The sequence below is a fragment of the Tenrec ecaudatus genome, chromosome 1 (genome assembly GCF_050624435.1).
Source record: "Tenrec ecaudatus isolate mTenEca1 chromosome 1, mTenEca1.hap1, whole genome shotgun sequence".
In the NCBI taxonomy this organism is placed as follows: domain Eukaryota; kingdom Metazoa; phylum Chordata; class Mammalia; order Afrosoricida; family Tenrecidae; genus Tenrec; species Tenrec ecaudatus.
Window position 1 is genome coordinate 64562836 of NC_134530.1, and position 101476 is coordinate 64664311.

At 39.9% G+C, this 101476-nt stretch overlaps 2 protein-coding genes, 1 non-coding gene and 1 pseudogene across 3 annotated transcripts; 3 read left to right on the forward strand and 1 right to left on the reverse strand.

Moving 5' to 3' along the window:
- Window positions 1-7075: 7075 nt before the first annotated feature.
- Window positions 7076-76627, forward strand: RLF (RLF zinc finger). The gene is made up of 8 exons (XM_075554403.1): window positions 7076-7342; window positions 30980-31134; window positions 32942-33023; window positions 44437-44569; window positions 49632-49834; window positions 60892-61028; window positions 65207-65348; window positions 71545-76627. The coding sequence occupies exons 1-8, from the start codon at window positions 7106-7108 to the stop codon at window positions 76198-76200; spliced, it is 5745 nt and encodes a 1914-aa protein (XP_075410518.1). The 5' UTR covers window positions 7076-7105; the 3' UTR covers window positions 76201-76627.
- LOC142434642 (ribosomal protein uL24-like pseudogene) lies at window positions 15265-15741 on the reverse strand (annotated as a pseudogene).
- Window positions 58129-58350, forward strand: LOC142438097 (small nucleolar RNA U3). The gene has a single exon (XR_012782544.1). It is a non-coding gene; the product is annotated as a small nucleolar RNA U3 (small nucleolar RNA).
- A 7751-nt stretch (window positions 76628-84378) lies between the features above and the next one.
- TMCO2 (transmembrane and coiled-coil domains 2) lies at window positions 84379-87811 on the forward strand. Its single transcript, XM_075539336.1, has 2 exons — window positions 84379-85190; window positions 87455-87811. Exons 1-2 carry the CDS (start codon window positions 84954-84956, stop codon window positions 87770-87772), a joined length of 555 nt encoding a protein of 184 aa, XP_075395451.1. The 5' UTR covers window positions 84379-84953; the 3' UTR covers window positions 87773-87811.
- The last annotated feature ends 13665 nt before the right edge of the window (window positions 87812-101476 follow it).

Here is a 101476-nt window from a genome sequence, read left to right on the forward strand (position 1 = left end):
GGAGGGCCTTCCTCTTTCTCTCTGCGCCTCCACATTACCAAGCCTGCGGTTCTTCTCCAGGCATTTGTCTCTCCTGATCACATGGCCAGAGCATACAAGACAAAGTCTCTCCGTCCTTGCTTCCAAGGAGCACTCTGGCTCTACTTCTTCCAAGACAGATGTGTTTGTTCTTTTGGCAGTCCAGGGTACTTTTCTATGTTCCATGCCAGCAGCATAATTCAAATGCATTGATTCTTTACAGCCTTAGAAACTCTATCTAGGGGCATTATGTGCCAGATTCTACTTGAAAGCAGTAGGTTGTTTTGGGTTTTTTTTTGGTTTGGGGTTAGCAAAAACCACTAATTATGTTTACATAGTTTATATTGAAAAGAATGAGATAAAGTGATTAAAAATAAAATTGAATTGTCTTCAAAGCATACATTTGAATATAGTCTCATGAAATTAAAGTAAATACAAAATATAAAACATTGTGTTTTCAAAAATTATTGTCTGAAAATATCAAAATTATTTACTAAAATGAATAGGCAAAATACAAAATCATCAAACATTTCAATCAAAATGATATAAATAATGCTGAAAATTAAAATAAAAAAATTTAAGTCTTACTGTTTACAAAATAAAATTATTCTCAATGTTATAATTTGCTATCTATTAACAATGTACAGGATCGGTATCACTTTCTATTCATGCTGTATCCAGAAAGATACATAAATAAACAGTTTTAGAGTACTAGACATTGCTTAAGATTGTAAAATCTTTTTCAGATGCCAGGTGAAGTTGTAGATTCTATTTCTCTCTCTTTTTAACCATTCTTATTTTTGCTGTTTCTCCTGGGATGGCCAGCATGTCCTTTCAGACTCAGCTTTAATTTTCATTTGGCTGATACAGTCAGTAGGTATACTTGGTCTTGTCTAACTTGGTTTCAGGGATGATGTCATTCAAGTGATCAATGGTCGTCTGGTCCAATGGAATGAGATTCTATTTCTTTTGAGTAGCACACATCACAGCCTTGAAGGCATTTGGTCTTTCAGTTTGGAGACATAGAGCATCAAGAAGAGCGCAGAGAATTCCGGGGCTGGAATGGTGGAAACTATGAGAGCAGATACTTTGAATTGCATTTTGTGTTGTGTGCTAGCTAACATGGACTGGTATTGGCCATTTTGAGTCAGAATATCATATGATTTACCATATTGGGATTGACCCAATCAAGAGAAATCAAATGTCTGTAAGGACATTTCAAGACCTATCTTGAAGTACTGGATCGAGAGTCAGTTGTTCAAACAGAGCTAGGGCATACTGCTTGTGTTAAAATCAGGAAAGGTGTGTATCATGGTTCTATCCTCTCACTGTACTTGTTCAATATGATGAGAAAATCATCAGAAAGGTTGATTATATGAAGAAGAATGTGGCATCAAGAATGAAGGAAGGCTTATTAACAACCTGCAAGACACAGATGACACAACCTTGCTGAAAGTGAAGAGGAACTGAAGCACTTGCTGATGAAGGTCAAGGAATGCAGCCTTCAGTATGAATTATAACTCAATATAAGAAAGACCCAAATCCTCACAACTGGACCCATAGATCACATGATGATCAATGGCCAAAAGGTTGAAGTTGTTAAGGATTTTGTCTTGCTTAGATCTACAATCAGTGCTCAGTCAATGCTCAGGAAGCAGCAGTGAAGAGATCCAAAGGCGAATTGCATTGGGTAATCTACTACACAAGAGCCCTTCAGAGTATTGGAGAGCAAGAATGTACTTTGAAGACTAAGGTGGGCCGGACCCAAGCCATGTAATTCTCCGCTGCATTATATGAATGTGAAAGTTGGACATGAAATAAGGACAAACTGAAGGAGAATTCATGCTGTTGAATTGTGGTGCGGTAGAAGAATACGGACATTACTATGGACTGATAAAAGGACAAACAAATCTGTGTGGGAAGAAGTCTGGCCAGAGTGCTCCTTAGTGGTGGCAAGAATGGCAAGACTTTGTCTTATGCACTTTGCACATAGTCAGGGGAGATCAGTCCCCGGAGAAGGACAGCATGCTTGGTAAAGTGGAGGGGTGGGGAAAAGAGGCAGGCCCTCAAGGAGATTGATTGACATAGTGGTTCCAGCGATGGACTCCGGCATGGGAAGAATTGCGAAGATGGCACAGGATCATGCAGTGTTTCTTGATGTTGTGCTATGGGTCAGGATGTCCTCTATGGGACCGAACCCCAACATCATCTTGGAGCACAATGGCTTCTGCAATAGGATTATATTTATACACATCAAGGAAATCCAATCAATATAACTCTTATGCAAATTTATCCACCAACCGTTAAAAGCTAATGATGCAGAAATTGAATTATTCTACCAATGTCTTCAATATGAAATTGATCGACACATGCAATCAAGATGCTTTGATAATTATTAGCCATTGGAATGCAAAACGTTGGAAACAAAGCGGAAGAAAAAGTCATTGAAGTAATCTAAACCAGGAGTCAAGTAAATCCACATGGAAGCAGCACACTAGCTGTGTAATCCAAATATCACAATTATAAAATTCAAATAAGGCAAGAGGAAAAGTATCAGAACCAAAATTATGAACACCCAAGGCTGTGGAGGACAGTGGGAGACCAAAACCTATCTGCAGAGTATCTTATCAGACTGAGTCACTGGCAGATCCCCTCTAGGCACAGGCCAGGGTCTCAAGCGGCCTTACTATCAGGCAAAGACCATTGTAATCTTGATTACATTTGGCCAGTTAATCCCTATAGGTCCTATAGAGCCGACCTGAATTTGTTCTGGGTCCAAGTATCTCTTACTTGCTCCATGACAACAATTTCTCCCATGGCTTTTCTTTCTCATTAGTTGTATTTCTATATTTATATTATTATTTTATCCTTACCACCTTATTTCCATTGTGTTTTTTATTGTTTCTGTTGGGTCTCCCAGTTTGTGAAACACAGGAGTGGACGCATAGTGATAATAACTGATATGAGGCTTTATAGGGGATGTAAGGGTTGGGAGGTGGGTGACAGGGAGGGAAAGAGGATTTAACCATGGGGGGGAGTGTTATATGATGTGGTAATGATTGTACAGTAAATCTTTTACAAATATTTCTCAATATGATTGAACAGATGAATTATTAAATTGTATGATAGGTAAACCATGTGCCCCCAAAAAATGTTGGAAGAAAAATAAGAAAAATACAAATTAAAACCACAATGAAACATTAACTCCCATGGACACTTTTGGCAAAATTCAATAAAACTGAAAAAAATAATAAAAATAAATGATTGTCTTGGGATAAATGAGAGAATGTTTCAACAACAACAACAAAAAAGTAATTTGAAAACACAGGGCTTGAACTGTGAACCTTTAGATTAGCAGTGTAATGTTTACCTGACAGCACCATCAAAGCTTCTTGGTAGTAGGAGTAAATGAGTGAAAGTATGTAAAGAATTAAAGACAGTGCTTGTCACAGATAGCAAATATCAGGGAATCTCAACTATTACAAATATGAATTGTTGACTCACCAGAGAGTGATTTTAATAAATATGACAAATTTCCCACTAAGTGATGTACCAAATTATACTCTGATCAGTAGTATATAAATTATATTTCCCTATTTCTCACTAAAAATGGTACTAATTAAAATCTTCTCTAATCCTATGGGCATGGCATCAGAGTTGTTTCAGTTTGTGCTTTAATAGCTAGAAACTAAATGAAACCACACTGCCATTGGGTCAGTTCTGAGTAACAGTGGCTTTATAGAACAGAGGAGAACTACATAGTTGGGTTTTCAAGGTTCCAAATCTTTGTAAAAGCAAACTACATGGTCTTTCTACTGGGAGATGGTTTAAATGATAAACTTTGCTTAGAAGTCTGATACTTAACCCACTGTGCCACCAGGGCTCATTGATCATTGTTATTGTCAAGTGCTGTTGAGTTGATTGTAACTCATAGCACCCTGTGTGCATCTGAAGGAAGCACTGCCTGGTCCTGCACCAATCCATCTTATTGAGGGCTTTCCTTTTCCCACTGCTCCTCTACTTTACCAGGTATGATGTCCTTCTCTCGGGACTGGTCTCTCCTGATAACATGTCCAACGATGTGAGATGAACTCTTGCCATCCTTGATAGTTGTAAACCAAAAAACTAACCCACTGTGATCAAGTGGAGTAGATGCCAATATATATCCACCCTGTACAGATTTGGGAGACTAAATCTTTGAGGGAGCAGACAACTGCACCTTTTTACCCCTGGGAAGCAGCATCTTTTTACAACAGGGGTACCAGGACTCTTGATACCAGGACTCTTGATAGTTATAAACCAAACTAAACTCACTGCTGACTAGCAGTAGTAGCTCCCTTGTGAATTTCCAAGGTTGTATATCTTAACAGCAGCATAAAGCCTTGACTTTCCCACCTAAGCAGCTGGTAGGCTCAAACTGCTGAGCTTTTGGTTAGCAGTTCAATGTGCAACCCACGATGCCACCAATTCTCTCTGATAATTATAAAACCCAACCAAACTCACAGGCATCGAGCTAATGTCAATTCACAGGGACTCTATAGGACAGGGTAGAACTGCCCCATGAGTTTCTGAGATTATCATTCTTAAAAAAAAGTTTATTAACATATAATTTACATATCATACAATTCAATAATTTAATCACATTAAAAAGAGTTGTACAATCATCACCACAACCAATTTTAGAACATTTTCCTCTTTCTTGTACTCATTTCCCCCCAACATTCTCTGTCATACCCCTAAGAAACCATTAATCCAGTTACTGTCTCTATAGATTTACCCATTCTGGATTTCATATACAGAAAACTATACCAAAAATAATAACAAGATAAAACAAAGGAAAAACCTTAGTAGAAAATAAAGCAGAAAAAAAAGAAAACAAAGCAGAAAATATTAAAAACTACAACAGTTTTTAAAATGGGTCGAAAGGGAGATCAAATGATAAGGTATCATATTTTTAACTTAACTACATCTGCCAAAATCTACTTTACAATACAATCTAATTAACAAGGCTATTTACATTCCTTATCTGTGGGTCATAGGAAATTCGCCAGAGGTTTAATCCATGTCTAGACTCTGCAAATGGATTTTGAGATAGTATCTCTTGAGTGGAGTAGAAAGCCCCACCTTTCTCACCCAGGGTACTGGTAGTTTTGAACTGCTGACCTTGCAGTTAGCAGCCCCCTACAACACCAAAGCTCATGTGATAGTTATGTGGCTGTTAGAGACCCACAGAACGAAATACTGCATGATCTGGTGCCATCCTCACAATTGTTCCTGTGCCAGAGTCAATTGATTCAGCCACTATGCCAATCAATCTCATTGAGGGCCTTCTCCACCTTCGTCACCCCTTCGCTTTATCAAACATGATGTCCTTTTCCAGGGACTGGTCTCGCCTGACAACATATCCAAAGTATATAAGACAATCTTGCCATCTTTGCCTCTAAGGAGCACTCTGACCTTACTTCTTCCAATACACGTTCATCCTTTTTGTTGTCCATGGTACTTTCAATATTCTTCTCCAACACCACAATTCAAATGCATTGATTCTTTTATGGTCTTTTCTTATTCAATGTCCAACTTTCACATGTATATGATGCAATGGAGAATAACATGGCTTGGGTCAGGCCCACCTTAGTCTTCAAAGTACATTCTTGCTCTTCAATACTCGGAAGGACTCATGCAGCAGATTTACCCAAAGCAACTCATCTTTTGTTCTCCTGACTGCTGCTTCCATGAGCACTGATTGTGGATCTAAGTAAAACAAAGTCCTTGACAACTTCAACGTTTTAGCCATTGATCATGATGTCGAGTTATGAAGATCTTGGTATTACTTTGATTGAGTTGTAATTCATACTGAAGGCTACAATCCTTGATCTTCATCAAGTGCTAGAATTCCTCCTCACTTTCAGCAAGCAAGATTGTGTCATCTGCATATTACAGATTGTTAATAAACCTGCCTTCAATCATAATATAGTTAGTTCAATTATAGTCAGTTTAAATATATTTTCATGGGTTTACTAATCATTTGGGTTCCTTTTGTGTGTGTACAGAGTTGCTTGTTTATATGATCAACTTTTTTTTTTCCAGGAGAAACACTGGATCAACTTTTCTATTGGATTGTTTGTTCCCCCTTTTCCATTTGATCTTGGGAGTGTTTTTTGTCTTTTCAACTGATCCTTCGATGGCTACAGGATCAACAGGAAGCTTTCTATTCCCATCAAGACTTAGTCACAGAAACCCACAGAGGCAATTCTAACTTCCTTATATGACACTATGATTTATGACACTATGATTTGGAAACCTACCCACCTCTGCCCCCATGGCAGTGAGGTTGGTTTGGTTGGAAGGTTATGTGTAAAGTGAATATCTTAGTTTGGGGGCTTGTGACTAAATCACTTTTAAAAATACAGAAATAACAAATGTTATTGTAGTTAAACAAAACAATACTTCGGTCCTGGCTTATTCATTTTTAAAAATTTATTGTTTAACGGATTCTTCTCTATTTTTGTACCCTAAAGACAGTTTATATTTTCTGAAAATGTTTTGAAATAAATAATCCCTCGGGATTTATTTTCAGATATGGTTTGCGGTAGAAATTTATTTGCATTTCCCTCTTGGAAAAGATGTCTCGGCGTCGTTTACCGAGAGTGCACTCATTCCCCAGTGACTTATAACGCTACCTGTTCTCGTGGAGCCGGTCTACATTCCCGTCTCACTAACTTTGCTTCTTCATTTTCCTTCTACCTGGGGTGCTTTTCTCTAGGCGCCTCTTGGGCTATTCCTCTCGTTCTTCAGATCGTAGCTCAAACGTCACCCTTCCCCTAACAGGTTTACAAACACGTTTGGCTTGTTGATCCCTTGACTCCTGGAAGGCTCATGGTGGGCGGGGCCCGGCTGTTGCTAGGCCGTTGCCAGGGCGTCGCTAGAGCATTAAAGGAGGAGGAGGGGAGCAGCCCTGAGTCCCGGTGACGAAAGCGGGCGTGCGCCAGCGTCGCCAGGGAGCGCGTCACGGGCGCGGGCGATCGGGGGCGGGGTCAGGGCCGAGTCACGTGGCTTGGTTGCCTACGCGCTGCTGGGCCGTGGGAAGATGGCGGACGGAAAGGGAGATGCCGCCGCCGGGGCCGGGGCTGGGGCTGAAGCTTCGGCGGCAGCCGGAGCTGGAGAAGGAGCGGAGGCTGAGGCCAGGGCTCGGGGTCATCGCCCCACGTCTCCGGCGTCGGGAGTCCCCGGGTTGCGACCGTGTCTGTGGCAGCTGGAGACGGAGCTGAGGGAGCAGGAGGTTTCGGAGGTTTCGTCTTTGAACTACTGCCGGAGCTTCTGCCAGGTGAGGGGCTGACTGGTTGGCTGCGGGAGGCGGGGAGGGGAGGCCTCGGATCCATTGCCGCAGCCGGGCCGGACTGAAAGGCGCCGCGTCGCTGTCTCGTCGCGCCCCCGAGCCGGGAAGGCCCAGTTCCGAAGCCACAACACCGGCCCTTCCCCGACCCGGCCCGACTTCGGGCACTGCCGGGAAGGGTTGCTTTGGGCAGGCTGAGCTCGGGGCTACCCCGGCGGTTCCCTGAAAGGGCCGTGCCCTGCAACCGTTGTCTGTGTCCTAGCCGGGTGCCTGGAGCGCCACTGCCCCCAGAGGGATTGAGTGCTTCTTGTTCCTGCCCGGGGATCCTTTTTTTAAGTAGAGTGCAGAATTTTGAAGTAGAAAACTCGGGTTTTCACGGAATAGTCTGTGGACGTGTGTTGGACCCAGAGACTTTTCTTTGGGGCCAGCATCTTCTGGGTCTCTGAAAGGTGGTGTTGGCTTTTGAAAGGCGTCTAAGGTTTCCTGACTAGGGTTCCCGGAACCAGTTGATTGGTGGGTTTTCCTTGTTTTGTTGTGGTTTGACGTTTAAGCTCGCCTTTCGCCTCTGCAATCCTTTAAGGCTTGTGCTTCAGGAATAAGGTTGGTGATAAGCCTTGTATTGATGATCTCCAGGGGTCTTGGAATAGAAGAGCATCGGGAAAGATGTGTGTCTCTTTGGGCAGTTGTATGGTCAATTGTTGTGGGTCCTAACCTGAGTGTATGTGTGGCTCTGGTTAGCTTAGGTCTCCAGAGTCACTGTGAGATTTTTCTTAATGTTTCCAAGTTCTTTACAAATGTAGGGATTTGCCGTTGTTATTTTTTCTTAGGCAGTTTTTATCACATTCCGGACCCTTCGCTCCTCACCCTGCTTATCTTCCGAGAATGCGAAACAATCCTGTATGTTGGTGTTTGAGCTCGTAATTGAATGTGCTGAATAAATCGCAGTGTTCCAAAGTTTTAATTTAGGCCGAGGGGTGCCGAGGACCATTTACTCTGGTGGTCTGGAGCAGAATAAAGAACTTGACTTTGGGTTCCCCTTTAGCATGATTGTTTTTTTCCTTTCTGCGGAGCCAGAGGCACCTAATCTGCTGGAATGTACTTGTATCCTTTCTGTTCTGTCCTTTGTCACTTTAATTTTTATGTCTACAACGTGCACCATTTCTCTGTACTATCAGTGTTAAGGTGCAGTTTATTCTACAGGCTTTTTCTTACTCTGTAGATTGAGGGCAGGCACTCATCTCTTCAAATTCGAAGGCAAAATGAGTGAGACATGGCACCCATGATGAGCTCATAGTTGGGGCACGGGGCTACAAGCGATAGTATTTCCAGCACCGGGTTGATAATGATGGGGGCGGAGGCAGGGGGCGGGAAGAGGTATTGTCGATGCGGAGCAAAGAAGGAGAACCCTCTTGGGGCATCCCAATGAGAAAGACAATTAACTAGTAAAAAAGAAATAAAAAGCTTACTTATAATAAGATTGTAGCATGACAGTCGCAATCGCAGGCTCTAGGTGGACACGTCCTCGGGCCGGGGGGGGCGGGGTGGAAACGCGTTGAGGAAGACATTGATTTCAGTGGAGATTCAGACCATTCGCAAAAAAAAAAAAAAAAAAGATTGTAGCACGTGCTTGGAAAAAAGTATCTGAGAGGCCACTGTGGAATGTTGTTAGAGAAGACCCTGTGACTGAAGAGAGGAAAATGGAAAACCGGCCCCACAGAGCTCTGGGAAAGAGCCCTCGTAGTGTCAGTGGTAAAGTGCTTGGCTGTGACCCAAAGAGTGGGAGGTCGGAACCCACCAGCATTCCACAGGAAAAAGATAGGGCATTCTACTTCTGCAAAGATTATATCCTTGGAAGGCCAATAGGGCACTTCTGTCTTACAATGTTGCTAGGCGTCAGTGGATTCCACTGCAATGGGTTGGAGATCTGGGGCCCAAGGTAGCAAAGGGACTTAGAGAATGCTATAGGGGAAAGAGGAAAAAAGCTTTTGGGTTAAGCTTCAGTTGTTTCCCTGGGAAGATAACTAAGATTAGCTAGTTAGATTGATACTTAGCAAAGCATAGTTACCAAATAAATGTATTTTGCTTTGTGTTTCAGCTATGGTTTTATTTCAACTGAATGCTTTCATATATGGAGTCTTGGTGACACTGGAAGAATTTTGAAAAGAAAGTACATTGTAATTTGCTGTTGTTTTTAATGAGATCCCCAGTGAGATTTTACCCGAAAACCTTTTTGAACTAGTAAATAGGATAAAAGAAGGTGTTCCTGTGACCATAGGTTGTCATAGAAAGTAAGTTGGCTTGGGATTAGTGTATCCTAATTGTGAGTCTTATAACTTAAGAGCTAGGGATGTTGAGCAAATAAATCACTTCCTCAGATAAAAAATAAGGAGATAGATTTGGACCTGTAATCTATGACTGTGAAACCATACCTTATTTTCTGACCCTTATCCACATATGCTTAGAGCAGTAGAAAAGAAAGTATCTGCAACTTGTCAATATTTCCTTGTTTTGTTGTGGTTTGACGTTTAAGCTCACCTTTCGCCTCTGCAATCCTTTAAGGCTTGTGCTTCAGGAATAAGGTTGGTGATAAGCCTTGTACTGATGATCTCCAGGGGTCTTGGAATAGAAGAGCATCAGGAAAGATGTGTGTCTCTTTGGGCAGTTGTCTGCAACTTGTCAATATTTTTCACATTGTCACAGTTTTCCAATCCTTTCAAGAAAAATTTTTTTTAATTCTGAAGAAACAGGAAAATTTTACAACCCATTTGGCTTAGTAGCACTTTTTTTTACATGTGAAAGGCAGAATAAGTTTCATCCACTTGAGAATGAGTTGGGTGCATGAAATTGTACTAAGTGGAGATGTTAAAACGGGATTCTTGTCTTCATACTGTTTTCGTGTCATAGAGTATTTTTTGTAATAGTCTATTTTTTCTGATTTATAGACAATATTTCTTTGTTTTGCTGAGAAAATGATGCTGTCTTTGCAAGTTTTTGCTTTATTTTGACTCCAAGATTCTTAATTCTATTTCTAAGATACCATTTGAAGATTTTCAACATAAACTTCATTAACAAACTTCAAGTTACTGTGTGAATATTCTTTGAGGATATCAAAGCATGTTTCTCTGGGACATTTTTTGTTGTAGACAGTGGCTCTATAGAATTATAAAGATTAAAATAAGTACTGCATCTATTTGTTTTTCCTAGGTTAGTGATTTTACTAGTTCCACTATTTAAACCAGCAGTGATCTTGTGCATGCTGTTTTCTTTTTTTCTTTTCCACAAGTCTTTTTATTTATTAAGCCAGGTACATTTTAGATTTTTTCTGCTGCATACAAAACGGCCTGCTTGAAGTTCTTTCTTCCCATCATGCTTCAATGCTCAACACTCTAGATCTTTTGTGCTTCATCACATGTCAAGGCTGTTTTACTAGCCACAGATGTACATGGAGGCGGATGAAAAACTGGACTTAGGTAGGAGGCTTCCTTGTCCAGGTCCTGGAGAATTGTGTAGGAAAGGGGAGTGGCAGCCATATGCAGTTGGATATCAGATGGCCACACCAGCCACAGACCTTGGGAACATGCTCTGCTGTTTTTTTAAAATGTGATTTTCTGATTTGCAAATGGCCTAGTAGTAGCACTCTTTGTTCTCTGTGTAAATATATTGTCTGAGGACTAAACACCATCAGTTAAAAAAAAATCACACCGCCTGAGGAATTGCTTTTTTGGATTTTTAAGACTTTTTAGCATTGGTATAGAAAGGCTTTGCTTCTGCTTGCTTTTCAGGTCTCACCCAACTAAATCCCATCATGAACTCCACTCTTATTCCTTGTCATTTTTTGCTATCAGTGAACCTAAGTATGATCCTAGACACTCCTACTCTGATTAACATTTTACATGTATGTTACCAAGTACATTATATGGAAAGATGGGTCTTAATTTTATTTTGATATTAAAAGTTCCAAAACATATAATAGGCATAAAAACTAGTTACTAACAAGTTGATTTTGATTCATGACAAGCCCATGTGTGGAACTGCCCTCCGCAGGGTTTTCAATGGCTGATTTTTTTCCAAAAGTAGAATGCCAGAGTTTTCTTAGACACTGTGGAGTGGTCTCAACCCTATAACCTTTCATTAGCAGTCAAGCATGTTAATTGTTTGCACCCACCCGGGAACAGGTGAAAACCTGGGCAACTACAAAGACATCTGTTAAAAGAATTTTAGCAAATTATCTGAGATTATCAAGAGTTCTTGCTTCACTTTCTTGTTAGTTGTGCTATTCTACCCCTTTCTCCCATTTTCTTTATGGCAAAGTTTCTTCCTTTGGGGTTCAGTGTACATTTCTCCAGATAGATGTCCTATTATTAGTTTGTGTTCTTTTGACACTGTGTATACATGCTTGTAGTTTTCATACATTTGTCTCACAAAAGTTTTAGTTCAGACCTTCAGAATGTCCTCCTTCCACTGCATTTAAAAATAAATCGCTCTTATCTTCTGATGGGCCTCACAGCCCAATTTGGTATTCTTTCTAGAATATAAGTAAATATTTTGTTAGTCACTTCAATTGTGTCTTGCCCCAGAAGCAAGAAAAAATTCGTATTCGGTAGCCTTTTAGAATCTGGACCCTAACTTCCCAATTCCGACCTTTTCAGCCGCATTTTCCTTGTTCATCTTCAGCTTAGTGAGAAAATGTGAAGGATTGTAGTACAGGCAAGGAGACCAGATGACACAGCGGTTGAGCCCTAGGCCCAGAACCCTTTTCTTATCTGCCTATTCATCTGTCATGACCTGGCTCAAATATTACCATCTTTTAGAAGCTTTCAGCAGGCAGCATTAGATAATTTCTTTCAGAAGTACACTCCAGTAGCCTCATAGGCATAAACAGGAGCCTAATTGCTTGTTTGGAGCCCTGGTGGCACAATGGTTAGAAACTGCCGCTCACCAGCTCATTGGCAGGTCTAACCCACCAGTGGCTCCTCACGAGGGAAAAGACCTGATCTCCTGTAAAGGTTACAGGTTAGGAAACCGTACTCTGTCCTATGAATTGAAATGCCTCACTAGCATACAACAACAGTAATTATTTGTTGGTATGTTTGGTTTTTACAAGAGCCGGGATCTTGTTTTTTTCCCATCAGTTGTATTGGCACATAATTTACATATCATACAACTCAATATAATCTTGGGTTTTTTTTCAGACTTCATACCCAGTAATTAACTTATTGCCTAGCACATCAAACTAGTTTCTTGAATGAATTAAATTGTAGGGGTTTCTTGATATACTTAAGAAATGAATACTTCAAAAAGAATACACAGTATAAAATGTAGTATGTAAAAAACAATTTTACCATAAGAAATAGTTGTAAATTAACAGGATAGGAGACTTTGAACACTTCTTCATGGCATTACTAGATTTGATGGCATTTCATATAGTAATGCACATTTACATGTGAAATGAAGGGTAGTTATTAAAGGGTGCAGAAAATGGGGCGTATTGGGAAGGAGTCCTGGTAGCACAATGGTTAAGTACTAGGCTCTTGACCAAAATATTGGCTGTTTGAACCCACTAGCTGCTCTGTGGAAGAAAGATGTGGCGGTTTGCTTACTTAAAGATTCTAGCTCTGGAAAACTCTGTTCTTTTCTGTCTGTCCTGTATCATTGCTTGAGTCTGAATTGATTTGATAGCACAGCATAATATTGTTTCCAGTTAACACAAGATCGGGACAGTCAATCTTCCCAGCTGCTTGAGATTGGTAGCCAAGAAGGCTCTTGAACTTTACCTCTGCCATTTAATTTTAAAGAATTTTTAATTCATTTATTTTAATTCTTGTGATTTGAGCTGGTGAAGTAGTAGCTAATTGAAAGGTAGTGGTTGTTGTAAAAGTTATGTGAAAGCCCTGATCCTAACACAGGATAAATGCTCTGTGAAACGCTGGATAACTTTAGATGTCATTTGCTGTATACTGTGGGCCCTAATGATTTCTTTCATTCTCTTATAAACGGTTAATACTTTTTTAATCCAAGTAGAAAATACCACCCATTTCAAGGTTGCAGAGGCATTGGTAAAGTGTGCTTTATGTGTTTATTTGGATCTAGACTCCTGTCACTTCTCCCCAGAAGTCTTTCCTAGCTTTCTAAAACAGCGCTCCTCCTGCTTTCAGCGCGTTCCAAACAAGTCTGGCTGTCCAGTTGGTTTCTACCCATGGCAACCCCACATGGGTTGGAGGAGACCCGTGTGCCACGAAGTGTTCAACGGCTGCTTTTGGAGAAGTAGCTTAGCAGGCTTTCTGAGTCACCTCGGCGTGGCCTCTAGCCTCCAAGAGTTCAATGAGCAGGGGCGCATGTAAACCATTTGCACCACCAAGGGTCTTCAGCTCCCTCAGCCTGCTGAATTTACTGCTCTCAGTCACTGTGCTCCTGTGAATCTGTGTCCGCAACTGGAATGTAAGTGTCTTGGGAGGTATTAATGATTGTGTTCATCTAGGACAGTGGTTCTCAACCTTCTTAATGCTACGACCCTTTAATCCAGTTCCTCATGTTGTAGTGACCCCCCAACCATAAAATTATTTTTGTTGCTACTTCATCACTATAATTTTGCTACTATTATGAATCAGGCGACCTCTGTGAAAGGGTCGTTAGCCCCCAAAGGGGTCGCGACCCATGGGCTGAGGACCACTGACCTAGTACCTAGCACTTAATGGGTATATACTATTTTTTTATCTCTAGCTTCTTTCCCCAAATCCCTCACTTTTTGAGGGGGTAATGAGCAAGTCGTAACCTGCATTTGTCAGAAATAGGGAAAGTTTTGGTTAACCATTTTATGCTGCTTCTCAGCAGAGACCCAACTTGGGAACTTACTTTTTATTTTGTTTTTTTTTTTCCTAAGAACTTAGCATGGTATATATCTTTAAGAAAAATACTTTCTCCACAATGCTTGTTTAACCAATTCAAAACATTAATTTTGGTAGACTTCACTCCATACTGGAAAACCAGTATGGGGTTGTGCAAGATGGTATTAAAGATAGATTCTGTTACTGGCAGAAAGCAAATATTTGAAGCATTACACGAGACATTAGAGGGACCATTTAATCTATTGAGCATCTTTCATGCATCAGGCACTCAGATGGTAGTGGCATTTTCATTTTTCAGATAGGAAACTGAAACCTAGGGAAGTAAAATGACTTTCTCAGAGTCACACAGAAAGTTCTTTAGACTCCTGGGCCCTCACAGTATTTAGCATTTCCTCAGGTGTATTTCATGGTGTATCAGTGTTCCATGAGATGTCTGTGTTAGTGAGGGCTGTCTTCATATAGATAAGCAGCCCTTTTTAGTGTGAGTTGATTGTGCATTGGGCTGCTAACCACAAGGTCAGCAGTTTAAACCCACCAGTAATTTGCAGTAGAAAGATGAAGCTGTTGGCTCCAATAAAGATTTACAGCCTTGGAAACTCTGACAGGGCAGAGATTCCCTAAAATAGAACATTGTCATAGTGCTAGTCTAATCTGAAGTCATTGGATTTTGTGATACAATTTGGTGACTGATTACTGCTGTACATGTGTACATATTTCCAACAAACATTTAGCATATACATCAACACTTGTTATAGCGGAATAACTGGAAAGACTCTAGTGCTTTAACAAGCTCTTTATATTTTGACTATATAAGGGGCTTCAAAAATTCATGGAAAAGTGGAGTAAGAAGATAGGGAATTTTTTTGATAGATGGATTTTATTTACAAATAGTGAAAACACCACTTGCAGTGAGGAAACATTCCAAATTTTTACTCATAAAATTAACTGAAATGGCAAAGGCAGAGTTACAAAGCCACACACCCATCGCTGAACAAGAGGGAAACGAAACGTTCCAGACGTTGAGGAAAGTTCCCAAGGAAAGTTCCCAAGTTCCACAGCAGCCTGTGTTCATTCCTGCATTTTCTCAATGAGCTCTTCCTTGTATTTGCCAACCTTTTCCAACCTGTCGAGATTTGGCTTTGCGTTCAAGAATTTTTTTCCGATCTTTGTCTAACTTCAGCCTGGTGATGACCAGCTTGCTAGGGTGAATGCCCACATGGACAGTGGTGCCATTGGCTTTCTCGCGCTGCACCCGCTCGATGTAGGTGACGGTACTTTTTTCTGTACACCTGGACCACCTTGCCCATTTGCTGGCCTTTGTAGTGCCCTCGAACCACCTGGACCTCATCGTCCTTGCGGATGGGCATGGAGCGCATGTTATACTTCTGCCGCAGCTCCTTGGAGAGTGGGGACGACATGATCTTCCTGCGCATGTGCGAGGGCGCATTGCAGTGGCGTTTGCGGTTCTTGCTGCTGTCCGAGGTCACGAACGGGTTGAACTTCATGGTGACCGTCAGGTGTCCGGCGACCTCGCCGCTCCACGCGCAGGGCCGATAGGGAATTTTTCCATGGATTTTTAGAAGCCCTATGTTGTCAAACAAGATACCACTGAATAGTGGTATGATGTTTGGGTCAAGTTACTTTGTCATTGGGGGCCTCAAATCCCTGTTTAGCGTAGATGATGTTTTAGCTGTGATTCAGTTTTAGAAATTAAGTAATTGTATTGAAAAATTAAAGACTGTTGTATGAGCTCCAATAAAATGATTTTTTAAAATTAAAGATTGTTTTCTAAGTCATGTCCACACATTTGTCTTATGGGTCCTTATAAATTATAAAAGTAAATTAATATAAAATTTAATTGCATTAACTGATAACAAATTTCAAATCAATCACCCCCAAAATTAAAATGCAGTATAAAAATATGGATATTCTGTTTCTACCCATAATGAGTAATTATTTACACCTCAGGGTAAATGCCTATCCCATTGAAGACTGCTCTACCAATCTAAGCTGAAGAAATTACTTGTTTTCATTAGATTGTTTGGTTTTTCTTAGGAAACAATAGAATCATTATGTCTGGAATCAACTAATTAGAAGTGGCTTTGGATTTGGTTTAGATGGTGTAGTGAGTTAAGTGGGGGGTTGCTGTCCACAAGGTTGTTGGTTGTGGGTTCAAACTCACCAGTCACTCTGCAGATGACATGAGACTACTCCCATAAAGATTTACTGTCTCAGAAGTCCTATGAAGTAATTCTACTCTTAGTTGTGTTACTCTATATGTCTGAATAAACTTGAAAGGCAGTGAGTGGGTAGGAGTTTTTATGATTATTATTCTTAATTCTAAATTTTTGTTAAGGTCAAACTGCATAATAAAGCATAGGCCATCAATAATTTTTAGATGTACAGTTCAGTAATGGTGATTATATTCAAGCTGCAAAACCATTCCACCACCATTTACTTATTGCCCCTAAGCAAAATTCCCCTGGTTACCCACCCTATTATTTTTATAATTAAAATAAATTTTGGTCTTGCATGTTGTTTATTTCATGTGAGATCATACAATATTTTTCCTTTTGAAAACTCAGCATGTTTTCAAGGTTTACCCTTGTGGCATATATCAGAACTTTGACACTAGGTTTTATGCTTGCTGTCTTGTGAAATACGGATTTCAATTTTTAAAAGATTTTGTAAATGAAAATGCTAAACCTAAGATAATTATTTCACATACTTCTTTTTCTCCTGATTTTATTTTTTTAATCATTTTATTGGGGCCTCGTACAACTCTTAACCACAGTCTATATAACCATCCATTGTGTGTCAAGCACATTTGTACATTTGTTGCCCTCATACTCAAAACATTTGCTTTCTACTTGAGCCCTTGGTATCAGCTCCTCATTTTTCCCCTCCCTCCCCATACCCTCTCCCTCATGAACTCTTGATAATTTATAAATTATTATTTTGTCATGTCTTACACTGTCTGATGTCTCTCTTCACCCACTCTGTTGTCTGTCCTCCAGGGAGAGGGTTATAGGTAGAATGGTTCCCCCTTTCTATCCCACCTTCCCTACACCCTCCCGGTATCGCTACTCTCACCACTGGTCCTGAAGGGATCTCTGTCCTGTATTCCCTGTGTTTCCAGTTCCTATCTGTACCAATGTATATCCTCTGGTCTAGCCAGATTTATAAGGTAGAATTGGGATAATGATAGTTGGGTGGGGGGCGGAGAGGAGGAGGAAGCATTTAAGAACTAGAGAGAAGTTGTATGTTTTAACGTTGTTACCTGCACCCTGACTGACTCATCTCCTTCTTGTGATCCTTCTGTAAGGGGATGACAAGTTGCCTACAGATGGGCTTTGGGTCTCCACTCCGTACTCCCCCTCATTCACAATGATGTGATTTTTTGTTCTTTGATGTCTGATACCTGATCCCTTCGGCACCTTGTGATCACGCAGGCTGGTGTGTTTCTTCCATGTGGGCTTTGTTGCTTCTCAGCTAGATGACTGCTTGTTTACCTTCAAGCCTTTAAGACCCCAGACGCTATATCTTGCTATATCTTTTGATAGCCAGGCACCATCAGCTTTCTTCACCACATTTGCTTATGCACCCATTTGTCTTCAGCGATTGTGTTGGGAAGGTGAACATCATGGAATGCCAGATTAGTAGAACAAAGTGTTCTTGCATTGAGGAAGTACTTGAGTTATTCCACATACTTTTGACAGTAAATGTGGATATAACATCACATTTAGGTCAGTCTTCATATTTTATTGTCTTATGGAATGGAAAACCAAGTGCAATAGAAAATAGATTTGAAATTAAGAGATTGCATGACAGATCTTTGTTCCAATATTCTCTGACCTTAAACCGTGCCTTGGATCTATGCTCTTTATCTATAAAATTGGGGAAAATAGAAAGCTATTCTGTTAGTGGTTTTGAGGTTCAAATGGTGGAACTCTGTAATACTGTCCTAGGCAAACTTTTGGTAGATTATAGGTACCTGGAATATAAATTTCCTTCCTTCCTCCCTCCCTCCCTACATCCCTCCCTTTCTTCCTCCCTCCCTCCCTCCCCTATCTTCAATATTGTTTTAGAGGAGTAGTTCATGTAGAGTAGCTCCTTCTGATTTCCTGTTAGTGTGTACCCTACTAAAAAGATTTCCTAAATGTTTCCAGAGGATTTGCCATTATAGTTTTAGATTCAGAGAGTCTGGGATGAGAGTGTAGACTTGCAAGTAAGATATACAGTGGATTTCTATTACATTAAAGCATTATGGATACTCTTGGACCTTAAAGAGTGGCTTAAACCTGTTGCAATAAATGCATAATTTATGTAAAATATATTTATTTCATTTGGCTCTGCTCTCAGCCTAGAATGTTATCAACTGATAAGAAAAGGGTCTAATGTCAATAATGTTCTGAACTTTGGTATAATTCTTTACCACCAAGTATAATTTAAATTTTGAATCAAGTGTGTTGAATTTGTTGTAGTGTACAAGTATGTCTCACTAGTCAAAGATCTGAAAAACTGCTTTCATCAAACTTACCAAAATAAGTTAACAAATCCTCCAATGAATTTGATGCAAAGCATCAAAAGCAAATAATTAGAGTACCCAGTATGTTGGGTTCTGGTGATGGAAAAATATGTGGTACCTGTCCTCAGTGAGTTAGTCTGTTTAGGGTGGAAGATAGACATTAAAATAAGTTTTCATATTGTATTTGTTTGTGGTGTGTGAGAGCCATAGCCAGTGTTTGATAATCTTGGGTGTATAGCCTCCATTTAGCTAATTTGTCATTAGGTAAAGGGACCATGAGTAAAACCATTCTCTGTGCCTGAGTGTGGTGCTGACGTTTCTGTAGTTTACTAGAAATGTTTTTGAATAAGCAACAACATTATTGCTCTTTTCCAGTGCTTTAAGCCACTTTTCCATAATGAGCTTCATTGACTTTGGTTGCCAAACTAGAAACTTGAAGCTAATTTGATTAAGAACAACCCTGTACTAATGTAAAGGATTGTAGAAATTCAGGGAAACCATCATAGAGTGGATGGAGGGCTTGAGCAAATTTTAGGTTTAGAAATGGCAAAAATGAGAGCTATTAAATATTTGAGTCCTGGAGATTTTCACAAGTATTAGAAATTGTTTTCTTATTTACGGTACATACTTGAGTATAAGCTGACGTGAATAAGAGCCAGGGCACTTAATTTTGTCACAAAAACTGCATTAAAAATTTGCCGGAAAACTCGGCTTATACACGAGTATATACGGTATATAGCCATTAGGATATGCATCAGTTCAGAAGAATTTTTTTCGGCATAGTGATGGTTTTAGGAGCTTTGGTGGCACTGGGTTACCATGTGTGTTAGGCCATTTTCGTTTTCCACCTGTCGTTTCAGTGTCTTTGCTTTTCTCCTTTGTTGGTCCCTCTTTCCTGGCCTTGGTGCTTTTTCTTATTTTCTTGCTTACTTTTTTATGGAGTGGGTAGGAAGGTATACCCTCCATTAACTTCCTAAGGAGGTTTCACTTCTCTTAATTGTGTTAGTCTGGCTAGGTATAGAAATATAGATTAAACTCAGTTTTGTTCAAAACTTTGAAGATTATGCTACTTGGAAAAAATAAAATATTATGGGCTAATAAAGTTGTGAAGAACATAATGAACCACCCTTGTGCCCACTATCCAACATGAGAAATAAAATGATTAATGCTACCTATGTGTCTCCTCAGGTATAGCTACCTACCACTACTATCTTATTTTGGTATTTAATCATTCCTCTGCTTGTCTCTTCACTTTGGGCATTTTAAAACTATATTTTTCAGCTTTATTTAAATGTTTCATGATCGCTTCTCAGCCTTTTGGCTAAGATCAAGTGTAGGATGATTAATTTTTCAGGTACCTTAAAGATTCAAGATTATATTTCTGAGATTTATCTATTATGTGTAGCTTTGGTGTTTTCATTTATCATTAATATGAAGTGTTTTGTTATCTAAATATATCATAGTTTCTTTGTCCAGTCTTTTATTGATGAATTTAGAAGTGGTGACATCTTGATTCATATGTGCAATAATTTCTTCAGGGTATAAACTTTGAGTAATGCTGGGGCTTATATTGGACTGCTAACTTCATGGTTGCTGTTCAAATCTACCAGCCACTCTGCAGACTAAAGATAATCTGCTCATTCTGTTGGATCACTTTGCTTCAGCATGGGTACAAATACGGTTCTTTTCCAGTTGGTTGGCCAGGTAGCCATCTTTTCCAAATTTCTTGGCACGGAAGAAACTGCATCATTGCTTCATCGGCCTCTGCATTCCATTAATTCCTGAAGCCTTATGTTTGGCTGATAGCTTTAGTGCAGCTTAGACATCTTCCTTCAGGGCCATCATTTCTTAATCATGTACCTCTTGAAGTGAGTCTATGTCAACTAGCTCTTAACTGGTACAGTGACTCTGTTTTCCTTCCATCTTCTTTTGATACTTCTTGCGTCATTGAATATTTACCCATAGAATCCTTTCAACATTGAAATAGAGACTTGGGTTTTTTCTTCAATTCTTTTAGTGTGAGATATTCTGGTGTGTTCTTTTGGCTTTATAATTCCAGGTCTTTGCAGGTTTCATTATAATATGTTGCCTTGTCTTGAGCGGCTCTTTGAAATTTTCTGTTCAACTCTTTTACTTCATCTTTTCTTCCATTTACTTTAGCTATTTAGCTATTCTGTCCTCAAGAGCCAGTTTTTGAGTCTCTTCAGATGCCCACTTTGTCTTTCATTTCCTTTGTGCCTTTTAATGACCGTTTGCTTTCTTCATGTATAATGTTCTTACTCTCATCCCACAGCTCACCAAATCTTCTGTATCTAGTGCTCTCAAAATTCAGGTGGGATATACTTAAGGTTGCATTTTGTCCTCATTGATTTGTTTAATTTTCTTTAGTAAATACATATAAATTGTCCCCTAAAGTATTTGTACAACATGTAGTATCGTATACTCTAAAGAGTATTGCCAGTGCATTCTCACCAATACTTGGTATTGTCAGAGAGTTTAAACTTAGCCATTCTGATGGATATACTGTGATATGTCAGTAGTCATATTTTATATTTTCTATATACTAGTGAATAGTGAGGAGGTGTGTGTTTTTAATATATTGATTGCTATTTAGGTATCCTTTTCTCTAAATTGCTTTTTCTTACTTGGTCCCTTTAATTTTCATGTTTTATTTATCTCTTAGTAAATAGTAAATATGAAATATTTACTCTAGATAATAGTAAATGTTATCTTAGTAAATAGTATTTATGAAATTACATATGCTAGATACTAATCACTTAATTGTTTTATGCTTTTAATTACTTTCTAAACTAAAACAATACTTTGTTTCAATAAAACAAAGTATTGTTTTAGTTTTCACATCATGATGCATGCAAGTTTGACATAGTTAAAATATAATTTTAAAAATTTGAAACAAAATTTATTTAAATTGCTTTTATAGTTTGTGCTTTCTGTAGCCTACAGATGATTTTTAAGAGGCAGATGTTAGACATACCTCCCCTTCCAACTATTTTTACCCCTTTCTGACACCACTGCCGCTCCCTGGTACTCGACTTCTTGCTGGGTTTGATAATCTGTTGCAGTGGTCACACAGAACTCATATATAATACTAAAATGGGTGATTATTAGGGAAGCTGACAGGTTGCATGTCTGGATCAGAAATGTTAAGCATACAGCTCTTTTGTTTGCTGTAGTTTTCCTCAGCTGTGGTTGTAGCACATCTCTCTCTGGTCCTTAGCCTCTCAGCCACACTGCCCATTGTCATCTGGCCTTCTCTGGCAACTATTACACAACATTCCTTTGGCACAGATAAATCACCAAAGGCCACTACATTCTGCAATCCTGCCTAAAAGGATTGTTTCTGATGCCACAACTAATTCTGGGCATAAGCATTTTGTATGTACTTTGCTCCTAATTCTTCTTGATAGTCTTGGTATTTTCTCTAACAACTTTTGAGATGATTCATTTTATACCCAACAGAGGGAGAAAACCGACCAATCCCATACACTTTCTTTGCATGTTCCTACCCAGTCATTTGGTGGGAGTTACAAAGAGTGCAAATAGAAGAGCCACACCTGTTGCCACGTGGGGTGTTGTTTTTCTTTTTTCTGTTTTTATCAGTTTTGCTGAGGTATAATAGACATACAGTAAACTTTATATTTCAGGTGTATAATCTGATGTTTTGACGTATTACATACATATATGAAGCTGTCACTGTAATTAACTATAATAACATTGCATTTCACTTGTATCAGTATTTTTGTTTGTTTTGCTGAGTAGTATTTTCAATATATATCTACATATATTTTGTAGATATGTTTGATTTTTTTCATTTACCTGTTAATAGTTATTTGAATTCCTTCTTGTTTGGGGCTAGTAAAAATAAAGCTCCTGTGAACTTTTGTATATAAATCTTTATATGGACAAATGCCTGCATATCTTTTGGGCTAATACCTAAGAATGGGTGTCTGTCACATGACAAGTATATGTTTAACTGCTGAGAAATTGCCATACTTTTCCATACTCGTTTTTCCACTGTACCTTCGCATTGTATGAAGATACTATTTTCCTACGACAGCAACAATTGATATGGGGCAGTGTTTTTTTTTATTTTAGCCATTACTTTCCGTGTAGTGGCAGCTCATTATGGTTCCATTTGTATTTCCCTAATGTTGATCACTTTTTCATATCCTTATTTGCCATCCCTATAGTGTCTTTGATGAAGTCTATAAAAATATTTGACCTGGTTCTTTTTTTAAACTAAGGTTTTTGTTTTCATTTTTTAACTGAATTTTGAAGGTATCTGTTGTGTATATTGCCAGAACTGTGAAGACCCTGTTGTATAGCAATATTTTTGACCTACCCCCATTGAAGGCCTACTCTGGGTCATTGTTGAATAAAACAGTAGGAGTAAAGAGTAAGAGACCAAAGGCATTTCTGAGGTAGAATTTACAGATACTTGTCCAGGAATGTCAAAAATTGTTTTTCAGTGGGTCGGATAGAAGCTTGAAGGAAGAGCATATTTACTGGGAAAGGTGTTTGATTTTGGATATATGCATCTGAGATTTGAATAGGAACTCCAGATAGAAGTGTCTAAGGGAGATACCTTAATTTAACCTTTAAATTAAGGATTTAAGAAATTAATTGACCTTGGATTTGAATGTAAGCATTCCTAGTAAGAATATTTAGAATAGAGTCAAGGATGGAGCTTAATGGGGCATTTTTCCTTTGTTATTTCAAACAGGTAGCATGCATCTCAGTATTTCTAGCTTTTTAAGGATAAGAGCAGTTGTCTAGCCAGTACTGCCACATAATAGCTATTTGTAGAGTAAATGAGAGAGCTCTCAGTAAGAAAGGGAAAAGACCATGAATTTGTTCTCTTCAGAATGCCACTGAACTTGAAGGGATTATATTTATAATTTATCATTCCTCTGCTAGTTTCAGATTAGCCAATGTTTCCTAAAATTTAAGTCCCTATAGAGCAGCTTCCTTTCCTTACACAATGTCGTTTGAATGAGAGACTTAAAGTGTTGCTTGGATGACTATAGCTCATTTAGCCAAACTGTACATTTTGAAAAAGCATGAAGATGTTTGTCCCAGTGATTCTTAAGATTCTGACCCAAAAATGCAAACCGAGTGCCCCCTACCTATTCAATTTGGACTCATAGTGACTCGATCAGCCAGAGTAGATCATGCCATAGTTTTGCAACGTTGTATATCTTTAGGGAAAGCCACAGCTACATCTTTCTTTTGGAGATTGGATGGTGAGTTTGGACTGTGTGTCTTTTCTGGTTACCAGCCAAGTGTTGACATCATTGTGTCACCAGAGCTCCTAGAGCATGCCCAGTGAGCATGTTACATGCGCTTCAATGAAGACTTCGTTATTTAATCGAACTCACAAGTGAGAGGAGACAGATTTGGAGATATAAAAAAATTATAAATCAATATAGGGCAAGTGGTAAGCATAAATATTCATGCACCTTTGAAATTCTATTTTATATATAGGAGTCTTAATAGAGTGTCTGTATTCAAAGATGATAAATTGGTAGCAGGGAACATTCTAAGTGGGAAGGTGGACTGTGGAAAGACCAACCCATCTACTCATCTTTTTGGTATTTTAGCCATGGTTGGCTAGTCTACAAGTGTGCTTTCAGCAGTCATGTTAATGTTGCCTTATTCTGATAGGGCCAATGTCTTATCTCCATTATCTAGCATCATACATGAAGTAAACTCACTGCCAGTGGAGCCCGTTCCCTATGGGACTGGGTACAAAGAACTATCCCTGTGGGTTTCCAAGACTACTTCTTTACGAAGTAGAAAAATTAATCTTTTTCTCATAGAGCTGGTGCTTTGAACTGCTGAGCATGCAGTTTGCTGTTACCCAACACGTAATCCACTATGCCACTGGGGCACCTTTTTTGTTTTTTGCTTGGTTTACTACACATAATAAAAGTAACACAAATGAACCCCACTGCCATTGAATTGATTGTGATACATAGCAACCCTATAGGATAGAGTAGAACTCTGCTCTGTTGGATTTCTAAGGCCCTAAATCTTCAAGGGTGTAAACAGCCTTATCCTTTCACCTAATGGCTTGAACCACAGACCCCATGGTTAGAGCCTACCTCTTAACTATGAAAATCCATGACACTACCACCAGGACTCCTTTTGTATATGTAGTAGGCCATCAATAAACATCTCCAAATGAATAATAAAATGATTAATTTATTCAGTAAACAATGAGATTTGAAGGTGTCTAGTGGAAGTGGGTGGAGGAATGTTAGGCCTATAAAGAATTCTTGTGGTGTGTAGGGAGTTACTCCTTGGGCTCTTAACTGCTAAGTCACCATTCTGAAATCGCCAGTCACTGCCGGGGAAAGACTAGACTTTCTACTTTCATAAAGATTTATAGTCTCCGAAGCCTTTAGAAGGCAGTTCTGCCTGGTCCTATATGTAAGGTTGCTATGAGTTGGAACTGACTCAGTGGTAGTGTTTTTAGAATATCTGACTTCAGAAGGATAAAATCTGATACTGAATATAAATTTTTAATTGACTTGATTTTTAAAAGCAATTTTAGGTTTATAGAAGAATAGTGCAGAAAGAGTTCCCATTGATCTTTCTCCCTCTTTCACAGTTTCTCCTGTTAACATCTGGCATTTCAGTGATACATTTATTACAATTGATAAACCAAATATTGATGCATTATTATTAAAGTTCATAGTTTACATTAGAGTTTATTATATGTGCTTAATCTTATAAGTTTTGCTAAATTTATATTAAGTTTTCCATTACAGTATCTCATACAAAATAGTTTCACTATCCAAAAAGTATCCTGTATTCCAGCTCTGAATATAAAATGCTTAAAGCTCTCTGATTGTATTTTAATAGTTTTTTTATTGTTAAGAAATAGAAAAATTTTCAGACATTTCTACTTTTTTATTAAATCATTTTACTGGGGCTCATTCAGCTCTTATCACAATACATGCATGTACCCATTGTGTCAAGTACTTTCGTACATTTTTTGCCATCATTGTGATCGGTTTCCCCTTTCCCTCCTGGGCCATTTCTACTTGTGATAATGATTGCAGCCTCCAGTTGTACACCCATTCTGATCTTCCTTTCCCAAGTTGTTCCTTCTGCATGAACATAAACTCACTAGATCCTACGTTTTCTATGTCTGTCTTTCAAGTTGTCTTTTTCAGTGTGACCTCACATAGCTAGGGCGCAATGCTTGAGGCAGACCTTGTTTAGTTAAAATTACTGTTTTATGTTTGTTTTAATTAAATACTTCTATTGGGGGCTCTTACATCTCTTATCAGAATCCATACATTTCATCCTGTGTGTCAAGCACATTTGCACATATGCTGCCATCATCATTTTCAAAGCATTCTCTTCCCATTTGAGTCCCTGATATCAGCTCCCCATTTCTGCTCCCTCCCTCCCATATCTGCCCTCCCTCATGAACCCTTGATAAGTTATAGATTATTATTTTCATAAAATTACTGTTTTTACGAAGACTTCAAGGGGATATTTTTGGTTTAAGGTGTCAAATCGAAAGATTATTTCAGGGCAATAGTCTTAGGAGTTCTTCCAACCTTCATGCATCTGTAAATCCTGGATGCTGTTATAGTTAGGAGCCATTGAGCCAGTTCCAACCCATAGCGACTCTGTGCACAACAGAAGGAAGCACTGGCCTAGCCTTGTGTCAGCTTCACAGTTGTTTCTGTGCTTGAGCCCATTCTTGCAGCCACTGTCAGTCTGTCTTCCTGAGATCCTTTCTCTTTTTTGTTGCCCCTTTACTTTATCCAGTTCTGGATACCTTGAGAATTTTGAAGTTCTGGTCTATAGTTTGCTCATTTTGAGTAGGAATCTTCTATAGACTCTTGGACCACAATGTTTAATAGTCATAGCCAGGCAACATCCAGTTCTTCTGGTCTCATTGCCAGGGGGGCATTTGTTCATTGAGGCAATCAGTATATCCTCCTATTCCTGATTCTCCTTTCTCTGTTATTCTAGATCAGTCTTTCCCAAAGTGTGCGAGACTGCCCCCTGGAGGTGTGTGTGGGTGGGAGTACCGTAATGATCCAGGGGGCTGCAAAAGCAGATATCCTGGATTATGGGCTATATAGCACAAAAGTTTTTGTCAGTGGGGCAGTGAGTTAAGTTTGTTTGTTTTATTAGATTTCCGAACTTATTTGCCCTGCCTGTGATCTAGAGAAGGGCTTTTAGTCCTGTGTGAATTTTATTGGGAAACTGTACATCACTCTACATCACTAATCTTGCCCTTTCAGTCTTCATTTCTAAGACTCAAAGACCATTTAAAGTAAAACGACTTTGGATCTGAGTCATTTACAGGATGTTAAAATGTTTTGAAGTAGTACTAATTGAGCACTAAATTTTGGGGTGAAGGGTTCAAAAAATCCCAAACTCACTGCCATTGAATCAACTCTGATTCGTCTTGGCCCTAAAACAGAATAGAATTGCTCCTTTGGGTTTCCAAGGCTGTGAATCTTTATGGGCGCATAAAGCCTCATCTTTCTCCTGCAAAGCATTTGGGCGGTGTGAACTACTGCCCTTGTAGCCCAATAACCCACGTTCCTAACAAGGCTCCTTGAGGAAGGATGAGAGAGATAGAAATACCTTCAGAAGTGTGTAGACCTAGATGGGGAGGAGGATATGTTGAGAAACAATTACTTCACATTTGATTATTATATATTTTACACATTTCTGTGCAATAAAAGTTTCTATGATTTTTGTAGCAATACTTGTTGCTCATATTTAATCCAAAGTGTATAACATGCTACAGTGGGTTTATTGAATATGATCCTTCAGCTATGAAAAGATCAGCTAATCTAATACACTAGTTAATAAAGCTTCTATACAAACAAAACCAAACTCATTGCAATGCCAACTTGTAGCAACCCGATAGGATACAGTGGAGCTGTCCCTTTGAGCTTCCCAGACTATAACTTTTTTTAATTGGGGGCTCATACAACTCTTATCACAATCCATACATACATCAATTGTGTAAAGCACATTTGTACATTCATTGCCCTCATCATTCTCAAAACATCTGCCCTCCACTTAAGCCCCTGGCATCAGCTCCCCCTTTTCCCCCTCCCTTCCTGCTGACCCCTCCCTCATGAATCCTTGCTAATAAATTATTATTTTGTCATATCTTACACTGTCCTACGTCTCCCTTCACTCACTTTTCTATTGTCCGTCCCCCAGGGAGGAGGTTGTGTAGAACCTGTAATCGATTCCCCCTTTCCACTACACCCTCCCTACACCCTGCCAGTATGCCACTCTCACCACTGGTCCTGAAGGGATCATCTGTTCTGGATTTCCTGTGTTTCCAGTTCCTGTCTGTACCAGTGTACATCCTCTGGTCTAGCCAGATTTGTAAGGTAGGTAGAATTGGGATCATGATAGTGTGTGTGTGTGTGTGGGGGGGGAATCATTTAGGAACCAGAAGAAAGTTGTATGTTTCATTGTTGCTACACTGCACCCTGACTGGCTCGTCTTCTCTCCAGATTTGTAAGGTAGAATTGGGATCATGATTGTGTGTGTGTGTGTGTGTGTGTGTGTGTGTGTGTGTGTGTGTGTGTAGGGGGGGGAATCATTTAGGAACTAGAAGAAAGTTGTATGTTTAATCGTTGCTACACTGCACCCTGACTGGTTCGTCTCCTCCTGCAACCCTTCTGTAAAAGGATGTCCAGTTGCCTATAGATGGGCTTTGGGTCCCCACTCCGCACTCCCACTCATTCACAATAAGATTTTTGTTCTTTGATTCCTGGTACCTGATCCCTTTGACACCTTGTGATCACACAGGCTGGTGTGCTTCTTCCATGTGGGCTTTGTTGCTTTTCAGCTAGAAGGCCACTTGTTACCTTCAAACCTTTCAGACCCCAGAGGATGCTATATCTTTTGATAGCCAGGCACCATCAAATTTCTTCACCACATTTGCTTATGCACCCTTTTGTTTTCAGCAATTATCTTGGGGAGGTGAGCACACGATGATAGGATTTTTTGTTCTTTGATGTCTGATAACTGATCCCTTCAGCACCTCGTGATCACACAGGCTGGTGTGCTTCTTCCATGTGGGCTTTGTTGCTTCTGAGCTAGATGGCCACTTGTTTATCTTCAAACCTTTCAGACCCCAGAGGATGCTATATCTTTTGATAGCCAGGCTCCATCAGCTTTCTTCACCATATTGGCTTATGCACCCTCTTTGTTTTCAGCAATTGTGTCGGGAATGTGAGCATCATGGAATGCCAGTTTAATAGAACAAAGTATTGAATTGAGGGAGTACTTGAGTGGAGAATCAATATCCATCTGCTAACTTAATACTAAATCTATAAATATATGCACATAGATCTATTTCTCCAAGACTATGCCTCTTTATGAGAGTAGAAAACCCCATTTTTCTTTCATGGAGTGGTTTCAAACTACTGAACTTGCAGTTAGCAGCCCAATTTGTAACCACCATGCCACCAGGAATCCTAAAAGTTCATAGAGAAGTAGAATGAAAAGGTAGTAGAATTTTTCTCTGAACTTTTTGAAGTTCCTCATATTTCTTGTAATTTTTTTTTAAGTAATCAAAAACTTGCTGACAACGCTTCTCAATTATCAGGTGATCACTCAAATTTCACTTTCATTAAGTTGCTTCTGACCCATAGGGAATCCTATAGGACCAGGGTAGTGCTGCCTCAGTCCCTGTTAGGCTTTACTGAAGTGGCGAGCGTCCTGCAGAACCACACTTATGGTAAGCAGCCAGGGTCACAAGAGGGACTATTTGTATGGAATCTATAGCTGTATAAAATCTAGTCAAATCCAACAGTGGCAATCCAACTATTTCTAATTCTGCAGAAAACGTTTGGCTGCTATTGAAAGGTTAACAGTTCAAGTCCACCCAGAACCTTTGAAGGAGAAAGACCTGTTGATCTCCCAAAATAATTACCCTATAGAAAAAAGCCCTTTGGCATTCTACTCTGTCACACGGAGTTGTTGTGGGTAGAAACCTAACTACCACAATAGGCAGAAAAGACTTTGGAAGAGATTAGTCTATTGGTAATGAATGCATATCAGGTGATGCAGCTCTCTGAAGCTAAGGCTTGCCTGTAGAGGTAGCTCCAGCCGAGAGTATCTTAGGAACTCCTCCCCCGCCTACCCCTAAACATGCTTTGTGTTCTGTCTTCAACTATGATCCATACTTCAAGCCTTAACCTACTGAAGCTTATCAATTGGGCATAGGCAAAAAACACCCACACAAACAACGGATCCAGAAATATGAAGAAATACATCACAGCAGAGAGCAACTCCACGGACTGTAGAAAGTCCCACAAGAAGTTGGCATTGTTTTTGAGCATTTGCCAAATACATTCTCACTGATAGGACACATGCAGTTTATCAGGTTTTGTTTTGGCTCCATTTTCCTTTGACCTAGATTTCCTTTGATACACCGTAAAACTTTCAAATACCAAGATACCCGCACTTCATTCTATGACCTTGACTTTCTTAAGTTGAGCAAACTTTGCAATTCTGGCATAAATCCTTGATTATAGTATAACCCTTTTAATATGCTGTTGGATTTGATTTTCTAGGATTTTATTGGTAGAATTTTGCGTCTATAAGGGATATTTATTTGCAGGTTTCTTTAGCTAGCCTTAATATCAGGCTAATATAATTTCCTAGACTGAGTTAAGCATTCTCTATGCTTATAAGTTTTGGATTTTATTTCTTAATAAATAAAATTGTAATGTTAACTTTTCATTTCTTGATTAGTATAAATTTCCTGAAAGCCTAATTAATTAAGTATGTGCAGAGAAAAATTGATGTTATAAAGCTATAGATCTGAGGACCATGCTCTGGAATAAGTTTTCTTTGTAGAAGCCAGGCAGCAGATTTTATATTACAGTGCTTTGCACATGGCTGGTACTTAGTTTAAAGGTGTGTTAATGAAACGTATTGTTGATTCTTAGGTATGGGAACTGTAGACCTAGTGGAACAGCTCCAGATAATTCTCAAGTAGAAAAGCACTTCTGCCTTTCCTGCAATTTCGGCAGAAATAATTCTCTAAGTGATGAAGATAGAGTCCTGTACCCTAGAGCCTAAAACAACAAATAAAAGGTGTAAGCATCTCCTAGAAGGAAAAACAAGGGGAGGTGGATAGTGCATTTATTATAGAAACTGTATGTATATATTGGTTCCATTGTTTTTATTTTATAATAATTATATCTTTACTTTTTTTTTTAGACTTTATTGCAATATGCAAGCAATAAGAATGCATCAGAACATATTGTGTATCTTCTGGAGGTATATCAACTTGCCATCCAAAGCTTTGCCAGCGCACGACCGTATTTAACTACTGAATGTGAAGATGTCCTCTTAGTGCTTGGCAGATTAGTACTGTAAGTTATAAAACCTAAACTACTCTTAAAATTGAGACCCTTGGTTTTAAAATGTCTGATTTCTTTTATAGTGACATCACATTTATTCTTCCAAGTACCAGTATTCAAACCTTAGATAGAAATTTCCTATACTCTGAGCTGCCGCCAATCTCAGTACTCAAAAGGGAATCACCAGTCAAGTAATAGAAGCTTTAATGCCCCTAGAATTTCTTTTTCTATTTAGGCTACGAATTTGAGAATGACACTTAAATAGCACTATTCAAGAGACAGTATCTGGTAACGTTTCTGGTCATTGAAGATTGTTGTGCATTTTGGGCAAAACACCATAAAACCCAGAAGCTTTATTGTATTATTTCAACTAAGAATAATTTTACTAGCAAAAATAGCAAATACAGTGTAAGGCCACGCCTCCAAGAGGCTCCTATGATCTTTTAGCTCTAGGAGGGAGGTCACTAGGAGGGTATGAGGGGAAGTAAGGGAGAACAGATCACAATGATCGATGTATGCTTACCCCCCAGCAGAAAGATGGGTGAAGTGAGATAGCAGTCAATGTAAGACATGAAGAAAAAAAAGAAAGAATAATTTTTAAATTATCAAGGGGACATAGGGGAGGGAGGAAGGGGGGAAAAATTGAGCTGATGCCAGGGGCTCAAGTAGAAAGAAAATGTTTTGGAAAAGAGGATGACAACTTATGTACAGATGTTTGACACATGTTTATATGTATGGGTTGTGATAAGAGCCCCCAATAAAAAATTTTTTTAAAAAGAAACTTCTTTAGAAAGCAGAATGTGGGAATAAACTAAAATAGAGCGTTAAAAAAAAACCTCATCTTTAAAAAATTATTATGTAGCATCAGACAAAAAAAATTACTCCTTTAAATGCAGTTCCCATTTACAAATTGAAAAAAACCCCGACAGATATTAAGTTTTATCTGGAAATAACCTTGATCCAATTTATAGATTGTTTGGGATAATGTTTAGCTGATTTATTTTTCTTAGGCCATACTTGTTTTCTGTCTTAGTTACCAAAGCGAGAAACTTTAATTGCATGCCTTTTCGCCAATAAAAGTAGCCAGGGTTTATTTGCAAAATCATTTTACCCGTAGATTCCTCCTACCAAGTCCCACTTTCTTATATTACCTAGTCTAAAGGGATAAAATAATAATGCCCGTTTAATTGGCATATAATTTGCATATCATATAATTCAGTAGTTCAATCATACCAAGGAAAATTGCACAATAATCCCCACTTCAGTTTTAGAGTACCCTTTCCCATGGTTATATCAAAAAGGGTAAAGTAATATTCCATTGGATTCTAGAGCGGTCCTTGTTGAATGATTAGCATTTGAATTTATCCTTACTCAGATTATGTATTTCTTCTTTGTTTCAATCTTTATTGTTATTTTGCTACTGTGCACTAAAGGTTAAGATAGCACAAAGGACCTCTTTTCCTTGCTAAATTTGTTAAAGAAATGATTTTTGTGTTCTTTTCTGCTTCCAGTGCAGGTGACAGAAACCTATCTATATGTCCATGTCCCCACCCCCATATGAGCTAAAGGAAACTATTTGGAATATAATTTTTAAAAGGCTTGTATTTTTACCAAAGACATTAAAGCAATAATTTAGCTATATAGACACTCCTAAGAGTTTCCTTTTTTATTTCCTATCAAAATTGAAAAGTCAATACAACAGTGTTGAAAATTTAAAGGGCAAAATACAAATGAAAATAGCTTCAATGGATAGAAAAATGTATAATCTATATTTTTATGTCTGTAACCACATTTTTATGCTTGCTTATTTATATTGTAGGAGTTGTTTTGAATTGCTGCTTCCAGTATCTGAAAGTGAACTGCCATGTGAAGTCTGGGTACCTTTCCTTAAGAGTCTACAGGTAACTTAATTTTAGCTCAAAGAACTCCAAGACACCTGCTTAATTTCTTTTAGAAGATTAGATGAGAAACTTAGAACAAAAATAAATGGAATTTTGTTGTTGGATACCATCGAGTCAAATTCAGCTCGTCACAACCCTTTCAATACAGTAGAATTAACTTGTAGGGCTTTCTAGACTACATTCTTTATGGAACAGAGCACCAGATCTTTTTCCCATGGAGCATCTGGTTGATTTCAAATTGCAAGTCTGTCTTTTCCGTGTATTTTGTGATCATTAGATGCCATCAAGTGGGCTCGTACACATTGTGACCCTTTGTACCACAGAAGGAACCATTGCTTGCGCCTGCAGTCCTTACAGTAGTTGTTGTGTGAGCCGTTATGGCATCCATTATGTCGGTCTATCTTGCTCTTTTTCACCAACCCTCTATACTGCCAGGCACGATGTCCTGACAACATATCCAGAGTATATGAGATAAAGGCTCTCTACCATTGATTCTAAGGTGTATTCCTAGCTCTACTTCTTCTAAGACATATTTGTTGATTTTTCTGGCAGTCCAAGATATATTGTTTACCAACACCACAATTCTAAGACATCAGTCCCTCTTTGCTATACCTAATTGTTGCCCAGCTTTCTAATATATATGAGATGATTAAGAATACCATGGTTTGGGTCAGGCACTCTTAGTCTTCTAAGTAACCTGTTTTCTTTTTAACGCATTCAAGAGGTCTTGTGCAGCAGATTTGTCCAGCATAGTACATCATTTAATTTCTTTTTTTTTCTTCATCATTTAATTTCTTGACAGTTGCTTCCATGGGTCTTTGTTGTGGATTCAAGTGAAATGAAATCCTTGACGAGATGAATATTTTCTTCTCTTGTCATTAGGTAGCTTATTGGCCCAGTTGTGAGGATTGTGTAGTATATTGAAGTGTAGCCCACACTGGGCTCTGGGCTTTGATCTTCATCATAAGCGCTTCAAACCCTCTGCTTTCCGCATGGAAGGGCTTATCACATGCAAGTTGTTAGTGAGCCTTCCTTCAGTTCTGATGCCACCACCTTACTTGAGTTTCTTAGATTATTTGTTCACCATACAGATGGAATGAGAATGGTGAAAGGATATAACCTTGATGTACACCTCTCCCGATTTTAAACCAAGTAGTATTTGCATGGTGTGTTTGGATGACTGCCTCTTGGTCTATGTACACATTCTACATAAGCAGAATTAAGTGTTTGGGAATTGCTATTCTTTGTATTGTTACCTATAATTTGTCACCATTTAGGGAAGTGAAATTGCTTAACTATGGCTCTTCTATCCATTTGTCTATACCTTTTACCAAATGATTGGGTGGGGTCTTATGAACAAGGTGTGTGAAAACATTAATAGAGGATATTCATGGGTATAAGAATGAATTATCTCGAACCCTAGCAACCCTAACTGTAACAAACATTACCCACACCCTAACTCTAACCCTAACCCTAACACTTACCCTAACAGCCTGAACCCTAAACCTAACCCTAACAACCTGAAACATCCTGCGCTTAACAACCCTAACGCTAACTCTTAACAACCCCAATACTAACCCTAAACCTAACAACACTAACCCTAATCAGAACCATAACAACCTTAACCCAAACCGTAACCCTAACCTTAGCAACCCTAACCCTCACCATAACACTCAACCTAATAAAAAAGAAGAAAAGAATGAGTTATCTCAGAAGCAAGAAGGGATAATTCTCCAGACCATCGAGGAAGAACCACAATCAAAGCATGTCTCAGATTCCTGCCCGAAGTGGCTGAGGCCATGCTAAAGAGGGACCGGAGCAGAGAATCATGCTGTTGACACCATGTCATGTGGTAGTGAGGCAAAGCAACAGGTGGCCTTCCTGGTCAACAGAGGCAGAGGCTGAGGGATGGAGTGACTGAGAGGCTAAAAACCTGAGGGATAATTAACTGTTACCTAAGGAGAGGTTCTGCTCTGGACCAATGAGTATATTATTAATGTTTTCTGTTCCTGCCTAATGGTAGCCTGTTAAGTTTCCTAATTAACTCCCATAATTAAGAGCATTATATGGCCACTACAGTAGATTATGGAATCCAGCAGAGAATTAGAGTGCTGTGGGAGGAGTGGTTGGTGTCAGGATAGGGGGAAAGGAGCATGTAGGAAAGGAGGATGTGGGGCAGAATGAAGTCTGACCTCTGCTGATGTGGAATTGGATTCTCCATCTCCCCACTGAAGCTGAGGGAGGTTAAATGTCCCCATACTGTTTCCTTAGCGCCACACATTCATATATTTTTGTGTAGTGAGTAAATCATGGTACAAAAGTAAAATAGTATTGCTGTGAAGGTTCTAGGTCATATATGCACAGGTTTATTCCAAACAAAACATATTTAAACATGTGTCTGCACAGAGTTGGCTGCAGACAATCTCTCAGTAACACCCTTACCTTAACATCATTAGGTTATCTTGAAAAGTAAAGATACTTTTGTGCCTGGGCTGTGGTGGGGGCTCCTATTTAGAGGTCAGAACTAATTTTATTATGCAAGGGGATACCCAGAATCCCTAGAGTATTTTTTTCAAAGCCATGTAAGTTTTTTAAATAAAACAACTGCATTACCTTCAAAGTACTCTCCATTAAACTCAATACACGTGCCATATCTGCATTCCATTCTTGGAAACAGTTTTCAAACTCATCTGTTTGGATGGCTGACAGTGCTTCCATCATTTTTTTTCTTCATCTCTTCTACGTTGTCAAATCTCTGCCCTTTCATGTCTCTGTTCATTCGCAGAAGCAAAAAGTTGCATGAAGTGAGGTCAGGTGAGTAAGGTATGTGGGCAGGAGACACATGCTGTTTTTTGCCAAAAACTGACACTGAGATGGCTATATGGTCATGTGCATTGTTGTGATGGCAAAACCAGTTCCCTGTCTGCCACAAATCAGGCCTCTTTTGTCACACACTGTTACATGGTGTTTTCAGAACTTCAAATTGTAAGCTTGGGGAGGTGGAGAGTGGAAAAGGAGGGAAAAAATTAGCTGATGCCAGGGACTTACATGGAGAGCAAATATTTTGAGAATGATGAGGGTAACGAATGTACAAATGTACTTTATACAATTAATGTATGTATGGATTGTGATAAGAGTTGTATGAGCCCCCAATAAAATGATTTTTAAAACATTTGAAAGTTTGATTAACAGTCTGACCTGGTGGAACGAACTCCAAATGTACTACAAGTAGACATTTTTGTCTGTTTGGGAAGTTGACGGACTTCCAGAACAAGGTTTTCATCAATCAACATTTCACCTTTTCGGAAATGAAAAAAATCACACGTATAATTGAGTTTTTCCATAGCGCTGTCCTTGTAAACTATGTTCAACATCACAACAGTTTCTGCAGCATTTTTTCTAAGCAGGAAGCAAAATTTCATAGCCACAGTCTGTTCTCTTAAATCGGCCATCACAAAAAATAGGGTTCAGAGGAAACTGCTTTTATTCAAAAATTCACTGTGACCAGAGAGAACCTTCCTAGGCGATGCCATTGGGTGCACCAACTCAGAGCGAGTTGCTTGATGCTCACCCAGCAGGGAAAAATGTGTACTAGGAAAGCTCTGCTCTGCTTAGCCCAATTCTGTTTTATTTGGGGGGGGGGAGGTGTTACTCCCTCATGATAACGCTGTGATATAAAATTAAAATTCAAGCGGACACCTTCCCTAATACTCGCAGCTTTGCAACATACTTAAGGGACTGCTGCTTACATAACACTAGTTTTAGATGGATTTGTTATTTTAAGGCAGATTGGGAAGACTTCCACAATGAACTGAGAGGAGGACTCTTCATGAATGATGAAACTGGTTGAAGTCCAGAACCTGGTAGAAGATCATAGAACTGCCATTGATGTGATAAGTTACTGAAGTTGAGACTTCACACTGTTCAACATTCTAAATTAAACATCTGGGCTTCAGGAAGCTGTGTGCTCAATGAGTACCAGAAGTATTGTGTGAACCTTACCCAGCTCAAAGATCTCATCTTTCATTCCATCTTTAAAGCAAAATCAAAGCCAATGAAGACAATCTTATGGAATGACTCATAATCAGGGATCCATCTTGGATGTGTCCAACAGGTTCTAGAGAACAAACTCCAATCCAAACAGTGGCAGAGTGGTCAGCTCAGAAGGTTATGGCATGTATTTGGGGGATTCCAAAGGGATAATTGTGATACATTGCCTGAAAAGACAGTATGATCTGTTTAGGAACAAATTTAAGGAAATTGAAAATTGTGTTGGTGGGATAAATAAGCCTGGGGGTGGCATGGGACATGAGCTTGGGAGAGCATTAAAAAAAAAAACTCGGAGAGTGGCTCTGAGAATTTTTTTCCTGAGAACATTTTTAATGATGCCAGTGCATTTGCTCATTCTTCGAGGGTAGCAAAGGCTGTCCTTTAGGAATTTTGTTGGGAAACCTACTCCATAGATGGTACAGCCCTGATCTTCCTCTTCAGACCGTATTTTGTTTCCCAAACTCAGGGAACTTTTAGAGCAGTGGTTCCTAATACCATGACCCTTTAATACAGTTCCTCATACTGTGACACCCCCCCAACCATAAAATTATTTTTGTTGCTATTTCATAACTGGAATTTTTCTACTGTTAAGAATCGGACACCCCCGTGAATCTGCTTTTACAGGAAGACTGTAAAAGCAGATTCTAATACTTTATCCTTGAATGTTGGCTCATACAAAAGTTGCTAATTGGGCACTGAGCAACTTTTTGCCAAAAAGTAGGTGATGAGTCAAATTGGGGATTTATTATGTAAAATTTAAAATGAAGAATTATTTGGGGTAGCTTAGAAGAGGAGGGTTAGAGATAGGAAGATTTGCAGGGAAACAGCTTTACATTTTGATATTTTTGTTTAATATAAGTTTTCTATGATATAGCAGTAATTTGTTACCCTTGTAAACATCTTTTTAGTATACTCTTCCTTAGTCAAGATCCAGTTACTATCAGCAATGTTATCCCTCAATCTAAATCATCTTCTGAATCCAACTTGAATTTTTCTGGTAGCCCCCTGTAGATGTACTATTGCAACTATTTTTTAATTACCTTAGGTATAGTTTTAGTTGTATGTCATGTTAATGATATTGTTGGATAATTTCTCCATTCTGTTAGATCACCTTTCTCTGGATTGAGCAGAAATAGAGATCTCTTTCAGTCACGTATTATGGCACATACAACATGCTGTATTTTTACAGCTGTCTTCTGGATCAAGGAGGTTCACTCCAGGGATCTCAGGGTCCAGAGGATACATTCCACTCCTGGTTCTTGCTGTAGTGAGATCATCCCTCCCTGTGCTTAGAGGTCTCAGATACCCAGCAGAATAACAATCCAATGAATCCTGTTAACAGTTTTTGTTTTTTTTTCTTGTTAACAGTTTTAACTTTCAGCGGTATCCTATCATTTTCCTCCATCTTACCCAGACCTTTGCAGAGTGACAGACTTTGTCTAGATGAGTCACATTAAATAATTAACTGCACCCACTGCAAGTTGGTTGACCAGGTAGCTAGCTGACTTTTGTACATCTTGTTTTATAAACAGATGAGTTTTTCAATCCTTTGTTAAAACATAGCAGTTGGCAATCCATCAATTTCAGGAGTATTGTTTTTCACTTCTTTTTTTTGGTACAATTCTTGATCCTATAGTACCACCTGAAATAATCAAAGATCTACCAGTTCTCTGATACAGTGATTGTATTCATTCTTTCCGTCTTCTTTTGTTGCTTTCTGTATTGTTCAGCATTTTGCCCACAGTATCCTTCAATTTTTCAACCTAAAACTTACTATTTTCTTTCAGTCTTCTCAGCTTGAAAAATGCTTATTCTTTCCTTTTAGTTTTCTAACACTAGATCATTGCACATTTTATTATACTGCTTTACATAGTCTTTACCAGCCCTTTGAAAATTTCTGTTCAGCTCTTTGACTATTTTGTCCATTCAGTTGAGCTACTGTGCATTCAAGAGCGAGTTTCAGAGTCTCTTCTGACATATACTTTGGTCTTTTCTTTCTTGTCTCTTTAATAACCTTTTCGGTGTTTGGACATAAGATGTCCATTTATAACTCGTGATCTTTGGTCATTGGTGGTCAATACTTCAAATCTATTATTGAGACACTCTCAAAATGTAGATGGAATATAGCTGAGGTTTGGCTCTCATGGACTTGTTTTAATTTTCTTGAGCTTCATCTTAAGCTTTCACATGAGCATTTGACGGTCTGTTCCACAGCTGGTCCCTCACCTCGTTCTTACTGATAGTGAACGTCTCCACCATCTCTTTCCTCAGATGTAGTCAATTTGATTCCTGTGTATTCCAACCGGTGAGGTCTACGTGCATAATTGCCGTTGATGTTGTTGAAAAAGGTATTTGCAATGAATAAACCATTGGTCTTGCAAAATTCTGTCATGTAATCTCTGGCGTTATTTTTATCACCAAGACCATATTTTCCACCTGCTGGTTCATCTTTGTTTCCAACTTTTACATTCCAGTAACCAAAAATTATCAATGCATCTTGACTGCATGTTTAATCAATTTTAGGCTCTAGAACTTGTTAAAAATCTTCAGTTTCCTGACTGTTGGCATTAGTGGTTCGTGCGTAAATTTGAATTATAATTGTATTAATTTTTCTTCTATGCATATGGGTCTTACCTACTATCACTGACAGCACTGTACTTAACAATAGAGCTTGAAATGTTCTCTTTGACTATAAATGTGACAGCAATCCTCTTTTTGTCCTTGTCGGCATAGTAAGCCAGTTTTACTATGTCTGATTCAATTTGACCAATACCAGTCCATTTCAGCTCATTAATGCTTAGGATATGATCTGTATGTGTTCCATTTCATTTTTTTCTACTTCCAGCTTTTCTAAATTTATATTTTGTCCATACCACTTTCTGATTATTCAGAAATAATAATCCAGGATTGTTCATGGATATTTTGCAGCTGTTCGTATTGTGTGTCATGCTACACTAGGCAATGTAGTCTTGAAAGTTCTATACCCGTGTCTTTGAGGTCATTAAAATCATTGAGGCAGTTAACATACCAATCTGAGAGTCTCATCTTCCAGCATTGTATAAGACAGTGTTCTGCTGCTATTCGGGTTGTCACGGACCAAATTTTTAAAAATCATTTAATTGGGGGCTTGTACAACTCATCACAGTCCATCCATCCATTGTGTCAAGCATATTTATATATTTGTTATCATCATTTACAAAACATTTTCTTTCTACTTGAGCCCTTGGTATCAGCTTCTCATTTTTTTCCCTTCCCCCCCACCCTTTCTCCCTCCCTCCCTCCCTCCCTCACAAAGAGCTAATTTATCTAATTTATCTATGTCTTACATTGACTTCAGGGACCAATTTTTTTTTAAAACAATTTATTAGGCGTTCATACAACTCTTATCACAGTCCGTACATATACATACATCAATTGTATAAAGCACATCTGTACATTCTTTGCCCTAATCATTTTCTTTTTTTTCTCCTCTTTTTTTTGCATTTTATTAGGGACTCATACAACTCTTATCACAATCCATACATATACATACATCAGTTGTATAAAGCACATCCATACATTCCCTGCCCCAATCATTCTCAAAGCATTTGCTCTCCACTTAAGCCCTTTGCATCAGGTCCTCTTTTTTTTTTTTTCCCTCCCTCCCCGCTCCCCCCTCCCTCATGTGCCCTTGGTAATTTATACATCGTTATTTTGTCATATCTTGCCCTATCCGGAGTCTCCCTTCCCCCCCTTCTCTGCTGTCCCTTTCCCAGGGAAGAGGTCACATGTGGATCCTTGTAATCAGTTCCCCCTTTCCAACCCACTCACCCTCCAGTCTCCCAGCATCGCCCCTCACACCCTTGGTCCTGAAGGTATCATCCACCCTGGATTCCCTGTGCCTCCAGCCCTCATAGGTACAGTGTACAACTTCTGCCCTATCCAGCCTGCAAGGTAGGATTCGGATCATGGTAGTTGGGGGGAGGAAGCATCCAGGATCTGGGGGAAAGCTGTGTTCTTCATCGGTACTACCTCGCACCCTAATTAACCCATCTCCTCTCCTAAACCCCTCTATGAGGGGATCTCCATTGGCCGACACTTGGGCCTTGGGTCTCCACTCTGCACTTCCCCCTTCATTCAGGACATACAAACACATATATACATATACACATATCTTTTTTTTTTTTTTTTGCATGATGCCTTATACTTGATCCCTTTGGCACCTCGTGATCGCACTGGCTGGTGTGCTTCTTCCATGTGGGCTTTTTTGCTTCTGAGCTAGATGGCCGCTTGTTCACCTTCAAGCCTTTAAGACCCCAGACACTATCTCTTTTGATAGCCGGGCACCATCAGCTTTCTTCACCACATTTACTTGTTCACCCACTTTGGCTCCAGCAATTGTGTCGGGAGAGTGAGCATCATAGAGTTCCAATTTAATAAAAGAAAGTATTCATGCATTGAGGGAGCGTTTGAGTAGAGGCCCAAGGATGGACCAATTTTTATAGAAGTTGATCACCATCTCATAGCACCATCTGTGTGACTGAGTAGAGCTGCTCCTTAGGGTTTCTGAAATTGTAAATCTTTCTTCCTTAAAGCAACTCATGAGTTTGAACTGTCAGCCTGTGGTTAGCAGCATCCCGACACGCCACTCACTGTACTACTAACACAGCTTTCTTAGTGTAGAAGCACTACTTGTCTGCCATGGATGTTCTGCTTGGTACGTGTAATTGTCAACGTATGTCTGTCAGCATCATAGCAGTGTGGAAGTTAATATAGTAGGACAAAGTGACAGATAAGCAAATTTTTGGCGGGTATATTAGCATTAAATTCATAGAATGAAAAAAGGTTTCTCCAGATGAACAGGTTAGGTTTAAATTGGCTATTTTGTTTCATTTTGTGTACTTTTTTCCAATTTTAAAAACTTGTAACTTAGGTGGAGGTTTACCGAGGATCAATTTTTTTACATCCAACAATTCATACATAATTTGTCTCAACTTAAACATTTCAGTCTCCTTAATGTACCATCACTCACCCCACTTCCTACCTGTCTTTTGTTATCACTCCTTCCCTAACCTGTTTGAAATTTGTCTTGGATCAATGCTGCCCCCTTGATCTTGAATGGGTCAGTATTCTAACCTGGGAGTGAGTTCAGTTCCAGATCTGAAGGGTGACTTGGGGCGATAATCTTGGGTCCCGCCAGTTTCTCACTCTCTTTTTAAAAGAGAGCATCTTAAGCAATTCTGTATAAATTAGAAATCAACAAAAAGTTTGTCTCCATTTTAGATAGGCTAAAGTATTCAAAATTACATTTATGTGATTATAATTATATGTTACCTAATTGAATGTAATAGTTATATTTGTGAGTATTTTTAACATATTGTTTTCTACATGAGCATTGCTATCTATAAATGGAGGTTTAAGTTTCTAGAGAATATTGACCCTCAAAAGTAAGGGAAAACAACTTAAAGTGTTTAAATATCATGACTAATAGGCAATGTTTTTTCTATTACAGGATAGTGAGAAGTATAATTATTTGTATCTAAGCTGCCCCCTTCTTTCCCTGTATTTAAGTATTTTAAACAACAAAACATTGGCAATTACATTGTGTCTATTTTTTAAGATAGCATACCATCTAATAAGATAGACTATTTGTGGTATTGTATATGCCATCTCATTTAAGAAATGATTTTGTAGACGACTTTAAACAATTAAAAGTAGAACCAATGCTGTCATTAAGTGATATTTCTGTTAGAAGGACAGAGGCTGTCTGTGCAAATACTGCAGAATCCTTTAAGAGCATCTCTATACCACCAGCCTTAAAATAATCTACCAGGATATCAGTCAAGTCTTCCGAATGGTCTGTTGGTAATAGAGACTGTCTTGTAGTCAAGGGTTCTTATTGCTGTTCGGTACTGTGAGCCAGGTCTCGCTCACAGCTATTCAGTGCATAGGGAGTGCACTCCCTGACTGTGACTTCCTTACAATTGTTGCTGTCTGAGCCATTGTAGCCATTGCTTTAGTCCACCTGGTAAAGCATTTGCTTTGATTCATCTTGTTGAGGAATTTCCTCTTTTTCACTTATTTTCTGGAAGCATGATGCCCTCTTTCAGGGAGTGCCTTTCTGATAACATGCCCAAAATATGTGAAATGAATTTTTACCATCTTCACTTATAAGAGAATCTTGATGGTGTAGTCAGTGGTTACGTGTTGGGCTGCTAACTTCAAGGTCAGCAGTGTGAAACCACTAGCCGCTCAAGACAAAGAGAAAGCTTTCTACTTTTATAAAGAGTTACAGTCTCTCAAAATCACAGGGGCAGCTCTACCTTGCCTTACAGGGTCACTGTGAGCCAGATTTCACTAATTAGCAGTGAATTCATTTATAAGACTACACCAAGACAGTACTTCTCTCGAGACAGATTTGTTCCTTCTGACAAGCCCGTTCAGTATTCTATGCCAACACTGTCATTCAAAGGCTTCAATTCTTAAGTCTTCATTATTCACTGTCCAGCTTTTGCATGCATATGCCATGGCTTGAGTTAAATACTTGATCCAAGCTTTCCCATATACTTTTCTTTATAACGAGATGATTGGCATTGAAGTGACATCGCTCTTTTGCTCTTGTAGCAGATTTGATCAATGCAATGTCTTCAATATCTTGATTGCAGCCTTCATGACTGATGATTATGGATCCAAGTAAAAGGAAATTTTTGACAGCTTCAGTCATTTCTATGTTTGTCATGATGTTACTTTACTGGTCTGTTGGAGGATTTTTGTTAATACACACTGGTGGTTGTAGTCTTTGCTCTTCAACAGTAGATGCTTTAAATCCTCGTAGCTTTCAGCAAGCAAGATTTAATCATCGTTTTGTTAATATGTCTTTCTTCAATCTCAAAATCACTTTCTTCATGTTTTACAATTTCTCAGATCATTTGTTCAATTGATTGCATATTGAATATATGGACACCCTGATGTTTAGTGATTACGCATTGAACTGCTTAGCACCAAGGTCAGCAGTTCGAACCCACCACCACCTGCTCTACAGGAGAAAGCCAAGGCTATCTACTCCCATAAATAGTTGAAGGTTTATGAGTCAGAATCAGCTCAATGGCAGTGAGTTTTTTGATTTAGTGTCTTAAATAGTAGGACCCAAATTACATTTTGTTGACAATTTTATCTGTGGGGATTGTTTTTAAGTTCCCTTTAATTTAGTGAAAACACCTTGGCTTTATTAAAAGCTTGAGTTATGCAACGGCTTTTTATCCTGCTTTAATAAAATTAAGTTATAAGGTCTTGGGATTCTTGGAGGTTCAGGTATATTGAAAAGACAGAACTACTTCACATTAATTATTAATCTGGTTTTTGGCTGTGCTGTTTTTGTTTTTAGGAGTCACATGATGCATTATTGGAATTTGGTAACAATAACCTACAAATATTGGTTCAAGTTGCCAAGGAAGGTGTGTGGAAAAACCCAGTTCTTCTTAAAATTCTGTCTCAACAGCCAGTAGAGGCAGAAGAAGGTAAGCCTTAAAATTGTACTGAGTGTGGTAGAGGAAGATTTAATTTTAAAAGAATTGAAGTTGATTTTAATTTTAAAAGAATTGAAGTTGTTTTTCTTTCTGTAGTAAATGGTAGCTGTGAGCATTTAATATTTTGCTTATGTAACTAATTATTCTTGTATTTTGAAGTACTCTTTTACATCTTCCTTTTACTCCTATTTATATTTGAATGCTACATTATGTGACATTAAGTACAAAACTCCTTAGGGAGAAACTGATAATTCACTTTTAGTTATTGGTATGGTAGAGATTATACATTGTTCACTGGTTACAATTTAGGGTTATAAAAATTTAAATTTGCATTTTATACTTAAGAAATATTAAGCATTTTGTAGAAAAATGCAAAGAATGAAAAATTGGCATTTAGTTTGAAAACTTCTGGATTTGAATTATTTGCATTTTAGGTACACACACAAAAATATCTTAGTGTATGTAGTCAATTGCAATTTCTTCCCTTTTTTAAAATCATTTCATTGGGGGCTTGTACACCTCTTATCACAATTTATACATACATCCATGTGTCCAGCACATTTGTACATTTGTTGCCTCATCATTTTCAAAACATTTTCTTTCTACTTGAACCCTTAGAATCAGCTTCTGATTCCCCCCCCTCTCTCATTATTATTTTTTCATGTCTTAAATACTGACCGATGTCTCCCTTCACCCACTTTTTTGTTGTCCATCTCCCCCTCTTCCCCCCCCTCCCCACATTCCTCTTACCTTCCTGGTATTGCTACTCTCAATATTGGTCCTGAGGGGTTGAACTGTCCTGGATTCCAGCTCTTTTCCATACCTGTGTACATGCTCTGTTCTAGCCGGATTTATAAGGTAGAATTGGGATCATGATAGTGGCGGGGGAGGGGGGAAGCATTAAATAACTAGAGGAAAGGTGTGTGTTTCCTTGGTGCTATACTGTACCCTGATTGGCTCGTCTACTTCATGTGACCCTTCTGTAAGGAGATGTCCAGTTGCCTACAGATGGACTTTGGGTCTCCCCTGTCATTCACAATGATAAGAGTTTTTGTTTTGGCTCTTTGATGCCTGATACTTGATCCTATGATCACCTCGTGGTCACACAGGCTGGTGTGCTTCTTCTATGTGGGCTTTGTTGCTTCTGAGCTAGATGGCTGCTTGTTTATCTTTAATACCCCTGGTGCTATATCTTTTGATAGCTGGTCTCCATCAGCTTTCTTCACCACATTTGTTTCTGCACCCGTTTTGTCTTCAGAGACCATGTCAGGAAGGTGAGCAAGTGTTTTTGCATTGAGGGAGTACTTTAGTAGAGGCCCAATATCCATCTGCTATCTTCATTACTAAACCTAAAAATATATATACATAGATCTGTTACCCCATCGAAATATATAAATATATTTACATATGTACATGCCTGTATTTAGATATCTATAAATGTCCTTTGCCTCCTAGTTCTTTCCTCCATCTCCTTTTAACTTTCCTCTTGTCCCACTATCATGTTCAGTCTTCATTTGGGTTTCAGTAATTCCTCTTGGTTACACTGACCTTGATCAAGCCCTACCAGGCCTCCTACACCCTCCTTACCATTGATTTTAAGTGTTTCCTGGTCAAGTCTGATGGGATGCCACACCCTGGCCCCACCGTCTATTTTTGGGATTCCCCCCTCCCCTGTACTTCATTGTTCTGCTCCCCTTGTTCTGTTACATGCCTTTAGTGTTTCACCTCTGTGGTGGGGGCCAATTGTAATTTCATTTGCTTAAAATCAGTGGAAAGCTAAAAGGATCACATTCTGTTAAATATACTTTTGTGATCATAGAGTTCTGAACAATCATTAAGCTTTTGGGATATGTTTAGTTTGGATCTTAGAATAGGTCCATTTAATGTTGATGCCCTAATATATACCCTATCTTATTCCTTCAGTCAATTAACAGATGAAGGTGTATTCACCCAGTTTACAGATGCTGCCGGAGCTTTCCCCTGTAATGGCAAAATTGGCATAAGGGGACTTAGATTTACTTTTGAACCCTCTCCTTTAAGAATTCTGCTTAGGAATCACTAACCAAAAAATAACTAATTAAAAAAACTAAACTAGTTAACTAAAGGAAGAAGGGTAGAAGGATATAAAGAGTAATAAAATGATAGATTACAGGTTGTTAGCTAGAAAGAAGATTTGTATTATTATAGTCTTATGAGGTCCCCAATAAATAGCATCCCTTTGGATATCCCAGTGCCATCAAGTTGTCAACCTATAACTCACCTATGCAGCAGAGTAGACTGTCCTATAGACTCCCTACAGTTTCTGAGGATGCACATTTGTACAGGTGCAGAGAGTTTCATCTTTTTCCCTTGGAGCAATTGGTGGGATCAAACTGCCAACTTTCAAGCTTTATAGTCTTCGGATTCCTACATAGGATCACTAAGAGTCAGAATGGACTCACTGGCAATGTTTTTTTGGGGGGGGAGGCTCCCCTGTAAGGCTCTGTTCAAACTAGTACATGAGAGATATATACTTAAGGAATTATACTATAAACCAAATGTTAGTAGTGGATACCCTGAAGCCGCCTACTTTCACAATTGGTCCTTAAGCTAATTTCAAGTGAAAATCTCCGAAATCTGCTTTTTCTCTCATTGTCCTCGCCACTGCGGTCTTAGCGTATTAAACGTTTTCAAAAGCAGTGACTCATTTCATGGATGGTCTTCTGTATTCTGGTCCATACAGTTGTAATCAGAAGCTTAAAATAAGTTTTATTATCTCTAGGAAATTCAATAAATGCATTTTGTTTTGCCTCAGACTCTGTATGCCCTACCCAACTAAACACCAAATACCCACAACTTTCTTATTGATATAAATGCTGAGTGCCACTGCCAGTTTACATAATTAGTGAAAACATCACGGAAAGAGTATTTTTACTGGACCTTAATTGAAGGTGGTCTTGTCTTAAATGACGACGTATGCATGTATAAGGTAAAGCGCCATGATGCCTGCAGCTTACTTTTAGATGGCAAAGCAAAGAAATACTACCTAAAGAAATAGGGTATAACAGGTCAGTGTTTAGATCAAAGTGGTGAGTGAAAACATTTCAATATTAAGATACTTGAAAAAATAAAACCGTAAAGGTCACACCGTGGTAGAGACCAGTGAATCTTTTACAATATGAAGTCATTTAGACCGATTTCCATTTCCTCACAGAAGTGGAGTGTCCTTTAGTTGATTCTGACTTGAGTAGCACCACCCCAGAGAGTTTCCTGGGCTGTATCTTTTCATTATGGGTGAGCATCGGCAGGTCGTTTACTCCTGTTGTGAGTTTGAACTGTTGATCTTTTGGTTAGCAGCCAAGCACTATCACAAAAGTAACCATTATGATGGCAGAGTGTCTACTGTGTAATGAGAAGTATTCTAATCCTTTCAATATTTCATTAATCCCTAAAACGAGGGAGGGTTGGATGCAGATCCTCTGATTATTTCGTTGATGTGGTAAAAGTGCTTGATTGGGTATTAATAGCCATTGGCTACTAAACACATGTTTCATTAAACATCTTGTAGGAGCTGGAACTCATTGGAATTGCCTTATTTTTCCTGGTCTCCACAAATTTGCAGCCTTTGGCAGAGGTTTTTCTACTTTAACAGAAAAATGCAGCTTTAGCAGTTTCCTGTCATCCCTTTCAGGGCCAAACGCTGTTTAGTCTTGCTCCGTGGTCAGACTCATTGCTATGTTTGCACTCTTGTTCCAGCAGTATTTCATTCGATCTCACTGAAGGTCTTCCTCTTTTTTTCCTGACCTTTTACTTTACCAAACGTGATGTCCTGTACCGCCATATTCGTTTTCTTTCTCTCTCTTAAAAACTTATTTGTTAAAAAACCCAAAACTTCTTTATTTATTATTATTATTAACAATTGTATTGGCACATCATTTAGATAACATACACTTGAGTAATTCAATCGTTCAATCATATCAAGGAGAATGTACAATCACTGCCATATCAATTTTAGGAACTCCCCTCCCAATCCCCGCAATATTTGTAAAGAGCATTTTGGCTATACTTATAATACAGATGTGTTTCCCTTTCTGGTAAACCATGGTGGATTTTAATACTCGTTGCTACCATCACACTTCAAAGGCATCAATTCTATTAGGCTTGAGAAACAAGATTATTAGCCACATAAAGCCGTTTGTTCATTCACCACTTGGCTTGATATACTCCCACTTCTGTTCTTTAAGAAATACTAAGTAATAATTGATGCCATCTACCTGTTAGAAAATTGACATGTCCTGCCTTCCGCACAATCTGGGCTTAGGTGCTTAATCTTCACTATAGTTCAGGTTCAAGAAAGTGTTTCTCAAAGTGTGTACGGAATCAGGAACACACATTTTATATGGTACTAATAAGTGTAAAAGGGTTCTCTGGTCAAATTCATCTGGGAACCGTTGGGCTGACTGGAAAGTGAGCAGCGTTCTTTGGTGCAGGACTGTTCCGAGATTTGACCAAGGAATCCTTTTTTTCTTCTAGGACTATCTCTCAGGTCTTTTGGTCGGTGGAAAACACTTTGAGAAATGCCTGGTGTAGAGGAAAGAGCACCACTGGCTTTGGAATCCTTGGCAAGTGACCTAACTTTTCTGAATATTGACTTCCCTAACCTTAAACTGGGGATAATAATACTTGCCTTGGTGGTGGTGAGAGGTGTATAGAGCCATTTCAAGCTTGCTACCTCGGAGAGTGTTCACGCTAAGATAGCTAGGCGACTTGCTGCTTTTTCTGCACCTTTGCTTACAGTTCATTTCACTGTTTCTTACTGTCATCAGAAAGTAAGGGAAAAGATGCTCCAAGCATCAGTTTTGATGAAGTTTGTGAACTTTAAAGTTCAAAATAAGACTGTTAACTAACATGGGACTGTTTGGCAACTTTGATTGTACTCTTTGTGTTGCTGGTTAAGTACTGAGATCAGTATAAACAACACACAAAATAAGAGATTAAAATATCACCATAACAGACCTGAAGTGTTTGTTGCATTATATGCTATCAAAAAACTTTTTTCCCTCCTGTTTTTTAGTCAATAAGTTGATTGCACAAGAAGGATCTTCGTTTCTGCAAATGCGAATAAAACATTTGTTGAAATCCAACTGCATAACCCAGGCTACAGCTTTATCAAAACTATGTGCAGAATCTAAAGAAATTTCCAATGTGTCATCTTTTCAGCAAGCCTACATCACATGTTTATGTTCTATGCTTCCTAATGAAGAGGCCATTAAGGAGGTGAGTAGAGAAAACAGCAGTTCCTGTTGTTCACACTTGCTAAATATTATCCATGAGTTTAATAGCTTTTAATACGTTTCATTTTTTCACATTAGAATGAAACCTGAGTCGCATTTTTTTCCAGGCTGTTGAAAAGTACCTTTTAACACACATAGAGTTTTGATGGACTTTTTTTGTGAAGACACCATAGTAAGACCAGAGTCACACTGTGCACACCATATAGGGTTGCTGTGGGTTGGAAATAGCTTCATAGCACCTAACAACTAACAAAGAGACCAAGCAGGAGACTTGGTGGCTTATTGGTTACATGTTGGGCTGCTATATGCAAGGTCAGCAGTTCAAAACCACCAGTCTCTAAAGGAGAAAGACAGAAGTTTCTACTCTCTTCAACAGTTAGTCTTGAGAGGGAATAAAAAAACTTAAAATCTTGGAAATCCACAGGGGCAGTCCTACCGTGACTTATTGGGTTCCTTTAGGATTCCCCATCAACTTGATGACAGTCGATGAGGGCACGTCCAGTGTGTCACTGAGGGAACAGGCAGCCCTCCACTGGTGATGGCGACACGTTGGACACATTTTGTTTGGAATGTGCCATGCATCTATGAACTGATGGGACCCTAGTAGCAATACTTTCTGACTTACCCTAATAACCCGAGAGAGAGAAAATGTGGAACTCAAATAGCAGCTCTGTGACGTGGGCAACAACAATGTGTGACACCCTTAAATGAGTATCTTAGCTATGACCCATTGTCTTGGTAGGGCAGGCTCTAGTTGGACTTTCTGGCCATAGAATGAAACACTTAACACCACCTGTCTTTTCAGGCTTACAAATTTACAGGAAACATTTATTGATTACTTTCTGTACCAGACACTGTATCATGTACTTTCAATGGTTGGGAAGCTTAAAGAGTATGAAGCACAAACTAAATGGTAATAAATGATACGAGTTAAAAGAAGGGAAAAAAAGAATTAAAAGAAGTAGCCAGAACTCCAGCTATTGAATTCGATTCCTCAGACTGTGTACGTACGGCCTATTTTTACCTAGCATTTTATTCAGTGTTGGTCATATACATGAGTACATGGCCTAGTTTGTAAATAGTTACAGGAAGTTAAATCTCAGCTGTATTAAAAAAACAGTTGCCATCCAGTGGATTCCAACTCCTGTCAACCCCATGTGTATCAGATTGTAGCTGTCCGGTGTGGTTCTCAATGGCTTGTTTCACATATGTGTGCTGCTAGGCTTTTCTTGGAAGTGTAGGCATGAATGCTCAATCTTTTGATTAGCTTTTCCAACCTTTTATTGGCAGCTGAGTGTATTAACTTTGCACTAGTCAGCAACTCCATATGTTGTTATTAGATGCCTCTGAGTCAGTTTCAACTCATAGAAACCCTGTGTGGCAGAGTACAATCGCACCCTAGGCTTTTCTTGGTTATAATCTTTCTGAGGCTGATTGGCAGGTTTCTTTTCCTATGGAACTACGGACTGGTCCAAACTGCCAACCTTTAAGTCTGCAGCTGAGTGCTTAACTATTGTGCCATCAAGATTCCTGACCCCGTATGATACTGCTTCTAAATTCAACAGAAATTTATTTCTGTTGATAATGATTTTATAAGACATTCTAGAAAAACTGATCCTTGAGTTGGACTTGAGTTTGGATGGATTGAAAGAATAACTTGAGTCTGAATTACTGTAGTACTAAAGGCACAGAAATTACTTTGCTAGGACCCACTGGCAAACACCCAGCCTCAGACAGAGAGTAGATGTTGAATCTTTTTGATTTTCCACAGACCAGAATCTTTTTTATTATTTTATTTTGATAAATCATTTTATTGGGGGCTCTTGACAGCTCTTATAGTAATCCATACATCAATTGTATCAAGCACACTGGTACATATGTTGCCATCATTTCCAAAACATTTTCCTTCTACTTGGTGTCAGCTCCTCTTTTTTTCCCCTCCCTCCCCCATAGATGTTGAAATCCTATAGGAAGTAACACTGATTGGGTGTAGGAAAAAGAGGGCTTTGGGAACCCTCTAGTCCAGTGGTTCTCAACCTGTGGGTTGTGACACCTTTGGGGGCTGAACAGCACTTTCACAGGGGTCACCTGATTCATAACAGTAGCAAAAATGACAGTTATGAAGTAGCAACGAAAATAATTGTATGGTTGGGGGGGCATCACAATATGAGGAACTGTTAAAGGGTCGCGGCACTAGGAAGGTTGATAACCACTGCATCTAGCCCATTTGGGTTTAGATTTGATGCAGTAGAAACGAGGCATTGAAGGTGAGACGTGACATGACTAAAGTGGAGTTTTAAGATTACATCTAAAGGGGGAAAGATGTGTTAGATTTAGAAGAGTTTGAAGTCGCCAGAAGGAGAACGGACTTACTGATAGTACAAAAATAAAGGATGGCATGTTTTTAAGAGGCTCACGAGGCCTGGGAGACTCACTGCAGTGGAAAAATGAAGATAGAGAGGGATAAGGAGAGCATGTGAGGACATTCAAACTTGTGGTTCGTTCCTGGATTTAGGTTTTTTAAAAAGATATTCAAATTTGTTTTGTACCTTATTTTTCTTGGTTTATTAATAACAAAGCAAGGACACAATCTTTTTAAGGAGGGAGGTTCATTTTGTTGTTTGGTTTCACTTTTCCATTGTGATTTAGCAGTAAACAGCAAATTGGTTTTCCATTTCAACTGTCCATGCACCTTTTATCTCGTGACATTGATTGCAGTCACCCCTAACAGTGTAACAGCCCTCTTCCCCTCTTCTTCCTGGGCTTAGTATTCTCCTTTCTCTGCCTGAGCCCTTTCTGCCTGTGGTCTTTGTCCCTGACAAATGCTGTCCTATTGATCTCACATGTTGATTCATCTAAGGAATATGAACCTCACTGATGTTATTGCTCACCTCCTAGGGACCAGTCTGTTGCTTGGTTGAAAGTTGAGGGGATAGCAGTTAGTTTTGGGTTTGAAGAGTGACGAAGGGCCATAGACTGAGGCCTGTATCTTTTGTGATTTTGAGTTTTGTCTCACAGTTTTCCTCCACCCCGCACCATCCATTGGGATTCCTTTCAGACTGGTTAGGAGTTGTAGCCAGATAACATGTAGTTCTTTTGGTTTCAGAGTTGTGGAGACAGAGGGTCATGTGATATATGAGTCTTTTGAACCGAATGTTTCCTCCTGTCCTTGATTTTCTTCACTCCTCTGCATGTCCAGTGGGGAGCTGTTCACCAAAGTCGGATTATAGAACATTGTTTTTGTGGACTATGTTATGTCAATTATCCTTGCTGCCCCTAAGTGCCCTTCCCCCAAGGGCCTAAGGCCCTAGGCCCAGTGACTCAGTCTCAGAAGGTGTTTGATTATCATTCAAATTTTCATAATTTTGCCCCCCGTGTGCATATTTGTAGCACATATGAAGGAGCTGTGGAAAATTTATATAAACTTTAATACAGTTTTTCTATAAACTTTTAAAATGGTTTCATATAGGGTACAAATAATTTATTTTTAATATTTCTTTCAACCAGTGTGTAAAGTTTGCAGGGAACTAGATTATAGGAAATGCGATTTGATGCCTTAACATCAAGGTTTGGAAAACTGGTCTGTGGGTCAAAAAACTGTCTGTTTTTATAAGTAAAGATTTATTGAAACACAGGCCCGTTCATGTACGATCTCTGCCTGGTTTTTTGGTAGAGTTAAGTAGTGGCAGATACTGTGCATCTCGTAAAGCTGAGTGTTACCCACCTGATTCTTAGAGACAGTGTTTGCTTACCCCTGCTCTACACTAATCAAGTGCTTCAGGCTATTAACCATTAAATATCATTTAATTTAACTCTTGTTTTACCAGTGATGAATCTAATACCAGCTTAGTAATGGTTCCAAGGTCTTTGCTTCATTAAGCTAATTGTAATTTGAACCCAAGTGTCATGGCTGTGATTACTAGTTCCACTGTGTACATAGTTCCCATTGGTAGACACTGATGAACCACGTTCTCATTTGAATCATCTTGGTGGTATATTGTTACTCTCATATTTATTTATTCACATACAAGTGTGATTTAAATAGATTTTCTCATGAATTGAATTAATGGGAAAAATTTTAAATTTCATATCAACACATTTTAAATTTTGATAATTAGCACACATCATAAAATCAAATTGAAAAAAAAAGATACACCCTGGCCTTATCATAATTAACCTCTAAACCAATAATACTTTGTTTTGAAAGTGACAGAATTAAAGGGAATCTTTAGAGTTAGCTTTGAAAAGGTACTAGTGAATCACTGGATGTGTTAATTGGAACTTAAAATCAGCATATGCTCTTAAATTAACAAAACTCCACACATTTGTTCTCTACTTCATTTGAGGCCAGTGAAAGAGTTTAATTAACTTAAGCAGCAGTGGGAAATAAAAGCACTTTGTATGTTGGCACCTGTGGGTATCCAAGTAATGGATGTGTGTAATGGGAAACCCAGACACGATCAATTAAGATTAATTGACTAGGTCAGCTGCAAACCAAAATCCAGAACCCCAATGTATTTTAAAAGCTAATTGTCTTAGAAATTTGTTAAGTCTAGAAGGCAGAACTATGGAAGATAGATGAGGCTTTTTACTCTCATAACGACTTGCCATCTTAGAAACCCCCAGGGTCAGTTCTACCTGTCCTGTAGGGTTGTTGTGAGTTGGGATCGACTCAATGGCAGTGATATTGGAGAAGGCAGGAAAGGCTCATGGAATCAAGAGTTCTAAATTGTGGATCTTTGGGTTACACAGAATTGAATGAGAGTACATTGCTGTTGGTTTTTTGTTGTTTTTGCTGTTGGGTTTTAGTAAAGGTTATAGATTTAGCAACAACCTAGTGTCAAGTGTGTATTTTTAGGATTTTTTATTGGAAGGGGAAATCTTTCAAAGAGCAAAGTTTTCCACATATAAAATAAAGAATAAGAATGTTTTGAACATGAAGCAATCATGTTATTTTTGAAGAGCCAAGAAATAACTCAGCAGAGTTCTCAGCACAGTAAAGGTCAGGTTTCAGTCTAGAAGAGCATCATTTAATGTGGTAGTAGCTGCTGTAACAAATGCTTGTTTCTTCTTGATGAGTAAGGAGAAGACAAACAGGACCTAATTTACTCACCCTTCTTCCACTGCTGGGAATTGACCCAATCACTAGTATAAATGATAAACAGAGCAAATGCATTTAAACAGGACCCAATGGGAATTCATTTGGGGACTAGAAGAAAAGTAAACAACATTGTAGACATTCCAGGTGGTTAAATAAGAAATATGATTGATCCTGAACAAGGAATTATAATTCCAAAATGATAATTAGATTTACAATAAAAATCTGCATGATTTTATTGTAGTTGTCCTTATATAAGAATGAGATGTGCATTTAAAAAACACATTAAAGGTAGAAGGGCTACATGAGGAAATTAAGGATTTGCCTATTTAAATATTTTATCTCCTAAAGCAAAACTCTGTTAAATAACTTTGAAGAGGCATCTTCCCAGTACCACTGAACATTGACCAATTCTTTTTGACTTGTTGCTGTGTAGTCCTTAGTCCTTCCATCATCTTTTGATCTAAATCAGTGTTAGAGGTATTATTATTTTCCTACAACCTTATTTCTTTACATCTTATTATTGATCTCTACCGTGTAGTTATCTATCTTGCAGGCATTGAATAAAATCTTAAAAACTCCTAAGTCACAATATCATACTAGATACTGGGTGTTTTTTGTTGTTGTTGTTGTGGTTGATGTTTGAAGGCATACAGAACAGCACAACACACTTTGTTTAAACTATATACATATTTGTAGTTGTTTCTTAGTGCCATGGACCATCACAACTCATAGCCACCCCTTGTGCAAAGAGCAAACCGCTGGGCTCTCATCATGTGCCATCTGATGGTTATGTTTGAGCACATTATTGCAGCTGCTGTGCTACTTACCTCATTGAACTTTGTCTTTTTTGCTGATCCTCTGTTACCAAGCATGATCTCCTTTTCCAGAGACTGGTCTTTCTTGATAACATGTCTAAAGTACCGTATATATTAGTGTATAAGCAGAGTTTTTCAGCATATTTTTAATGCAGTTTTTGTGGTAAATTTAGGTGCCTTGGCTGATAGTCTGGTTGTTGTATACTGGAGTCTATGTGATATATGAGGCAAAAGTCTTGTCATCCTAGTTTAAGGAGTAGTCTGGCTGTATTTCCTTCAAGACAGATTTGTTTGTTCTTCAGGCATTTCATGGCACTTTCAATAATTTTTGCCAACACTGAAATTCAGAGGCATCACCTCTTTGGTCTTATTTATTCAAAGCCCAACCTTTTTTTTTTTTTAAAACATTTTATTAGGGGCTCATACAACTCTTATCACAATCCATACATATACATAATCAATTGTATATCAAAGCTCAACTTTTACTTGCATATGAGACTATTGAAAATACTGGGGTTTAGGTCAAGTTCATCTTCGGTCCTCAAAGTAAGTTCACCTTTGTGTGATTAGTCTTTTAGTAGACTCAGAAAGTGATAAGAAACTAAAAGAACAAATAGACTTATATTCTTAGAAACGCCCTAAATTTGAGGTTCCAACACTGCTGTGCTTCATCTCTGCCATGCTTACTTGGACTATACTCACTTCATAGAGTTTCTAATGGTTGCTTTGGTTGAGGGATAGGTTGGGGGGTTGGTGGCTCAGTGTAGTTACATTTTGACATGATTGCTTTCCTTAGAGGACTTGAGGTATCATAAGGAAGTTCATTGTATATTTGCGCAGTCAAAATTAAAACACATAAATAGAAAGACCAGCCAATACAAGCTACTAGTTCAAAGGGAAAAATAGACAATTGTCCCTTTAAAAATATTAACAAAATGCTGTGTTATAAACTAATCCAGAGTTTTCATATATTTTTTTCCCTCTCATCATTTTAGATTAATAATTTTTCACTTGAAATGTATATAGAGTATTGAAATGTGCCTTTTTGAAGTATAAGAGCTTCCCTATAGAAATGATATGCAATTAGTTTTTCATTTTGCTTATTACTGCCTCTTTACAAGGTGTCTTCAAAAGACTCATGGAAGTACCTATTATGGGAAACAACTGCATATGGATTTCATTTTTTTTTGTACTCAAACTCGTGTCTGAGTAAGGTCTAGTTTGAGGCACTAAGAAAAGTAACATCAGGTTGTAAAAGTCCCTGTCAGAGCAACAGGAATTCTGCTGAAATTGAAGCAAAAATAAACATCGAATCACTAGTGATGCTTGGGTGGAAGAACAGTGAACGCAGTAATGCTAATGATAGTACCCAAAGAAGTCAGCAGTTTACAATGATTGACTCGTTTTAAGAAAGGCACAAGACAGTGTTGAAGATGAAGTCTGCATTGGCAAGTCAGTTTTCGAGGAAGAGATTTAAGTTTGTGCCTAACTGAACTGGACTGATGATTAACAGCAGAGAAACTATCGCCAGCATTTCAGTTGGTTCAGCTTACAAATTTCTGGTTGGTCAATTGAAAGTTGAGCAAGCTTTCCACTTGAGTGCCAAAACTCATGTGTGCAGATCAACTGCAGACAAAAGAGCAGAGCTTCCAAAGGAACTCTTAAATAAGTGAAACCAAGAGCCTGACCTATTTCTTAGAAGGATGATAATAGGAGATTAAACATGGTCTTACCAGCATGATCCTGAAGACAAAGTACAGTCAAAGCAATGACCACCACGAGGTGAAAGCAAAAAGGGAGTGGTCAAGAGCAAAGGTCCTGGCAACAGTTTTAGGTTTGTTTTTTTAAGGAATACGCAAGGCCTTTTTCTTATTAGATTTCAGGAGGACCAAAGAATGACCACATCTACTTATTATAAAAGAGTGGAGAAAGCTTTAGCTGAAAAATCATGACAGTATGCTCTTGTTCATTCCTCTCACTAAACTCAGAGTTTCCATGAGAAACTGTTAGGCATCTGTCTGTCAGCCCTGATTTGGTTCCTTTTGTTTCCTAATCTCATAAATGGCACACATTTTCTGTAGTTAATAATATAAAAAAGTCTACATTGCCATTATTGAATTCCCAGGACCCTCAGTCTTGAGGGTTGGACTGGTGGCACATCTCATTGCTTAACAAAGTAGCTTGACCTAGATGGAGTTTAGGCTGCGAAATAGTCTATACTTCAATTTTTATGTATTTATGCACAAACTTTTTTAATGACCCCCTCATAGGTTACACTGTCTCCAGTGTGTCACATTGGTTTTTTTTAAAGCTTAGAAAAGAGAATTTTATATAAGATTCGCTTTTTAAAATGAACTTCTTAAGACTGTACTTTCAGGGATCATTTCTATAGTTCGTTTCTAGAGAAGCTTCTCTGATCATGTAGAGAGAGCACTGAAAACCTCGAGGAGGCGGTGCACGGCATTCTCTCCTGAGCCTGAAGCCAGCCCTGGTGCTGCTTTACTGCAGCTGCCATTTGCCATTGATGATCGTTCTTATCTGCCTTTGTGGGGAGTGAGAGGGAGAGAATGCAGTCTGAGTGGGAAATAAAATAAATAAATAAAATGAACCTCGTAAGAGGATTTAACTTGATCCAGCACCTATGTAGGAGAGTAAATCAGGAAATATTGTTGCTAGAGTTCCTACATGCACAGGTGTATTTCAAACAAAATGTCTCTGTGATCAGTGGATGGCTACAGTTCTCTCATTAGGGTGCCTCTTAAAAAGATCCAGTGAAATGGTGGCTTCTTAGGGATCTGCTAGGGTAGTTGAATTGAAGGCAGAGAGATCAGTATGGAAGGTAACGGTAACAAGACTTCCAAGGGATAGTCCTGATAAGATTTTCTCAAAGGACAGGAGATGAGTATGGGGGCTCACTCACTAGGGAACAATATTTAAGAAAATTGGCAATAGCATTGGTGGGGAAACTTGCCTCTACGACTGTTTTCATTAGGACAAGTTCCTCCTCATTCTTCGTGGATAGCAAGGGCTTCCCTACAAGAACTACTGCCTTACGGCCCTACAGAAATCCTTCAGACTACTTTTTGTTGCCCAAACTCCACAAACATTGCATAGGAACTTGATTTGAGGCCCTAAGGTGCTAACACTGCCCTTTTTATGGGGCTCAAATCAAAGAACCCAGAATTTATTGTGGAAGAATTCAAGAGATAAAAAAATGTCACCTTCAGAAGAGTATAGCCCTAGATGGGGAAGATATGTTGAGGGAAACAGTAGCTTCACATTTGGATATTTTTGTTTAATAAAGGCTTCTATGATATTCTAGCTGAACTTTTTATTATGTTTCAGGGATACTGTGTAAAGTGCTGAATTTTGACAAAATGTACATACAGCTTTGCCTATATGCATTTTATAGACTAGCAGAGAAGACAGGTGCTAATAAATTAGTTGCTCACTAATAATCAGGTCAAATAATTTGTTGATTGGTCATAGAGGTCACTGAACCACTTTATCTTTATGCGAGAGGAGGTTTCAAAAAGTTCTTGGAAAAAAGTATAAAGGAAAGTGGAACTTTTTGGAAGCACCTCATATAAAACAATTATTTTATATTTTATCAAGTACTGGGTCTTGGGAACTATTATTTTTCTCTGAGAATCTCAAAACCTTAATTATTGATATCAATCATACCCGTCTTTTTAATATTAAGATTGCCCGGAAGTTTTGTCTTAAGAGAAGAGGTTGGCTTCACCCAGGGTTTCTGGTCCAGTAGATCTGGGGTAAAGCCTGAGAACTTGGATTTTCATTATGTTTCCAGAGATAGTGCTCCTAGTGGTCCAGATATTACACGAAGAACCACGGTAAACCATGTTCTTTAAGTAAATTGGAGGCGATGCTGGCTGTTATGGTCTACCTAACCACCCCACTTTGAAATACTCCAAGAGGTCACAGTTTCCCGTTTTCAATAAAACTGTTGTTAGCTCCTGTGGAGTCCATTCTGACTTATAGCAACCACATTTTGGGCACAATTGGTCAATAGACTTTTCTTGCCTGTAAGAAAAAGGATCACTAGACCTTTTCTTTCATGATTCATCTGGATCGGTTTAAGCCCCTAACCCTTAATCTTAGCAGCAGAGCACAAAATGTTTGTGTCCCCTGGGAGCCCCAGAATACTGTTAAAACCTATTTCTTCCCTAAGACATAAAAGCATGTTTGCACCTAGCATTTTATAATCCTATTTTTTCTTGGCAATGTTCAGATTTATATTAGGTTAAATTCAGAGAGAGAAATTACCATCGCTGGGTTATAGGCAAACATGACAGCTATGGGAAGGGACAGTCAAGAACCAAATTGTTCACCTAAGAGTGCATAATTGCAGTGAGAGACTATATACAGCCCCCCATTGAAACTGCGTAGTGTTTTGAGTTTAAACGGCTGCGTACCTTATTTGCCCTAAGGATTATCCCTGTTTTGTACTTTGGAAGCCTGGTATAGTTGCTATTTATAATCTGACATGAAATAGATTATGTTCTTCATACTCTATTCACTAAGGTAAGGTGGAGATAAAATATAAATAAGAAAAAGGGTCTTGGGCGGTTTTCTTGTTTGAGTAGTATAGAAAAAAGAGAGTTTACCCAGAGCATTTTAATGGTCTGAATGAAATAGATGTGTTTCATAATATGATTGATGTTTTGTTCAAAAATATTTTCTTCAATTATATTAAATAAAAATATAAATTAATACTGGATAGGGTCAACTGTGTTTTAACCTAGTGACCTAGTCCTTATAAAAATGAAAAAGATGATACTTCATATGAAAGTAACTAAAAGTTCTTAGCGTAATTTGACTCATGTATGTGGTAGTAATACTCATAATTTTTCAAAAGGCTCTCTAAAATTTGTATTGAGACTACAGTGGAACTTCCTTACAGTGTCTATGACTTCTCTGTATATTTTCTTATAGGAAATGCTTGTGACCTAAGTCAGCCATTAGCCAGTAGAAGAAAATTATGATGTCTCTCTGTCCTTATTAATTGTAGTTAGAAAATCCCATTAAAAAGTTTCACATTATATAACACTCTATAAGAAAGTCACCATTTTCCTTTTGACTTAGTCATCTCATTTTTGTTAGATTGCAAAAGTCGACTGCAAGGAAATACTAGACCTCATATGTAATCTGGAATCTGAAGGTCAAGATAACACAGCATTTGTTCTTTGTACAACTTACCTTACCCAGCAGCTCCAAACTGCAAGCGTGTATTGTTCTTGGTAAGTATATTTAGTTTGTAGTCCCTTTATTTATTAGCACATCGTGTAACAATTTGGCTTTATGTAAAACATTCTTTGGTTTCAAATGTAAAGTAAAGCAAATTAAATGATTATGTGTAAAATCTTGCTAACAAGTTAGCCATTTACTTAAAAACATTATTGATTGAGTTCCTCTTGAGTTATTCTATAGGGCAGTCTGTCTTGTTTAAAGATGAAATTATGGCACTATGGAATGGAGTAAATTGGTATTTGTTGTTCTCCATTATATCCATCAGTATCTCATCTCCTTGTTTGGAAATCCACTAATGAAGGGGTAAATTATGTAGGTTTATAGGTCAAACTTGCTCCAGGAAGTTCTCTCTTGCAGCTTTGAATTGCCTGATTTATGTTTTAATCTGGTTTATATCTTACTGGTCTACAAAGCGTTTTATTGCGAAATTGGAAGCTGTCAGTGTAACCCATGGTTTTGTTTTGTATTTCCTTTTAACTGTGTAGGATGTAGTAAAATGCAGCACTGTAAATGCAGATTAATGGTGTGGATGATGTTAAAGAAAAAGAAGGGTGATCGTTGTACACACCAGAGTGCGTAATACTGTCAAGTGTAAGAGCGGCATCTAGATGGTATTGTTGCTGTATGCCTTCAAGTTGATTCCAACTCTGCAACCCTAGACCACAATGTAGAACCACCCGATCGGATTTACTAAGCTATAATCTTTTAAGGAGTGGCCAGGATGGCAGGACTTCCCCTTACATACTTTGAACATATGGTCAGGAGAGACTAATCCCTGGAGAAGGACATCATGTTTGCTGAAGTGGGGAAGGGGGGTCAAAAAAGAGGAAGGCCCTTGATGAGATGGCTGGAAGCTGCATCAGTGGGCTCAGGCATGGGAACTTTGGGAGGATGGTACAGACCACATAGTGTTTTTAGTTTGGGTGTGCATAGGGTCACTGTGGGTCAAAGCTGGCTCAATGGCACCTAACAATAAGTGAAAAGAGTTGTTACAGAGCAGCATAGTTTTTGGTCGCAAAACCCAACAATAGAAATATCTTTTCATGTATTTGAGGTCTAGAGATTAAAGATGTGTTTGTTTGAGGAACAGACTCCAAGTTATCTTTTTACATTTAAATTAATATCTTTGCCCATTTACTTTTTTGTGTTCTTACAATCTGTTTTATCTGATGAAGTTAAACATTGCTTATAAATTAGAAGTATGTGTCAGTTACAATTAGATTTTCAATACAAAGAATAAATTTAAATCGTACATGAAATGTGTTATAGATTATAAAGGGACTTTAAAAATATAGTCATATAGTCTTTTCGACCTTTCTTCCCTTTGTTACCTGATAATTTTACCGCCTTTACTCAGCTACCATTAGCTCTAACTAGGATGTTAATGGCTCTGGGATTACTGCTGCTCTCCCCCAGTAGGAAGGGATTAGCTGGGATAGCCCCCTTTGGGCCCCTGAGAAGTATAAGGGAAAGAAGATCTTAGTCCCTGCATGCATTGTTAAAAGTAGAGCTTTTTCCAAACAATTCAAAGAGGAAGAAAAACAGTCTAAAATAGTATTTGGGAAGCATTTTAACTTTCTACTGTTTTAAGGCTTTTTTAATGGCCAGTTTGGGGGGTGGGGTGAGGTTGTGGCATTCCTGTATGAGAGTTAAGAGATACGAGGATAAAAGCAATCATGCATTTGACTAAGGAAAAGGAGTTCTCTTAGTACAGGGTAAATTTTGTGTGTGTGTGTGTGTGTGTGTGTGTGTGTGTGTGTGGTGCTGAAGGTTTCTTTTGTTTAAAACAGTAACTACATTGGGTTTAGGGATGAGGCCCCTAGAAGTAGTATTCCAGTTATAAAAGGTTTTAGGTTTTTTTAAATACCAATTTAATTTTTCAGTTGAAATTTTAAAAAAATTTCATTCTAGTTGAGGTATGACCACAAAAGTCACACTTATTTTGAACCATATATGTTAGAATTTATTTTATTTCCTTCAGAGATACTTACAAATCACAGTAAAATTTCCTATTGTTAGGAGTCGGCATATTTTTCATCAAAGTGTCTGTTGCTTACTTTACTCATTAAAGGTTGGACCCAAAATATTTTTGGCTAGCTGCAAAAATCTGTCACTTATCGTGTAAGTGAGTAAGATAACTACTTTGAATGGGATGGTATACATATAGATGTGTAATTACTACTTTACAGAAATAAAATCAGATATTTGATCTTTGGTAGGCTGGCCTGTGGCTTTCTATAGCTTCGCTAAGCTTAAATGCATATGTTAGATGTTTGTGTTCCTTCTGATATAGTTATATGCCAGTTTTCAATCTCACCCACTGGGAGGTCTGATGTTGCAGTGGGTTACTTCTTGAGCTACTAACTATAAGGCCAGCAGTTGGAATCCACCAACCACTCTGCAGAAGAAAGATGTGACTTTCTACTCCCATAAAGAGTCACAGTCTCTGAACCCCATAGGGCAGTTTCCACTCAGCCCTATAGAGTTGCGGTGAGTCGGAACAGACTCAGTGGCAGTGATTTTTCTTTGGTTCTTGCCACTCGACTGTGAGAACCAAGGTCATGCATCTTACCTTATTGCCACTTGCATCTCCTGCACCTAATGAAGACTAGGTTTACCCATGTATGTGTAATTGAATTGTGTAGCCACTTCATTGTGGTAGCCGGATTGTCATTCCTACTTCCACAAAGTAATCTTTGCCCCATGTCTACGATGCATAAATTCTGTATCTCAGTATGACATTAAATTAACTGGACCTCATGAGCCTCCTGCTATGTGAGAACAGAGTGGTTTAAGGTTCTTACTTTATATCTACAATCTTGCTAAGGTAATGCTTCCTACAATTAATAGCACTACATGTCTTTTCTAATTTCCTGACTTTGGGAAATTAGTTGATTTGATCTAGGCAGTGGGCTAATTTAGGAGTACAATAAATCACCAGAACACTGGCATGTCCACACATTGGAATTGTTTCCAGTATGTGTTTTCATGGCTATGGTGTAGTGACCTAACCACAAGTTCTGTGATTCAAACCACTAGGTGCTCTAAGGCTGGAAAATTAGTAACTGTCTGTCCCTGTAAAGACTTATAACCTCAGAATTTTAAGGGTTCACCATGAGTCGGAATCAACTCTTAGAATTTCAATCTTTGAAGAAAATCTTATATATTCCCTTTTGAGAACCCAGTTCTTTAAGAATATAATGAAATTATTATGTTATTTTCAGTCTGTTATTAAAAAGATACTTTTGTTTTTTCAGCTTTAGATTTATGCCTCCTAGAATAATCTGCTTGTGTTAAAATAAAGGATATCAGTGTTCTAAAATTGGCTTGTGAAAATGATATGGTTATGTTTTATGAAAATCATTTAACAAATATTCCGTAACCTTTGAAGGTATACAGAAAGGATTTCTCCCTCGCCCCCCCTTGCCCCCCCAAATTTAAGTGCTAGCCCTTTCTTTAGTTTTGGTAGTACCTTCCCTTGCATTTACATTGTGTTAGAACTTAGCATTTCTGCCCTGGGTGCTTCCAAATTTCTACTGCTTTTTACTTGAGGATTTTCTCACTCCTACTGAATATTTTACTTATTTATTTTTTTCCAGCTTAAGAGTTTCCATCATGAGCCGTTGTTGGACCTCTTGTATTGTCACCAATTCCAAGAGTGTATTTTTAGTCATTTTATTAGTAATATTTAAACATTCCAAAATAAAGACCTAATAAGCAGGGTACTATTGTTTCAGAACTAGAAGTAGCTCAATAGATCAGCAGAGAAAAGTATATACCATTAAATATGCGTTTGTACATATTTTGTTAACACTCTGATGATTCCTGCCCACTAGGGTAGAGTTTTAATTCAGTCAGTATAATTAACAGTGTAGAGAAAATGTGAGCCTTTTCGAATAAGATGTCCTCTAAGATTTAGAGAATGTACAGTTAGTGTTACGGAACTAGTCTGTTGCTGTTTTTGGTTTGTTTTTCCTAACCCCAGACAGAGAAGTGTCTGGAATGTCCAGAAAGTGTGGAAAGCTATTATGAATATAAACAATTCTCCCCTCCCCATCCCAGTTTTTATTTGTTCATCTGTGCTTGTTTTTACAAACTCCCTCAAAAACAAGAGGTAGGGTAAGTGCATATACTAGTTGCTTTAATAGCATGATCTTTCTTTCTCTAGGGAACTGACTCTCTTTTGGAGTAAGTTGCAAAGACGGATGGACTCTTCTTTAGACACCTTTTTGGAGCGCTGTCGACAGTTTGGTGTCATAGCCAAAACACAGCAGCATTTATTTTGCCTGATTAGAGTTGTACAAACTGAAGTAAGTAATTTATACCTTTTATGCTAGTGGTGTCTGGGGAGATAACTTCCCAGCCAACTTTTTTATACGTAAGGGAAAATTAGAAATAATGGCATTTACTAAGATTTGGAAGCAAATCTATTTAGCTGTTTCTGAAGGTTGTGCTTTTAGGAACTCATTATCTCTCGGGTTGGGGAATAGTTACTTGAAATGACAGACCATTTCCACCTCTTCTCTTCCCATCCCCTTTCTACCAGGGGAAGGAAACGCATATGTGTCTTGGCTGTCACCTCAACTACTCCATATGAGGATTGCAATCCAAAAGATTGCTGCCATAATGTCACAGGAAGCGTTTCTTCCTCAAATATCCATCTTCTAACTCTCCATGGGTCTACAGGAAATAGTAGTCCCCTGTCTCTTGAACCCTTCTCTAACGATTCCACATGCTTCGATGCTCTCCAATTTATACTACATTAAAATGAGTTTTTGACATCGTTGAGGGACTTAAAATTGTGTTCCTTTTAAGCATTCCATAAGTTAAGGAATAAGGTAAATCTGAAGGGACGAGATCAGGGCTGTGGCGTGGATGGGGTACGGTTTCCCAATGTATGTAGACAGTATCCAAGGATTGTTAATACTAATGTTGAGACATATTTGCATCAATGATTACCTCCACTCCTGCCTTTACTGTCATTTTCCATGTCCTATACGTTATTTGAAATCTATGATTTCATCTCTAGTGAAAATAATGGGTATAATAAATAACAGAAATAAATTGGGTGTCATTTGCTTCTAATCACTGAATGATTCATTTCCTATCCCAGAATGCAAATATTCAAGTAATTACCAAGCCTGCTTAATTATTTTAAATAGTTTTACAACTAGCCCATAAAAAGTTTGTTCGCTCACATGTCAAGCACATCATGGCAGAGTTCTTCGTGCATGCTACCACAGATGGAAAGCAGAGCACCAGCTGGGCTCAGTTGTGGTGTTGTGTGGAGGCTCATTCTTGTAGACAGGTGGTAGTGACTTGTGATCGTCAGACTAACACAGGCCGTAGCTTTCTCGCCGACCCGCTTCAGCTCCCGGAAGCCCCTGTCATTATTAGCCTTCGTTTGCAAGTCAGCAAGGACACGGAAATCCTTCTTGCACTTTGCTTATGACTTGGCATATATTCTGACCATTTGCCCTACATGGAAAGGGCATGGTGGTTAGGTTAGACCCACCTGTATAGTCTAACCTATTTTAAGATCAAGTTTTGGGACCTTAGTTACATTGGCAAGATCCCTGGCGCCCTATAATCAAACATAATCCCAAGAGGGATACCTCATCCTTTGTACCAATTGTGCTTACAGTTGAGATTACCTAGGAGCACTGGAAGTCGTTTTAGATTTTTGCCTACCACAGGACTCACAAGGAATGGGGAAACTGCTAAAGGACTAGGGAAAATGGGTTTTCAGCACCAACCAAGGATGTTCCTAGCTGTAGAAACAGGACGTATCTCCCTTGAATCCCCAATCTAGGGTACTTTCTACTGTAATGAAATTGAAGAAATATGATTGGTAGGAGGACATAGGAAGATGGATGAGTAGTGTAGAATCTCCAATTGAAATGCACCTTTCCCTCCCCTCCCACCCCCTTTTGAGAGATAATCTAGCCTCCATCACTTAGTCTTTGGTTCTAATGTAGGATGTATCCCATAATAGTTGTTGCATAAAAGAAAAAGAAGGTTCTCCCTCTCTCTTAGGTAGATATATTGTCCAAGTAGACAGTCCAGAGTTGATTTAGCCACTGTAAAAAAAGGGGGGTGGCACCTACCTCCTCTGATTTCACAAAGGTGCAAGAGAATCCCCATGATCAGCATTTGCTGCCCACAGCCAAATCCTGTGAGGCTGAGATCAGACATCCTCTCACCTGCCAGCCCCTTTTACCAATTCTGACACCAGCCACACCTCCCTACACACTCGCTTCTTCTCACATGGGCTTGGTAACTAATTGCAATGTCCACAAAACTCACAAACCATACTCAATATTATGGGCTGTATTAGGGAAGTTAATAGGTTACAATTCTGAACGCTAAATGTTCAGGATATAGTTCTTTGATCAGGACAGCCTCTTCTGGTTCCCAGCCGCTTGGCCTGGCCTCAAGCCCTCTCAGGCACTCTTACCAAGCTCTTTTAGCACTTCCTTGCCATAAGCCTCAGTCCATAAGTACTTGGCTCTAGCTCCAGCTGCGTGGTTCAATAAACGCCTCAGTTAAGCCTGAAGACCCTGGACTACTTTGTAGTGGGCCAGGAAGCCCAGCACACTCTTCCATGCACTGGCTGTTGGTTCTGTTACTGCTGCTTCTCTGGTGTCTCCATCACAGCTTTCTATCTCTGGATCAAGGAGATTTACTGTGTGGAATTGTGGGTCCCAAAGGACACACCCTACCCCTGACTCTAAGTCTTTCTTGATGATAGGTTCCTCCTTCCTTCTTCTGAGATGGCTCATCTAATACCCAGCAAAAGAGAAAATTGACCACCCCCATGTTAGAATTCCAAATTTTTACAGTCACAATTAACCCGGTTAATAATCACTCACTGAATCATAGAATTCGTCAGCATCTTCCCCCACTTTCTCTTAGACCCCTAAGGCAAAAGGCATTGGTGGGAGTTAGCAAAAACTCTAACTTAAGAACCATATCGTTAGTCACTGTACCCCCACAGCGCTACATATAAAAAAGAAACAGGCTCCTCCTACCTGCCGTCAACACATACTTCCGTCTCACAATCAAAGAACTGTTACAGAGCCAGTGATCTATCTCCATCCCATATATCAGGAGGAAGAGGGTAAAGCCGCAGCATACCGCACCTCTTCTCCACTCCAGCACATACAACAAACACTTTAGAGAAACTTCTGAATATGTTACATTCCCAAAACTCATGCATCATGGCCTCACATCAAGCTGCAACAGAGGCTAGGAAATAATATTCTTTCTTTTTTTTTGTTGAAATAATATTATTTCAAATGACTATGGCCAGGTAAAAATCATTGTAGAAGAGGCAAGGATTATTGGGAGACAACTAGCCACCAATCTTACTAGTGAGCATTCGGGCTCTTGCAGAAGGCATATCATGTAATGGAGAGGGCCTTGTAATGGCACCTCTATTTTCTGCCTTTCAAAAAATTAAACCGGACTCTCTTACAAGTTATTAAACTCTGATTTCATAACTTGAGAGTCATAAATGGAAAGGGTAACATTGAGATTCACGGTATTTCCCTAGATTTTAAAATAATAGAATAAGGAGCTCTGGTAGAGTAGTGTGTGTGTGTTGTTGCTAACCATAAGGTCGGTGGTTTGAACCCTCCAGTTGCACCACAGGAGAAAGAAGAGACTGTCCACTCCTGTAAAGCTTGAATCCAAAGGTTTGGGGAATTGGGGGGGGGGGGGCATCCTAATCAGAATCCATAAGATAGTAATGAGTTGGTTTTTGTTTTAAGATAAAAGGAAAGCAAATGGTCACATTTGAGACATCTAGTTTATTCGACCATTGTGCCCTTTTTGATAGTATACCACCACCTCCACCAGATTATTTATTCAGCTTTGTCTCGGTAGTAAAAACACTGAAAAGTAGAAGATAGAGGTAAATAGCAAAAACAGCCCCTTTTTGCTAATTTGGTTGAGATGGTCATGTTTGTGAAATCATTAAGAACACTTTTCAAGAAAATAATTGGTAATATTATACATTCTGAGCAGATGTGCCACGAGGTTAATAACTAAGCCAACAACAAAAACAAACCTGCTACCATCACATCAAATCTGACTCATGGGGTTTCCGAGAGTGTAAGTCTTTCCAGGAGAAGACAGCCTCATTTTCACCCCACAGAGTGGCTGAGGGGTTGGAATTACCATCCTGGCAGTTAGAAACCCAAAGCCTTGTATTATTTTTTTTTTTCAGTTGGGCGTGAATCAGTTGGTAGGGTTTAGCCAGGCACAAGGGAGCGAGAGTAGCTTTGACATGTAGGATGGCCAATCCGTTTAGCTTGGGAGTAGTACTAGCAGCTCTGATACTTCATGTATAAAAGGAATATTGATGGAGCAGTCTTCTGAGAAATGATGGTATGGTAGTTAGTTCTTTGTGCTTTCCGCTTTTAGAATGGTGCCAAACACAAAATTGCTTGGCAACTTATTTACTGGTTTGGACAATGGAATTTTCTCCATTATTTTCCAGTGTTCTGTTGAATATTTACTAATATCACCATTGTAGTAGCCATTTTAATTTATTTACCTTTTGTTTGATGTCATTGATTGCAGTCCCCACAATTAGTTATTCCACTTACTCCCTATGTGTTCTGTTTCCACTCCTCCTTTCCTAACCCTTCTGAACTTTGTCCTTGGCTAAATGCTGCCCTATAATGGTTGATGTATTCTAAGAAGTGCATACCTCCCTAGTCCTCTGTACACTTTTAGGCCTGTCTCTTGTTTGGTTTTGAATAGAATTTTATGTTCATATTTCATTTTTTATGACAACTTCATAAGGAAGATACTGTGATTTCTTTTACCATTTAACAGATGAGGAAACGGGTTTGGAAGAGTTAAGAACTTGTCACTGTGATAGAGCTGGGGTTCAAAGCAGCTGGTCACCCCCAGAACCTTTGCTCTTAACCTCTGCACTTTAAATCCCTCTGCTATCACATCTTGCTTTTCTCTGCTCATACAAGGCGGCTTCTTCACCATGTTTGTGGGGGAAATGCCAGCATAGTTTAATTGCATTTTTCTGTGAACTTTTGGAAGGACCCTCATATTCTATTTCATACTCTCACCTAAAAGCCATGCGGTAGGTGTTGATTTTTTTATCACACATAACTCATCTTCCTGATTGTTGACTGACCTATGAGAACACGCTAGATAGAGCTCCCCGGTTCCCGCCCCCCTGCTTTTGCTGCCATGAGAAGCTAGAGTAACAGGTTTTGGAATAAACCTGGGGTATATTTATTTTAAACTCGGAGCCACAAAAACCCCAAGTATTGATGACACTTTATATGTGTTTCCTCTTTCTCTCATTTATTTAAGCCCGGTCTTTCCTACCTAGCTTAAAATCTTATACATATATATCTATATTCTTTTTTTAATCATTTTATTAGGGGCTCATACAACTCTTATCACAATCCATACATATATCAATTGTGTAAAGCACATTTGTGCATTCATTGCCCTCATCATTCTTAAAACATCTGCTTTCCACCCAAGCCCCTGGCATCAGCTCTTCATTTTTCCCCCTCCCCGATCCCCCCTCCCTCATGAACTCTTGATCATTTACAAATTATTATTTTGTCATATCTTGCACTCTCCGAGGTCTCCCATTACCCACTTTTCTGTTGTCTGTCCCCCAGGGAGGAGGTTATATGTAGATCCCCCTTTCCAACCTACCTTCCCTCCTCCCTCCCAGTATCACCACTCACACCACTGATCCTGAAGGGATCATCCGCCCTAGATTCCCTGTGTTTCCAGTTCCTATCTGTACCAGTGTCCATCCTCTGGTCTAGCCACATTTGTAAGGTAAAATTGGGATCAGGATAGTGAAGGGGGAGGAAAGCATTTAGGAACCAGAGGAAAGGTATATGTTTCATTGTTACTACATCGTACTGTATCTGGCTATTCTCCTTCCTGAGACCCTTCTGTGAGGGGATCTCCAGTGGCCTACAAATAGGCTTTGAGTCTCCACTCCACACTCTTCCCCCCCCCCCATTCACAATGATAAGATTTTTTGTTCGATGATGTCTGATACCTGATCCCTTCGACACCTCGTGATCGCACCGGCTGGCGTGTTTCTTCCATGTGGGCTTTGTTGATTCTGAGCTACATTATATTTTAATCCGTCAGTGGCCCTCCCTTTTTTACCCTGAATTCCTTTAAATTCATGTGCATTTATTGCTTCTGTGTTTGGTCCATTTTTAATAAAAGATTTCTTTGAGAGTGAGGACAGTTTGGTAAAGTTTGCTATTCAAGAAATGTACTTTGTTGTCCATGCTTTGTCATCTACTAGAATACTTTGCATGTTGAGACCAGAAAGATCTGAATGTTAACTTGCAGAAAGAAAGATTTGTATAGGTCTTAGAGATTTTGCGGACTAAACTGTCTTTACACAGAAACTTTTATCCATGGAAGTAAAGTCATCCCTATTAATGTTTTTTCTGTAAAACAAAACCATCTTTTCTTCCTTGTCTTTTACAGGCACAAGAGGCTGGCCTCGGAGTGTCAATTTTATTATGCGTGAGAGCACTTCAACTCAGATCAAGTGAAGATGAGGAAATGAAGGCATCTGTTTGTAAAACAATTGCTTGCCTTTTACCAGAAGACTTAGAAGTTAGACGGGCCTGTCAGCTGACCGAATTCTTAATCGAACCTAGTTTGGATGGATTTAATATGTTAGAAGAGCTGTATGTGCAACCTGATCAAAAATTTGATGAAGAAAATGCCCCGGTTCCAAATTCTCTCCGATGTGAGCTCTTACTAGCTTTAAAAGCCCACTGGCCTTTTGATCCTGAATTTTGGGACTGGAAGACTTTAAAACGGCACTGCCACCAACTCCTAGGACAAGCAGCTTCAGATTCTGATGATGACCTGAGTGGCTTCGAAATGTCCATTAATGACACGGATGTTTTAGAGTCATTTCTCAGTGACTATGAAGAGAGCAAAGATGATAAACAATATAGAAGAAAAGATATAACCGATCAGCAAAAGGAGAAAAGAGACAAAAAACCCATTGGTTCTTCTGAAAGATACCAGAGGTGGCTTCAGTATAAGTTTTTCTGTTTATTATGTAAGCGAGAATGCATAGAGGCCAGGATTCTTCATCACTCTAAGATGCACATGGAAGATGGCGTTTACACCTGCCCAGTCTGTATTAAAAAATTCAAGAGAAAAGAAATGTTTGTTCCTCATGTGATGGAGCATGTTAAAATGCCACCCAGCAGAAGGGACCGCTCGAGAAAGAAGTTACTGTTGAAAAACTCTCCAAAGGGCATTTGTCCTAAGAGTCCCTCTGCAACGGAGCAAGACCAGTCGTTGGATGAGCAGGCCCGAGGAGAGGCTCATGAATATGTGACATTCAGCAAATTAGAAGACCGCCAACTTCAAGACAGAGATTTGTACCCATGTCCTGGCACAGACTGTTCCCGCGTATTTAAGCAATTTAAATACCTAAGTGTGCATCTTAAAGCTGAACACCAAAATAACGATGAAAACGCCAAGCACTATTTGGATATGAAAAATAGGAGAGAGAAGTGCACTTACTGTCGCCGACATTTCATGTCTGCGTTTCACCTGCGGGAGCATGAACAAGTGCATTGTGGTCCTCAACCTTATATGTGTGTTTCTATAGATTGCTATGCTAGGTTTGGATCAGTGAATGAACTGCTTAACCATAAACAAAAACATGATGATCTACGTTACAAGTGTGAATTAAGCGGCTGTAATATTGTTTTTAGTGATTTGGGACAGCTCTACCACCATGAAGCACAACACTTTAGGGATGCATCTTACACGTGCAACGTTCTTGGCTGTAAAAAGTTCTACTATTCCAAAATTGAGTACCAGAATCACCTCTCAATGCATAATGTTGAAAGCTCAAATGGAGATGTGAAGAAACCAGTGAAGCTTGAAGAGCCTGCAACAAGCGAGAAGCAAGATTGTCTTGATCAGCCCCATATACTTGACCAAAGTGATAAATCACATTTACCAGAGGATCTTTTCTGCCCAGAATCAGGTAGCTCTCAACTAGATGCAGAGACTGCAGAGAACCAGCTGAAAGAAAACAGTGACAGTAATTCCAGCGACCAACTCAGTCAGAGCTCTTCAGCTTCCATGAATGAAGAGCTAATCGACACACTGGATCAATCTGAAAGCATGCAGGACATATTGTTGCCCCACGAGAAAGGCTTTGCGCCTTCCAGCTTAAAAGAAAACTGCTCCGATGTAGCCGTTTGTTTTGATGGGAATAAGTTTACTTGTGGATTTGATGGCTGTGGTTCCACATACAAAAACGCAAGAGGTATGCAGAAGCACTTACGAAAAGTTCACCCTTACCATCTCCAACCCAAAAAGATAAAGACAAAGGATCTCTTGCCCTGCGTGGATAATGAACACAATGAAACAACTGAAAAGTTTGATGCTGAACATAAACCCAACTCAGATCTCAGCAGTGACTCCCCAGATGAAGGTCCCGATCACAACATTCATTCTAAATGTAAAAGAGAGCATCAAGACTGCTCCTCAGAAGCCTCCGTTTGCGCTTCTAAGAGGCCGTGCACAGAGGATACCATGTTGGAACTTCTCCTACGCTTAAAACATTTAAGCCTGAAAAACTCAATAACACATGGATCTTTCTCAGGGTCATGGCAGGGGTACCCATCCAGTGGTGCTACGTCTCTCCAGCCTGGCTCATCTATCTCAGACCTTAATTTTCAGAATCAGGATGAAAATATGCCAAGTCAATACCTTGCACAGTTGGCGGCTAAGCCTTTCTTTTGTGAGCTTCAAGGGTGCAAATATGAGTTTGTGACCAGAGAGGCTTTGTTAATGCATTATCTTAAGAAGCATAATTATTCAAAAGAGAAAGTTCTCCAGTTGTCCATGTTTCAACATCGCTATTCTCCTTTCCAGTGTCACATTTGCCAAAGGTCATTTACAAGAAAAACACACCTTCGGATACATTATAAAAATAAACATCAAATTGGCAATGACAGAGTAACCCAAAAACTCTTGGACAATGAAAAATGTGATCACGAAGGCCCATGCTCAGAAGACAGGTTGAAAGGTGATTGTTCCACAGAACTTGGAGGTGACCCCAACAGCACTTCAGAGAAACCACACTGTCACGCTAAAAAAGACGATTGCAGTTCAGAAACAGACTTGGAGTCATCTTGTGAAGAAACCGAAAGTAAGACATCTGATATTTCATCGCCAGTAGGTAGCCACAGAGAAGAGCAAGAAGGCCGAGAGGGGAGGGGAAGCCGGAGGACTGTGGCTAAGGGAAATCTGTGCTACATTCTGAACAAATACCACAAACCATTCCACTGTATTCACAAGACTTGCAACTCCTCATTTACCAATCTCAAAGGCTTGATCCGTCACTACAGAACTGTGCATCAGTACAACAAAGAACAATTATGTTTAGAGAAAGACAAAGCGAGAACCAAAAGGGAACTTGTCAAATGTAAAAAGATATTTGCTTGCAAATATAAGGAATGTAATAAGCGCTTCCTATGTTCCAAAGCTCTTGCTAAGCACTGCAGTGACTCTCATAACCTAGACCATATTGATGAGGAGCCAAAAGTCCTTTCTGAAGCGGAATCTGTGGCAAAGTTTTCTTGTAGCCAGCCTCAGTGCCCTGCTGTTTTTTATACATTCAGTAAGTTGAAGCAGCACTTGATGGAACAACATAATATCGAAGGAGACATACATTCAGATTATGAAATTCATTGTGATCTTAATGGCTGTGGACAGATTTTCACCCATCGTAGTAACTACTCCCAACATGTATATTACCGACATAAAGACTGTTACGATGATCTGTTTCGAAGCCAGAAAGTAGCAAATGAAAGGCTACTAAGGAGTGAAAAGGTGTGTCAGACAACCAACACTCAGGGGAATGGACATCAGAACACCAGGAGGTCATTGAGTACCAAGGCTAAAAAATGTGGTTTATTCAAAGACAAGAAAACTCCAATTGCCTTGAAAACAAGAGCTGAAGCCCTCCATATGTGTGTGGAGCAGTCTGAGCACACACAGTACCCCTGCATGGTTCAAGGGTGCTTATCCGTGGTGAAGTTGGAAAGCAGCATTGTGAGACATTACAAACGTACTCATCAGATGAGTAGTGCGTATTTAGAGCAACAGTTGGAAAAACTTGTTGTTTGCGTTAAGTACGGTACCAAAATTAAAGAGGAGTCCCCCTCTGAAGTGGAGCCCTGTATAAAGCAAGAAAACGGAAACTGTGAGTCAGAGCGCACAGCGCACAGCCATTCCCTGGGCAACAGCAGCACACCTGTCCAGAGCACTGATTCCGCTCATCTGGGTGGACAGGACAGAAGTCAGAAAGGATGTACAGAAAGCAAACCAGTATTTGATGCAGATACCCTGCTCTACAGGGGGACTTTGAAATGTAACCACGGCTCAGAAACCACTTCTTTGGAACAATGTAATACAGTTCAGCCTCCTTCCTGTAAAATAGAAAATTCCATACCTAATCCCAGTGGGACTGAAAGCGGGACTTATTTCACAAGTTTCCAGCTGCCTTTACCAAGGATCAAAGACTCAGAAACTGGGCAGCATATTTCAGGGCAAGAAAACACTGTTAAGAATCCAACCAATCCAGTCTCAAAAGAAAATTTTAGGAAGCAGTCACAGCCCAGATCATTTGATCTTAAGACTTACAAGCCTATGGGGTTTGAATCTTCATTTCTGAAGTTTATTCAGGAAAGTGAAGAGAAAGACGATGATTTTGATGATTGGGAGCCTTCAGAACACTTACCATTAAGTAACTCTTCACAGCCCAGTAATGACTTAACAGGGAATGTTGTGGCAAATAATATGGTGAATGACAGTGACCCTGCAGTTGACATACCTCATTCTTCCAGTGACTCTGCAATTCATGAGAACTTGGCTGCGATCCCACCTTTAATAGAAGCTGAGACAGCAACAGGTCCTTCCTTGGAAAACCTTAGGGTTGTATTGGACAAAGCATTAACGGACTGTGGAGAACTTGCCTTAAAACAACTTCATTATCTTCGGCCAGTTGTTGTCCTTGAAAGGTCTAAGTTTTCCACCCCACTTTTAGACTTGTTTCCAACAAAAAAGACAGATGAACTTTGTGTAGGAAGTTCCTAAATAGCAATTTTGTTTTAGAAACAGACTGGCTCCAACACTGCAACATTGGGACAATTGCCAACAGAACAAAGGCTGAGAACCAGCTACACTGTTGTTTAGGGTAGAATAGGCTGTGTATTTACATGAATGTATAATATCTGTCAGCAGTATTGGCTGAGTCCATTAGCTCTCCAGTTGGTTTGTTGATTGGGTTTTTTTGTTATTAAAACAAAGAAATGGAACTGTACTCTTGTTTGGTGCTAATTAATACATCAAAATATACTGGGGCTTCCTTTTTCAAATTAAGTGTGCATGATTGTATATGGAACAAATACTGAGGTCCCAGGGTGGGAGGGCTAGGGAAAGGGATACGGAGTTATTACTTGACTTGAATGTGCACCTAAGGGTGCTTTGTGTAATATATTGTACACTACAGCATCTTATATTTTTTGAGTTGAGTTTCAATAAATTACAATTTTTCACCCATATCTGGTTTACTCATAGCGAGTTTTCATGCTGTACCTGTGCTGGAATTGCACTTGTATTTTCTAGAATGGACACTCCTATTTTACCCAATAATTTACAATTTGTGTATTAACCCAGTCATTCAAATAACAGTTCTTTTTTTAATAACCATTGTGTTTTTCAAAGCTTAGTGAAAATTCTAAGATTGAGTAACCCTAAGAAGTGAAAATAGCTCCCAGAGAAGAAGACTCAGAAGTTGGCCAAGTGGAAAGGAATGTGTATACCAAGCAAGAGGTGAAGGGCGCAGCAAATCCAGAGGTATGAAGACATGTTTTCCAGGGAACAGTGAATAGCGGTTGGGGGTTGGGCGGGAGCATTAGGGGATGAGATGATTATAGCGCTAGGTAAGCCAGAGCCAAAGCCTGGACACAAGGAGTTTAGTGAGTAGGCAGCTGAACCTTTAAATGGTGTTAGGCAAAGTAACATTCAAATTAATATTGATCAATTGCTTGAAATGTGGAATGTGATTTAAGTGACTAAACATTACCAGAAACAGTAGATAAGAAGATTTGAAATAATTGAAGCAAACTTGATAAAGGTTGAGGGCCTACTGACAATTGCATCAGGAATTGGGGAGAGTAGATTAAATTAGAGCTTTGATAAGACAATTATTGAGCCTTGGGAGAAGGAGAACGGAGGATTTACAGATTTGATGGTGATGCAGTTATTAAGGTGGGAAGCTAGGCAGGGAGGGGAGTTTTTTGCAGAGGGTATGGGAAAACCAAGAAGAGTTTGACCTTTGAATGAGTTGGGTTTCAGTGGACAGTGGGTAAAGATAAGAATAGCGATACGGTCTAACATGGGTCCTCAAGCTTTTTAAACGGGGCCAGTTTACTACCCCTTACACCCTTTGGAGGGCCGGACTATAGTTTAAAAACTATGAACAAATTCCTATGCACACTGCACATTTCTTATTTTGAAGTAAAACCAAAACAGGGCAGAAACACTGGGCGGCCTTGATAAATATTCTCGGCAGGCCGCATGTGACCTGCAGGGCGTAGTTTGAGGACCCCTGGTCTAACTCATACGGCAGTTTGAGCCTTAGTTCTTTTTTTTTAAATCATTTTATTGGGGGCTCGTAGAGTTCTTAGCACAATCCATAGATACATCCATTGGGTCAAGCACATATGTATATTTGTTGCCATCATTTTTAAAACATTTTCTTTCTATTCGGACCCTTGGTATCAGCTTCTCATTTTTCCCCTCCCTCCCTGATGAATCCTTGATAATTTATAGATGATTATTATTTTTTCATGGCTTACACCGACAGATGTCTCCCTTGACCCACTTTTCTGTTGTCTGTCCCCCAAGGAGGGGGTTATATGTAGATCCTTGTGATCAGTTCCCCCTTCCTCCCCCCACCTTCCCCTTTCCCTCTTGGTATGGCTACTCTCAATATTGGTCCTGAGGGGGTTATGTGTCCTGGATTCCCTGTGTTTCCAGTTCTTATCTGTACCCGTGTACATGCTCTGGTCTAGTCAGATCTGTAAGGTAAAATTAGGGTCATGATAGTAAATAGGAGGAAGCATTAAAGAACTAGAGGAAAGTTGTATGTTTCATCGTTGCTACATTGCACGGACTGGCTTGTCTCCTCCCCGCGACCCTTCTGTAAAGGGATGTCCACTTGCCTACAGATGGGCTTTGAGTCTACACTCCGCACTCCCCCTCAGTCACAATGATGATTGTTCTGGGCTTTTGATGCCTGATACTTGATCCTATGAACACCTCATGATCACACAGGCTGGTGTGCTTCTTCCATGTGGGTTTTGTTGCTTCTCATCTAGGTGGCCGCTTGTTTGTCCTCAAGCCTTTTAAGACCCCAGATACGATATCTTTTGATAGCCAAGTACCATCAGCTTTCTTTACCACATTTGCTTATGCACCCTCTTTGTCTTCAGTGATTGTGCCGGGAAGGTGAGCATCATGGAATGCCAGGTTAATTGAACAAAGTGTTCTTGCATTGAGGGTGTACTTGAGTAGAGGCCCAATGTCCATCTGCTACCTTACTACTAAATCTGTAAACATGCACATAGATCTATTTCCCCATCCTCATATATATTTACATATGTACATGCCTATATTTAGACCTCTATAAATGCCCTTTGCTTTCTAGTCCTTTCCTCTTTCATTTTACTTTCCTCTTGTCCCACTATCATGTTCAGCCTTCATTGGGTTTCTGTAATTCCTCTCAGTTACATCGACCTCGATCAAACCCCACCAGGCCTCCTACACCCTCCTCGCCATTGAGTTTAAATCATTTGTTGTTTCCTTGTCCCTGGGTTTGTTAACACCCATTTCCTTTCCCCTGCCTCCCTCTTTCCCATGTCCACTTGGAACCTCGGTCTGTTGTTTTCTCCTCCAAATTGTTTATCCCACCTATTTTCTCTAGAGAGACATGCAGAGATAATAATATGCACCCAAAAAATATAGCAAACAAAGCAACAAAGGAAAACCACAATAAAAATGACCACACAAAAAAAGGAAAGCCTATAAATAGTTCAAGGTCTGTTTGTTGACCTTTAGGAGTGTTTTCCCTTTGAGTCTGATGGGGTGCCATGCCCTGGCCCCAAAGTCTATTTTCGGTATTCCCTGGGCACTTAATTGCTCTGCTCCCCTTGCTGTTCTGTTGCACACCCTTAGTGTTTCACCTGGGTGTGGTGGGGTCAGATCAGGCACAATTCTCACACTGTCTCCAGTGTTGTCCCATGTAGCACTATGGGTCAATGAGGGATGTTGTGTCTCACAGTGGGGCCAGCCCTGTGGTCCTCTGTGCATTGGCTGCTCTGAGCAGGAATATCGTCCTCGGGGCTTGGTGGCCCAGGATGTGCTTCACTTTCTCTCTCTCCCCCTTCATTTGCTCCCGTGTGCACTCATTAGACATGTCCCTCTCCCTGAGCTGTAGCTTCAGTGCTGTCCTCTGAAATGAATTCTTCTGGAGGGGAGAGGGGGTCAGCTTCCGTTCTTGTGAAGTAGTCAGCTACTTTTTTTCACTGGTAATGAAGTGACAATCCCAACAGCATTTTCCTGCTCCTGTAGTTAGGTATTGAAGAGCTTTTTCCCCGATTCGAATGTTTTGTAACTTAGGGGACATGGATTTCCCACCAACATTTTCAGCCCTTGGGTTTCTTGGGAAGTTAGTATAACTGAAGAAGTGGATCTCACCCCACCAATTCTACCAGCAGTCCGTTGGAACATATGTGCCCCAGAGAATTCTATAAAAATTTATATCACCTCAAGAAAACTTTCCCTCTTGATTTCAGTATGCCCTTCCATCACTGAAGACATGTGGCATCAACAAAAATTCACAACAGAAAATCATTTCACCATAGAAGGGTTAAATGTCTCCCTGTTTTTTCAACTCTTCAGGAATTTAATTTTGCCACCTCCTTGTTTAAAATCTAAAACAATCCACCATGCCCAAGCAGGGTACTAGTTCAGGTCAGAACTTTGAACTGGTCCAATCTGATTTGACTGCTAACAATTTGCTTTTTTACCCTAGATTTACTTAGTCAGAATCCACATTCAACCAAATACCTGGATTTGTTGATCTTGTTCAAATGTAGATTGGGTTCACTTCTGGGACTTGGGCGCAAGTCTCAGTAGGGGTTGAACCAGAATGAACTGTTTGGAAGCCCTGATTCAAGTAACAGGATTCTTGGAAGACAGCTGTTAGAAACTGGGCTCTAACCTTGGAAGCCGAGGCCACTGCTGATTCCTTGGGATTTTCAGCTAACTTCCTCTTGAAGGTTTCAGTGTTCTCACTACCAGAGGGAGAAGGTATGCTTAAAGCTTCCATTCTGTGCTTTGAGATGGGAACCACCTGTTGACCCAACTTTTTGAGCTCTTCACATGGGCGAGAGGAAGAGATTCAAATTTCATCCCAGAACAAGAGAAAACTACTAAATTGCTTATGGCTGATCTATATCCATTCATAATCATCACATATTTCCTACCCTCTGGAAGAACCAAGCGAGTCCAAGGTGGAGCCTAGCTCTCATTTCCAGAACCCAGCTGGCAGTCTACTTTAATACAAGCCTTTTCTATTTCAGTAAGAACACTAACTTCATCTTTATTGAAGATGATATTTCATGTTCAAAGCAGCAGGTTGCTATTTTTGTAGCTCTCAGTAATCCCTTTTAATAGATGATTGGGGTTTGCTTCAGCCCTGGCACAGAGCTGAAAGGCTTTGTTTTCAAAGCCCTTCTCGTTAAAAGACAAACCCCTATCATGGTGGGCAGAAATTGAGGTTAATCCAGTCTGTCTTGCCTTTTCCCAGAAGTCCATTGCTTTGGTGTCCATTTTCATGAGAACTTGTGAAGGAGAGGATGGGGAATGGTGAGCCCTTAAGTTATTAGCCTTCTTAGCTCCCCATCCCATCCCCTTCAGTCTAAGTTGCCTAACTTCTGACCTGCCATGGCCATATGCTATTCTAGTCTTCATAGTGGAGGTGTAACCATTCACTAAATGTTTAAATACATTTTTGAAGATCTGGATATTTCTGGAGATTGCAATATCAAAGCTATATTTGTCAAAGTAAGTACAGAAAGCACAACTGCCCCCACAGGGTTCCCAAGATGTAAATCTGCACAGAAGCAGACTGCATCTCTCCCCTATGGTTAACAGCCAAGGTCTTTAACAACTGCACCACCAGAACTCTGTCCACGAATGTCAGTGGGCACTTTGTTCTATGGGTCACAAAGGATAATGGTGAAAGGAGGACCAGAGTATCTTAGAACATATTAAAAAAAAGAAGAAGAACATATTCGAAGTATGGCAGAGGACCAGCAGAATGGACGTCTCTTGTAGCTGGGTAGAAATACAGAATTTCAGACCGCACCCCATGGCTACTGGGTGGAAAATGTGTATTCAGAAGATTCATGGACACAGAGAAGTTCTAGAGGCACTAGCCTCAAGTACATGTAGGAAGTGCTGTGAGAATTCAGGGTAATTGCTAACAGTTTTTAGCTCTTTCATAAAATTAACTCGCTGAATTTTCATAACCCTACAAAGTAGGTACTATTATTATCCTTACTTGACAGTTGAGAAACTTGCAATAAAATGTCTTGCCAAACTAACAGGCTAGGAAGAGATTGCTCCCAGTTTTCAATCTCTTCTGACTGAAAGTATCCGAGGAGCGGCCTGGGAGAGAGTAACCATTGGAAAGGTTGCAGGTGTATTTGGAGGCCCCCAAACAGCATGGTTTTGTAACTAAACAGTACAGTGTCTGGACAGTGAGAGCATTGGAAGTACTCAGGTAAGACCCAGGTCTTTGAGGTCCAAGTTCACAGCCCTATATCCAGTGTTCATGTTTCTGTGAATGACGTGTAACCTGTGAAGTAGGTTTGCCTTTAGAAATGTTCAGTTTCCTCTCCTCCCCCTTTCTCACTGTCTCCCAGAAGTAGACATGTGAAGGCTCTTAACTCACTGATTGAGAGGCCAGTGTTCACTATTGTGTCGAGTTGGATCTAGAAACTGGCTTCCTTGTTTCTGGCCTGCTTGGTACTTGCTTGGAGGAGTGGATTCTGGGACAAGACTGCACTTTGAGATCTGAACCACTTTGAAGAAGGTAACCAGGATAGGCAGATGTAGAACGCCAAAATGTGTTTGATGGGTTTAACCTGGAAAAGAAGACAAGACTAAGAAAACTATCTGAATAATAAGGAACCAGATCTTTGCTAAACATGTTGTGTTTCCTTGCCCCTGCGGATAGGTGTTGAGTAAGACACACTAAGGCATGTTCCTGTATTATGGACATCACAGTCATAGGGAAAATAGGCATTAAACAAGTCACTACAAATAATTAGGTAAAAGATGCAAAGGAAAAATTAATAAAATGAAAAAAAGGTGTAAATGAGGCTCCAGGTGATTGGGATAAAAAAATAACATTTTCCTGAGGAGGAGCCCTGGTGGCACTGTGTGATAAGCATTGGGGTGCTCACAGCAAAGTCGGCAGTTGAACCCACCAGCCGCAGAGGGAGAAGGCTCAAGACTGTTCCGTAAAGATGTGTACACCCTTGGTAGCACTGGACTGCCAGTTGGGATGTATGCTGCTTAACCCAGCTGCTGCTCTGCTCAGAGGAGGTTACCTATTCCGGTGAGGGCTCTGGACTGGTTCAGTCTGGTTTGACTCCCTGCTAACAATTTGCTTTTTTTTACCCTAGATTTACTAGCGTTGCTATGAGTCAGAATAGTTTGGTTCCTTGAGGATACTGAAGCTGCAGTATGAAGAATCAATATGAGTGGGCCAGGCAAAGAAAGATGATAACCAGTTGTATGCAAAGGCTTGGCGGTGCAACAGCTTGGTATAGTAGAGGAATTTGCAAGTCCAGTGTAGCTGGAGTTGAGAGAATAAAATGGGAAAAGGGATGGAGAACAGGTTGGGTAAGTGAGCACAATTTTGGTCTTTTAACACCTCCGAGCCATGATCTAGATTTTGGATTTATTTTGAAAGGCATTTTGAGCCTACTGAAGACTTCAAAGTAGGTGTTTCGTATGTCAGTCCGCCTCAACAGTGTGACATGGAAGATGAGTGAAACTACTGAAGGGGGGGTTGGGGAGGGCGGTCTGAAGGGAGCCACCACTTCCTGTCTTAGTTAATAAGTTTATCATCGGAGGTGTTACAGTGTCCAAGAGAGAGGAATCAAACACGAGATGCATGTTTTAACTAGATTCTCTTAATTTTTAATTGATCATTCTATTGGAGGCTCTGACAGATACTATAACAATCCATAAATCAATTGTTATCAAGCACACTTACACTTGTACACATGTTGCCATCATCATTTTCAAAACATTTTCTACTTGAGCCTTGGTATCAGCTCCTCTGTTTTCCCTTCCCTCTCCCATAGATTTCACCTTAACGTAAGTACAGTCAGTCCAATACCATATAGTCTCACTCTCGGTGTAGCCTTCATACCTCCCCTTCCTGCTATTCCATCTCCTCCAAGCTTCCGTATTCCTGCTAACTTCAAGTTGATCAGAATGAACCAATGTCTAACTCCTCACGCCATCTTCTATAACATCAGGCCTTTTTAAAAAAATAGTATGTTATTGTGTTTTTGGTGAAAGTTGACACAAGATTCCCATTTGGCAATTTGTACAAAGAATTTTCAATCCCCTTAGTTATGTTTTCCACGGTGTGTCAGCATTTTTTTAATGCATTCCATTCGTCCCTGTTTGTCTTCTCATCTTACCTTAAGAGTATGTGTTGAGCTGGTATCATAGGGGGTTTTCAGTTGAGCACCGTATTCATATATCATCTTGCTGCTGTGTGCAAATTGTTATTTCACTAAAAGGACATCAAATCATTTTTTAAAGTATTTTTATGTTAATACCTATGCTGTGAAGTAGCATTCTAATTGACTATATATCAAAATGATAATTAAATATTAACAAAGGCAAAAAAAGTTTTGTTAGAGCTAACCCTTTCTCTCCTTCCTTTCCCCCCGTTCTTCCCCTTGGTGCAAAGTCTCCTTTAGATTTTTGCAGCATTTATACTCTGATCTCACAAGTTATATTGTACAATTGGTACGGGAACTCTTTGGAGGGATGTCTTAAGTCTTCATGATAGGTACCACAGTACAGGACTGATTAGTAATTACCAATAATAGGCACTAGTAAACAAAAATGGGTACTAGTAAATGGTAAGTGCTAGTTTGGAAATAATTGATTTGATACTTTGTCATTTGGGTTTCAATATTGCATACTGTTTATAAAGTGCTTAGAAAATGAATAAAAAACAAACCCACGGCCATTGAGTCAATTCTGACTCATACGGACCCTATTTGTGTAGCGTTTCCAAAGCTGTCCATCTTTATTGGAGCAGCTCGTTTCCTCTTTCTCCCAAGTAGCTTGTGAGTTCATCAATTGGTGGAAATGTTCTATACACTGTTCAGTATGATAGCCACTAGCCACGTGTGCTTCCATTCAATTTGAACTAAAATGCCAAATACAGCTTCTCAGTAGCACGATCCACATTTTAAGTGGCAACCATGTTGGACAGGCAATATGGAGTATTTCCATCTGCAGAAAGCAACAGGACTGAACGGAAAACCCAGTAGAGAGCGTAGTGGTTTTGCGAGAGTTCGCTAGCTGAGTGAAGAGCAAGCTGACCTTCAGAAGAATGACATCACAAAGCAGTGGCTCACAATGGCGACAGAACACCTGGAGTTCCAGACTGCTCTCCTAAGTCATATCCAGGGTCCTGAAGCCTCTGCACATGTAGCTCCTGGAGCTGCAGTTACCTGAAAATGTCGACATTGCCTCCTTCATCCTGGGAAGACATTATAGATACTCTCTCTCTCAGCACAATATGGAATTGGCTACAAGCAACTCTTCTGAGAGAAACTAGTGAGCCCCAGCAAACACATTTGGGGATACTACATAGTATTGCTCCGACTGTGCAAGTTTTCCTGAGGATTTGCTTTTTTATCTTGTTGACAATAGGATTATATGCCTTATCGAAAAGAAGTATTCGGTCAATTCAGGTTATACTCTTTTGTTACAAAGAAATTTAAATAGTTATACATTGAAATGTTATTTCAATTGTTTTTCTCCCATATACCTGCCACCTAGTTTTGAGGTCATGCAGGTGAGCAAGGGAGAGCCCTTGTCTCTGAAGTTGGTTGAAATGGGGTTACCTTGAAAGGATCTGCTGATTAGGTTTGGGGCATAAAAGTGTTTTTTTCTCACAATGGTCTTTGGCTTGTTTGCTGTCATTTTAAAAACTCAAACAAGTGAATAATCCGAGAAGGCAACCTTAGCTCAAAATTTATTTGATCATTTTGTCACCTTATGCCTACTATGTGCCAGACTCTCTGTAAAACTCACTGTCCTGACTCCTGGTGACTTTATAAGACAGGGAAGAACTGCCCCTCTGGGTTTCTTACAACTCAAGGAAGTAGAAAGCCTCATTGTTGCCCCTTTGAGCTATTGGTGGTTTCGAACTGCTAACAAGGTTGTGGTTAGCAGCCCAATAAGTAACCATTTCAGCACCAGACCTGCTGTAGAGAACCTTTTATAGGATAGACATTGCAAGATGCGCCCTTCCTGTGACCTGTCGCTACTGTGGAGGCTTGTGTAATCACAAAAGTCATTGCAGTTTCCACATTAGTTCCTTGCGTTGAAGACCAAAGACAACGGTCCCTAAACAGATGGGCTCTGCTTGGGAAAGGATGGTAATTGGTGGACTGAGCACCAGTTAGGATTTCACATATTTCAGCTTAATCATGAGGAATGATAGTGCGAGATTAAAGTGCTTTGAGAATCCCAATAAGTCCATGAAATAGAAGTGATTGTCACCAGACAAAAAGGAAACGTGTTCACTGAGGTTCAGGGGGAACTTGAGGAGGCGGTAGGGGTTAATGAGGGCTTGGTAAATGAAGAGAAGTTCTTGTCAGCTGAGGAAACTTGGTTTTTACCTGCCCAGGTTCCAGTAGTTTGTTAAAGCTAGCAAAGCTAGGGTTCAGACTCAGGTTTTAGGATTCCAAATACAGTGCTTCTCTAAAATCTTATTTAACTGCAATCTAGCCATCCTAAAGTCTCAGTAAGAATATATGTGTGCACTGGGTGCACTAACTCAGAGCAAGTTCTCAATGCTCACCTAGTGGGAAAGCCCCGCCCAGCACAGCTTTTCCCCACCGTTATTTTTTTTTTTTTTGGTAGCCCCTCGAATTTTATATGAATTAGATGCCAATAAAATTGTCTTTAAAAAAAAGAATATATGTGTGTGTTGCACAAAACATACTCATGTCTGATTATGTGGTGGCTCTAGTTTGTAAAGCTTTAGTTGAATCAGAAAAGTGAACTGGCCGCCCTGCAGAGGCCCCGCGAGGAAAAGAGGCACTGTAACGGAGTGGCTAGTTGCATGGGTTCGAGTCCGGCTGCCGGGCTGTAAACGTTAAGCCCCAGGTCCTTTTGCTCGCTGTAATCACTTCATCTGTCGAATGGGCTTGCGAACTGTGGCTCCTTCCTGGGTGGTTCTGAGACTTAACGGAGATGATGTGTGCGCGGTGAGTAGGTCCAAATAAGCGCTATCTAATGGTACTAGAGATGATGGTGATAAGGAAAAGGACATTGGCTTAATCCTCAACCTGGCAGGTATCTGTCCTAATTTACTGAATCTTTTTGTTTTGTTTTGTTTTGTTTTGTTTTGTTTTGTTTTACCATGACCAGGAAATTCAGTTTCTTAAACCACTGGTTCCTGCGAGCACACTTAGAAGTCCAAATTTCTGGATTTCAATTCCGGCTCCACCCTTACCAAGTCTATGACAGCATGTGAAGTGTAAGGTGTCTAAGTGGTCGCGCAGTTCTGTTTCCTACATAAACAGGTTCTATATAGGCAAGGGATCTCCTAGCAAGGAGCCCAGAGCATGGCGAACTTTCAAATGGTATCTTGTATTATAATCTTTACTAGTTTAAATGTAAATTGCAGTCCCTGTCCTGCCTACTGGTCTAGTACGTGGTGCAGATAAAAGGAAGAATGTGGGATGCTGCACGAGAACGAGGAGGCTTTCTACTCCTCTAAAGAGTTCCTTTCCGAAACCCGCAGGGCGGTTCCCCCTGCCTTGGAGGTGTGCCATGAGTTAGAATAGACTCAAAGGCTGTGAGCTTGGATTTTTTTCAGGTGTGCAGGCATTTGAGTGTTTTAAGGGGCTGTTATGTTTTGTGTTTTATTTTGCATGTCTGGTAAAGTGTTGCATTTCACATGCACAGGTAAATAACACTTGACTTTTTTTCCCCCTCCTTTTAGAGAATATTATTGTTCATAGCCACACTCTACAAACTGTACAAGAAGGGCTCAGATTTTTTTCAGGCTTTAGTGTCCAACTCGGAAGCAAACGTTTTCTCAACTCAAGAAAGTAAAAATCTCTTCCTGTCCTTGGGTCTACAAGAGAAAATCTTGAAAAAACTCCAGATGGTGGAGAACAAAGTCAAAGACCTGGAGGGGATGATCATTTCTCAAAAGCCTGCTTCTAAGAAAGAGTGCTCCTCCGAGCCCTACTGCAGCTGCTCTGACTGCCAGAGCCCCCTGGCCACATCAGGGTTTACCTCCACGTCCGAAATGTGATGGATTCCACTCTTCCAGGAAAGCACTACTTCCCTCATGTATGTGCCACTGTATCAATAAAGATAGAGAACTATATTGAAATCACCCTGCAGAGATTGGCTTTCTCTTCAGTGGGGCCCAGCTTCCACTTGTGTGGCGGGGTGGGATATACCCTTTCTCTCTAGTCTCAATAATAACTCACTGCCGTTGGGTCAATTCTGACTCATAGTTCTACCGAACAGGGTGTGCTGTTAGGTGCCATCCTTTCAGTTCCAACCCATAACAATCCTATGCACAATAGAACAAAACACTGCCCGGTCCTGCGCCTTCTCTCACAAATGTTCCCATGCTTGAGCCCATTGTTGCAGTCGCTGTCAATCCATGGAATGATGGAGGTGAGGGAGGCACATACCAGCCTTTCCACTCAGTGGATGTGTACCCTGAGAAGAGAGGAACTAATGTAGATGGCAGCATAGAAACCGGGTCTTTCCATTAGTCTAATAGTATGAGCAAGCCATACTTCCCCTGCGCCTCCCAAAAAGTCTGCTTATAATAATTGACAGGCTTAGTCATTCATTATCCAGCATCTAAATGACATCTTTTCATTTGATGTACAAATAGCAATATGCTGATGAGATGATACACTAGTCCCCACAGTGGTGTCTTGGGGCTTTCCAACGGCGATTGTAGTGTTTGCCCACTGCGCTAGGAACCCTAGTGGTGTGGTGGCTGTGCTTTGGGCTGCGATCTGCATGGTCAGCATTTGAAACCACCAGCAGCTTCTTAGGAGGAAGATGGGGTTTCCATTCCCATGAGCAGACCTTGTAAACTCATAGGAGGTTGCTATGAGTCTGTTTGGATTCCATGGGAGTTTTTGTTTGGCCCGCTGCACTAATGTCAACGTGTTGTGTACATGAGACATTGTACAATATACTGTGTGCAAATTAAGGGCACTAGCGAAGAAAGACTGCAGAGACAGTGACATGAAGTTGGCCCAGTGCTATAAACACATCATGAAATGCAAGGCATCTGTGCTGGTGTAAACTTCCACCAAAAACCCACTGCCTTGGACTCACTCCAATTCATAGTGACCTGAGTTTTCCAAGGATATCGCTCTTTATGGGAACACTCAGTCTCATCTTTCTCAAGGAGCTAGTGAGTTTGAACTGACAACCTGGAGGTTAGCTCTTGAATGCTTGGTGAAAGGCGCCACTAGGGCTTCCTTGGTGGTAGCATCGTAAGGTGTGTGTGTGTGTGTGTGTGTGTGTGTGTGTGTGTGTGTGTGTGTGTGTGTGCGCTCACTATTATCTGGAGAATAGAAAATTTCAGGATGGCTGAAAAAGCAAACACTGCATTGAGTCAGGTCCAACTCATTAACCCTGTGGGACGGGTAGAATTTGCCCTGTGGGTTTCCAAGACTCTTAGGGAATAGAAAGCCTCTTCTATGGAGCAGCCTACCATGTAACCCACTATGTCACCAGGGCTCCTGGAATGGTTTTAGCATCAGGTGTATTTCAGGCTGTAATGAACAATTTGGGCTTGAGGCAAAATCCACTAGCCTCATTCTCCAGTCAGCTTTGATCGGTTGGTAAACAGAACAGACGGGAATCATTAGCAATGTTCTGGATCTGACAGTTGAGGAGAGAAGTCTTGACGATGCTGCTGAAGGGATGCTTTGCATTCTTTAAAATCAATGTCATAGTTGTGTCTGTGCCGCGCAGTTGGATGGCAGAGGCTTTGGATAAAATGGAGCAGATTGAATAGGCCCTGGAAAGTGAAGAAAACAAGAGTGAGCCTTAGCTTTCATGACTCAAAGAAATGAGAATATTGAATGATGTCTTCTTTTACTTCATGCTAGCGTCCCAGGATTTACTGTTTACCAGTATGTACATCCTTTGCAACAATTTAAATTTATGATTAAATCCCTCTAGGTAGTTCATTATACATTCGAATAGTTCTGGTAAATTGTAAATAGACCCTGAATTAAAAAAAAATTTATTGGGGGCTCATACAACTCATCGCAATCCATACATCCATCCATTGTGTCAAGCACATTTGTATATTTGTTGCCATCATTTTCAAAACATCTTATTTCTACTTGAGCCCTCGGTATCAGCTTCTCATTTTTCCCTCTCCTTCCCTGATCCCCCATCCCTCACAAACTCTTAATAATTTATAAATTACTGTTTTTTCATGTCTTACACTGATCACTTTCCCTTTACTCATTTTTCTGTTGTCTGCCCCCCTGGGAGGGGGTTATATGTAGATCATAGTGATTGGTTCCCCCCTTTCCTCCCCCACTTCCCTCCCCCTCTTGGTATCAATACTCATTATTGGTCCTGAGGGGTTTATCTGTCCTGGATACCCTGTGTTTTCATTTCATCTGTACCCATGGTACATGCTCTGGTCTAACTAAGGTAGAACTGGGGTTATGATAGTGGGGGGTGCGGGGGTGCGGAGAGGAAGCATTTAAGAACAAGAGGGAAAAAAAAAGAACAAGAGGAAAGTTGTGTGTTTCGTGGGTGCTATACTGCATCTGGACTGGCTTTTCTCCTCCCCGTGACCCTTCTGTAAGACCCTTCGATTTTAAAACACATGCCTCAAATTCACTTTTTACAATGCAGCCAATAAAAGCGACATCATAGCAAGTGAATCTAATGACAGAATGTATACTATGTTCATTGCAACACTGTTCATAACAAGAAGATGAAAACTACGTGCGAACGTGACTCGGTGGATGCATGGAAAGGGAATGCTACTCGGCCAAAAAGAAAGATGAGTCCTGGAAATACTTTATAATGTAAATTAATCTGAGGGACGTGTTGTTGAAATAAGTCAGTAACCCACGGCCATGGAGTCCATTCTAACTCAGTGGCACAAAAGACAATAGAAAAATTTCAAGGACTTTTTGAAGCCTCTTCAAATATATATGTGTGGGTGTGTGTGTGCATACATGCATACATAGTCATGTAGTGGTAGTTATGGATATGCCTTAGACTAACCAAACATCTCATATGATTGGTTTACAAGGGGTGAAAGCTTAAAACTACAGTCTTCTAGGACAACTCAGTCAGCATAATAGATTTCATAAAGTTTGTATTCTAAATCTTTGGTGAGTAGCATTCTGGGATCTTTAAAGCTAGGATTGGCCCTCTAATATTACAATTATTGGAGCAAAGGAGAAAGAAGGAAAGCAAATACTTAGAAACTAAATTAGTCACAAGAATAGTCTACGTCAACCAGTCTCATTTACCATGAGAACAGAACTAGATGGTGTGCACTACCACCTGTTCTGGTCAGGGCCACAATAGATGGATCCTGACAGATGAGGAGAGAACTGTGGAGCAGAGCCTCACATTCTTGAAAAAACGTACTTGTGTTGAACTAGTTGAAGCTGGAAGACCCTTTGGGACTACTGCTGTGGATGATACTCTTAATTAAGTCTTGAGCCGAGATAATCAAGTAACTTTTAAGCTAAATAACAGATTGGCTCTCAAAAGGAAGCATACTACCCGTAAGTCCAAGAGCACGGTACTTCTTTACAAAATTTTATATATATGTATGTATATATATATGTATATATATGCCTAAACTGTCAACAACTACTTTAACAACAAAGATGAGAAAGTGGGTTACTGGAAATGGAACAGCTAGAACAGAAATAATGAGTGTCCACATCATGTGAGGAATGTAACCCATGTCACCGAGTAACATTAGTAGAAACTTCAGTGGGAACATAATCAACTGTATTGTTTACTGAAGACACAAATACAATTTTTTAAATTTAAAATACCTGTCATATGACCCAGTAGTTCCATATCTAGGTGTGTGCCCTGTGGACAGACAGACACATGTACACCAATGTCCAATGCAGTACGATTCACAAGAGCCAAAAGGCAGAAATAGTCGAAATGTCCAACTATGAATGGATAAGCAAAATGTGGTACATTCATAAGATGGATCACTACTCAGGCATAGAGAAATGAAGTTCTGATGCATGCTACTACATCCAGGGAATTTGAAGACATGATACTAAATGTAATAGATCAATCACAAAAGTATATCATTTATATGAAATGACAGGCTTATACATTTGCCATTATATAATGCAAGCCATAAACTATAGTTTGTCATGCACACTGTGGTGGCTTGTGTGTTGCTGTGATGAAGGAAGCTATGTCAACAATATTTTAAATACCAACAGGGTCACCCATGTTGGATAGTTTCAGCAGTTTCCAGACAGAGCAGATGAGAAAGCGAGAGACGGTCTACTGAGCAATTGGCCACCTAAAATCTTTAAATTTGTTCTTTATCTGTCCTGGATTCCATGTGTTGAGTACTCATCTATACCAGCCACTGAAAATCTTATGGATAACAGAACACTGTCTGATTGATAGAGCACCTGAAGATGAGTCCCTCAGGTTGGAAGGCACACAAAATATAACTGAGGAAAAGTTGGCTCCTGAACTTAGTCCACTTGAGTGATGTGGATACAGCCCTTGTGGGTTAGTGATTACATGTTGGGTTGCTAACATCAAAGTCAGCAGTTCAAAACAACCAGTTGCTCTGAGGAACAAAGATGAGGCTTTCTATTCCTGTAAAGAGTTTCAGTTTTGGAAACCCACAAAGACAGTTCTTCTACCCTGCCTATTGGGTTGATATGAGTCAGAATCTACTCAATGACAGTGATTTGGGCTTTGTTTTGTTTTTTTCACTGAGTGACATGGATGGTGCAAAGTTATTGTGATCTCTAATTACTGCTGGGGCATACCTCTAAATGAGAAGAAACAGCTATAAGCACCCACTAATAATCAGAACATAGGATTATGAAGTATGAATATGAAAATTGGAAGCTGTCAAAAGTGGAATGGAATGAAGATCAATATCCTAAGCATTCATGAGATGAAATAGACTGCCCGTTCTGAATCAATCATAGGACTGACTATGCTAGGAATGACAAATTCAAGAGGAATGATGTCACATTCATTATCAAAGAGTGCATTTCAAGAGCTATCTTAAAGTACAATGCTGTATTAGATAGAATATCTATAAGCTTATAAAGACCAATTAATACACTATTAAGGTTTATACACCAACAATGTTGCAATATTGAAGTGTTTTATGAGTAAAATATTGAATAACACAGGAAGCATGAAAAGAAGGAAGAAGTATACAAAGTGACTAACAAAAAGAATTGGTTAAAAATAAAAAGAATTGGTCAACATCCAACCATTTCAAGAGGTACATATGACCAATGGTACTGAAGGAAGAAATCCAAGCTGCACTGGAGGCCTTAGTGAAAACTAAGGCGCCAAGAATTGACAGAATATCAATTGAAATGTTTCAACAAACCGATGCAGATGAAAAGCACTCAGTAGTCTATGCAAAGGTATATGGAAGACCGCCGGTATTTAGCCAATGACTGGAAGAGACCCAACTGGTGCCCATTTCAAAGAAAAGTGACCCAACAAAATGCAGAAATTATCTCACAATATTATTAACATCACAGGCAAGTAAATTTTTATGGGGATAATTAAAAATAGTTGCAACAATACATTGACAAGTAACTACCAGATATTCAAGGTAGATTCTAAAGAGAAAGTGGAACAATGTTAGATGGATCTTAATTGAAAGAGAATACCAGAAAGATGATTATTTGTGTGTGTGTGTGTGTGTGTTTACTATGCAGAGGCATTCAATTGTGTGGAATTTCAGAACACTTAATTGTGCTCATGTAGAGCCTGTACATAGAACAAGAGGCAGTAATTTGAAGAGAACAAATGGATAGCTACTGCTTGGTTTAAACCCAGGAAACGTGTGTCAGACTTGTATCCTTTCACCATACTTTATTTGTATGCTAGACAAATAATCTGAGAAGGTGGACTATGTGCCAGAGAAACAGGATTAGAGGACGATGCCATCATCATTCTCAAAACATTTGCTTTCTATTTGAGCTCTTGGTATCAGCTCCTCATTTTATCCTCTCCCTCTCCTCCCCACCTCCCCTATGAACCCTTGATAATTTATAAATTATTATTATTTTGCCATATCTTACACTGTCCAACATCTCCCTTCACCCACTTTTCTGTCCACCCCCCAGGGAGGAGGTTATATGTAGATCCTTGTAATCCGTTTGCCCTTTCTCCCTCACCCTCCCTCCACCCTCCCAGTATTGCCACTTTCACCACTGGACCTGAGGGGTTCATCTCTCCTGGATTCCCTGTGTTTCCAGTTTCTCTCTGTACCAGTGTACATCCTCCAGTCCAGCCGGATTTGTAAGGTAGAATTGTAATCATGATAGTGGGGGGTGGAAGCATTCAAGAACTAGAGTTGTCCATCATCCCCCTAAGAAGGGGTTATCTGTAGATCATTGTGATCAGTTCCCCCTTTCATCAGTTTCATCGCTGCTACCCTGCATCCTGACTGGCTCATCTCCTCCCCGTGACCCTTCTGCAAGGGGATGTCCAACTGCCCACAGATGGGCCCTGGGTCCCTACTCTGCACTCCCCCTCATTCACAATGCTATGATTTTTTTGTTGTTGTTCTTTGATGCCTGATACTTGATCCCTTAGACGCCTGGTGGTCTCACAGGCTGGTGTGCTTCTTCCACATGGGCTTTGTTGTTTCTCAGTTAGATGGTCGCCTGTTTATCTTCAAGCCTATGAGACCCCATACTCTATATATTTTGATGGCTGGGCACCATCAGCTTTCTTCACCACATTTAATTATGCACCCACTTTGTCTTCAGCAATCTTGTCAGGACAGGCTGAGATTGCTCACCTTCCTAGCAGGATCGCTAAAGACAAACGGTGCATAAGCAAATGTGAAGAACGCTGATGGTGCCTGGCTATCAAAAGATATAGCGTCTGGGGCCTTAAAGGCCTGAAGATAAACAAATGGCCATCTAACTGAGAAACAACAAAGCCCACATGGAAGAAGTGCAACAGGGCTCAATTTTAATTCAATTCTTACTTTTTTGTTGTTTTTATAAATCATTTTATTGGGGCCTCTTTTTTTTCTCCACCCCTCCCACACCTATTGGGGCCGCTTACAGCACTTATAACAATGGATAGATATCAATTATATCAAGCACATTTCTACATGTGTTGCCATCATTTTCTTTAAAAAAAATAATTTTATTGGGGGCTCGTACAACTCTTATCACAATCCATACATCCATCCATTATGTCAAGCACATTTGTACATTTGTTGCCGTCATCATTTTCAAACCGTTTTCTTTTTACTTGAGCCCTTGGTATCAGCTCTTTTTTTCCCTCCCTCCCCCACCCTTTGATAAATTATAAATATGATTTTCATACTTACACACTCTGCTGTCTACCTTCATAACAGCTCAAAACACCGGAAATCTAGGGCAGATAAACCCCTCAGGATCAATAATGAGAATAGAGATACCAGGAGGGTAAGGGGAGGGTGGAGAGAGAAAGTGGAAGTGATCACAATGATCTACATATAACCCCTTCCTAGGGGGATGATGGACAACAGAAAAGTGGGTAAAGGGAGACTGGTTGGTGTAAGACATGGGGGGAAATGATAAATTATCAATGGTTCAAAAAAACAAAAAATTTTAAATAAATTCTCAAGGGTTCATGAGGGATGGAAGGTGGTGAAGGAGGAAAATGAGCTGATATCAAGGGCTCAAGTAGAAAGAACATGTTTTGGAAATGATGATGGCAACATAGGTACAAATGTGCTTGACACAGGGACGTCTGTATAGATTGTGATAAGAGCTATACGTATACATTTTTAAAAAAAAGTTCCAGGTCAGTTTGCTGACCCTTATGCATGTTTTCTGATCAAATCTGATGAGGTGCCAAGCCTTGCCGTCTGAATCTGAAGTCTAATTTTGGAATTCCTCAGGGACTTAGTTGCTTCACTCCCCTTGCTGGCCAGGTGTGTGTGTGTGTGGTGAGACCAGACAGAATTCCTGTACTGTGTTCCCTGCAGCGCTGTGGGTAAGGGGGTGTCATGTCTCATGGTGGGGCCGACTCTTAAGTTCCTCTCTGTGCCTTGGCTGCTCTGAGCAGGAGTGTCATCCTCAGAGGTTGGTGGGCCAGGATTCAGTCCTCTTTCTCTCTTTCCCTCTTAGTTTGCTCCTGTGTGGTCTGGGCAGACCCATCACTCTCCCCAGACTGTATCTTCAGTGTTGTCCTCCGTATCTTACTTTTTTTCACGGTGTAAGTTACTAAGAAATATTATTTGTTCATAATAAATAGATCTGAATGCTAGTCATTGTTACAGCAATATCAATTCTTTGATTTCCTTTTGAGTTAGACCAAAATGTTCGTTGAATTTTATTTCTAATGACCCATTATTTGAAGATTCAAATATATGTATCCTTAATTTATTGCAAGAAGAATTGGAAGGAATTACAAAGGAATTTGTTAAAGGGTGATCAGTAATTTACTTTTTCAAGTGACTTTTAATTATACTGGTTATTCTCAATCAGAAAAGCTGGATTATGTAAAGAATGCAGCATCAGAATTGAAGGAAGATTTATTAACAATCTGTGATAGCGGATGACACAACCTTACTTGCTTAAAGTGAGGAGGAATTGAAGCAATTACTGATGAAGATCAAGGATTGCAGCCTTCAGTGTAGATTACAACTCAATGTAAATAAGACCAAAGTCCCCACAACTGGACCAGTAGGTAACATAATGATAAACAGAAGTTGTCAAGGATTTCAGCTTGCTTGGATCCACAATCAGTGTTCACAGAAGCAGCAGTCAGGTAATCAAATGATGTACTGCACTGGTTAAGTATGTTGTACAGGACCTTAGAGTGTTGAAGCATGAGAATGTTACTTTGAGGACAAAGATGTGCCTGACCCAAGCCATGTGATTTTCAGTGACCTCATATGCATATCAAAGTTGGACATTGAATAAGCAAGACTAAAGAAAATTTTATGCATTTGAATTATAATGTTGGAGAATATTGAAAGTCTCATGGTCTGCCAAAAAAAATAAATCTGTCCTGGAAGAAGTACAACCAGAATGCTCCTTAGAGCCAAGGACATCATGCTTGGTAGAGTGGAGAGGCAGAGAAGAGGGGCTTTCCATGAGATGGACTGATACAGGGGCTAACATAACAATGTTGTCAGGTGCCATGGAGTTGGTGCTGACCCACAGCAACCCTATGCACCACAGAGACACTGCAGGGTCCGTACCATCCTCCCAATTGTTCCTATGGGAGAGTCCATCATTACAGCCATGGGTGGATCCTTCTCATCGAGGGCCTTCCTCTTTTCCACTGCAACAATTTAAGACTCAAAAGATAGTTGAGAGAAAAACAAGGCATTATAGGTATTGTGTTTGGGCCTGCATATTCTGAATTCTGAAATATTACCAAGTAGGATAATGAAAATTTTCTTTTAAAGATGTCGCCTACTATCATGACCTCATTCTATCTTACAAATCAGAACATGCACACTGCTAGAGATAAGAGCCTGCAACACAGGGAATCCAGGATAGATAAACTCTTCAGGGCCAACTCAAATTAGAGATACTAGGAGGATAAGGGGAAGGTGGGGGAGAAAAGGGGAATTGATCAGAAGAATCAACATATAACCCCTCCCCCGGGGAAGAAAAACAGAAAAGTGGGTGAAGGGTAACAGGGCGATGTAAGATATGAAAATAATAATCTATAACTTAAAAAGTGTCCATGAAGGAGGGAGGGTTGGGGGGGGGAATGAGGAACTGATACCAGGGGCTCAAGTAGAAAGAAAATGCTTTGAAAATGATGGCAACGCTGCCCCTCCTCCCAGAAGAATTTGTTCCAAAGGACGACATTGATTCTGCAGCTCCGGGAGAGGGACATATCTGATCAGAGCACACGGGAGCAGATGAAGGGGGAGGAGGAGAGAGTGGAACACAGCCTGACACACCAGGTCGTGAGGATGATGTTCCTGATTAGAGCAGCCAGTCCAGAGAGGACAACTTGGCTGGCCCCACTAAGAGACATGATGCCCCTCAATGACCCATGGTGCTACAGGGGACAGCACCGGAGACACAGTGTGGGAATTGCGCCTGACCTGATCCCACCACACCGAGGCAAAGCACTGGGGGAGTGCAGCGGAACAGCAAGGAAATGGAGCTGCAAGATCCCCAGGGAATGCTGAAAGTGGACTTTGGGGCCAGGGCGTGGTGCCTCAACAGACTGGACTGGAAAACACTCCTAAAGGCCAACAAATGATCCTTGAACTAACTACAAGCTTTTCTTTCTTGATGTGTTTTGTTTTTTGTCAGTGGTTTGTTGTTGTTGTTTTGTTGTATACTGTTGCTTTGTTTTCCTCTGTCTTATTTCTATGCATGTTATTATCTCCACAGGTCTGTCTAAATAAGACAGGCTGGATGAACTATCTGGAGGAAAAACAACAGGATCGACAGTTCCAGAGGGACTTGGGATAGGGGGAGGTGGGGGGTAAGGAAGTGGTGTTAACAAACCCAGGGACAAGGGAACAACAAGGGATCCAAATTGGTGGTGAGATGGGAGTGGCAGGCCTGGTAGGGAATGATCAAGGGTAAGGTAGCAAAGAGGTATAGCTGTATCCCAGGTAGGGACGGAGCATGATAGTGGGGCAGAAGGAAAGTCAAGGGAAATAGAGGAAAGAGCTGGGCTGCAAAGGGCATTTATAGAGGTCTAGACAAAGACATGTATATATGCAAATATATATGAGGAGGGGGAAATAGATCTATGCGCCTATATTTATAGGTTTAGTATTAAGGTGGCGGAAGGACCTTGGGCCTCTACTCAAGCACTCCCTCAATGCATGAATACTTCTATTAAGTTGGCATTCTATGATGCTCACCCTCCCGACACAACCACTGAAGCCAAAGAGGTTGAACAAGCAAATGTGGTGAAGAAAGTTGATGGTGCCCAGCTATCAAAAGAGATAGCGTCTGGGGTCTTAAAGGCTTGAAGATAAATAAGCGGCCATCTAGCTCAGACACAACAAAGCCCACCATGGAAGAAGCACACCAGCATGTGCGATCACGAGGTGTCAAAGGGATCAGGTATCATCAGAAAAAGAAAAACTCTTACCATAGTGAATGAAAGGGAAAGTGCAGAGTGGAGACCCAAAGCTCATTTGTTGGCCACTGGAGATCCTATCACAGAGGGGTCTAGGGGAAGAGATGAGTCAGTCATGGTGCGATGTAGCACCGATGAAGAATACAGCTTTCCTCCAGTTCCTAAATGCTTCCTCCCCCCCAACTACCATGATCAGAATTCTACCTTGCAAGTCTGGATAGAGCAGAGGATGTACACTGGTGCATATAGGACCTGGAGGCACAGGGAATCCAGGGTGGATGATACCTCCAGGACCAGGGGTGTGAGGGCTGATCCTGGGAGGAGAGAGGGTGAGTGGGTTGGAAGGAGGGAACCGATTGCAAGGATCTGCATGTAACCTCCTCCCTGGGGGATGGACAACAGGGTTGGGGGGATCAGGAGAGACGCCGGATGGGACAAGATATGACAAAATAATAATTTATAAATTACCAAGGGCTCATGAGGGAGTGGGGAGGGGGGAGCGGGGAGGGAGGGGGAAAGAGGAGGACTTGATGCAAAGGGCTGGAGTGGAGAGCAAATACTTTGAAAATGATTAGGGCAAAGAATGTACAGATGTGCTTTATACAATTGACGTGTGTATGGAGTGTGATAAGAGTTGTATGAGTCCCTAATAAAATGTTAAAAAAAATGATGGCAATGTATTTACAAATGTGCTTGACACATGAATGAATGTATGGATTGTGATGGGAGAGATGTAAGAGTCCCCAATAAAAGTATTTAATAATTAAAAAAAAAGATATCTCCTTACCCAAGCCATGTAATTAGAGGCTGGGTTTCCTCCCCTTCGCCGCGACAATGGTCTCAAACATAACGACAATTGTGAGGATGGCACAGGGCCAGGTGGGGTTTTGTTTGGTTGGACACTGGCAGCGAGGAGTGGGAGCGAACTTGATGGCATCTAACAGCTCTGAGAGGCGTTGATAAAGGGCTTGGAAATGGGAAATGTTGTTCATTCACACCTTTAGCATTACAGCATCAGCAGTTTCTGTCAGGATCTTGTGGCTGCCGACTTAACTCAATTTATTGAAAATAATTATGTAAGTTAGCAGCATTGGCCTCTTTACCACACCAACTAACTACATCAGACTTACCGTCTAAAAATTCTGACCTTATTTTTCGAGTCGAATAAATGTGTTAGCAGGTGCCCCGTGACTGGAGAGAAAGCATGGCACTGAGCCTTGCTGTGAGTCCGTCCTCTAGAGGAATAGCTTTTCATCTCAAGTGTTTCTAAATTTGTGTTTTGTTTTGCTCCACGGGACTCTCCTTTAAGCAAAATTCGACCTCTGACTACACTAGGGTTGGATAAGGAGACATCTTTAAATGAAATTTTTCTCTTGTTTTCACATTTTATTGGGGACTCGTACAACTCTTATCAATCCATACATTCATCATATCAAGCACATTTGTACAATTGTAGCCATCATGGTTTTCTTTTCTTTTAAATCGTTTTATTGGGGGCTCATACAATTCTTATCTCAATCCATACATCCATCGTGTCGAGCACACTTGTACATTTGTTGCCATCATCATTCTCAAAACATTTTCCTTCTACTTGAACGCTTAATACCGGCTCCTCATTTTTCCCCATCCCTCCCTATTCCCCTCTCCCTCACGAACCCTTCATAATTCATAAATTATTATTTTGTTATATGTTACACTGTCCGACGACTCCCCTCGCCCACTTCTCTGTTGTCAATCCCTCAGGGAGTAGGTTATACATACATTCTTATAATCGGTTTCCCCTTTCCACCCCACCTTCCCTCCACCCTCCAGGCATCGCTATTCTCACCACTGGTCCTGAAGGAGTCATCCTCCCTGGATTCCCTGTTTCCAGTTCCTGTCTGTACCAGTGTACATCCTCTGTCTGGTCTAGCCAGATTTGTAAGGTAGAATTGGGATCATGATTGGGGGGGTGGGGGGGGCAGCATTTAAGAACTAGAGGAAAGTTATGTTTCATCGTTGCTACCTTGCACCCACTCTTACCCACAACCTCCAGTAAGGGGGTGTCGTTGCCTACTGATGGGCTCTGGGTCTCCACTCTGCACTCACCCTCGTTCACAATGACATTATTTTGTTCTTTGGCCATAATCATTCTTAAAACATGTTCTTTCTACCGCAGCCCTTGGTATCAGCTTCTCATTTCCCCCCTCCCTCTCCCACCCTCATCACTACCTCCTCCTACTCGCTAATTTTACGGAATTCAGAATATCCGGATGCAGGCCAAAACCCTTCACCTCCCCCCCCCCCCCGTAAGTATCCTTCTGGTTCTAAATCATCCTGGGAATGAATGAACATAACTCAGCTTAAACAGCACTGGTGGGTTATCAGTTGAGACGCTAACCACCGAGCGCTCCAGGGGAGCGAGATGGGCCTTTCTCTTGTGAAGACTTCTGTCCTCGGAAACCCACAGCCGTAGCGTCATGAGGAATCGGAACCGGCAGTGTGTGCGTTCTGAGTTTGGAGGAATCACGTTTAGAGTCTGTGGAAAGAAGCCGGCTCCCCGGGTGCAAGCGGCATCTCACAATCACTTTCCACTTCACCCTGATCAGCATTCGGATTGTCCGCACCCGCAAAGCGGACGAGGGACTGCACCCCACAAACGGCAAGCAAGCCTCAAACCGTGTGGCCCCAGAGACAC

Bases quoted from the DNA above. Each gene is read 5' to 3' on its own strand.
- RLF (XM_075554403.1), top strand. From the start codon at position 7,106: ATGGCGGACGGAAAGGGAGATGCCGCCGCCGGGGCCGGGGCTGGGGCT. The intron at 49,835-60,891 runs GTGAGTAGAGAA...CATTTTTGTTAG, and splicing joins ATGAAGAGGCCATTAAGGAG to ATTGCAAAAGTCGACTGCAA. The intron at 61,029-65,206 runs GTAAGTATATTT...TTCTTTCTCTAG, and splicing joins GCAAGCGTGTATTGTTCTTG to GGAACTGACTCTCTTTTGGA.
- TMCO2 (XM_075539336.1), top strand. From the start codon at position 84,954: ATGTCGACATTGCCTCCTTCATCCTGGGAAGACATTATAGATACTCTC. The intron at 85,191-87,454 runs GTTATACTCTTT...CCCTCCTTTTAG, and splicing joins GAAGTATTCGGTCAATTCAG to AGAATATTATTGTTCATAGC.